Here is a 121,896-nt window from a genome sequence, read left to right on the forward strand (position 1 = left end):
GGGCTTCCTCCTTCCATCTTTGTCCTTATCAGGGCTGGTTAGCGGAACCTCCTGGCAACTTTTTTCCTGTTCTCATTCTCTGATCCCCGACGCCCTTCTCTTTCTCTCCCCCATCCACTCTCTCTTAAAAAAAAAAAAATTTCTATAAAGGAAAATTTCAAAATGTACAAAAGTATATGCGAACCCCCCGGGTGCTGTGAGCCAACTTCAACAATTATTGCCTCAGACCAATCTTGATTCACCTACATCCCACCTGGGGAACTCTCTAAGTATGTAGATACGCAGGTCCCACCCAAGATGGGGGAGTCAGAGCCGTCGGGGTGAGGAAGCTCCCAGGCCGCCCTTTGGGAGCACTTTTACGAACTTGGCCCCGCCTCCGGGATGCCCGCTCCGCGCCCCCGCCCCCGCCCCCACCCGGCGCTGTTCCCACCGCTCGGCCTCCGGCCGCTGCCCCACAGCCCCGGCCCCGAGCCTGCCGGCCTTCTCCCGTCTCTGACCCAAGTCCTGTGGCTCCCATCACCCCTCTCCCGCTCGGGCCCCACAGGACTCCGGACAGCTGGTCCCTGTCCTCTGAATGGTCACTCTTCCGCATCTATCTGAGCGCCAGTAAGTGACCACGCCTCATGCCCTTGAGCAATCTCCGGCGGCTACGTCCTGTTGGCTCCTGGGTCTTTCGCTGCCTCTTCCTATGGACAGAGAACAGGCCCCAGAGTCCATCATTTCTAGACTGGACAGATACTGCTAAACTGTTAAAACTTGAAGTGTTCAGAAAAATCTGTGATGAGCTGAACTGTGTCACCACCACCCCGCCCCCACTCTGCAAACCCATAGTTGAAGTCCTGACCCTCCGGATTTCAGAATGTGACTGAGTTTGGAGACTGGGTCCCCCCACCCAGTATTTATTTATCTGTGACTGCACTGGATCTTCGTTGTGGCACCAGCATCTCCAATCTTAGTTGTGACATGTGGGATCTAGTTTCCTGACCAGGGGCTGAACTTGGGACCCCACTGGACCACCGGTAAGTCCCTGGATAGGTTCTTTAATGAGGTAATCAGGTTAGAGGTCATTAGGGGGGGTTCCAATCCAATATGACGGCATCCTGATAAAAAGGGGAGGTGCGATCACAGGCACAGATCATGTGAGGACACAGGGAGAGGAGGGCCGTCCGTGAGCCCAAGGAGACAGGCCTCAGATGGGACCAGCCCTGCCGGCACCTTGATCTTGGACTTCCAGCCTCTGCAACTGTGAGAAGACAGATTTTCTGCAGTTGTTAGTGCAGCCCTAGCAGAATAACACAATCCCCGAGCAGAAACAAGTCACAAAACAAGAAACATTCCTGACTTTTGTTGAACCAGTTTCTGATGACTGTCAGAGGCAGCCCCAAGCACCAGACCCAGGTTCTGTATTTGTGTGTGTCCCCTGAGAGACCCTGGGTTCAGCTGGAAGGAGAATTCTGGTCCCACCCAGCCTCCTTTGCCCCGACTCTCTGGGTGTCAGTCACCATCTTTTGCTGCAGCACCTGCTCTGTGCCAGGCTGTCTCAGGAAGTGGTCACCAAGTCCTGATCCCAAACTGGGTCATGAGTTTGACGTGGGACAACAGAGGCCTCGTGACCTCCAGCCTGAAGGTTTGTGGCAGCTGTTAGACAAAAGTGGCTACACAATTCATGGGCCAGGTGCACAATGAAATTGCAGCTCCTTGTTCCAAAGTCATTACCAAGTTCCACCGGTGACAGCCCAGATGCAGGCCCTACTAAGCACAGGGTCCTGTGTGACTATACAGACTGCATCCCCTGAAGCTGCCTTGGCTCTTAGGGAACAGCAAAGGGAGGAGCGAGGCCAGTGTCCAGGGCACAGCAACCTCACCAGGAGCCACTGACTTGTCACCAGCACCGACAGTCAGCCACCTGCCCCTTCAGATCTGAGCCTCGTGGAAGCTTCCAGACCATGACCCAGGGGAGATGGCTTCTATATTAAAAGTTAATAGTTTAATCTCTTCTCTCCTATCTGGATTCCATGTTTTAGCAGTGACTTCAAATAGAAAAAGACAATCCTTAAGTTTTGTCATTTAGAGACAGGATAATCTGTGATTTCTGTGCATTATGGAAATTAGACTAAGGCCTGATGCTCGGTTCTGGAATGATGCCTTAGGATCCTGGGGATGCAGTGAGGAGGTACCAGTCTGAACAATTACTACAGAAACACCAAAGGGTCACAGGACACCTCTTAGTTTAAGAGTCCAAGGGCCTATGTATTTGGCTGTTTACTTTGGCAATTCCAGTTCCAGCAAAGGATGGATTTGTCCAAAGTGGCTCCAGGTAATGTCCAGAGAGAGATACAGGGGATGAAGAGCGAGGGAACCCCTCCTTCCTCTGTGTAGGCATATCATTTACTTTGTGAGTTTCAAACAATAAATGGGACTCTGGTGAACTCATGTCTAATGAAAACAAGGCCTCTCCTAGGATGGCAGGAATACTTAGGCAGGATGGGACCAGGGAGTTTGTAGAATCCAGAGGGCCAGAGTGACAGGATCCCCCTTTGAATGTGTGCACTGGAACCAACAAACTGCAAGTACATCTGCACCCTGAGCTCACGACTCACACTGACCAGGGGAGCCCCTGACTGCATCTAGTTGGGTGAGTGGTTTTCCCAAGGAACTAGCAGCTGCTGCTAGAAGAGGCTGCTGGGGAGCAAAACTCCCCCAGTGCCCCCTAGTCCTTGGGCATTCCCTATTAGCACCCTGTCTGGTGTAGGGCATGGACTAGGTGCTGAATTAAACCTTTCATTTTGACCAGATTCCTCACCACACCCACCAATTTTAACCACTGATCCTGGGGAGAGAGAGCCCTAGAAAAGAGTAGCAAAGATTATTTCCTTCCCACCTGCCCCCTCTCCCCCCGCCTTAAATGTATAAAGGCTACAGTTTATAGGTTATTTTGTACGTGTCCAAGTGCAGGATGGTCAAACAGAAAAAGTAAGAAATTCGGTTTTAAATATTCCAGGAAATCTCAATTTAAATTACATCAGTTCTTATCTGGGCCTCAGTTTCTGATCTGGAAAATGAGGTTGTACTACAATGAACTTTCCCTAACGTGTGATTCAGAGAGGGGAGAATTCAGGTTCCTATTGGGTTTTAAGAGCTATGTAGGGTCCCTGTGGTCATACAGACAAATTAGGGAACAAAATGACCTTGCAGTTCATTTGTTGAAAGGGCCCTTAAGTATTGCCTCACCTCAGAGGCACCATCTGATGCTTCACCTAAAGAAAGTGTATTTTTAAGGGCACTGGTTTTGTGGATGTGTTTAAATATAAATGTAATACATATGTGTGCATGCATACACATATATACACGTTTTTGTTTAATAAACTTTAAATTTTGGAATTTTAGATTTACAGAAAAGTTGCAAAGAGAATTCCCTCATATCCTTCACTCAGTTTCCTCTAAATGTTAACATTTTACACAACCATTATCAAAACTTAGAAATTAACATTGGCAAATGTTAAAAAGATCTTTCGTGGGTTTCACCAGTTTCTGTACTCATGTCTTTCTTCTGTTCCAGGACCCAATAAAGGACACTACACAGCATTTAGTCAAATATATGTTGTAACTTTTTATTTTGAAATAACCATAGATTTATAGAAAATTGCAAAAAAAAAAAATCCACAGAGATCCTATGTACCTTTGAGTCTGTTTCTCTCAGTAACTGTAGGACAATACTGAAACTAGGAAATGGATATTACTGATCCACAGAGCTTATTAAATATATAGGCTGACATATATATTTTTTTAAAGTGATTTTTTTGGTTTTTTGGCTTTGCCTCATGTCACGTAGGATCCCAGTTCCCCAACCATGATCAAACCTGCACCTCCAGCCTTAGAAGCACAGAGTCTTAGCCACTGGACCACCAGAGAAATACCTGCATATACATTTTAACCAAATATATGTTTTAACCTCCACTTTGCCTCAGTCACGAAGAACAGATACTTTCCCAAAAAAACATAAAACTTGCACTTAACTCTACCTGCCTCCAAACTTAGGTCCAGTCATGAAGTTCTCGGTCCCTCCCTCCAACCCACCAGCTACAAACTAGGATTTGCCCATTCGTTCCCAAAGAAGAAGTGCACTCTGCCCCAGGGCCGGACATCCTCAATGTAAGAACCCCAAACTCCCCAAATTCAAGGCCAGTGTGCATGTGTGCATGTGTGTGTGCGCACACGCATGTGTGTTTGTATGGGTGAGAGAGACAGACAGGTAAGTAGCCCTCTTTCCCAGTCTATTCTAAACTCACTCCCGTGGAGCCAACACCACCCTCTCACGTCTCCACAGGAGAGGAGATAAAGAGCTAGACGAATATCCAACTACATGTCTTCTGTTACCATCAGATATAAAGATGACAGAAATATTCTATCCATCTGCTCTAAAGATTGCAGGAGTAAATTCAACTGCCATGAAGACATCAGTTTTATCCAAGACCCAAACGGAAGTAGAGACTACCTGACGTTTGTATCTTGAATAATCATTGGGGATGTCTACAGGTGACCTCTATCTGAGACAGGTCACAGATATGACCTCTATGTGAGAAACAGATCATGTTTCTGTGCTGACATAACTGTGCATGTGTTAGTCGCTAAGTCATGTCCGACTCTTTGTGACTCCATGGACTGTAGGCCGCCAGGCTCCCCTGTCCATGGAATTCTTCAGGCAAGAATACTGAAGTAGGTTGCCTGGTCCCTTTCTCCAAGGTATCTTCCCGACCCAGGGATCAAACCCAGGTCTCCTATATTGCAGGCGGATTCTTTACCACTGGGCCACCAAGGATGCCCCTTGCTGGCATAACTAAAAGCAAAGCTAGACAGGAAAAGGTTACTTTGCAAATGATTTTACCTGAACTCAAATTTACAGTCTAGTTAAATCAGAATCCAAGCCTGTGGTACCTTTGGGCTTCCTTGGTGGCTCAGATGGTAAAGAATCCATCTGCAATGCAGGAGACCTTGGTTTGATCCTTAGGTCAGGAAGATTCCCCTGGAGAAGAGAATGCAACCCACTCCAGTACTCTTGCCTGGAGAATTCCATGGACAGAGGAGTCTGGTCCCTTTATTTGAGAAGTTCAATCCCCCAAATCAGGCATTCTTTACTTCAGCCTAAAACTGGGGGAAAAAATGTAAAGACTTTGGCTTATAATCGATCCCAAATGCTGTCTTGGTCAGAACTCCCATGAGGGCTCTGGGCCGGCTCTGTCACTGCAGACGGCATCCCAGGCATGCAATGGCCCTGCTACAGCCCACACAGGCTCTGGAGAGCAGAGAGGAACTGTGGCCAGGCAGCCACAGGCGTGGCCAGTGCAGTGTGCATGACAAAGGGATCCTCTCTGAAGCCAGCCCGCTGAGCAGAGGAGGACCGGACCATTCCCACGGGAACCGATCTGGCTGCCTGCTTTGCTCTCCAGCAATAAGAAAAAGAGGACTGGCTTAGCCTGGAGGAGGGGCTATCAGGCAGTGTGTCAAGGCCAAGGTTCAATTTCAAATCCCAGAAAACCATTCTAAGGCCCTTCTGACTCTTACAAAGTGGTCAGAATGGAAATAGTCTCCTCTCCCTTACAGCGTTTAGAAGCACAAAGAATAGACAAGACAGAGCTAAGAGATGGGGTCCAGTTGGGTGGGCACGAGCAGGGGAGGTGCCCTGGGCAGTGGCTGGAAGGGGAGCAGCAGACGACACGCAGAGGCTGAGGTAGCTGCTGTCCTCAGACTGTATCAACAGTACCTATCACTTCATAGACCCTGGAGGCTTGTCTTACTTTAGTCAGTGGGGTCAGAGGAGCCAGTCACTGGCACGTGGCTTTGCTTCTGGGATTCGGGTGAATTCCTATAAGCACTAGATTGGAGAACAATAAGGAAAATCAGTGGGACAGTGAATTGGGGAACTCACTACTTGGTGTCAGCAAGTAGATACCAACAGCAGGAAGGCAAGGACCCCAAGCCGGTTTGGCAGGCTCTGGGGACACACAGGGCCTGTACTGCTGTTGGGTTATCCCAGGCTCACTGGAGGCCATGGGGTGTGCCTGGTGATCCAAGGCTTGGAGAGGCCACTGCTGTCTTGGCTCTCCATCCTTTGGTGGCTTGGATCCAGTTCCTGTTGCCATGGTAATCTGGCAGGCCTCACAGCTCGCTGGACCCAAAGCTGGCATCGGTAGGTAGAACTGGTGGGACCCGGAGAACCAAACTCTCATCTCAGCTGAGCTCCCTTGGAGCAACCCTTCTTATCAGCCACCAGCGCAGAAAACACCACCAGCTTCTCCTCCCCATCAACTTCCTGGGTCTGGCTTCAGATGAAAAACTCTCCCCAAGGCAGACACATCTCCTAATGCCCACACAGGTACCTTCTCCGAAGCATATGACTGCATTTGAAATTTGCTTCATGCAGGGAGAGAGAGAGAGTAGAGGGTGTTCACATTCAAATCACTTGGCAAAGGGGGTCCCCACAGGTCAGTGACACCACCCCAGGCCCATCTCTAAGGACACGAGCCTGCAGTTAGGAGTACAGAGTTCAGAGCCAGATTGCTTGGCTCCCTCTTTCTATCAACTGCATCCTTTGTTACTTTTAAAATTTATTATCATTATTGTTGTTTCTGGCTACCTTATGTGGCTTGTGGGATCTTAGTTGCCCAGCCAGGGATTAAACCTGTGCCCCCTGCGGTGGAATCACAGAGCCCTAACCAATATACCACCAGGGAAGTCCCATCCTGTGTTACTTTTGCTCTTGGTACTTCCGTTTCTTCTTTGAAAGGCAGGGTAACAACAGATTCTTGCTCCTGAGATAATACATAAGCCCTGGGATGCAGGGCTTCATACACAGTAAGTGCTCCACAACACTGCCAATTGTCATTCCTACGTGCAAACTTCTCCCAGCCAGAAACCATCCATGGCCCAGACTGTGCACCTTTTTCCTCCAACCGTGATAAGCAGGCAGCTCCAGGGGCCCAAGAGCTTGCTTCCCCAGCAGCCCTTACCTGCTGTCACGGCAGGGCAAAGCCTCCGACGTCCTGTCCCAGCATCCCACGGTGGTTCGAGCGTCTTGCCCCTTTCTTCCCTCCTGGGCCCACAACGTGCAGCACTTCTAGGGCAGTATACTTGCTGATTGCTTCCTGCATTATTACTCACAACAACCAGCTAAGACACTGCCAAAGAAACACTCACAGTTGGCCCCGCCAATGACAGCGGGCAGGCCTGTCCTGCCTCTGCTTGAAACCTGCAGAGAAAGAAACGGGGAGGGGAGGAAAGAGGACGGAGGAGAAAGCTGAGATCGCAAAGATCGCAGGAGGGCTGACCCACGACCTGCACTGATCAGGAGGAAAAACAAGGCCAGCGCTTCCCTGGATGAGAAGTTAGAAAATGACAATAGTTTAAAATTCATGGGGACTTCCGTGGTGCCCCAGTGGTTGAGAATCCACCTTGCAACGCAGGGGATGTGGGTTTGATCCACAGGGGCAGGGAACTAAGATCCCACATGACTTGGGGGGCAGATAAGCCCAAACGCTGCAACGAGAGAAGCCCTTGCCCTGCAACAAAGACCCAGTGCAGCCAAAAAAAAAAAAAAGCAAGCAACAAAATAAAGCAGCAGTGACTGCTCCCAGATCCCAGGCACGGTGTAGAGTGGATCCATCAGAGTTCTGCCAAAGCAGATATGGATGAAGATTTATGTCAAGGAGTGGGCTCATGTGATCACAGGGGCTGTCAGGCCAGGCTGAAGTCTGCAGGGCAGACTAACAAGCTGGAGACTCCTCGGCCAGAGCAAGTACTGCCATCTAACCACACAATTTCTTCCTCTTGGGTCCCAGCTGGGCTCTTAAGGCCTCCACCTGACTAGATGAGGCCCACCAACTCTCCTGGATGATCTTCACTTAGTCAATTGATGGTGGATGACGACCCACCTGCAAAACGTCACAGCAGTACCTAGACTAGTGTCTGGCTGGGTTCCTGGGTCCCACAGCCTGCTCATGAAGACGCCTCAAACCGACCATCATGGAGAGGCGGCCTGAAGATCGCGTGACTCACGGCTTTGGATGCAGACCACCCAAGGTGTGGGAGGGGGGACCTGCAGCGTCTGTTCTCTACCACCCCAGCAAGGGAAGTCCCAGAAACCTGTGTTCCAGGCAAGGGGGTACAGAGGAAGGCAGCTCCCCAGCCAGAGGAATCTCTCTGCCGGAGAGGAGAAAGCCCCTGGGAGGGTGTCCTACACATGCTGCAGACAGGCTCATCCTTTCTTGGCTACAAAATGTCCAGTGGGGCTGACAGAATGACTGCTTACCTCAGTCTTCTGCCCCCAAACAGGTGAACATGTCTGTATTCTAACAAAGCAAGGCAGGGGACTTCCCTGGTGGTCCACTGGCTAAGACTCTTCACTCCCAATGCAGGGGGCCCAGGTTTGATCCCTGGTCAGGGAATGAAACCCCACATGCCACAACCAAAGATGCCATGTGCTACACTGAAGATCAGAGATCCCGCGTGCCACAACTAAGAGCCAGTGGAGCCAAAGAAACAGAAGTTAAAAAAATAAAAAGCAAGCCAGGCGTTATCTTTTAGTGTGGGAAAAATGCCCCAAGTATGTCCAATTTTACCCCAAAGTTAAGTCCTGGCAGAACACATTTTTGAGCACCAGTTTTCCTGTGTGTAAGAGTTGCCTGGGAGCTTAGAAAGGGGCAGATTCCCAGCCCCACAGTGGAGCTTCTGATCCAGCAGGTCTGGGAAGGGGCCAAAGGCACTTCCTGCAGTGACCATGCCCCAACGTGAGCACCGGGACAAGAGCGGTCTGAGTCTCCCCCTCCCTTGACTCCCAGCCTAGGCCGGCCCAGGCAGAGGACCCTGGAAACTGGAAGCAGAGGCAGGCTTCCCACTGTGAAGATGACTACGTGCAGACCAAGGGGCAGTGCCACACCTGGCTGGTGTGGGTGCTCTCCAGCTACAGTCCCAAGTGTGGCTCTGCCGCTACCAAGGGTGGGAGGGCTGTGCATTTCACGGGGACAGGGCATGTCTTCATCCCTGGCAGAGGTTTAGAGCAGGTGTCACAGAGTCTGGGAAGGATGGAGACGAGGGGCCTGTCAGATCCGGGTCCAGCCCACCCTCAGGCTCAGAAACAGTCTGGAAAGAAAAGATGCCTCAGTGACTTCCGTGGTGGTCCTGCAGTTGGGACTCAGCTTTCAATGTCCAGGCCTGGGTTTGATTCCTGGTGGGGGGGAACTAAGACCCTACAAGTTGCTCAGAGCAGCACCCCCCCAAAAAAAAGATGGCTCCCAAAAGCAAGATGGGAAGCTGGGGTATCCAAGCCAAACTAGATGCACCAGCCACTGCTAAGCAGCCCCCGTCCCTTGATTTCCATGCAGAACCCCATTTTCTGAATCTAGGCAGCAACCTTGATGAAGAGGTCTACCTAGGGAGGCTGCCTCACTCCCCTCCCCGCCATCCCCACCCCAGGCACCACAGCTGATCAGTCAGGGCTTTCAGATGGAGAGGACAATCTTCCAGAGAGAGGAGGCCGGGACCTGAGAACAATCTTTTCCATCAGAGAGAGGAGGCTGGGGTGAATAATCAGTCAATGCCTCAAATCTGACTGTATTCCATGAAATTGACAAAACACACCAAGTTAGTAGTCTTTTCACGGAATCAGACTTTACTGGAAAGTCACGACCCAAGTGAACATACTTTTTCAATGTACTTTCCTTTCTACTGAAACACCTTTGGTCCACTTGCCAGGCGCGCTTCTGCTGCGTTAACACAAGATGTTTAAAAGGCCCGGAGTTCCGTTCAGAGCTGTGATGATGCTTCACTTCTCTTCTTGCGTGTGTGCTAAGTCGGTTCAGTCATATCCTGCTCTTTGTGACCCGATGGACTGTAGCCCACCAGGCTCCTCTGTCCATGGGATCCTCCAGGCAAGAATACTGGCATGGGTTGCCATGCCCTCCTCCAGGGGATCTTCCCAATCCAAGGATCAAATCCACATCTCCTGCACTGGCAGGCGGGTTCTTCACCACTGGTGTCACCTGGGAAGTCTCTCTTCTTACAGGGGCCCTTTTGATCCCCAAGCCCAATATATCTTGCTATAGAGCTAGAGCAGCCCGCTCAGGGAACCAGGAGGAATACAAGAAAGTCATCTTCACCTGGGGCGTTTTAAGTTCCTAGCACTTAAATTTTAAGCACTAAAGAAAAAGTGGATTCTGAGAACAAGGCTCTTGAATGTTACCATTCCTGGGAAAGAAGGACCTGTTCTCCATCCACGGAGATGTGGAAATTCACTCAGGAAACCTTCCTAATGGCCTGGTGGCACAAGCAAGGTATGCAAAGAATCATAGCTTTGCATCACGCGCTCCTCTGAAAAGCTTTGCAAGGAATCCAAGACATTTCATACCAGCCCTAGGTGTCCAAAGTGGGAAGGATTTCCCTGGTGGTCCAGTGGTTTAGAATCTCCCTGGCAATGCAGGAGACACAGGTTTGATCCCTGGTCAGGGAAGATCCCACATGCCTTGGAGCAACTAAGCCTGTACACCACAACTGCTGAGCCTGTGCCCCAGAGCCTGTGCTCCGCAAGAGAAGCCACCGCAACGAGAAGTCCGCACACTGCAGCTAGAGAAGAGCCCCTGCTCACAGCTAGAGAAGAGCCCAAGCAGCCATGGATGCCTAGCACAGTTATAAATAAATAAATAAAGTGCAAACTCTTAAAAACCACTGGCCCAGATGTTTAAGGAAGAAGGTCTCCTAGGAGGTGAAAGGCTAAGCATGGATACCATGATTACCTAAAACTTCTCTTGCATTAAGAACTGCCAACTGAAAAAAAATATACACGTGTTTTAGGAGCAAGAATTATTGCCCCCAAATCAGTTAGAAATCTGAATAAATGTAAATTTTTGATGTGGCATTACTGCTCCAAATTCACACCCTCCCTCCACCTGCTCACAGACCCTGATTTGATGTAGGTTATCTACCCTCCGCTCCTGGTCACATGGAACTCAAGAATTCCATCATAATAATTCCCTCCCCCTTGCCACTGATTGGCTGGGGCTGGACTTGGGAAAAGTTCCCTCACTTACAATAAGAGACCCCAGGAAGAGCTAGGCAGGAGGTGAGCTGGTGGGAGACAAGTCAGTATGCGGAGGGTGGCAGAGCAGAAATAGGGACAGTCTTAACTCCTTGGCCTTGCTAAGTCCTGGATACATAACCCATCACAAAGCTCCTCTATCTCTGCACTGATGTTTTATAAAAATTTTAATGTTCTGATCATTTGTCATTTTGAGTAGTGTTTTCTCCTACTTACAGAAGGAATCCTAACTGATATATCCCATAATCTAAGCAATTTGAACACCACAAATTACCTTGGAATTAAAAATGAAAAAAAAAAAAAAAAGGGCAAACCACTTAACAAAAAATGTGTATGTTACAAAAAGGTTCAACAGCAGAAAGTTTCTGTGTCCTCTCCCTGCAAAGTGCAAGGGCAGTTTGAGACAAACATGGCATCTGCTCTGAGCACCTAGGTGATGTTCCTGGATATTGGCAAATAGGGGAGGGCACGGACCGCAGAGAGGAAGCAATGCGTAAGTTCAATGATGTCGAACAGGACAAAACCAGTCCCCATTTCCGGCTGAGAGTCCTGGCTTTGTTCTTCAGATCTGTGCTCTTCCCTGCCTGCCCTCAAGCCACAACCACTCCCACACACAGCCCCCCCACACACAGCCCCCCACCCCAAAGACTCAGGGAACAACTTCCGGGCTAAATAAAATGTGGGTGAAAACCCTGGACACTGGCTCACACAAGTCTAGTCCATCTTAGCAGGAGAGGTGACGTGAAACTTCAAACAATTTCAAAGTAAAACTCTGCCCAAGGGCTGTAATATAAGTCTGAGTTTTGGAAGGAGCCCTGCTCTCTTCATGCTTCTGAGTCAAGACTCGGTGTGAGGCAGCTCCCAGCCCAAATCCTCCTTGCTGTTGTTTAGTCAGTAACTGGTCCAGCTCTTTGTGACCCCACGAACTACAGCCCACCAGGCTCCTTTGTCCATGGGATTTCCCAGGCAAGAATATTGCAGTGGGTTGCCATTTCCTTCTCCAGGGGATCTTCCCAACCCAAGCACTGAACCCACGTATCCTGCATTGGCAGGCGGATTCTTTACCTGTGAGCCACCTGGGAAGCCCAAGGAGCCTGGATGCTGAATGGCAAATCAGAAAAGCAAGGTCCAGAAACGAGATTTTTTTTTGTAACTGTGAATGAGGAGCCTGTGGAAGGCTTTGTTGTGGTTAGGTGGGCTGTTTTCCTTTTCCATAAGGAGGGTTTAAGGGTTCCTGTGGTGGCTCAGTGGTAAAGAATTCACCACGGATTCTGTCCCTGGGTCGGGAAATCTCATGGACAGAGGAGCCTGGCGGGCTATAGTCCATGGGGTTGCAAAGAGTCAGACATGACTGAGCAACTGAACAACGGCAACAACAACCATCTAGGCTCCGTAAGAAACCTGCTTTTCAGAACCAAGGGCCAGACAATTAGATGTGTTTTTCTGAGGCCAAGGCCAAGCTTCCCACATACAAACACAGCAAGTACTCTCCAAACAAACTCATGATTTCCCTCGAAAATCTCAAAGGCCTTCTTTTCCCCCAAGTTATAAGTGTTGCCTAAAGTTGACAGTGAACTAAACCAGCAGAAAAGATAAAAAAGATGGATTACCTGGTTTGTGGGCTGAGGGAAGACCGGGGATGGGACCCTCAACTGTGGCCCCGAAGCCACTGGACTCGCTCTACCTGTCCAACCTGCCGGGCTTGCCTCCACCTCTGGGCCTGGGCTCGCTGCCAGTGCCCAGGCCCTACCATAGGTGTGCATTCACCTGCGGAGAGGTGCTGGCACCCGGGGTCCCCTCCCCTCTCCGCCCCCACAATGTGACCTACCCTCTCCACCCGCCCAGCCTATCAAGCACTGGAACATCCCTCCTGAGTCACCTGGATTCTAAACCTACAGCTGGTGGAGAAAAGAACAAAAGGGAAGAGGAAGAAGGGAGGAAGAGACAGGAAAAAAACAGCCCCCATGCCCCACAACAGTGCCCCGGTGACGGAGAGAGGTGGAGCCAGGTGGGACCAGGAGCTTGGGCAAGACCTTCGCGGGGATCGTCAGGGTCAGATTCCAGGGCTGCCCTTTCCCACTGGGTGGCTATTCTGGGAAAGTAGCTTTCAGCCAGCCGCTGACAGACTGGCTACTGCAGAGGCTGGAATCCGGAAAACTCAGAGGTGAAGGCAGGGAGAACAGCCCCAGGGAATAAAGGGTGCCCCTGAAACTCTGCTCTGAGTGCACACAGACCCACTCAGCCCTCTTGGCCCCAGCCCTTCAGGAAGGATCCCTGGGCACCTGGAGCACTGACTGGTTTGAGAGAGGAGGTCCTGGCTTCATGTGCTAACCAGGGGTGGATGGGCACAGTTGGCGGGGCTGGTGGCATCTGGTGCAGCCGGCTAGCGTCCTGTCATCCAGGATGAAGAGTCCTTGGCAGCCAGATCTAGCTTCTGGTCCCTTCTGTTCTCTGGCCAGTCCAGCGCAAGTCAATAGCAAGCATGGAGCTCTCCACACAGGCAGAATGTGAGGCCACAGGTGGCGCCAGGGGGGTGGGCCTGGGGATCCCAACTGCTGTTCAAGTTCAGTCGTGTGCTTCGGAGGCAGCCAATCGAGCCGAGCCTCGGGGAGCCACAGCAGAACAGAAGCACCGACGCCCGAGAGGAGAGCTGTGGGTACACGAGATCTTCCGATAACTAGAGTTTTCAAGTGCAAGGCAGGTGTTAAGGCCTAAAGCCCCCACTTGGAAACCAGAACCCATTTTCCTAAGGAGTCAGTGAGGCAGGAAAAGCAGCCCAAGAGAGGACCAGTCAGAACCCAGCTTCTTCCTCAGGGTTACAGCCTCATTCACCAAGTTGGCAGAAGGCGTGGTCTCTGACCTCAGGATTGCATCAGTCTTCAGGGCTACACTGAGCTTTGTGCAGCCCCACCTCAAAGGCAGTAGCTTTCTCAGGGCCTCAAGAGGAGCCCCCAACAGGCCAGGCCTTGCCCAGGGGTCCTGATGCACAGCAGTGGGCTGTGACTCTGGGTGGGTGGGTCCACCTGGAACCTGTCTCTCCTTCCTCCTTCTTCCTCCTCGTCCTCCCCCTCCCCCTCCTGGCTCCTCCTCTGCCTTCCTCCCCAGCCAGTCCTAGGTCAAAGGCCTTAAGAAAATCCCCCAAGCACTGGCCAACTCCAAACCGCTCTGGCCCTTAGATCATCTGCTAGTCACTGGGCTAAGACCCAAATGAATGGGAGACAAATACTTGGCGATTTCAGAAAACTGAACTGCAAGGGTGCTCACAGTAAAATCTTCAGCAGGAGCCCCACATGTCCTTGAATGTTTCAGGCAAGGACTTCCGAAGCAGAGCTAAAACAGAAGTGTCTGCCTCCAATTTAGCAGACGAGAATCTTTTAGATTTACGTACAGAGTCCCATGATAAGTCATTTGGGATCCCCCAAAGTAGGAAGGCTCTTGTGGTTAGAGCTGGGTGAGTCAACGAAACAAACAAATGAGCTCGATGAGGTCAGCCTTTTGGAAAAGGAACAAAGCAAACTGCACCCGAGTGAGAAGCAGATCATGATGCCAAGGCAGTGATCACTGGAAGCCCAATCTGAGTCCTCGGGTCCAGGGACTCTCAGTAGGGGCGAGTCTGTCCCCCGGGGGACATCTGGCAACGTCTGGAGACCTTTTTGGTGGTCACAAGCAGAGATGGAGATGCTACTGGTAACGAGTGGGTATGGGCCAAACTGATGACATCTCACTGCACAGGACAGACCCACAACAGAGAATGAACTGACCCAAATATCAACAATGGTGGGACTGGGAAACAGTTCTAATACCACAAAAAAGACTTTCCTCTCTTCTTTAAAAGTCCTGGACAGATGGTCACCTTTAATCACAGGACATGTCCTCAGCCCAGAGGGCCACCTGCTACCTGCCAGGCTAGGTGATCACAGGTCAGTATCTTTGCAGGCAACTCTAGGTACAGACCCCAGCTTGGGTGAGCTGCCTGGCTGCCCCAGCCCAAGGGTCCCCATCCTCAGAACTGACTCCTACTGTGCAGCTGCAGAGACCTCCCAGTGAAGCCATGGAGAGGGAGTGGTGACAGTCCTCATGGTCACGGCACACAACTTCACTGGTGACAGGGGCTTCCTGGGCACCAACGACCTTTCAAATACTTTGTCGCACCCAAATAAATAAGAGCCCTGCCCATTAAAGCAGTCTTTCTGCGTTCCTGACCTGCCAGGCCAGTGGGACACCCAGGAGCCACACGTCCAAGGGTGCAGAGGGATGGGGATCTCACAGGAAGGCAGGGGACCAAGGAAGCTGGGAGCTGAGAAGCTCGAGCCCCCCACCCCGAGCTGAGTCCAGCCAGACTCCATCCCCTGCCTCTGCAGACAGGCTGAGGGTTGGGGGTACCTGAGTTAGCAGGATTCAGAGAGTCACTCCTACATGGTGAGCCCCCAGAGACTGGAGCTGGGCTGATTGCCCAGCATCTGGGGGTAACCCTAGCTCTGAGATGCAGACCCTGCAATTGAGGGTCTGGATATGAGTCCAGCAGAGACAGAGGCTCATTACACTCCTGGAGGTTTTTCTACCACGAGGCTCAGCTGATAGTCAATGGAAACCACCCTGAGGGCTGGGCGGACCCGGAGGACCAAGCCCAGGCTAACAGTGGTCGCCTTCAGGGAGCAGGAGGCGGGGGTGGAGGGTGGTAAGGAGAGAGGGAGACTAGAACAGGCCCAACCCACTAACTTCATCTACCTCAGAACTGCTTGACTTTTTCTTTTTTTTAAAACAGTTTTTAAAAAAATTATTTTGAGGTGGACCATTTTTAAACTCTTTATTGAATCTGTTACAATTATCACTTCTGTTTTATGTTTCAGTTTTTTGGCCAGGAGGCACATGGGATCTTAGTTCCCAGACCAGGGATCGAACCTGCGTCCCCTGTGTTGGCAGGCGAAGTCGTAACCACTGAACCCCGCCAGGGAAGTTCCTGAACTGTTTGACATTTTATGAGCATTACTATTAACTCTATAATTTTAAAAGAACATGAAAAATGATGACTGAGAGCTGAATATCTGGCGTCCAGGCCCTCTTTCGTGGGAACACACTTTGCCTGTTCAGGGCTCTCTGCACAGCCGTCTTGCAGGGACTCCAGATCCCGGGCGCCAGACCCCAGAGAGCTGCCCTGGCGAGACTCTGCGAAGACCACAGAGAAAGGGCAGAGGCAGTGAGCGAGGGCAGCTCTCTTCTGATAACCGCAGGGAACAAAGACGGCCCAGCCAGGCCAGCAGCCAGACACCCCGTCTCCTGCCGACACTCCCTGAGCAGTTGACTGTCACCATGATGGTCTTTCAGACCAAGACAAGGTTCCGGATCCATTGCTCACCCCGAGGTCCACAATGTGGAGGAAAGTTGTGCTCGGTCAAAACGTGTCTCCCACACCCCATTCCACCCCTGCCCCCCTCACACCTCTAGGCTCAGTGTCTCTCCCCACCCAGTCTGCTGGAACAAGGCCCAGCCTCCCTGAACTGCCATTTTGACCTTCATGCACCCCACTTCAGACCCACGGAACCCGAGATCTGGTTTTTCCATGTCGAATCAGTTTCTAGTCTGGAGCCAGGACTGTCACCTCCGCTCAACCTCTCACTGCTCTCCAACCCCCAGTTCTGGGGGTGAAAGCTTCTGCACAGCAAACCACTGACAAAATGAAAAGACAACCTATTGAATGGGAGAAAATGTTTGCAATTGATATAACCAATAAGGAGTTAATGTCCAAACTATACAAATAGCTCCTTTAGCTTAGAAAAAAAACAATTAAAAATGGGCAGAAGACACGAATAGATACTTTTCTGAAGACACACAGATGGTCACCAGGCACATGAAAAGACGCCCTACACCACTATCATCAGAGAAATACAAATCAAAACCACAGGTGAGAGAATACTGCCTCATACCTGTCAGAATGGCTGTCAAGAAGGTCACAACAAATACTGGCAAGGATGTGGAGAAAAAGGAACTCTTGCACACTGTTGGTGAGAATGCAAACTGGTGCAGCTATTATGGAAAACAGTATGAAGGTTCCTCAAAAGAGACAAAAACAGAACTATCATCAGTTCAGTTCAGTTCAGTCGCTCAGTCATGTCCGACTCTCCGCGACCCCATGAATCACAGCACGCCAGGCCTCCCTGTCTATCACCAACTCCCGGAGTTCACTCAAACTCATGTCCATCAAGTCGGTGATGCCATCCAGCCAGCTCATTCTCTGTTGTCCCCTTCTCCTCCCGCCCCCAATCCTTCCCAGAATCAGAGTCTTTTCCAGTGAGTCAACTCGTCGCATGAGGTGGCCAAAGTATTGGAATTTCAGCTTTAGCATCAGTCCTTCCAATGAACATCCAGGACTGATCTCCTTTAGAATGGACTGGTTGGATCTCCTTGCAGTCCAAGGGACTCTCAAGAGTCTTCTCCAGCACCACAGTTCAAAAGCATCAATTCTTTGGTGATCAGTTTTCTTCACAGTCCAACTCTTACATCCATACATGACCACGGGAAAAACCATAGCCTTGACTAGACGGACCTTGGTTGGCAAAGTAACGTCTCTGCTTTTTAATATACTATCTAGGTTGGTCAGATCAAGCAATTCCACTCCTGGGTATATATACCCCTAAACCGAAAAACACTAATTCAAAAAATTACATGCACCCCAATGTTCCTAGCAGCATTATTTGCAATAGCCAGGATACAGAAGTGACCCAAAAGTCCATCAACAGATGAACAGATAAAGAAGATGTGGTGTATAAACATATAATGGAATGCCACTCAGCCATCAGGAAGAATGCAATTTTTCCCATTTTGCAACAACACAAATGGACCTAGAGGGTATTATGCTTGAAGGAAGTCAGACTGAGAAAGACAAATATTGATGCCATCATTCATATGTGGAATCTAAAAAATAAGCAAATGAATATAACAAAAAAGAAGCAGACTCAGATATAAACTAGTGGTTAACACTGGGGAGAAAGAAGCAGGAGGAGGCAAGAGGGGGGAGGGGACTAAGAGTTACAAATTACTATGTAAAAAATATAAGTTACAGAGATACATTGTACAGCATGGAATATAGTCAGTATTTTACAATAACTTTAAGTGGAGTATAATCTATAAGAATTCTGAATCACTGTATTGTATATCAGAAACTAACATAATATTGTACACCAACTATATAATAAATTTATTTATTAAATAATAAATTTATTTAATAATAATTTATTAAATAATAAAATTATTTTAAAAACTAAAAAAAAAAAAAAAAAAGAATATACAGGTGCGAAGGCAAACAACACCAGTATTCCCAGTGGGTTAAAAGGAAAAGTCACTGGGATGCTATAGAAATGCCACCCTACTGGTTCCCATAAGAAGGGAGCAGCAGCTCCCTGAAGACCCAGTCTGGGATCTGGACTCTGGAAGTTAACTGGGGGTCTGGGTTGCAGAGGGGAGAGTGGAAGAGATACAGAAGCCAAGCAGACATTAATTTACTTCCCAGACTCTGGGAAGTAAATTAATGGAGGAAGCTACTCCTTGCCACCCGCCCCCCTAAAGGGAAGGCTCCAGCATCTAGGTTGTTTATGAGGCCGGGCAGGAGAACTCAATGAACCAACATGGTCAGACAGCTCACCCACCATACCACCTGTGTTTGCTCAGTGTGTCTGACTTTTTGCAACCCCATGGACATGCTCCTCTGTCCATGGGATGTCCCAGACAGGAATACTGGAGTGGGTTGCCATTTCTTACTCCAGGGGATCTTTCCAACCCAGGGTTAGCTCTGTGCTGTGCTGTACTTAGCCACTCAGTTGTGTCTGACTCTTTGTGACCCCATGGATTGTAGCCTGCCAGGCTCCTCTGTCCATGGAGATTCTCCAGGCAAGAATACTGGAGTGGGTTGCCATGTCCTCCTCCAGGGGATCTTCCCAACCCAGGGATCAAATCCAGGTCTCCCACATTGCAGGCAGATTCTTTACTCTCTGAGCCACTAGGGAAGCCAAGGATTAGCTCAAGGCTGGCCAAATACGAATTATAAAGGAGGGATGTTTGTGGACCCCAGTCCATCCACTCTGCTCCTGTCCCCACATATTGATGGCTCACTTTTCACCTACACCCCCAAACCATGCCTGATCCCTGACCCACTGAGCTAATAACCCTGTCGTTAGAAGAATCAGACACGCAGACAGGCAAATTGGCTGGCTGGGCAGGAAACTCAGCCCATTCAGGGGATTTTGCATCTGAGTATAGAGTAAATTTGCTGTTTGGCTTAAGCCAAAAGAATGAAGCTCTAATTCGTAAATTTCAGCCACAAACCAGCTCTCTCAAGGAGTCTTGGTGGCAGGGAAGGGGGAGAGTTCCCTGAGATCACACACCAGACCCTTCTGCTCACCCTTCTGCAGGCTCTCCTGCCTCCGTGCCTTGCTGGCCAGCCTGTCTGTCTTGGGCACCCTCTTTCCAGCTTCAGCAAACGACTTTTCATGTCCTTCAAGTCTCAGGCAGCCCTCCTCTCCCGGGGGAGGCATGGTTCCTGCCCTGGCTGTAGGCTCCCGCGCCCACCCCAAGCATCATCCATCAGCACCCCCAGCTTGCTCTCAGAGTCAGGAGGCCCTGTTTGCATGCTCCACTTGTTAACGACCAGGCTGGGCTGCAGGTGCATTGTCTGTACACGAGCAGGGACGACACAGTTGAGGCAGGAGATGGGAAAGTGTTTCAAGAACTGTAAGTGTAAGTGTAAGGAACTGTTTACACGTTAGATCCTCTGAGCGCACCTAATCGACAAGTTAACGGTGATTTGGACTCTTCAGAAGTTTGTTAGTTTGGTGCCTGAAACCAGGAATGCTGCAACCCAAAGGGACCATTCAGTCAGCCCGGGCAGATACACTGACCCAGACGGGTCAGAGGTAGCGGGTGGGGGTCTGGGGGTGGTCCACTTAGTTGAGTGCCTGTGCTCAGAGCAGACCTCAGACATCGGAAACGCCCCCGGGACTGTGAGAGAATACATTGCTGTTGTTTTAAGCCATCCAGTTTGTGGTCATTTGTTACAGCAGCCACAGGACACGCATATATCCCTGGGGTCATCAGTGAACTCACTGCAACAGGAAGAGGGAGGGGGCCAAGGCTTGTGGGTGAGAAGAGGCACCCGAGCAGCCTGAACTCCTGCCCTTCCTCAGGATGTACTGTCACCCCCAATACTGAGCATTTTCTGTTAACCAATACTTTCCTTGGATAAACCGAGTTACCCCAACTTTACAGCCAGCTGAAATTTAAATTCAAGTAAATGATATGACTAATATTAAATGAAAGCAGTGAATCAAAGTTTTGTTTTCAAATGACACCCACGCCCTTATTCTGATTTGGGGGTAGGGGCAGGATTGTCCTTGAGATCCGCTTATTAGCTCATTCTTCAATCTGCCTGCAATGCGGGAGACCCAGGTTTGATCCCTGGGTTGGGAAGATCCCCCGGAGAAGGGAATGGCAACCCACTCTAGTATTCTTGCTGGGGGAATTCCATGGACAGAGAGGCCTGGCAGGCTACAGTCCATGGGGTCGCAAAGAGTCGGATACCTGAGTGACTAACACTTTGCACACAGTGCTAATCAGATACAGGGGCTTTCATGCGCCACAGTAATTTAGAAGCAGTCATTCAGACAGCAGGGAAAAGTTTGTTGAAATTGGATTCACTGGCGAAACCAAGCAGAGACAAGTGAGGGAAGCAGAGCAGGAGAAGAAGTGGAGATGTTCTAAGACACACTTGCCAACACTTAAAAAGAGCACAGGGAGCACAGCTCTGGGCTTGGTGAAGACCTAGAGGGGTGGGATGGGGTGGGGGTCAAAGAGATGTTCAAGAGGGAGGGGATGTGTATACACATATAGCTGATTCACTTTGCTCTACAGCAGAAACGAATGCAACATTGTAAAGCAATTATATTCCAATTTAAAGAGTAAATAAAAAATAAAAGAGCCCGGGGCCCTGAGGCTGGGGCCTTCAGGCCATGATTCCACACTACACTGCACAGCCTTGCATCTTCAGAGTGATAATCTGGCTAACAGAAGGTAAAATGGTTATTTATTCTGCTTTAAGAGACATACTGTTCCCTTTGTCTGCCTGTCCCCACAGTGAACTCCAGGCTGGTCCCCCCGCCCACGTTCCCAGGCAGAGGGCATCCCACCCTCTCCTCTTGTTAACTCTGCCCTGGATGCAGTGAGGGGACTGGTGAAGAGCTGAGCACATGACCCAGAACGGGCTCACCAAGCGAGCCAGGCTCAGGGACACATAAATGGATGGATAAAAGAACAAGAAGAGATGGGTGAACTTCAGATTTTGATTAAATGTCTGAATTCCTCCCTGGGCTTGTCACCTCTCTCTGCAGACTCTGCCTCAAACTCCTGTGGCTCCATTTCTCTTTCAGAAAATTCCTGGGACCATTTAACCATGGAAACAGCCATGACGATATGAATGGCCCAGAGGGCAGGTCCTCAAAATCCAGGGGGATCAGGAAAAAATGTCAGAAATGCTGCTAGTGTTCTAACTTAAAAAAAAAAAAAAGTAAATAGCTGGCATGACAAGAAACTATGAAGACAAAAGACCCACAAATAGAATTAGAAATGGTTGTGGGGGACTTCCCTGGTGGTCCAGTGGCTAAGACTCCAAGTTCCCAATGCAGGGGGCTTCGGTTCAATCCCTGGTTGGGAAACCAGATTCCACATCCTGCAGCTAAAGATCCCACATGCCCCAATGAAGACCTGGGGCAGCCAAATAAATAAAATAAGTACTTTTTAAAAAAGAAAGAAATGGTGATGGACAGATCCCTCAGGGCCCATGAGGGTGGCTTCCCGGTGCTCAGGCCCTAATGCCATCTTCTTCCCTTGGGTGTGGACGGGACCTGGGACTCACTTCTGATTGTGAGAAGAGGGTTAAGGTGGTGGATCATGGATCTTAAAGTGCCTTCACACCATCTGGGTTCTGGGATGCCCTGCAGTCTTTTCCACATCGTGGGGGTGGGGGAAGCAGCACAGTGATCACAGCTGCAGACTTTGAGTCAAGCCACCTGCATTCAAGCCATAAGCACACTGTGCTAGGGAGGTAAACAATGCTTAGCCTCAGTTTCCCCATATGTAAAATGGGTACAATAGTAGCTTCCTCACAGCCTTTCTATAAGGATTAAATAATGTAATATTTGAAAAGTGCTTAGCACAGCACCTGGCATGCAGTAAGCACTCAGCAAATGTTTGCTATTTGTGCATTACATATTCACCTTCTGCTGTCCTGGCTGGACCGTAAAGTCCACATAGGCAGCAATGGTCTGTCTTGCCCGCTGTGGCACATAGCCTTGAATATGGGTTGGATCACGGAGTACGTGTGAACCATGCCATCCTCTGTGAGGCAGGCAGGACGGGAATTTTTTATTCCAAGAAAGTGAGTTGAGAGATGTTCAATTCTTGCCCAAAAGCACTGAGGAAATGGAGGGTAAAACAAGAACTGTCTCGATCCCAAACAATGTTCTTTCTATTTCTCCACCGCCTTCAGCACGCCTTCTAACAAAGTTAATTTGACACATATTTAAGGATAAGTGCTAGCCTCTAGTACAGTAATTAGGCTTAAATGGAAACAACTCACATAAATGAACATAATTAGCACTGTGTGTACACACTCGAGCTTACATTTCTGGAACTGTTTGGGAGAAGGTGTGATTCTCTGGTAAAGAGGAGAGAGTGAGAGGCAGGGAAGGGTTTGCTGTCCTTTTTTTTTAATTTGGTGTAGGAGGATGTGGCTGAGGAGTGGCTTGAAGGGAAGTTTCTGAAGTATTCTGGGGTTAAATGGCTTTTGAGGGGATGGGACAGTCCTCAGTGTGGGGGCCAAGGTGGTGGTGGGGTTTCTGGAGACTTAATCAGGCCCCAAGATGCAGGCTCGGTCTGAAATATTACTCTGGGCTCGTCCTCCCTTCTCCCCTGCTAAAAGGCTACCACAGCTGCCCGCTTACCCTCGCAGGGTCTTTCTACATCCCAGCCCACATCCCTCCACTGGCTCGGCCCCTGATCAGGGAGGTGGGCATTAGTGGCAAGAAGACAGCCAGGTGGTACCCAGGGGAAAGAAATTCAACACAGGCCCCCAACCAGCTGTTACTCTGCACATTATAAGGAAGTGTTTCTCTGCATCTCCAGGTTGGAGGCAAGGGCTTTGAATTTGCTTTGGGGTTTGGGCAGGTAATTCTGGGAACAACCACTTGCCTTGCGGTGATCCTGGGGGAGGAACTGCTCCATGGCTGATGTCATGGGCCAGGATTTTAAATCTGCTTCACCCCATCACGGGTGGTGGGTTTCATAATCAAAGGGGGTTACAATGGCAGTAGTCACCCACTTTCAAGTCTAGTTTAAATAATTTTGTTGTGAGATGATGTGACAACCTCAGAAAATGTTTTAAGGTCAGGTTTAGGAATCAATTTGGCTCAAGTCAACTAACACCCCTCCTCCAGTATGGATGTCCCTCCCCCACTACAGTCAGGCCAGTTCTTTCGCCTCTGGATGGAACCTCCCTTTCCTCCGCCCACTTTCCCATCTACTGAGTGTCGAAACTCCACTTTCCTCATAGGAAGCTGCGATCAGCCTGGGGCTGATCTGCCAAGTGGAGGATGGGCCAGTCCAGAGAAGGTGATGGCAATTGGGCAGGAGCTGCCCAGACTGGTACTAAGCGAGGCAGGGAGGCCGGCAGCAGTGACTCAGCACCACTGGCAGGAAGGGACAAGACGAGCATCAAATGACAGGGCAGTAGAGGTCAGGACTAGACTGGTTGACCATGGGCGCCATTTATGGGAGCTGCTGGAGGTCGGTTACCGCTCCCGGTGCGTGTGCTAAGTCACTTCAGTCATGTCCAACTCTGTGACACTATGGACTGTAGCCCCCCCAGGCTCCTCTGTCCATGGGATTTCCCAGGCAAGAATACTGGAGTGGGTTGCCACGCCCTTCTCCAGGGGATTTTCCCCACCCAGGGATGGAACCCACATCTCTTAATGTCTACTGCATTGGCAGGCGGGTGCTTTACCACTAGCGCCACCTGGGAAGCCCATTACCACCTGCCCACAGCCAAGGATATAAAGGCTATGGGAGCAGAGTATTCTCTCTGCATCCACCCAAGGCATTCTGCTCCACTTAAATATCTGCAACACTAGTTAACAACAACAAAAAGGAAAGCAGCGAGTTTAGGGAAGGGGAAGAGAGGGATATCTGCAATGCAAAAATCTAACAAACAAAAAACTTCAAAAACCTCACTACATTCTATCAGGGTAGAAGTTTCTTCTGATTTAGTCAAAGTATTAAACATGCTTGATACCTAACAGCCACCACAGTGCCCTGCTGCAGGGTTGATGGACATTATCTAATTGATTTTACACTGTGAAGTAGGTCCTAACACAAGCCCAGCTTTACAGATGAGGAACCAAAACCCAGGCAGGTTAAGCTGTATTTGCAGATTCACGCAGCCAATGCCAGAGATGGGCCTGGCAGGCAAGTCCTTGACTAAAAGGCCATGAGCTTCATGGACTTTGGGGTCCCAGGGGGAACTGAGGTGCCTTTGAAAGGAGAGAAAAGATCCATACCTGCTAATGGACTGCAGCATTTGGCAGCATTTGCATGGCATCTACAGCCAGACCCTGAATGGGAGTGGACACCCAAGGTCAGCCACCCAAAGCTTTCACTTCTCAGGACTCTGGTCATTGAAACTGGGATTTAAAGTAGTTCTTGCCAGTCCTCCTGACTAACACACACATCAGCCCTGGTTGTCAGACAGCCTAAAACAAAATGATGCCGATTCTATGGGTGCTGGAGCCAGGACTCTCTTCCTCAGGGTGTCTCTGTCTTTTTCCTGCGAGACACAGGCAACCCCGACAGCAAAGGCCACCAGTGCAAACTCGGCAGAAAATGCTAGAGAGCTCTGGGGGAGCCTAGACCCACACCACTCCCCAGGGACTTAAATTCCGAGGTCCTTGTCACTTTTCAGCGATTAAAAACGATGATCAGGGATTCCCTGGTGGCTCAGTGGTAAAGAATCCCCGTGCCAGTGCAGGGGACACAGGTTCAATTCCTGGTCCAGGACGATTCCACATGCTTCGGAGCAACTAAGCCTGTGTACCACAACTATTGAGTCCACACCCTAGAGCCCAGGAGCTGCAACTACTGAAGCCCAAAAATCCTAAAGCCTGTGTTTCACCACTGCAGTGAGAAGCCAGAGCACAGCAGCTAGAAAGCAGTTCCCACTCTGCGACGAGAGAAAGCACTCACGTAAAAAGAAAGACCCAGGACAGCCAAAAAAAAAAAAACTGACAATCATAATAGATAACCAACAAGGACCTACCGCATAGCACAGGGAACTGTACTTAATGTTTTGTAATAACCTATAAGGGAAAAGAATCTGAAAATACATATATATATATATATATATATGTACAACTGAATCACTTTGCTGTACACTTGTGCTGTACACCACAACACTGTAAATCAACTACACTTCAATCAAAACAAAACCAAAAAATATGTTGCCAAGATTGATACCAAAACAACAAAAACGAAGATCCTGATCTCCTCGACTTATCTACCTCACAGAGACCAGACAATGTACTGTCAGGCGCTCTACTGTGGCTGGGTGGCCAGAGTGGGCCTGGTTACCCAAGATCTGACCAGGTGGAGGCCTGGGGGCAAAGACAGGGCATGGGGACAGGCTCTCTGTCCTCCAGCCACCCCTGGGGGGCAAAGGGCTTCAGCCAATTCCACCCCACCCACTCCCTTTCATAAGAACTCTCCACCCAGTCTAACTATGCCATAAATGTATCAGACTTCTAAATATGCCTCATGCATTCCTAATTTTGCTAATGCTATTCCCTTCAATTTACTTTTCCCTCTCTGCAGAATCCTGACTGCTCTCCCAGACTCAGATCACATCCCTTCCACTTCTACAGACTGCCTTGGTGTCTCCCCAGCCCTGTGAGTCCCAGAAATCCCAGTGCATTTAAAATCCTATTACATCCCCCACTGGGCCTTTAGGTACTCAGCACTGCACAGCAGTCCTACATTTCATGTGTCCATCCACCCAACAAATATTTATCAAGCATGTGCCATATTGTTCTGTCACTTCCCTTGTCCATTCTCTCTCCATCTCCCAAGGTGACTCCTTTCCACCTTCTCAAGCTCTCCCCCAAGCCTCCCTAAAACCCCCTCTCAGCAACCTCACTCAGTCTCAAGGTATTAGGTAGTCACTAAGATTCCCCTGCCCTAAACTCTCTCCTCGGAGAAGGCAATGGCACCCCACTCCAGTACTCTTGCCTGGAAAATCCCATGGACGGAGGGGCCTGGTAGACTGCAGTCCATGGGGTCGCAAAGAGTCAGACACAACTGAGCGCCTTCACTTTCACTTTTCACTTTCATGTACTGGGGAAGGAAATGGCAACCCACTCCAGTGTTCTTGCCTGGAGAATCCCAGGGACGGGGGAGCCTGGTGGGCTTCTGTCTATGGGGTCACACAGAGTCGGACACGACTGAAGCGACTTAGCAGCAGCAGCAAACTCTCTCCTATGCTCCAGTTGCCAGAATCCAATACCATCTCCACTTGGGCGTCTAACAGACAACCTACCGTAGCCAGATCAGAACCTTGTAGCCTGTGCCTCCCAGTTTTCCCCGGCTCCATAAATGATTCACCCATCTGTGCAAGCCACAAACTTCAGAGTCATTTTTGTCTTTTTTTCCCTGCCCACCCTCCCTTGTGCATCCAGCTACAGACTCAGTTGGCTCTACCTTCAACAACTGTGGCCTCTATCCCCTCTGGGCTACAGGCCTCCTGCAGCTACTGTGGTCTCTAGTAGGACCAAGGAATCGCCTCCAGTAGGTACTCCCAAGCTGCCACTCCTGTGTATGCCTGAGCCATTGTTTTAAAACATAAGATTATGACGTTTGTAGCTCAAAACCCTCCAAAGGCTGGGGAACATCACCCTTTGGATTTCATTCTAAATTCTCAGCCCTGCCCAACTTAAACAGTTACCACTCACCTCCAGCCTCTCTGGCTTCCTTGTAAATTTTTCAAATGCACTTTTGCACTTGCTGACCCTCCCACCTAAAAAACCCTCCCCTCACTTCACTGACTTAGCTTCACCCTCCCAGCAAACAACACCCCTCCCCAGCACTTCATCCTCCAACTTCTTCACAGCATTTATCATTACCTAACATTATTTGAAATATTTATTTTGTTCATTTATTGCCTCTTTCCTCCATCAGAAGATCAGCTGCGCCACCAAAGCAAGGGTCTGCCTGTCTGGCTCACGGGGGTATTCTCAGTGTTATATGATGCAGGCACACAGCAAGGATTCAATAAATATTTGCTGAATGAGTGAATGCATGGGTGCTGACAAGTCATTTTCTCGGTGCTTACATCTGACCTCCTCTAACCTGAGGCTGAGCAGCCTCTAACCAGGGGCAGCATTTTGTGCGCGCTTTCATTTTCCTGTACCTGCTAGCCCAGGGCCCAGTTACAAGGGCAGGTTTAGGGCTGGGGAAGATCTGCTTGTGCCATCAATGGGAAGTGCTGCCTGGTTTGCGGTAAAGAGATGGACCCGAAGCCAGTCTAGCTTTAGCATCACTGATTTGTGATGGGTGCCAAGGGGTGGGGCATAAAAGTGTAGTTCCTGGGGACACCCGGCCTGGTAACAAAGGGATTCTCGAGGCCAGAGAGAAAGATGGATTGGCAGGTGGAGCAGGACTGTCTTAGACAGTCCTCAAACTTGGGAAGCTCAGGAAACAAGCCACTAACCCACAGGGCAGGTGATGCCAGTGGCCTCAGGGCAGCAGCCAATGTCCCTATCAGCTCTCTTGCTCTTGGATAGATCTTCAAGAGGAATAACAGGCCGAACAGGAGAACCCCCTCCTGCCTAGGCCCCCCATCTCAGCCACTGCCATACAGAGGCTCAGGGGAGTGGCCATTGTCGTGGAGGTCTCTCAGACCTGGGGGCAGAGGCAGAACTGGCCCCACATACCTCACAGGGAGCCATTTTGCCTTCCTGACATGATTTCTGGCTAGAAGAGCTCCACAGGCACTTATCCAGGAGGCCCAGCCACTTCTTGCTGCAGGAGACCAGAGAGGGTGTATGGGGGGCTGGGGGCGCTAGCGCCCTGGGTCTGATAGCCCAGCATGCTGTCCCTTTGCTCCGTGTACCCCAGCAGCACAGAAACCGTGAAGGCACTGGCATAGGTCCCCTATGAGGTGCCAGCCTCATCCACCTAAACTAAGGAGGGGGCATCCACGCACGGCTCCTGTGCCTACCAGGAAGGCGAACTACCGGAAGTGCCACCCTGACCCGGAAGCGCCATCCTGACCTGTGGCCCCAAGCCGGGACAGCGTTCCCATCAGCTGGGGGGCGGGAGCAAGGAGAGGCTGGGATGGGGAGGAGAAGGAAGGCAGCCCTCCGGACTGGAAGTTTGAAACCCCTTCTCCTGTCCCTCTCTTTAAAACACGAACTGGTGGGCTGGACTTCTTATATAACACTCCTTTAGTGACCGAAGCACTTGTCACAACCACCTTGGGGACCTAGCTTCAATGCCCCCACTTTCAGGATGTCAAGGTATTTGCTCAGATAGCACGTGGCTGAGCAGCGGCAGTAAAACCAGAGTCCCCATTTCCACTCTTAGACCAGTGAGCCCTCCTGCACCCACGACGGAGACCGAGGAGGGGAAAAATAACCAGCCATGCAAAATCAAAAAAAAAAAAGAAATCCTTTCTTTTCAAGATTATGAAATCAAAGAGCATTTTGTTGTTTCTTGGACGTTCTTCTTACTACCCTGAGGCCGCACAATTCAACAGGCTTTTCTTTATTGTTGTTAAAGTACTTGTTCTATCTCCCGCCTCTTTTGCCAACTTTCACACCGACAGAGAAGGCAAGCGTTTACCTGGGCTCCATCCTTGGACGGCGAGCGGGTCGCCTCCTCCCTGGGGTTTGGCTCCAAGGCTCCCGCAAAATCTCGAAATCACCCGGGATCGGCGCGGCCACTGAGGGAAGCAGCCCGGCTCTGAACAAGCCCAGGCAAGCCCAGGCAGAGCCCGCTTCGCGGTTCTTCCTCCTGCGTGAACCACCCGGCCCCTGGGCGAGAGACGCGTCTCTCTGGCCCCAGATCCGTGGAGTCGTCTCTCTCCAGATGGACCGGGCGCCGGCCCTCTCCTCCACCTGAGAAGGAAAAGGGTGCAGGTAGGGCGCAGAGGGGCGGGTGGGGGCGGCGCCAGCCCTCAGGGAACGGGGCTGGAGCGCGGCAACCACCCGGGTCACGTCGGGGTCGGGTGTGCGCTAGGACAGAAGACCCGGGTGCCGCGGCGGGGCGCGCTGCCGGGGCACCGAGCGCGCTCCGCCGTGCAGCCGGTCCCCCATAGGCTCCGGGTCCCGGCCCCTCCACCGCTGCCGCCCGCGGAGCCTGTTGCGTCCTCTGCGACAGCGCGGACAGCGCGGCGCCCCTAGTCTCCTCCCGGAGCGCGCTCCCGGAGCCGACGACCGGACTCCACGGCCATCGCGACTCTTCCGGGAGCTTCTCGCCGCTCTGCGGCGGGACCGGAGCCCAGGCGGGCCGACGGGGGCCTGTAAGAAAGCAAAAGAAACCATGGGGCCCGCTCGCCGCAATGCCCAACCGGCGGGCCTCAACCCCAGGAAGAGTGAAGGAGAAACCGCGTCTGGAGCGCGGATGAGGGAGGTGTCCCAGGTCTGGACCTGTCGAGTCCGGGACATAGCCAGCCCGGAGAGCAGGGAAGGACCTAACAGCCCCGATTTGAGGAGACGGGGAAGGACTTCTAGCGCCAGAATCAGACACCCGGCTGCGGCCACCGCCCGCCGGCGCCCCGCCCCCACTCACCGCGCCCCCAAGTTCCGGCGCTGCTTGCTGCCGAGGTGGCTCGGCTCGCGCGTCCAGGGGCGCAGAGGCGGCTGGCGGTCATCGCCGAGGGGAGGCGCTGGAGAGTTGGGCGCGCCGGGCGGGGACCGCACCGGGCAGGGCTCGGCTGAGCTGAGGGGTCAGGCGCACCCCCCAGCATCAGCCTTACAGGTCCTCGGAGGCACAGATGCGGACGCGGCGAGGCGCCGGGCAGCCGGTGAGGTGAGCGCCTCCCTTTCCTCGCGGTTTCTACACTGCCCTGCGCGTGTCGCGGGACGCACCCCTGGGTTGATGGGGACACACGTGCAGCGGTGGCCCTGAAGACGCCCTTCTCTGTTGTAGGGAGGGGACTCCCCAGCCATCACCCCGCCCCCAGCCACCATAGATCCTACCCCATCCGACCTGGTTTGGACCTGGGACCCTTGGGAGACAAACTGCCCTGTGGCCCGCACGGCCTGGTATGAAGGAAAGAGGAGTTCCCCAGGCCTCCCCCTGCAAGAGTTCTGCGCTCAGGGCTGTTGCTTCCTCCGAGGCAAACCCTCTTAGCAAACTCACACTTGCGGTACTCTGCACGTGATGCACCTAGACCCTGCAGGCACAACTGAAGAACTAGGGTCTTCTTGGCCCCGTGAGACTCCTGCATCTTGCACTGGAAGAAGATGGTCCTTGGTGGGAAGTGGCTGCTGCCCCAAGCATGTCATCACATGCACACTGTGGGGAGCAAGTGAGGCCAGCTGTGAGCTGACCCCATTTGACAGATGACAGTCCCTGGCTCACGCGGATGAGTCTGCATGGAGCCCATGTTCCCAGCCTTTTCCAGGTTTTCTAGAATAGTCCTAGAGAAGGAAAGAGCTGGTCAGAATGCCCAGATGCACTGGATAGTTACCTTTCCCCACAGGGGCAGTGGGGGAGAGGACCATTTCCCACCCACCCTCCCCCCAACGGTGGCCATCACTGTAGGGTAGCTTGAGTGGGGAAGGCCTTTGCAGATCCTCAAAGATTCAGGAGGATTTAATGAGGCCAAGGCTTCCCTGGTGGCTCAAACAGTAAAAAGTCTGCCTGCCATGCAGCAGACCTGAGTTTGATCCCTGGGTTGGGAAGATCCTCTGGAGAAGGGAATGGCAGCCCACTCCAGTATCCTTGCCTGGAGAATCCCATGGACAGAGGAGCCTGGTGGGCTGTATAGTCCATGGGGTCACAAAGACTGAGAAAGTAACACTTTCTTTTCAATGAGGTCAGTGCCTCTGGAGGTGGCACAGGTGACAGAAGGGAAAAGCTGGTTCTAATTCTGATTCTGTGTGTGACCTTGGGGAATAATAATAATAAAGCTAACTCACATTGAGCGCTCAGTGTGCCAGAAAGAAAGTAAGTGAAGTCGCTTAGTCTTGTCCGACTCTTTGTGACCCCATGGACTATAGCCTTCCAGGCTTCTCCATCTATGGGATTTTCCAGGCAAGAATACTGGAGTGGGTTGTCATTTCCTTCTCCAGGGGATGGCTTCCCTGGTGGCTCAGACGGTAGTCTGCCTGCAGTGCGGGAGACACAGTGTGCCAGGCATCAACCTAAATCCACCCTAGATAATAATCTCTTTCAATTCTCAACACAGTCCTGTGAAATCCATACTAGTACTACCCCATTTCCAGGTGAGAAAGCTGAGGACCAGAAAGGTAAAACTTGGCCACCATCACGAGGTGGGGAGTGAAGTGGAACCAGGACCCATATTCATTCCTTTCTGACCCCCAAGTCTCACTCCTTAAGCAACTGCATCTGGCCTCAATTTGGCAAATTGCTTAGCCTCTCCACACCTTGGTGTTCTGTGTACAGACAGCATCAGGCTCACGGTATGGACTCAATATATGTTGGTGGAATGAATGAACGACCCCCACACCCCTCAAGGTGGTTGTAAAGACTGCAGTAAATGGAGTTGCTGCACACAGCAGGCACTTCTGTGCCTTCATCAGCTTACCTAAGGAACCTCTGTGGAGCCCTGGGCCAAAGGAAGCTATAGTTCCCTGCTCCACACCTGTGAATATTTGGGAGCATTTCCAGTGAGACCTCCACCCTCACTGGTCCTTTCTTCTCCCTTTCCTTTCAGAGCCACCAAAATACCTTGACCTTGGCGGCTGACAGATGAAGGAGTACATTTGGGAGACTCCAGACTCCGGTAACTAGAGGACTTGAAATAAGATTTATATCCACTTTTCCATTCAGAGAGGCCAAACCACATTCAGGCCTCTTTTTTTTTTTTTCCTTAATCATGTTTGTGTAAGTGAGGACTGGTTTATAAAGGCATCTCCATATGTCAGTCTGTCTCAACAAGGGTGTTCAGCCCATCTGTATTTCCCCTAGAATTCATCCCACACCCAGATGCAGAGGTACACACACCCCTGACTAGCAAGCAAGGGCACTGTAGAGAAAGGGGGTTACAGAAGTAGCATGCACAAGCTTCAATTTATGGCCTCCACCTAGACACATCTTCAAAACAGTGCACTCGGGAGGTGTTCATGTCTTAAATTTAACCACAGAAGCCCAAGGAGTCCTACTTCCGAATCAGCCTATGAGATTGATCTTGTCCAGAAATGTGAATTAAAAAAAAAAAAGGCTATGGACTTCCCTGGTGGTCCAGTGGCTAAGACTCCGTGCTGCCAGTGCAGGGGACCTGAGTTTAATCACTGGTCAGGGAACTAGATCCCACATGCTGAAACCAAAGATCCTGCATGCTGCAACTAAGAACCAACAAAGCCAAATAAATAAATATTTTAAAAAACTAAATTTAAAAAAGGATAGTGATATCCTAGGATTACATCATACTGATGGTTGTACAATTCTGTGAATCTAGTCTCCCTCCCTCCAATCTAAGTGGGGGTCAGTTCCAGGGCCCTCTTAAAATCCTCAAATTTGAAGATGCTCATGGTAAAGAACGCACCTACCAATGCAGGAGACCTAAGAAGTGCAGGTTCGATCCCTGGGTTGGGAAGATTTCCTGGAGAAGGAAATGGCAACCCACTCCAGTATTCTTGCTTAGACAATCCCATGGACAGAGGAGCCTGGCAGGCTACAGTCCATAGGGCCACAAAGAGTCAGACATGACTGAAGTGACTTAGCACACACGCAAGTTCCTTACATAAAATAAGGTAATATTATATTTTAATATAACCTATGCACAGTCTCCTGTATACTTTAAATCATCTCTGCTGCTGCTGCTGCTGCTAAGTCGCTTCAGTCGTGTCCGACTCTGTGCGACCCCATGGACGGCAGCCGACCAGGCTCCGCTGTCCCTGGGATTCTCCAGGCAAGAACACTGGAGTGGGTTGCCATTTCACTCATAACACCTCATGCAATATAAATACAATGTAAATAAGTGTAGCGATGTGTTAGTCACTCAGTTGTGTCTGACTCTGGGCGACCCCACGGACTGTAGCCTGCTAGGTTCCTCTGTTCATGGAATTCTCCAGGCAAGAATACTGGATTGGGTAGCCATTTAAGTTTAACGTAAATGATATGTAAATAGTTGCTGGCCATTGGCAAATTCAAGTTTTGCTTTTTGGAACTTTCTGGAAGTAGTTTCTTTTAATTTTTTTCAGTCAACTGTCAGTTGAATTCATACAACTGATATGGATACAGAACCCATGGATACAGAGGGGTGACTGTATACTGGAGCCCACCAAACTGTACTTTTAAGTGGTGAAATTTATGGTATATAAGTTATATCTCAGTAGAGGGAAAAAAGGGGGGCACCATTCTTCTTAGTGGCCCAAAATAAATGGCATGAATCCAGCAGGTTTCTGAAAGCCCCAGAACTCTTTCATTTTTTTTTGCCCCAGCACTCTTGATAAATGCTAACTCCCCTCACTCAGAAGATTCCTTGGTGGTCCAGTGGTTAAGACTTTGTGTTCCACTGCAGGGGTTGTGGGTTCGATACCTGGTTGGGGAACTGTGATCCTATATGCCACAGGAAACAATAAAAAGAAATAAATTGGGCCAAGATACAAAAAAAAAAAAACTAATCCTGGTGTAGGTAACACAAGGGAGTCAGGCATCCTATGGCTGTTCTGCCTGGACCCTGGTAGGTACTGACAAGTCCAAAGCAGCCTGTCTTTTATGCCCTCGAAGACAGGACTGTGGTGACAAGGGGGTCTGAGACTGGACCCTGCAGAAGAAAGGGGGCTTGGTGGTGGGAGGACTTGCCTATTGCAACCCTGCATCTGTGAATGACAGATATTGCTGCCATATCAGTAAACAAGGATGCTGCAATCATCAAGCACCACATTACAGCCACCTGGACCATAAGCCCTGAGGGAACTCAGGATGGAGGCAGAAAGCACCTCCTCCCCATCTAGAAGTCAGCCGCCGCAGCCACCGCCAGGGGGCACCCTGAGGAGACTCAGGATGAGAAAACACGGTATTCTGGCCCCAGAGAGCTGAGGGCATACCAAGGAATGACATCAGCAAGCCCAGACTTTTGCACCTTTCCATGCATAGACAAGCGCTAAATTCCTTAACTTGAGATGTCTGGTGTTCTTTAACAGTAAGGTGGCTCAGTGGTAAAGAACCCGACTGCCAGTGCATGAGACGAGGGTTCGATCCCTGGGTTGGGAAGATCCATGGAGGAAAGCATGGCAACCCACTCCAGTATTCTTGCCTGGGGAATTCCATGGACAGAGGAGCCTGGTGGGCTACAGTCCATGGGGTCGCAAAAGAGTTGGACACAACTGAACAACTCAACAACAATAGCAACAATATTTTGATGTTCTGACTACTTGTCTTTGTTGCAGAAACTCCTATGTATCCTGCCTCCTCGCTTGCCTCTTTGGAGCAGTCCCGCAGGGCTATCTGATAGGTTATGTCCTGGGCTTAAGTTCTCAGGGTGTCCACCAAATAAAACATAACTCTCAGCTCTGAGGTTGTGCATTTTTTTTTCAGGTGATATATCAGAAAGTCATTTGGTGGGCCCATGGTAGATGGGCCAGTGTGGGGACCTATGTGTAGTCTGTGGGGATGCTCCAGGGAGCCTGCCTAACCCTTGCAAAGCCCTTGCGTCAGCAAGCACACGATTCAAAACCCCACTTCTGAATAAGGAAGCGCAACTTGACTTGTTGGGTTGGTGAAGAAATCACTGAATTAAAAATAGCAAATAAATGTAAGAAGTCAAAATGCTGTACAAAGGGGAGAATTACTTTTAAGTGTTTACTCATGGCTATGCTGACTGGGCATTTTAACTAAACACAGCTTTACGTTTCTCCAGCTCCTAAAGTTGCCCCGTGGCTTGTGCATCAAATTCACCTTTTTTTCTAATTGAGAACAGAGAGAGGTCTAATTATTCTTAGGAGATAGCCCTATGGAGCAGTTGATTGATAGATCAAGCACTTTGTTTCTTCTTTACTTTTTTTTTTTTTGGCTGTGCTGCATGGCTTCAGGATCTTAGTTCCCCCAACCAGGGATCGAACCTGGGTCTCCTGCAGTGGAAGCACAGTCCTAACCACTGAAAAGTAAAAGTGAAAGTCACTCAGTTGTGTCCAAACTTTGCAACCCCATGGACATCTCCATGGAATTCTCCAGGCCAGAATACTGGAATGGGTAGCCTTTCCCTTCTCCAGGGGATCTTCCCAACCCAGGGATCAAACCCAGGTCTCCTGCATTGAGGGTGGATTCTTTACCAGCTGAGCCACAAGGGAAGCCCAAGAATACTGGAGTGGGTAGCCTTTCCCTTCTCCAGGGGATCTTCCCAACCCAGGAATCGAACCGAGGTCTCCTGCATTGAGGGTGGATTCTTTACCAACTAAGCTATCAGGGAAGCCCCAACCTAACCACTGAACCACCATGGAATTCCCATAAGCAGTTTACTTCTGATGTAGATAACTGCCTTATTCTATTGATTAGAAAGGAAAACAAAAAGCAATAAAAGTCAATCCACGCCAGAAGGAAAAGTGGCTTGTCCTATAGGAGAGAGGGTCATCCTTGGAGGGTTGGTTGAACACAGTTCCACGCCTGGGCTTTGAGGTTGTTGAGTGGGGAATATTATAGAAATGCCAAGGACATGGGGCTTCCCTGGATGTCCAGGGGTTAAGATTCTGTGCTTCCAATTTAAAGGGCGTGGGTTTGATCCCTGATTGGGGAACTAAGATCCCACATGCTGCGAAGCATGGCCAGAAAAAAAGAAAAAAATGCCAAGGACAGGTTAGGGCCTCCACGAAATGGGACAGATGTTAAAGAGATACAGTAATCGGTGGAATGGGCCACCCACCTAAAGTAAGTCTACCCCCAAAGGAATGCTGAGGTCAACGAGAAAGCCAGAAAGCCTCCCAGATCCTAGAATATATAGACATCCCAACATAGGACCATAGGGATGACGCTTATGAATGATGCCTCAGGCCCCTGTACTTACTGGAACCCCTTCTCTGGCCGGCCACACCAACACCCATCCTCAATCCTTTGGGCGGATGCTGCCAAGTTCTGTATTTGCAGCCGTCGCCCCTTTCCCCTTAGTTTGCCAGGTTAGCATCACCTCTATCTTTCTATAAATAGAATGCTTAGCACAGCCTTCAGAAAACCATGTGTAGCAAGCATCTGGAAGAGATAAAGGGCACTCACAGGACATCTTTGCTGGAGCTGGGTCTCCTTCCCTGGTAGGAACGCCTTGGGAGAGCAGCTGCTTTGGGCCTCCAGGGAGCTGGAGAAGCCAAGAAGCAAAGCAGTTGTGAAACCAATGCAATTCCAGCACCAGGTGTGCAGGGAGGTGGCCTGCAGGTGCCTGGCAGGTCTGCTCCAGTCTCCCTCACCAGCCTTCTCTCCAAGGAGGAATTTTGCTGGGAGGGACTTCTCCTTTGAGTTAAGGCATTGCAGTCCCCAGGAGATGCCTGAGAGGGCATGTACCTTCCAGAGACCCGTGGGCACTGGTGTCCCCAGTAGAATCTATTTGTTCAGACATCCAGGGTGGAAGATAGAGATGGGCAGATGCAACCGAATGTGGTGCTCAGGCAGCCAGGCTGAGCACAGGCGCTAAGTGGAGGCTCCTTAGTGACCTGGAGTTCCTTAGAGCTTCCAAGTTAGCCTGGGAGACCCTGGGATGAAGGCCAGAGGGGAGGGAGCATCAGAGACAATCTGGATCCATTTTCACATTTTTATCAGCCCTATCTTACTCCTCCTGTTTTGAAGAAAAACCTAATTTGTACTTTTCTTTAAAAACCACTTATGTCTGGTCCACTCCCTGTTGTCAAATAAGCACATTTATCACACAGACGGAAGCCTGGTGTCTCTGAGAACTTGAATGGACTGTTTACAACACTGGGGCTGCAGGACAAGGTGACCTTCAGATCACAAAGGGGCAGTGCTTTGCGTGCGGCGGGGCCGGCCAGAGGACAGGAGGCATCCAGGCCAATGCCACCTCTAAGGCGACCTGGGAGTTTACAGGATGGAGAGATGTCAAGACAAGATTAGAAAAATGCATTTTAAACATTTAAAATTTAATGCTCTTAGAAGTAAGTCATACAGAGAAAGACAAATGTCCTATGATATCACTCATGAAGAATCTGATAAAAAATGATATGAATGGACTTAGAAAGCAGACTCACAGATTTCAAAAACAGTCTTGGCACTAAAGGGGAAAGGTAGGGGAGGATAAATTGGGAGCTTGGGATTGACACACACACACTACTATATACAAAATAGATAATGATATTCTGTAATAATGTATATGTGAAAAGAATGAATATATGTATATGTGTGCATGTGTGCCAAGTCTCTTGAGTCACGTCTAACTCTTTATGACCCTGTGGACTGTAGCCCACCTGGCTCCTCTGTCCATGGAATTTTCCAGGCAAGAGTACTGGAGTGGGTTGCCATGCCTTTCCTCCAGGGGATCTTCCACACCCAGGGATTGAACACACATCTCTACATCTCCTGCATTGGCAGGTGGGTTTTTACCACTAGTGTCACCTGAGAAGCCCTGAATATATATATATGACAGTGAAAGAGAAAGTGTTAGTCTCTCAATCATGTCCGACTCTTTGCAACCCCATGGATTGTAGCCCGTCAGGTTCCTCTGTCCCTGGGATTCTCCAGGCAAGAGTACTGGAGTGGTAGTCATTCCCTTCTCCAGGGGATCTTTTCAACTCAGGGATTGAACCTGGGTCTCCTTCATTGTAGGCGGATTCTTCACCGTCTAAGCCACCAGGGAAGCCTGAATATGTATTTCAAATCATTATGCTGCTGCTGCTGCTAAGTCACTTCAGTCGTGTCCGACTCTGTGTGACCCCATAAATGGCAGCCTACCAGGCTCCCCCGTCCCTGGGATTCTCCAGGCAAGAACACTGGAGTGGGTTGCCATTTCCTTCTCCAGTGTGTGAAAGTGAAAAGTGAAAGTGAAGTCGCTCAGTCGTGTCCGACCCTTAGCGACCCCGTGGACTGCAGCCAACCAGGCTCCTCCATCCATGGGATTTTCTGGGCAAGAGTACCGGAGTGGCTTGCCATTGCCTTCTCCGAATCATTATGCTATACACCTAAAATTAATACAACACTATAAATCAATTATGTGAAAGTGCAAGTTGCTCAGTCGTGTCTGACTCATTGCGACCCCATGGAATATACAGTCCATGGAATTCTCCAGGCCAAAATACTGGAGTGGGTGGCCTTTCCCTTCTCCAGGGGATCTTTCCAATCCAGGGATTGAACCCAGGTCTCCCACATTGCAGGCAGATTCTTTACCAGCTGAGCCACAAGGGAAGCCCAAGAAAACTGGAGTGGGTAGCCTATCCCTTCTCCAGTGGATCTTCCTGACCCAGGAATTGAACTGGGGTCTCCTGCATTGCAGGTGGATTTTTTACCAACTGAGCTATTAGGGAAACCCTGTAAATGAATTATATTCCAATAAAATTTAAAAAATAATACAATAAAGTCAAATGCTTTTAACACACACACAACTCAAATATAAGAGAATTGCACTGTATACTAGAAATGATTTTTAAAAATCTAAGCATCTTATTTGAACATGGAGCCCAGGCCAGATGTCTCAGCCCCAGCAGACAGACCCTGGAGCAAGTTGCCCCAAGAAAACAAGTGACAGGTATTGACGGGGCACTGCAGCAGGCATCTGAGCCCCAGGACAGGACAGATCAACTTCTAGGCGCACTTATAAATTCAAGTGACCTGGCACATTGGCAAGATGTCTGAGTGCCCACTCTTGATCAGGCTTGACTCAAGGAAGAAGGAGCAAAGGGTAGACCTGGAACCATTAAGTGTCACTGAGAAGTGACCCTGTCCCTCAGTGCCCTGCCACCCTACTGTCATACACTGAAATGCTATTGATTTTTTTAACTGAAGTATTCTTAATTTTCAGTGTTTCAGCATTGGATTTCCACATTTCAGCCAAGTGATTCAGTTATACACATATATATTCTTTCTCAGATTCTTTTCCATTATAGGGCTTTCCTGGTGGCTCAGCTGGTAAAGAATCCACCTGCAATGTGGGAGACCTGGGTTCTGTCCCTGGGTTGGGAAGATCCCTTGGAGAAGGAAAAGGCTACCCACTCCAATATTCTGGCCTGGAGAATTCTGGACCGTGCAGTTCACAGGATCGCAAAGAGTCGGACATGACTTTCACTTTCACTTTTCATTATAAGTTATTACAAGATATTGAATATAGTTCCCTGTGCTATACAGTAGGCCCTTGTGTTTTATCTGTTTTATATATAGGAGTGTGCATCTGTTTATCCCAAATTCCTAATTTATCCCTCCCCCCGAAATTCTATTGACTTTTTAAAAAATATTTCCCAAAGAGCCTCAGAACCAGCATTTCATTTATTTATTTATATATTTATTGGCTGAGCGGCATGTGGATCTTAGTTCCCCAACCAGGGATCGATCTTTCTCCCTGCATTGGAAGTGTGGAGTCTTAACCACTGGACCACCAGGGAAGTCCCTCTATTGATTTTTTAATGGCAAGTATCAGGGCACTTGCCTGGTGGTCCAGGGGTTAAGAATTTGCCTTGCAATTCAAGGGGTGCAGGTTTGATCCCTGGTCGAGGAACTAAGATCCCACAAGCCTCAGAGCAACTAAGCCTTCCTATGTTAACCACTCAAGGCCTCGCGCCCTGGATCCCGCACAACACAACTAGTCCGAGCACCCCAACAAAGGATTCTGCATGAGGCCAACAGAGATCCTGTGTGCCACAGCTAAGACGCAATGCTACCAAATAAGTAAATATTTAAAAATAAATAAGCAAAGGCAAGGATCATACCCTCTACTGTGTGTACCTACTCACAGCTCCAATTTTCATGTCAGCGGATGCTTGCTGGGTTGAACCAAATTATCAAAGAATTCTTTGGGAGAAATAATTTTATACCACTAGAGTCAAAAAGTTATGTGTTGTCTACTGGGCCTATTTGAGATGCCCCCAGTCACATTTCTTGGTTAAATTTCTTCACTTCTGTCAAGTGAACCTGCACCTCACAAGGGGTCTGGCAGCTCCCTTGCTCTGAGGCAGTTACATTGACAGGCCCATGCAGTGTGCTGACGACACAGTCTTACAGCCACCCCAAACTGGAGAACTAAGAACTCCAGAACCCCTGGGCAGGATAGCATGCCATCTAAAAAGCATATTTTACCATAGAGAGCAAAGGCCATCTCATGACACAAGAGAATGAGCTGTCTTTTAGATAATTGCAGTCATTTACCTCTGAGTAGCTGAAGGTCGTTAGCCAGAAACATTTTAGTCTCAAGGGTATTCAGGTTGGTCTTCCTCACAACTGCAAATCAGCATTAAACAAGTGGGACCTCTGGGGAAAACAGGGAACTCACTGGGCGTGAGACGATGAGCTGAGATGCCGAATAGAAATCCCCAAACAAGGACAGAAAGACAGACCATCGGGAGAGAACAGTGGGGAAAAAATGAGGCCAAACCCAGTGGTTGATTCACGTGGACTCCTGTCTGGGTTTGCTACTGTCCTTCTGTAACATTCCCCAAACAGGAGGTGGGCATAAGGACCCACCTGAAATCCCAGGGTGGGCTGAAGCTCCTGCCAATGAACCAGCATGCCCAGTGCAGAGTTGCTGGTGGTCCGGCCATCTGTCCTTTGCCACCCTGTTCAAGGATGGCCAGCTCTCCCTGCGAATTTTGTGAGATTTCCTCAGATAAGAGGCACAAATGACTCATTAAGCCTACTCTAAGAACTGTGAACAAAGAAAACCACAGCATACCCCTCTGTATTGAATTCCCCAAGACCTTTCTAAGAAGCCAAAATGAAATGTGGGAGGACCCAGGAGATGACACACATCCTGAGTGGCAGGGAAATTTCTAGGTAAACTTTCTGTTTTATTGGTCAAAACATAATCCTGAAAAACTTCTGCCTGCTGCTGCTGCTAAGTAGCTTCAGTCGTGTTCGACTCTGTGCGACCCCACAGACGGCAGCCCACCAGGCTTTTCTGTCCCTGGGATTCTCCAGGCAGGAATACTGGAGTGGGTTGCCATTGCCTTCTCCGGCGTCAATGCATGGGACCAAATAAAAACTCATATCCTTGTTTCCCCAAACCGCCAGGACTGCAGTGAGAGGCTGGGTTTTCTTCCTGAGTCCTGGGCTGCCCTCTGCTGGAGGAAGTCTGAGCTACAGAATTAATAACTGATCTGGTAGTCACCAGGCTTCAGTGGCCCCAAATTCCCAGAACTCCAAAGAAAAACAACTAGAAAAGAAGTCCTACGTTTTCTCCCCTGGACACTTTGCCCAGTGAGAGCCGTAAACCAGAGGTGCTGCAAACCTGCTCAAAGGCAACGTTCATTTCCCAGAACATCACTGCCTGATGTCCAGTAAGTTTTGCCCATGGTCTTTAGAACCTCAGATCAGTGTCACCTCCAGGTCCCCAAATTTCTTACCTTGTCCTGTTTCACTGGAGTCAGGGTGCTTGATGGGTCCAGCGCTGATGACTTTGTCCTTGTCCGATGTGCTGGTTGAAACACATCCCAGGGACTCACAGACCTGCCCTTGTGCTCCTGTCTCCTTTGGGCAAGTCAGTTAACCTCTCAATCTCACAGTCCTCGTCTCTGAGCTCGGGCTGCCATCAAATGATTTCAAAGTATCTTTCATGTGTGGGGCTAGAGTTTGCATGCATCAGAGGAAAGGCAGCTTCTGATCCTTAACCAGATCTGCTGAGAATGGGCACAGCAGAGAAACCGCTGACTCGCATTGGGGCAAAAGCAAAAGTGGTCAGTGGAGAAGGCGCTGTGAGCCAACATCTGGCCTTGGGACCCCAGGATCCCAGCAACACCTTGGAGCCTCTTCCTGTCCTCTCCACCATCCCCAACCCCCCACTGCCACCGCCTGCCTCTTCGTCCTCCCTGTCTTCGGAACCAGGTGGGCACCACCAGTGTCCCATTTCTGGCTGAAATCCAGGCCCACCACTGGCTCTCACAGCCCTCACCTTTGCCTTACACCTCAGTTCCTGGAGGAGGCCCAGGGACTCGGCTGGCTGGTTGGCTCTGCCTGGAGGGTACAGGCAGTCCCTCGGAGAGCTACCTGCCCCTGCGTCCTTGGCAGAAATACTGGCAGCCGCAGCACTGCGCCTGTCCCAGACTGAGCAGGAAGGCTCCTGGTGTCAGTTCTGGGGCAGCCTCCGGCTGGTGCAGGCCCTCAGACTGATGACATCAGCAGGGAGCAGGGTCTGCAGGCCCCTCGACCCCTGCCATCTCACCCTCCTCTTCTTCCTCTGCCATCTCCTCCTCCTCCCAGCGCAATGCAGGCTTCAAGGGCAGTCTCCAAGGTGGAGACGCTCAAGCGAGCCATGGGAGGGAGCGGCCCCCAGCACCCAGGCTCTCCCCACAGAGGTCCAGGGCTCAGGACAGTGAGAGGCATCAGTCTCTGAACTGTCTCAGCCCCAGAAGAGCAGGCAGCCTGACATCACTTCCCATCTTGCCAGGAGACAGGTCCCAGGGGATGAGTCGGGCAGCATTTTCATGCCCCTGGTATAAATGAAGACCTGCACTGGAGGCTTCTATTCTGAGCAGAAAGTGCTGCCCAGACCCCCTGGGGAACTTCTCTGTCCCCGGGTCCCTGACTCCTGCGCCCTCAACCCTCACCTCACTCAGGAGGGTCCAGAGCAACCAGACACCACCCATACCTGCTGGCTCGGCTTCCCTCTGCAGGGGAGCTGGACTCCCTCCTCATCCAACTTTAACCTTCTTCAACTAACTCCATGACACTGGGAATAAAAAACCTTTCTCCCATCACCTTTGTGCCTCAATACGTCTCCATGGGCTTTCCCAGACATCCTGAGTGGAGCATTCAAGGATATGGTCCGAGAAGGTTCCTCTGCCATCACCCAAGAGGATGCCGGAGTTGAGAATCCCTTCTTACCCCCGAGCTGGAAAGGCAGCCTCACTTTCCAGACCGGTGTCCACGATTCAGAGCAGGAGGTCCAAAGCCAGGGCCCAAACACAGCATCCCTGGGCTCGTCTGAAAGCCTTCACCCTCCTAGCCCTATCGAGGTGCCACACAGTCCTGTTCTTCTATGGAGGTTTCCGCAAATCGCGCCCCACACTTGGTGGCTGCTCCCTACAGAAGCAGGTGAAAATGATCCATACAAAGATGCACGAAGACAGTCGCTGGTACCAGAGCCCGGCTTGTCATCCTTCCCAGCCGGGAAGGAAGGCTGCCTCCGGCTCCAGCCCTCAACTCCGAGGAAGTCGAGTCGTGCAGAAAAGGTTGTATAAATAAAGCCCGAGACTCACTCACTGCACCAATCAGAGGCCGGGTGCTGTCTCGGCGCTGGCTGCGCGCAGCCGCCGGGAGGTGGCCGTCGGGACGAGAGCGCGGCAGAGGCGCGCCGCCCGCCAGCCCGGAGCAGTGGTGCAGGGCCTCTGCGCCGCCGGCTGCTGCAGCCCCGGCGGCGGCCAGCACTGCTGACTTGGCCCCGGACGGCGGGGAGGGCGGGGGAGGGCCTGCAGCGGCTTGGGTCCCCACCGCCCCTGCGCAAGCAGACCCGGAGAACCAGCAACGCGGGCTCCGCGGGCCAAGGCCGGGGCAGGTGATGGCGCGGGGGAGAGAAGAGGGCGAGGGAAGCCCTGAGTCAGCACTGGTGCTTCGCGAGCCGCCGGGGAGCCTGGGACCGAGACGCACACCACCCTCCCGGCCCCTCCAGGCACCCTTCCCCCCACACCCCCAACTTTGGGACCAGCTCTAGCCTTACTGTTTCCCCGCAACAATTTCAGGGCCGGGATGCGCCTGTTGTAAAGTGCTCTGGGAGGTGGAAAGAGAGAATTCTTTTTAAAGATCAGCCCAGTCCCATGTCACCTCCTGGAACTTGTCCACCGGCAGGGAGGGGGAGGGTTGCTTCCTGCTCCCCTACTCCTGCAGCCCCTGGGCTAGTGGGTCTGACAGTGGGGGAGATGGAGGCAAGGTGGTGGGCCTCATCAGGCACTGATTTTCTCCCCGCAGAAACTGGCCCCTGGCTGACTAGCGAGTGAGGCCAGCTTTTGCCATACCAGCTCCTCAGCAGCTGGCTTCCCCATCCTGCTTCCTGAGAGATGAGGGCCTCCAGGGGCCTGCCAGGGCTAAGACCCTCCACACCTGTCCATCCCGGAGGCTCTCTGTCACGTTGCCTACTTCTTCCCCAACTGCCTTGGTTCAGTCGTTTCGGCCCTGACTGCACCCACGTGAGGGAAGGAGAGCTCTCACCATGAGAAGCTTGTGGAAACCCCTCATTTCATCTTATATTGGCAGCACATGTCATTTGTTTCACAAGACCCAGTTATGTGTGTGGCTCTGGGGTCACCTGCTCCCCTCGGGGCACATTTGTGAAGTTCCTGTCTCACCTGACCTCCCCTTTGGGAACCAAAGACCAGTGGACATGGGTGGGATGCTCAGATCAACAGTGGCATTTTCTCTGTAGTCATGGAGGGGTGGCCTTCTTCTTGGCTAATTCCAGATACAAAGGAATTATTTCCAGATGTAAAGGATGCTTGTTTTTTAATCCAGGCAGGGGAGGGAGGCGCTGAGTTGAAGAGGAGTTTGCCTGGGGCATGCCAACTCTAGTCTCTTGCTTCGCAGGGTGGGAAGGCCACTGACATCTCTATGATACTGATGAGGGAAAAATTCATCAAGGTTTGTTCAAACAGCACATCCTAGCAGCTTTCTGGGCTGGGGAGGGGGGTGGTGGGAGTGCAAGTTCTGCCTGATGCACCAGTGAGGCTCCAGGGTCAGCCCCACGTGATGCTGATCATCAAAGACCCTAGTGTGTGGGACCACTGTGGCTCATCTGGGTGCCCCCAGGTTCGAAGTCTTTCACATCCAAGGACGTTAGTCTGGAAAAATTAAGTAGCTGTATATCTCAGAGGGTTCTGCAAGCCCACACAACAGATTTATGAGCAGAGGTCAAAGATGGTGTTAAATATACAGGAAATATATAAAAATGGGTGGAGCAAGACAGAGGGACGGGGGTATTGAAAGTGAAAAAGTATCAAGGTGCCCCTAATTTGGGAGGGGGAGCTGTTTCCACCCACAGAGGGCTTTTCCAGTCTAGGCAATTATATAGTCTAAGACCCTACAAAATGTTTGTCTGTGAGCCCAAATTTTCCCAAAGGGCTGTGGAGGGTTTGATGGGACCACCTCTCACATCTTGAGGAGCTATGGCTGCCACAGTGCAGGCAGGGTTTTCTAAAGATGAGCCCCCAAGTCTGACACCCAGCAACCCAAGGAGGTCATGGCACATGGCCAGCCTTAGTCTATTGCTGCTTCAGGGACTTGCCTGGATACTTTTTATCTGAGAGGTTTCCTGCACCATGTTAGAGCAGATTTATTGCTAGACCTAAACTTATTTTTGTTTTGTTTGTTTGTAAAAAGATACCTTTTTGCTTTGGGAAGAACCACATAGGAGCTCAGCCTATCTAGTACCCAGGACCACCTGGGCACATGTCACCGTTGTCCCTGCGTGACATCACCCCCAGTGCAGACCTGGATCCAGGCACTGCATGTCCCGGAATGCCATGCCAGCAGTGCCAGTCTTGGCACCCCTCCAACCGGCACCTACCGAGGCAGCAACTGCCTTTGGGGTGGCCCTTCAGCCAGACAGGGAGGAGTCTGGTCCCGGAGACAGGGCTCAGACGCCTTGGGCTCCTTGTGTATCTCCCCAGAAAGAGCTACTGCCCCAAGAGTGCTTTCAGCAGCTCCTATGCAGTCCCCTTCCTCATCTAGATGAGGTTTCTAGGACCCCCCACAACTACCTGGCACCCTGTGCATCAATCACCATTCAACACCTACTAGTAACACATCCTTTCTTAAACGCTGCAACCTCGGCCCTGCGGTCGCAAATCATCGTTTGAGTTTCCCACCAAAGCTCATTTCAACAAAACCCACAAGAAGAAAACCTCCACCCCCAACAAACAAGGCAGCAAAAGCTGTCTCTGTGTTCCCAGGGTTCAAGCCAGGCTGCAAAGATCACAATAGAGATCAGACCAGAATTCTCCACACTGTTTAAAGAGCCAGTTAACCCGACACAAACGCACACACGCACGCAGGCACGCACGGAGGCAAGGACTAAGCTGAAACTCATGAGTGAGTCTGTGGGGTCGCCCCGTGTGCCCAAGCGTGTGGACCAACCCAGAGTCAGATCCTGAACACACTTTGGATTTTGCCCAGGGCTGAACGCTCCCCAGGCTGAGTTACCCAACGGGCTGACCCGAGAATGGGAGTCCCTCTCTTTCCTCTTCCTTCTGCTGCCTCCTCCCGCCGCTGAGGTTCTGCAGTCACTTGAAGGAGAAAGATTTCGCAGTACGGCATTCTTAAAGCTGCAGTGTCCAAATTCTCCTTCAAACCCCATGTGTCACGGACATCCACTCACTTACCGGGGTCCTTTGCGGAGGGTGGGTGGGCCAGGAGACGAGGGATGGGAGGCTTGGAGAAGCCAGGCGGGTAGGAATCAGAGACTCAGGCTCTAGCAAGGGTAAAGAGGAGAGGCAGACTGCACAGTGAGAGCCTCTGCAGTTAAACCAGGTTGCTGGGACTGCAGCAGACTGCAATGGAGTAATTTTTTTAATCACCAAACCCCCACCAAAATATTCCCCACAAACTTATATTTATTGTAGCTGAATTAAAATGCAAGGTGCAAACATGAAACCAACATAAGAAAGAAATCCGATATTTTTAAAAACAAGAATTCGAACCTCATTTAACAATTATTTTGGAAAAATCTACTCCCGTGAGCAACTGACTCAGCTTTCCTTACACAGAAAAGTCATGCGGCGAAAGACCTGGATGAACTTCATGGGGCCAGAGTTTCCTCAAAGTGCAGGGAGAAGGTTTCAGCTTTTTAGAAAAGAAAGTTTTGTGTTTTTTTTTTTAAACCCCAAGAAAAGGGGATTGTTCTGCCTGGTGATCTAGGGCGCGGGTTGAAATGAGCTGATCTAGCATCCAGAAACCCACACACCCCTCCCAGAAAGTTACCTCTCTCTCCTCAGCTCAGCGGCTGCCGGCTGCTGTCCGGCCAGGATGCTGGCAAGTTGCAGACTGCTGCTGGGGAGGCAGGACCCAAAATAAGAAGTGTCAGCTGGGTCCCTGCACCGAAATGATGCCAGGAGTCAACGCTGCAGGCGCGGGGATGGTCTCTCCCCTTTTCCCTCCCCCAACCCGGCTTTAATTTAAACCCCTGACACTGCAAGATGCCTGCTTCTACAGAGTCACATCTCCAAAAAGCCTCCTCATCGCAAGGTCCAAGGCTTTTGCTCCACCTTCTGCGTTTGTTCACCTGAAGATGCTTTTCTGGCAAAACAAAAAAAAGACAGGGACTGCGGAATCCTTAATTCTTTCCTTCTTGGGACTACATTTTGGAGAAGGTGTGACTTGTTTAGAAGTTTGAGAATTGCAGCCTGATGCCCAGGAAGGAGCAGAGGCAGTAAGTGACAAGTCCCCTTTGCCTCAGGCAAAAGTCTACACCGTCACTTTATCCAAAAAAAGGACAGAGGTAGACCTAGGGTAAAAAATATAGGAAAATTCCTCTCTGTCTGTTGGCAAATTTTCAACAGTTTGGGAAACCTCTATTTTTGCTTTCCTTCAAGAAAATCCCATTTTAAAAATTAGCAGGCACTAGATGCTAAATTACCATTAGATGCTAATTTAAAAATATAAAAGATGTAAAAATGTAAAAGATGACCACAAAAGTGTAAATTTTGTCCTGCCACGTCTGGGATTCTTGAAGTTTTTGCTCCTACCTCCATGCAAGTTAATATCATTTAAAATGGAGATGGGGATTTAATTGGGAAAATTCCAGGAGCGAGAAGCCCTTTAAATGCAGATATGATTAAAACAGCACTTCCTAACATAATCCACAAGAGATAAAGCAGAAGATTGAACTGAGAAGGAGAGCAGAGTGAGGGGTGAAAAAGGGATTCCCACATTTCGCATTTAATGCAAATTCAGAGTCTGAGAAAGGTCAATTAAGGAGAAAGGGAGGGGGAAAGGGGAACAGAGATTCCTAAATAAATTGGTCAGAAGGACCGACTGCATCAATTTCACGTACACTTCATTACCAAAGTAAAGCCTGGTGTGTGACCGGTTTCTAAAGAGACCCCGAGGGAAGGCTCTGCAGCCGGCATTCTGCCCGGGGACACACAGGGCCACGCTGCTGCAGTGCACCAGCAAGAACGTGGGCACCGCATCCGCCAGCCGCCCTCACCCACCTTCCTGGCTCTCAGGTTTTGGCAGAGACACTTAGGGCTGTGCTGGCAGATAAAGCCAAAGACCTGCCGTCAGGCTAGGGGCCCCCTCCACGGTGCACCCCTGGTTGTGGCAGGGGGTGGCCACAGACTCATGGAGGGTCCCAGTGGAAGGGACCCCAGAGAGCAGGCAGCCCCATGCCCCCATTTCACAGATGGGTAATCCTGAGACCCAGGAAATGGTAGGACCTCTCCCAAGGTTACCTGGCCAATGAAAGGCAGAGCCAGGGTTAGAATTGGGGTCCTCAGATCCTTTGTCCTGTGAGTTTCTCACCCTATTTGCCGTTTCCCCTGCCCTGTAGGGGAGCCATGTTCCTCTGCCCCTTCCTCATGTGACCTTGAGGATCACCTCTCTGTTCTGTGGTCAGTCTCCCCTCCCTAGATGGTATGCAGACTTAGGCCAAGGAGTTTCAACTCTTTGGAAGTGGGAAAATTACCAAGTCATTTTCTCGCTTTCAGAGGCAAGACCATACTTAAGGCCTAGGAACCAAAGCAAGGATTTTTTCAGTCTTCTCCAATTTTGAGACCTGCAAGGCCATCTGTGTTGTTCTAGGGCTACTGAAACCAAGTGCCACACATTTGGTGGCTTAAAACAGCAGACACTGATCGTGTCACCATTCTGGAGGCCAGAAATCTGAAATCAAGATGTCAGCAGGGCAGTTCCCTCTGGAGAATTCATTCCATGCATCTCTCCCGGCTTCTGCTGGTTACTGGTGATGCTGGCCCTTCCTTGTAGATCAGTTCCGTTCAGTTCAGTCGCTCAGCTGTGTCCGGCTCTTTGCAACCCTATGGACTGCAGCATGCCGGGCTTCCCTGTCCATCACCAACTCTCAGAGCTTCCTCAAACTAACATCCATCCAGTTGGTGATGCCATCCAACCATCTCATCCTCTGTCATCCCTTTCTCCTGCCTTCAATCTTCCCCAGCATCAGGGTCTTTTCCTTGTAGATGCATCACTCCAACCCCTGCCTCTGTCTTTGAGTGGAATCTCCTCCATGTATCTTCTTGTTTGTCTCTTCTCTTATAGGGACAGTTGTTATTGGAATTAGGTCCCATTCTAATCCAGCATCATTTTGTCTTGAGATCCTTAATTACATCTTCAAAGACACTTTTCCCCTGTAAGGTCAATTTCAGAGGTTCTACATCTTTCAAGGGGGAAGGGCCATGCTCCACCACTCTGCACTGTCCGCTGAAAGTTTTCATGTGAGACCCAACAGCAATGGAATATCAATCGCTGGAGGTGCCGTAACACAGAGCCTTTTGGTTATAAGGCATCAATAAGAAGTTATGAGAAGTTAATCATGCCATTTGCAGCAACATGGATGGACCTAGAGATTATTCTACTAAGTCAAATAAGTTAGAGAAAGACAAATATCATTTGCCATCTCTTGTGTGTGAAATCTGAAAAATAGGATACAAATGAACTTATTTACAAAACAGACTTTGAAAACAAACTTATGGTTACCAAAGAGGAAGGGAGGGATGGATAAATTAGGAATCTGAGGTTAACATATGCACACTCTTATTTATAAAATAGATAACTAACCAAGGACCTATTGCATAGCACAGGGAACTAAATTCAGTATGCCATTATAACCTATATGTTAAAAGAATATGAAAAAGACTATATAGATGTATGTGTATAACTGAATCACTATGCTATGTACTTGAAACTGATCACAATATTTTAAATCAAGTATGCTGCAATATAAATAAAAGTTAAATTAAGGGACTTCCCTGACAATCCAGTGGTTAAGAATCGCCTTCGGATGCAAGAGGTGTGGGTTCAATCCCTGGTGAGGGAGCTAAGATCCCACACGACTTAAGGCAAAAAAAAAACAAAACATAAAACAGAAATAATATTGTAACAAGTTCAATAAAGACTTTAAAAATGGCCCAGATCAAAAAAATTTTTCATTAAATTTTTGAAAAAAGAAGCTAAAAGCTATGTGTACAGAATGTTTGGCGTCTAAGTGTCAGTTTGGTTAATTCTTTCAACAGCCCTCTGCAGCAGGCACTGTCGTTATCACCCCATTTTTTGTGCTGTGCTAAGTCGCTTAGTTATGTCTGACTCTTTGTGACCCTATGGACCATAGTCCACCAGGCTCCTCTGTGCATGGGATTCTCCAGGCAAGAATACTGGAGTGGGTTGCCGTTCCCTTCTCCAGGGCATCTTCCCAACCCAGGGATCGATCACCCCATTTCACTGTGAGGCAAACTGAGACACAAAGAGGTTCAGGTCACACAAGCTACTGAGCAGCAGGATGGAGACCATCTGGCTCAGAACCCTTGCTCTTAACCATACTTCTGCTCCCTTGTGCTGGGGTTGCACATACTCTTCTTTCACTCGGCTTGACATCATTGATTTTCTGTCTAGTCCACATCTCCAATTGGTTCCTTTTACAGATATTTTCTGAGCATGTTTGGATGTGTGCTCTGTGCCGGTCCATCTTCTGGTCAATGTCTTTTGTCATCCCTACATCCCTACAGTCAAAGCTGTGTTTTTTCCAAAAGTCATGTATGGATGTGAGAGTTGGACTGTGAAGAAGGCTGAGCAGCACCAAAGAAATAACGCTTTCAAACTGTGGTTGTTGGAGAAGACTCTTGAGAATCCCTTGTACAACAAGGAGAACAAACCAGTCAATCCTAAAGGAAATCAACTCTGAATATTCATTGGAAAGACTGACGCTGAAGCTGCAGCTCTAATACTTTGGCCACCTGATGTGGAGAGCTGACTCATTGGGAAAGACCTTAATGCTGGGAAAGATTGAGGGCAGGAGAAGGGGGTGACAGAGGATGAGACCAGTGGGATGGCATCACTGGTTGGATGGCTCAATGAACATGAGTTTGAGCAAACTCCAGGAGATGGTGAAGGACAGAGAAACCTGGTGTGCTGCCGTCCATGAGGTGGCAAAGAGGCAGACACAACTGAGCAATACAACCAGGAACACCTCTGCAGCCTTTAGACACACCGGAGGGACTCAGGAACATTAACTGTGTGCATAAGCCCAAGGGGTCATCCTAAGAATGGAATTCACATCTGAAATTGTCACTCCTGATTAACAAAACAGCCTTCAGGTCAGTAATTAACACGAAACAAGCATCCACTTTCACATCAACAAGAAAGAAGAAACTTGGTAAGAACAGTGGCCTTTGGGAGCTGCCAGCACTGTGGGTCCTTGTGCTGGGCCTTCTTTCTGAGGCTGTTTTAGTGAATTTGGTGAGCCTTTCCCTTTCTTCTAGAGTGCTAACCCCCGTTAGATTTCTTCTCATGCCTTAAGTCCTCATAGCTTTGGCTGTGACCTAGACCTTGAGAAATAACTGGGGCTGTCTAGTTCCTCTTTGAGTTTCCTACACTGGCTTGGAGCGGTTTGCATGCACAGGGGTAGAAAGCAGATACGGTTCCCATTTTTTTCACTGGCTGCCTTACGTGGGGTTAATATGCAACAGTCCCACTGTCTCTTATATGTTTAGTAGCAGTAACAGAAGCTTAGGTTCCAAATACTACTAAATACATTAGGTTCTAAAATATTACTCTAGATTATATCTTTCCCTTCTTTTTTTATAAATATAATTTCATTTGTATTTAATTTATTTATTTTGTCTGCACTAAGACAGTTCCCCAACTAGGGATCAAACCCATGCCCGCTGCAATGGAAGCAGAGTCTTAACCACTGGACTGCCAGGGAGGTCCCAGATGTTTCCCTTTTAAGGAGAAGGCAGAACCCTTGAAGGCCCAGAGCTGCCTGGAGATAAACTCTAGATGGCCATCTGACTCAGGAGATTCTCTGCCTCTTACATCATAAAAAGTCCCTTGACCTTTACATAGCAGAGCATCTGGGTTGGAACTAGAGAATGTTGTAGAGTGCATCACAGTGGCTTTTCTTTCCGGATGAGTAAAGCTTTCTGTGATGACTTCCATGTGCTTGGCCTTTTCTCTATCAGCACAAAACCACCATCACCAGGGAGGGGTCCAAGAGGGTGGCTTTCGTCTTCAGCAGAAGACAGAGTCTTTGCCTGCCTTGAATTTCCTACAGGTTTGGTAGCTGCGCTGAGCACAGCTTGTTTTGCTCTGAGCAATGCCACGTGAGGGCACAGGGATGGCAGAGTCAAGTGCATTTTACGATTAGGAAGAACACCTCCACCCTACACGGTCACACTGTTCCTTCCTCCTGCTTCTTCACGGTCATTTGGGGAACAGCAGTCTCCTGCCCTCTTGATCTGCCTCTGAGTCTATTTAAACAAAACCATAAATGCTCAAATAACAGATCTGTCAGGTTACGTACGCATTTTGTGAGTTTTCTAAGTTGTTCCTTTAAAAACTCTTGGTTGAGGGACTTCCTTGATGGTCCAGGGGTTAAGACTCTGTGCTTCCACTGCAGGGAGTGAGAGTTCCATTCCTGGTTGGGGAACTAAGATCCCACATGGCCGGGGGAAAAAAAAAAAAGTGTTGATTGAGCACCTACTATGTGCAGAGTGGTGGAGAGACTCACATTTTGTCAACACTGTGCTGAAGGCGAGCTTTCGCTCCATAGATTGTTAATGTATCTTTGCTGAGACATCAGAGGTTCACAGCTTGAGCTGAGAATCTTCCCCAAGATGTCTGTGTGAACTGCCAAGTGATGATGGGGGCATCTTCAGGCCCCGGCTGCCCGATGACACATATTTCCAGTGCAAGGAAGCCTACCTGGGACCCTTGAAATGGCCACCTCAGCCATGAACATCTTTCACTGTGTCCATGGGATCTGCCTCTTTTGGCCTATGCCCGAATGTCCCCTTATCAGTCTCTCTCTTCTTCAAAACAGCACAACAGACCCACCTCCTCACTCTTATTCCCTGCCTTCTGAGCAGGTATATCAGCACTTGACATTGTCCACTTGTTTGTTAGTATCTGTCTCCCCACGCTGGGAGGCCACCCCTCCCAAAGCAGAGGGGTAGGCTCTTTGGCTCACGGCTGTGTCCCCAGCACTAGGACAGAGCCTGGCAGGCAGGAGAGGCTCCCTGTATTTTTGTAAATGAATGAATGGACAAGCAAACATACCCCCTTTCTTTTCTATTTGCACCCAGTGGAATTCTTCAATTTCGGGCAAACCTATAATCACCACCACACTGTTGTTGTTCAGTTGCTAAGTTGACTCTTTGCAACCCAATTATCTGCAGCATGCCAGGCTTCCCTGTCCTTCATTATCTCCCGGTGCTTGCTCAAACTCATGTTCATTGAGTTGGTGATACCATACAACCATCTCATCCTCTGCTGCTCCCTTCTCCTTTTTTTAGTTTTTCCCAGCATCAGGGTCTTTTCCAATGAGTCGGCTCTTTGCATCAAGTGGCCAAAGTATCGGAGCTTCAGCTTCTGCATCAGTCCTTCTAATGAATATTCAGGATTGATTTCCTTTAAGATTGACTGGTTTGATCTCCTTGCTGTCCAAGGGACTCTCAAGAGTCTTCTCCAGCATCACAGTTTGAAAGCATCGATTCTTCGGCACTCAGCCTTCTTTATGGTCAAACACTCAACATCCGTACACAACCACTGGAAAAACTATAACTTTGACTATATGGACCCTTGTCAGCACCTGGGGACTTCTAATTTTCCCCCTTCAGTGAAACCTGGTTTCCCCAAGCCCATAGGATGGCTCTGCACATCATGGCTGACAGAAGTTATGGCTGTCCTTCCTGGAGACACAGGCCAAGAGGAAGGGCTGGCAGAGCTGGCCATCGCTCTGTGATCGTACACCTCCTTGGATCTGCCTTCTCATGTTAGAATAAATTGCAAACACCCTACTAAGGCCCAAGAGGTTGTGAAGTTCAGCCTTGACCCTTGCCTCCAGCCTCCTACCTCCTCTTGGCCTACCTCTCTCTCCTGCTCAACCCCAGCAGCCCCCAGCCTCCACAGGGTCTTTCTGGAAATCCCCCTGATGGCTCTTTCTTCTTCAAGTGTCAGCCCAGCTCCCTTCTTTGAATAGCCTCTTCTGATGGGCTCCCTAGAGCAGCTCTCAGCTCCATGCTTCCTCCCAGTCAGGAGCCTCAGCCTGGTGTCTGTCACCATCTGTGATTCTCTGGTTCATCTGTTCTCTAAGGAGAACAACAGCGTTCATCCCTGATTCTCTGTGCAGGAAAAATTCCTGGGTCAATACCACCACCGACGTCAACATCAACAAGAACACCATTGAATCAAGGGCTGCATGACTGCTCCTGGAGCTTTCTGCTGTGTTCCGACAGACTTCTGTTTCCACACCTATCTGAATCTGCCAAGGCCACCTTAACAGAATACCACAGACTGAGTCGCTTGCACAACAGCAGTGTATCCCCTCAGTTCTGGAGGCTGGAAGTCCAGGATCCAGGTGTAGGCAGGGTTGATTTCTCCTGTTTGCTGGGTCCTCATTTGGTCTTCCCTCTGTGTGTGTCTGTGGGTTTTTTTTTTTTTTTCTTTCTTGATTAGGACAACTTTTAAAGTCTTTATTGAATTTGTTACAATACTGCTTCTGCTGTTTATTTCTGTTATTTTTGGCTGAGAAGCACATGGGATGTTACCTCCCCATCCAGGGATCAAACCCATACCCCCTGCCCTGGAAGGTGAAGTTTTAACCACGGGACCACCAGGGAAGTCCCCTGTGCCTGTGTTCTAATCTTTTAAGGACACCAGTCAGATCGGGTCAGGGACCCCTAAAGATTTCACGTTAATGTAGTTGCCTCTTTAAAGACCCCGTCTCTAAGTACAGTCACACTCTGAGGTTGGGAAGGTTGGGATTTGAGCACACAAATCTGGGGTGGGGGGACCCCTAACAGCACACAGGCTGTGCGCTCGCACCACCCCCTGCCCTGGTCCTCATCATAGGCTGCCCTGTGCGAGCTGGCCCACTCTCTTCTGACTTTGACCTTTGGCCCCCAGTCTCCCTCCCACCCCTCCTCTAGGTGACCTTAGCAACCCTGTTGCTCATGTTTTACTCATAGAAGGTTTCTCCTCAGATCCTATTTCTCAGGCTTGGTTATCCGGTTGCTCAGCCCACCACACAGCAATTACTCCATTTGCTGAGTGCTTACTCAGGGCTGGTGCTGCCCCAGCACTGCCCACGTTTAAGCCTCACAAACGCAGGAGGCGGCTCAGGCTACCCCCCATATTACAGGCAGGAACCAAGCTCACACAGGTCAAATGAGCTGCCCCAGGTCATAGAATTGAAAGTGGGGGGACCTGGAGTGTGACCCAGACTTCCGGCTCCATGTTCCAAATGCCGTATTTGCCCACAGATTTCCAGAGCACGTCATCCATGGGGTGAGGGGCTGAGACAGGCAGACTCACTTAGAGAGCAAAAGACAGGGCAACCGATAAGAAATGGGAACATTAGAAAGAGCAGAATGAGAATAAAAAGCATGGGACTTCCATGGTGGTTCAGTTGTTAAGACTCTGCTCCCAAAGCAGGGGACCCGGGGTTCAATCCCTGGTCAGGGAACTAGCTGTCACACACCTCAACTAAGAGTTCAAATGCCACAGCTAAAAAAGAAACCAACAAAACAAAAAAACAAACAAAAAAAGAGATTCTTCATGCCACAATGAAGACCTGGTGCAGCCAAATAACTAAATAAAAATATTTTAAAAAGGAATAAAAAGTGTGGCAATCTGGGTCTATTTCCACAATGCCTAAGAGCCCTCCACACCTCAGTAGGTCCCCAATGCATCACCATACACCTCATCACAGGTTAGGTAACAGCAAGAAAAGAGCCTGTTCAGTTAGGACTGGAAGAGTCAGCAAACAAAAATACAGAACTCTCAATTAAATTTGAATTTCAGATGAACAGCTAATTATTTTTTAGTGTAAGTATGTCCCATGTAATATTGGGGGCATGCTTTTACTCAAAATTTATTTCTTGCTTATCTGAAATTCAAGTTGATTGGGTGTTCTGTATTTTTCGCCTAACTTTGGTCACTACATACACTACACGCTTGATTTTAAAAAGGAAGAGGGTATACAATGTATCCTAGAGGAATTTCCTTCCAAAATGGGTAAAATAAAATGATGGAGAACTATAAAGGTGGCATAGAAATACAAGAAACTGTTCTTAAGTAATCTTTTAAAACTTTGAACAGAATTACAGATTTTACGATTTGTTATAAACTGGTATACATAATTTAACCAGAACCATAAGAAAATTAGTATTGTGTGAATTCTGAAGTACTTTCAACATGTTGTAGGAATAATGTGGACTTTCTTGAGTTTTACACATTCATAAGTGAATGGTCTGTATCTCGTGCCTTTGTTGGTTTTCTGTGAGCTGTAGTTTCTGGGAAGTGAGCAGCTCTCATTCCTGTAACTCTTGTAATCCAGTCATTTGTGTGCCCCCTTCATGTGGATTCAGTACGGCTATGGTGCTGTTTATCCCTCTGATAGGAACTCTAACTCGGTGTAAAGTCCCAAAGTTCTGTTACTTATTTTTATTTTATATTGTACTATATTTTATTTACAATGTTGTGTTTGTTTCAGGTGTATAGCAAAGTGATACAGTCATATATATATATATGAATTAACAAAAGCAGTTCCCGTCTTTTGATGGGGTGCTCATGGTTTATAACATAAATGGCATTATTTTGAGAGAGGGATAACTTAGGTATGGCATTGGGTTTTTTTCTTTTTGCAGCTTGAGGCAGTTGTAAAATAACTTAATGTAGCTTTTTACAACTGTGCATTCTACAGTATTTTTTTCATTTGGTGAAATTTTAACTGTTAATATTTTTGGCATTGTGATTTGTACCATTTATTAAATAAAAATTTAAAAAAATAAAATGATGGGTACTGAAGTGATTCTTTATAACAGACGTCACAGATAAGAACTGTGTAAATGATGGAAGCCATAAATAAAGACTTAAAATAGAGCTTTATTTCTCTTTCATATAAGAAATTCCAGGCATCAAAGATCTAGAGTGTCAGCTAGAATTTGGATTTTTCCTACCTTTCGCTTTTGCCATTCTTAGCATGTGACTTTCAGTCTTACTGTCACCTCATGAGCCAATAGAGTTGCTGGAGCCCTAGCTATTATATCAGCATTCCAGGCAAGAAGCAAGGAGCAGGGGGAGGAAGAATATGAAAAAACCATATGCCAACTGTCTATCCCCCTTTTCATAAATTCTACTTGGCAACTTCTACTTATATCTCGTTGGCCAGAACTTAATCACATGAACATATTTAGCAGCAAGAGAAGCTTGTAAATGTGTTAACAATTACATACATTGCCACTTGGTAAAAAATTAAGGATTTGTTAGTAGAAGAAGGAGAGAATGGATATTAGGTAGGCAGGTAGACCATAACACACATGTCCTCTTTCCTTACATATTAGGGCACTTGGCCTTTCTGTAGGAGGACTTTAAGGGCCTACTTTTGAAAAATATAGGCAATTTTAACATGCCTGATATCTTGCTTTATAGACTTCATTCGTTATAATTCTAAGCCACCAAGGGTTACAATTTAATATAATAGAAGAGTAATAAAATAAAGCAGCAGATTGATCTTTTTATATCTCAGATCTAATTAAAAAGAATTTTTAAAGGAGAAGAGTAAATTCCTTGAAGAATAAATTCCAGGTCTCTCTGGATCTCTCCACTTTATCCTTAGATTATGATTCAATTCGGGCTTTGCTTAGATAGATCCTACTGTGCCTGGCATGGTGTAGGCCCAAGGTATAAAAGGAGAGGGGAATGCTGCCCATCAGTGGGTTACTTGCTCATGGAGGTTATATATGTGAATGAAATGGTCTGAGACGGTGCCTGGGTTCCTTCCTGGTTGGATTATATGGGGAAATCGCTCACATTTCTGACAAAACTCATCCAGTGGGGCAGAATTCTGGTCTACTGATGCTCCAGGTAGGCTGTAAAGACCTTCATTATCTACTGGAGTTCTTCCTAGTGACTTATGTTTGGGGGCAATTTTCTTTTCCTTTTTTTAAATAATAATTTTATTTACTTTTTTGGCTGTGTTGAGTCTTTGTTGCTGCTGAAGCTTTTCTCCAGTTGCAGAGAGCAGGGGCTGCTCCTCATCCCTGTGCTGCCTTCTCATGGCGGTAGCTCTCTGGTTGCAGAGCGTAGGCTCTAGCTAGGGCATTTGGGCTTCAGCAGTTGTGGTTCCCGGGCTCTAGAGCACCGGTTCAGTGGTTGTGGCGCACAGGTTTTGTTGCTCTTTGGCCTGTCGAATCCTCCCTACTCAGGGGTCAAATCTGCATCTCCTGCATTGGCAGGTGGATTCTTCACCAGCGGGCCACCCGAGAAGTCCCTGGGCAATTTTCTGTCTCCTGAAATCACTCTGATTTGCATGAGTCTCTTGAATTCTGCTGAGAATATTTCCCCTTTTAGATTTAGTAGGAAGCAAAGCTCTTAAAAGATGGGTGAGGGGTGGGGGAAGAAACCTCTGCTTTGCCCTCAATCATTAAAAGAGTGTGTGTTGAGATGTTCAAAAGGGACTCATGGGCTTGATTTCAGCCACGGGTCCAGCCCTGGGAGGCCAGAATTCCCAACTCTATGGGGGACAAATATACAAAGGAGAGGTCAAGAGGCTACTTTCATCCATCAGCTCAACAACCACTTGGAGGAGAAAAAAAGATTGCAGCACCTTTGAGATCAGAGAAGAAAGCTTTTCAGGTGTCGGTGTCCTGCGAGTATCGCCCCCACGTGGAGGATCGGGGAATTGCTTCCTCTTGTCTCCAGCTGACTGAAGGAATCTTTATGGAGAACTCACTTTCACACATTGGAGAAGGAAATGGCAACCCACTTCAGTGTTCTTGCCTGGAGAATCCCAGGGATGGGGGAGCCTGGTGGGCTTCCGTCTATGGGGTCACACAGAGTCGGACACGACTGAAGTGACTTAGCAGCAGCAGCAGCAGAGGACAACACAAGTACCCTAGTTGTTGTTTGTTTTCAGTTGCTCATTCGTGTCCAACTCTTTGCGACCCCATGGGCTGCAGCACAGCAGGCTTCCCTGTCCTTCACTATCTCCTGGTGCTTGCTCAAACTCATGTCTATCAAGTCGGTAATGCCATCCAATCATCTCCTCTGTCGTCCCCTTCTCCTCTTGCCTTCAATCTTACCCAGCATCAGGGTGATTTCCAATGAGTCAGCTCTTTGAATCAGGTGACCAAAGTATTGGAGCTTCAGCCTCAGCATCCAATGAATATTCAGGGTTGATTTCCTTTAGGATTGATTGATTTGGTCTCCTAGATGTCCCAGGGACTCGCAAGAGTCTTTTCCAGCACCACAGTTCAAAACTATCAATTCTTCAGCATCAGTCTTCTTTACGGTCCAACTCTCACATCCGTACATGACTACTGGAAAAACCATAGCTTTGACTAGACGGACCTCCCAAGGCCAGGTGCAACTCCCATCTGAGAAACCTAAAGGTGGGGAGGGGGCACCTGACTAAAGCACTCACTGGTGGTGACATTCTTTCCCTGAGAGCTAGTGCAAGATGGGAGCTTCCCGGGACCACTGTGCATTTGGGAGAGTCTTAGATCCTCCCAAGGGATCAACCGGAGGGGAAAAGTGACCTCAGAGGGAGAGGTCTGATCTCCAGGGACTGAGGATGGAATTACAAATAACAAAACACCAGCCAGGGAAGGTGTTGTCACAGTAGTCAGAGAGAACAGCAGGTGTCACCTCTTCCCTGTTGAAATCTCCAAAGACTCTCCGAAGTGCCTGGTCTGAGAAGTTTTTAATATTCGCTGAGCCCAGCAAACAGTGATGCCAGCGCTGCCAGACCTCCCAGTCCAGGTAAACCTTGTCTGTCACCTTCTCAGGTCTTCTTCCTGCAGTTTTGGAGCAAGCAAAGATCCCAGCTAGCAATTGCAGGGCTGCCCAAGTGGGAAAACAGGAGCTGGGGGTGGAGAGATGCTGTACCTTGGAAGGACTGATGTTGAAGCTGAAGCTCCAATAATTTGGACACCTGGTGCAAAGTGGTGACTCATTGGAAAAGACCCTGATGCTGAGAAAGAGTGAAGGCAGGAGGAGAAGGGGATGACAGAGGATGAGATGGTTGGATGGCATCACCAAATCGATGGACATAAATTTGAGCAAGCTCCAGGAGATAGTGAAGGACAGGGAAGCCTGGCATACTGCAGTCCATGGGGTCGAAAGACTCAGACATGACTTAGCAACTGAACAAAAGGACATTTAAAATCCTGGCTGGAGAGAGAGGCTGGGCAAGTCAGATTTCCATTTCAGATTTCATCCAAAGGTGGAGGAAACATTCCAGCAGATTTGAATCGACAGAAGGGCAAGATGAAGTTTTGTCTTTTACATTCAATGAGCCCCACTTGTTCAATGTAACTTTTGCTACAGGCAAAAGCTTTAAAAATATCCCAGGGTTAATCTCCTAGTTGCCAGAAAGCACAGTAAGCTGTGCGTTAATTAGGGCTCCATTTAACACTTCCTGTCTCACCTCTAAACGCTTGTTTATGTGGCACTGGTTCTTCTAACAGCTGCCTCATTCGTGCTGTATTTGTAATTCGGATTTTCTTTAAGTACCTGGGAGCCATTCTCTAACATTACCCAACTTTCTGGAACTTAATACAGATAAACTCATTTGGGGTCTCATCCACCTGGCACTTAATTCTAGAGGAATTAGGAGAATAGATGGAAAAACAGTGGAAACAGTGTCAGACTTTGTTTTTTTGGGCTCCAAAATCACTGCAGATGCTGATTGCAGCCATGAAATTAAAAGACGCTTGCTCCTTGGAAGGAAAGTTATGACCAACCTTGATAGTATATTAAAAAGCAGAGACATTACTTTGCCAACCAAGGTCCGTCTAGTCAAGGCAATGGTTTTTCCCGTGGTCATGTATGGATGTGAGAGTTGGACTGTGAAGAAAGCTGATCGCCGAAGAATCGATGCTTTTGAACTGTGGTGTTGGAGAAGACTCTTGAGAGTCCCTTATACTGCAAGGAGATCCAACCAGTCCATTCTAAAGGAGATCAATCCTGGGTGTTCATTGGAGGGACTGATGCTGAGGCTGAAGCTGCAATACTTTGGCCACCTCATGCAACGAGTTGACTCACTGGAAAAGACTCTGATGCTGGGAAAGGTTGGGGGCGGGAGGAGAAGGGGACGATGGAGAATGAGATGGCTGAATGGCATCACCGACTCTGTGGACATGAGTTTGAGTGAACTCCGGGAGTTGGTGATGGACAGGGAGGCCTGGCGTGCTGTGGTTCATGGGGTCGCGGAGAGTCGGACACGATTGAGCGACTGAACTGAACTGAACTGAGGAGAATGTTATTAGCCTGTTACCCAATTGTATGGGGGCTTCCCACCTGGCTCAGTGGTAAAGAATTCTCCTGTCAACGCAGGAGAGGCAGGTTCAATGGATCTCTGGGTTAGGAAGATCCCCTGGAGGAGGAAATGGCAACCTATTCCACTACTCTTGCCTGAAAAATTCCAAGGACCGAGGAGCCTGACTGGCTACAGTTCATGGGGTCGCAAAGAGTCAGACTGGACTGAGGGACTGAGCACACACACACCCCATTGCACGGGCTCTGAGAACAAAGTATTTCAGATAACTTGGCATATGTTTGAGTTTCATTTGCCTTTTATTTGGTAAAAGGGACTCAACATACTCAACATTCTCCCAAATTGGACTAGCGATCAAAATGAAGTGTCTGCTTTTAGCTAACACATAATTAACCTCTACAATAAGATTGCAGCTGGATAGTTGAGGAGGTGTTGAAAGGGATACAGAACTAAGAGAGAAGATCTGGGCCCTTGGAGAGGTTTTTGTTGTGTGAACATCGGCTACGGTCCCAGCTTGGACAAGTGTCAGCCTTGGGGATAAACTTCTGTGTGTCTAGCACTCCCCATACAGAGATCACAAAGGATGACCGGGACTTCTCTGGTGGTTCAGTGAAGACTCCACCTGCCAATGCTGGGGACACAGGTTCCATCCTTGGTCCAGAAGGATTCCACGTGCCTCAGAGTAGCTGAGCCTGAATGCCAAAACCCCTGAAGCTTGCAAAAAGAGGCCACCGCAATGAGAAGCCCAGGCACTGCAACGAGTAGCCCCCACTCGCAACTCAGAAAAGCCCGTGCACAGCAACAGAGACCCAATGCCACCAAAAATAAATTTTAAAAAAGGATGACCAGCTTGTCCTAATCCTAGGACACAAGGGGATCCAGGCAGGCAGGGTATCACGGCCTAACCAATACCACACAAGTTAGACACTTCTCAGATCTTCATCCACAGGAGGCTGCCCCAAAGTAATCTTTTTTTTTTTTTTTTTCTTTTTGTGATTTTTAAAATTGTGAAAAGTATACACAACATAGGACTTTCCAGGTGGCATTAGTGGTAAAGAACCAGCCTGCCAATGCAGGAGACATAAGAGATGCAGGAGGTTCGGTCCTTGGGTGGAGAAGATCCCCTGGAGGAGGGCATGGCAACCCACTCCAGTATACTGGCTTAGAGAATCCCATAGACAGAGGAGCCTGGTGGGTCCCTCGGGTCCCACAAGAGTCAGACAGGACTGAGCGACTTTCACTTTCACTTAGTGGGTGTGAAGTGGTGTCTCATTGTGGTTTGACTTGAATTTCTCTAGTGACTAATGATGTTGAGCATCTTTTTATGTGCTCTTTGGTCATTTGTATATCTCCTTTAGAAAAATGTCTATTTAAATCCTTTGCCCATTTTTCAACCGGGTTGTTTGGTTTTATTATTGTTGAGTTGTGAGAGTTCTTTATATATTCTAAATATTATAAATATTTCTCCTATTGTGCGGATTGTCTTTTCACTCACTAGTGTCTTTTGATGCACAATCAGGTGGGACTTTTTACATACATTAAAAAAAAAGAAGTTTGATCAGACAAAGATCTGCAAGCTGGCAGCTATGTTGCTGTGGTTGTTTAGTCACTAAGTCGTGTCTGACTCTGTGTGACCCCATGGACTATAGCCCACCAGGCAGCTATGCAATGTTAATTAATTCATTTATTTAACTGACAAGTATGTATTAAGAAGGACTTCCCCAGTGGCTCAGCAGTAATGAATCCGCCTGCAGTGCAGGAGCTGAAGGAGATTCGCATTCGATCCCTGGGTCCAGAAGATCCCCTGGAGGAGGGCATAACAACCCATGCCAGTATTCTTGCCTGGAGAAACCCATGGACAGAGGAGCCTGGTGGGCTACCGTCCATAAGGTTGCAAAGAGTCAGACATGACTGAAGTGACTTCACACGTATGCCTGTAATAAAGAGAGCCTTGTTCTGGGGTTTATATTTACAAGATATAGTAGCCACTGGGCAGCTCCTCATCAAAGTATTTATAGCCTAGTTCACAAGACACTTCCCAGAGGCTGGAAAACAACAATGGATGTTTGCAGGTGACACATGATCATTTCAAACGTGTGAATTCCACTTGGATGTGATGGCAGTGCTCCTGCAGCAAGGGAGGGTGGTCAGGGAAAGCCACATGACTTTGCATCACCTGCCTGGAAGCACACAGTCACATTTATCACCAGCAATCAATATTTCCATGCTCACAGTGGGTGATGGGTGACATCTAAACTAGCAAGAACTTGGGAACATTAACCTTAGGTGTTACAACATCCCCAGCTTAGTCCCTAACCATGTCAAGATGATTATATTCTGGGGAGAGAGCTTCTTTGTAGCTTTGCAATAGATATAAATACACCACCAGTCCCTCCTTTCATGGAAGCTACACCATCAAAATTGCACAAACATTTTTTATTGAGTGCCTATTTTATGTCATTTTGTTGTTTAGTCGCTAAGTTGTGTCCAGTTCTTTGCCACCCCATAGACTGTAGCCCTCCAGGCTCCTCTAACCATGGGATTCCCTAGGCAAGAATACTGGAGTGGGTTATTTCCTTCTCGAGGGGATCTTCCCAACCCAGGGACTGAACCCGAGTCTTCTGCATTGGCAGGCGGATTCTTTACCACTGAGTCATCAAGGAAGTCTGTTTTTATGTCATGAGTGCTCTCTTTTCTTTTTTTGGTTAGATCATTTTAAAAAAATTACTTTTAATTGAAGGATGATTACAATATTGTGCCGATTTCTGCCGTAGAACAGCATGAATCAGTCATAGGGATACACATGTCTCCTCCGTCTCGAACCTCCTTCCCCCTCCCACCCCATCCTACCCCTCTAGGTTGTCACAGAGCCCCGGTTTAGTTCTTGAGTCATACAGTAAATTCCCACTGGTTATCTATTTTACATTTGTTAGTGTATATGTTTCCATGCATGCTCTCTTTTCTTAGTCTTAATTTTAAACTAATAATAAAAGTTATTTACGGTTATATACCACTGAATTTAACAGAAGTAGATCTTATAAAACAAAAACGTTAAAAGGCCATTATTTATACAATAAAAAAGTGTATATTTTTAAAAGCCTTCATCTTAAATTTTTATGAAGAGATTTTCTAAGGCAGATAAGTATACCTTGCCTTAAGTGACAAAAATGATGCTGAAAAACAACATATAATTCAGATACAGTATTCCCCTCATGCACTATATCTGAGTCATATGTTGTTTTTCAGGAACATTTGTTACTTAAGGCAAGGCATGTTCTTACTTCAGGGAGCCTAATGCCACTGACTTGAAACTATCCCTACGTGTAGCCTGGCTCCCCTATGAGAGTTTAAGCTCCTTGAAGGTAGCCGTGTCTCCTGAGCCTTCAGAGACTTGCTTGAAAGTGAGGGGACCCAGTTGCTTAAGCCAAGGGGTCCCTAACTCCCAGGCCATGAACTGGTACCTCCTCCTGCACAGCAGCAGGGGGTGAGACGGCCAAGCTTCGTCTGTCTTTACAGCCACTCCCCATTGCTTATGTTGCCGCCTGAGCTCCGCCTCCTGTCAGATCAGTGGCGGCATTAGAGTCTCATAGGAGCTTGAACCCTGCTGCGCGTGAATCATCCTGAAACCATCCCCTCTCCCAGCTCCCAGTCCGTGGGAAAACTGTCTTCCATGAGACCAGTCTCTGGTTCTAAAAAGGTTGGGGACCAGTGGCTTTAATCCAAACAGCCAGACAGCATCCTTGATTCTTCCTCCTTCATCACTTACATCTAAAAACATCAGCAAATCCCAGCAATTTCCTCTCCTCTCCAGAGCCTTTCTCCACAGAGTACAGGTGTCCCTTGTGTGTCAACCATGTGTTTCTGATCCCCTGATGTCTGGGGCCTTGCTGACTGCGGAGGGACTGCCCCTCCCAAGGCTGGCCAGTTCCTAGATATAGTGATTCACTCTGGAGTGTGCCTTTCAATCCAATCCCTAAGCCCCAAGCTCCTTCTCTATCAGGCTGTCACAGCCTGGGCCACTATCTACCTGCCCCCATTACCCTGGACCAAAGACAGACAAGTAGGGGGCAGCCCCTACACCCCAGAGCCTGCTGATACTCTTCAAACTGGCCAATCCTAAGCCTGCTGACCCTGTCTCACCCATGCCTTCCCATGGAAATCACTATTGAGGTTCTTGTACACATTTTCCCTCACTCCCTCTGTCCCCTGGCTGACCCTGCTGCATCCTCATGACCCTGCATGGGTGGCAGGGCATGCCCACTCTTCTTGGGTACTGCAACCGACTACCTTCTCAGCAGAGTCCTCTTTTGATCTGTTTGCCTTGCCGTATCTGAAAAGTAATTGCATCTACATTTTAATCCATCCTGGAGTTGTGGCCCTAGGCTATCTGGACCCTACAGTAACCCCCACCCACTCAATATGCTTCTCCTCGAGGCCCGCAGCCGGTGAACCCGGGGACTTTTCAAAATGAAAACTGATTTTGTCAGTTCTCTTATTTAAAATTCCCCAGGGGCCTCCACTGCAAATTAGAGTAAAATCCACGTTCCTTCCCATGGCCTAGAAGGCCTTACGTGTCCCAGCTTCTACAACCTGTTCTCAGGCCTCCCCCTGCTTGGTGCTCTAGCCACACTGGCCTCCTTTCAGAGACGCCAAGCTATTTCCTGCCCCGGGGCCTTTGTACATGCTGTTCTCTCTGCCTGGAACACTCTTCTCCTCAGTTTTGTGCAACTGGCCCTTTTCCCTCTAGTCTCAGTCCAATGTCACCCCTGGAGAGGCCTTCCTTAACCATACAGTCAGACATCCTATTCCATTAGTCTATTTTATTTTCTTCATCACAATTGTGACTCTGTAATTATTCTTTTGGGCTTCCCAGGTGGAGCTAGTGGTGAAGAGCCTGTCTACTGATGCAGGAGATGTAAGAGATGCAGGTTCAATCCCTGGGTCAGGAAGATCCCCTGGAGAAGGGTATGGTAATTCACTCCAGTATTCTTGCCTGGAGAATCCCATGGACAGAGGAGCCTGGCGGGCTACAGTCCATGGAGTCACACAGAGTCGGACACGACTGAGAGACTAAGCTCAACACAGCACAATTATTCTTTTGGGCTTCCTAGGCAGCGCTAGTGGTAGAGAGCCTGCCTGCCAATGCAGGAGACACAAGAGACACAGGTTCGATCCCAGGGTTGGGAAGATCCTTTGGAGGAGGGCATAGCAACCCACCCCAGTATTTTTGCCTGGAGAATCCCATGGACAGAGGAGCCTGGCAGGCTACAGTCCCAGGGGTCACACAGAGTCAGACATGACTGAAGTGACTGAGAATGCACATAATTATTCTTTTACTGGTTGATCTTCTGTCTCCCCACCACACACCCCGACTTAGAGTAGAATATAAGCTCCTTGAGAACAGGAGCCTTGTTCATGGCTGTGTTCCCCGAGCCTAGACATCCTGGCATGTTGTACTGGATGCATGAATGAACAAGGGGTACCTTACCTGTGTGTCCAGGACTGGAGAGGGGAGTGGAAGGGGCTGAGGAGTGAGCGATTGTCCCCTGATGTGACCCTGCAGCCACTTGGGAGCTGCTGGTTCATCAGAGGCTCCCAGCTCCTGGCTCCAGACCAGGCCACTGCAGAGTCAGGGCTGGGAAAGGCAGACAGCATCTGCTTCCTGGAGAAGCCAACCGGAAGCTGGCCTCTGTCTCGTGAGGTTCTGCTGACCATCACATTTCCCCGGCAAGGGTGCCTTGTCCTTCCGCAGACCCCAGGTTCATGTCGCCCGCTCCAGAGGCTTGGCTGTCCCCAGGCTGCAGCTCCACTTGGCCCGAAGGATCTCATGCGGCTTTTGCTGCTGCAGAGATGTCTGGGGTGGTTGCCAACACTTTTATCTTTTCATTTCATCTGCCAGCCAAGAGCTTTTTCCTGCTTTTGCCTCTTGAAGCTTAAGGCAAGGAATGTTGACCTTGAGTACAGGTGCTTCTCAATTCGTTACTCAAGGTTCCCTGCCCTGGTTCACATTCAAGCCAGCTGCTTCCCAATCTTCTCTCTTCTTTTCCCTTGGCCTCCCTGTTCCTTGGCAGCCTTGAAACAAACTTTGGGATTTTTTCCCCCTGAGATCTGGGTTTAGGCAGTAGGAGCCCTGCTAGTATGCCCCCTTGAGTTCCCTGGTGGCCTAATGGTTAGGATTTGGTGCTGTTACTGCCGTGGCCTGGTTGGGTAACTGGGATCCTGCAAACTGTGACACATGGCATGACTAAAGTTAACAAAACAAAAAGACCCAGCTTAGTTTGCCCCCTTCACTCAAGGGTACCAAGGCACCTCTTTAGACTCTGGCCACGTGGCCGCTGGGAGAAAATATTGCCAGAGTCACAGCCAAGTGCAGAGTGAAGGGGACTCCAACCCCTGAACATGGGGCTCTGCTTCCCCACCTTCACCACATTCATCTGGCAAGGATCTGCTGCTTGCCAGGCATTGAACCGCTGTGATCTCGCTTACTGGACTGGGGAGGGACTTGGATCATGTCCATATTGTACAGCGATCCAAAAAGATGTGTTTGGAACCCATCATGTGACAGTTCAGCAAAGCATTCTGGGACAGCTGGATAGCCACATGCCAAGGGATAAAGTTGGACCTCCTTCCTCTCACATCATCTACAAAAATTGACCAAAAATGAATCAAAAGCCTAAACGTACAAGCTAAAACAAGCTTTTAGAAGAACATGCAAGCATACATTTTCATGGTATTGGACTAGGCAAAGCCTTCTTAGATATGATTCTAGAAGCACAAGCAACAAACCAAAAAAAACAGATAAGCTGGACATCAGAATAAAAAAAAAATTCGTATACTACAAAAGACATCATCAGGAAAGTGAAAACTCACTTGAAAATGGGTGAAGAATATGACTAGATAGTTCTCTAATAAGAAGTGGCCAATAAGCACACGAAAAGATGCTCAATGTCATGTGAAAGTGAAAGTCGCTCAGTTGTGTCCGACTCTTGGTGGACCTCATGGACTATACAGTCCATGGAATTCTCCGGGCCAGAATACTGGAGTCTGTTCCCTTCTCCAGGGGATCTTCCCAACCCAGGGATTGAACCCAGGTTTTCCGCATTGCAGGCAGATTCTTTACTAGCTGAGCCAGCAGGGAAGCCCAAAAGACCACATATTATATGATTCCATTTATATGAAATATAAAGTGTAGGAGAATCCACAGGTACAAAAAAGTAGATTTGTGGTTCCCTAGGGCTGAAAGTTATGACCAACCTTGATAGTATATTAAAAAGCAGAGACATTACTTTGCCAACCAAGGTCCGTCTAGTCAAGGCTATGGTTTTTCCCGTGGTCATGTATGGATGTGAGAGTTGGACTGTGAAGAAAGCTGATCGCCGAAGAATCGATGCTTTTGAACTGTGGTGCTGGAGAAGACTCTTGAGAGTCCCTTATACTGCAAGGAGATCCAACCAGTCCATTCTAAAGGAGATCAATCCTGGATGTTCATTGGAGGGACTGATGCTAAAGCTGAAACTCCAATACTTTGGCCACCTCATGCGACGAGTTGACTCACTGGAAAAGACTCTGATGCTGGGAAAGGTTGGGGGCGGGAGGAGAAGGAGACGACGGAGAATGAGATGGCTGGATGGCATCACCGACTCTGTGGACATGAGTTTGAGTGAACTCCGGGAGTTGGTGATGGACAGGGAGGCCTGGCGTGCTGTGATTCATGGGGTCGTGGAGAGTCGGACACGACTGAGTGACTGAACTGAACTGAACTGAGGGCTGAAAGAATTGAGGGGAGAATCCCAGGGACGGGGGAGCCTGGTGGGCTTCCGTCTATGGGGTCACACAGAGTTGGACACGACTGAAGTGACTTAGCAGCAGCAGCAGCAGGGAGTCAGTGCCAACAGTTACACTGTTTCTTGTTGGGGCGATTAAAATGTTCTTAATTGATGTGGTGATGGGGGCACAACTCTGTGACTATATTAGAAAACAAACAATGAATTGTACACTTTAAATGAATGAATTGTGTAGCATGAGAATTATATCACAGTAAAACTGTTACCAAAAAAATCATGTGATGAAAACCCTGGAAAATCAAGAGGGTTTGAGAATCTGTGAATTCATAATTTGTGGTAGGCAGAATTATGACTCTCTAAAGCTGTCCAGGCCCCAGTGTATGGAGTCTGTGAGTATGTCACCTTATATGGTGAAAAAGATTTTGCAGGTATGATTAAAGGTATGGACTCTGAGTTGAGGGAGATGATCCTGGTTTACACAAATGGGCCATCTAATCATATGAATCCTTAAAAGCAGAAGTCAGATCCCAGATCCATCAGAAAAATGAACCTGACAGTAAGGATGAGAGATGCTAAGCACTTGACCTGGCATTGCTGGCTTTGAAGACTAAAGAAAGGGGTCACAAGCTAGGGAATGTGCTAGGCTTTAGAACCTAGGAATGGTCCTTAGCTGACAGTCACCAAGGCAATAGGAATCTCAGTCCTAAAATCACAAGGATCTGATTTCTACACCCAAATGAACAAGGAAAGGGCTCCTCATAAAAGGAGCACAGCACTGCAACTCTGGTTTTAGCCCAGTGAGAGCCACATCAGACTTCTGGCCTACAGGACTGTAAGATAATATATTTGTTTTGTTTAAGCCACTAAATGGTAGTCAATTGTTATGGCCGCAATAGAAAACTAACATGTAGCTGTTACTTTATGTAGACTTTAATAAGCCAATATTTAAAACAAGAAAAGAGTGCCAGTCTTTCTCATGGCTGGGAGGAAAAGGTATACTTGTGGCTGAAAATCCACAACATCTGTTCTTTCCTCCCTACCCCGTGCAAAGACTGAAGGAGTAGAGCCCACTTAGTGACTGCTGCCCCAAAATAGCTTGCATGGAAAATCCCATGGATGGAGGAGTCTGGTTGGTTGCAGTCCATGGGGTCACAAAGAGTTGGATACGACTGAGCGACTTCACTTTCACTTTTCACTTTCATGCATTGGAGAAGGAAATGGCAACCTACTCCAGTGTTCTTGCCTGGAGAATCCCAGGGACGGCGGAGCCTGGTGGGCTGCCATCTATGGGGTCGCACAGAGTCGGACACGACTGAAGCGACTTAGCAGCAGCAGCCCCAAAATAGAAACTGTGACATGATTTTATTTCTAACTCCTCTGCCCTCTCTGGTGAGTCATTCATCTCTCCAGGTCTCACTTTCCACATCTGGGAAGCAGGGTGAATTAACCCAGACTTCTGCCTACCCCACAGTTTACAAAGGAAAAATAAAACAAAAACTCAGCTTCAAACAGAGCTCCAGGGCACTCCTTGGCAGACACAGTTTGGGTCACAGGACACCCTCCCCTCCATGGGGCATCATTCCTTTATTCTGGCTTCCTTCAGAGAGTTTTGGGCACACCTGGTCACTCAGGATGTGGAGTACCTTGTCATGTGGCCTTGCAGCTGCTGTTAGCACAGAAGTGAGAAAAGCTTCAGGTATCCAAAGGTGCTGAAGCTCATTACAAAGTCCCTTGGACAAAGTTTGAGATTTTGGGTTTGGGGGAGCAAGTGCTAACACCTTGTTGTTGCTCAGTCGCTAAGTCATGTCTGATTCTTTGTGACTCCATGGACTGCACCATGGCAGGCTTCCCTGTCCTTCACTACCTCCTGGAGTTTGCTGAAACTTATGTCCACTGAGTTGGTGATCCCATCCAAACATCTCATCCTCTGTCACCCCCTTCTCCTCCTGCCCTCAGTCTTTCCCAGCATCAGGGTCTTTTCCCATGAGTTGGCTTTTCGCATCAGGTGGCCAAAGTATTCAACATCAGATTCAGAATCAGTCCTTCCAATGAATATGCAGGGTTGATTTCCTTTAGGATTGTCTGGTTTGATCTCCTTGCCGTCCAAGAGATTCTCAAGAGTCTTCTCCAGCACTACAGTTTGAAAGCATCATGGGACCAAATTGTTTTCATGATGGAAAGAAAGCAAAGTAATGGTTCAGATCAGACTAGGAGGGACAGAGTCAGGAAGAGACTGAGATAGGACTCCAAGACAGGGAGGAGGGCAGAGAAATGAAAACATCTCAACTATGTGTGGGTGTGGAAGTACTTCTCTCATTAGGGAGAAGTGCTGTGATGCTCTAGACTCACTTCATGTTACTCCCCTGATCCACCCCACTGACATCTATGTGGACACAAACATTTTCTTAATAAGCTGCTTATAGGTGACTTGGCTTTGGAATGTTTTCTTTTACTTAAAAATTTTAAATTTTATTTAATGAATTTATTTATTATTGGCTGTGCTGGGTCTTCGCTGCTGCATGCAGGCTTTCTCTAGTTGCAGTGAGCATGGCCTACTCCCTAGTTGCACTGCTCAGGCTTTCCAGTGCGGTGCCTTCTCTTGTTGCAGAGATCGGGTTCTAGGTCGCATGGGCTCAGTTGCCCCGTCGCATGGGGGACCTTAGTTTCCCGATCAGGGTTCAAACCCACGTCCCCTGCATTGACAGGTGGATTCTCAACCACTGGACCACCAGGGAAGCCCATGGAGTATTTTTAAAGATATTCTAGAGGTAACTGAAGATCACTTTTGTGATGTCTGTACAGGGATCTGGGAGACGTCCCCTCCTTTCATCTCTGTTCCTGGGCACCTGCCTTCTTCCATCTGTATCTCCTGTGGCTTGGGTTTATATGGTATGTGAGTGCACAGTGTGCCCAGGGCCATGAACGTGGGATGAGCTCTTGACTGAGTCCTGGCATTGTCCAGTATGGTTTGGCTGGCCCCTGCCCTAGACCCTCCTACCCACTTCCAGCTGTGGAGTCAGTCTGGCAGGGACCTGGCTCCTTAACTCTCCCCACAGTTCCCAACCAGCATGGCCAAGTCTTTGCTGACATCCAGCAGCTCCCTGCGGTCCCCCAGATGGCCCCTGGCCCTGGTGACAGTGGAGCCCAGCCCCCTTGGCTCCCCAGCCTTCCTGGAACCCTCTTGCCTAATATCCTGTGTGGTAATCATGCCTGTTGGCCCTCCTTAGTCCTGCTGGCCACTGCCAAGTTCCTTCTGCTAGTTCCTGACATTCCTACCTCTGGTGGAACCTTCATGAAATAAAAAGCAACGAAGTTTTTTCTTTCTGGTCAGAATGCTCCCTCTTGGGTGGTCTCACACTCCTCAGCATAAGTGACCAAGTATTCTCCTGTGTCTGGGATGGGAGAAAGGTGGGTCTGAAGAAGGGAAAGAGCTAAGATGTTCAGGAATGGGCATGGGATGGGGCAGCTATGTCTGGGAGGTGGTCCTGGGTGGTCGTGCATTAACTCAAGGTCACCCAGGGTCAGCTGAGAAGTAGGAAGAAGCAGCTGCTTTTCTGATGGCCATGGCCCCGCCGGGGGCACTGGCAGCAGTGTAGAGCTGGGAGAAAAGTGATCACCAAGGTGAGGGTGCGGGTAGGCACCGCGCGATCATGGCGAAGAATGGGGCAAAGGACTGGCATACCATCCACTAAGTGCTGAGGGGCAGCTCACCGGTAATATCCTTTATCATCACCCCATCATCCTACAGATAAGGTCTTCTTTCCATCCACTGTCTTGCTAATAAAGCCCCAGTGGTGCAAGCTGCCACTTGCTGAGCACTTATCACAGGTGGATGGCTCAGCGATAAAGAATCCGCCTGAAATGCAGAAGCCGCAGAAGACACGGGTTCGATTCCTGGGTCGAGAAGATCCCCTGGAGGAGGGCATGGCAACCCAGTCCAGGGTTGCCAGTCCATTCTTGCCTGGAGAATCCCATGGACAGAGGAGCCTAGTGGGCTACAGTCCATAGGGTCGCAAAGAGCTGGACACGACTGAAGTGACTTAGCACGCAGCACGCAGGGTCTTCCAGGTCACACAAGCGTAGACAGACATTTGAAGCTGTCTGGTAGAAACACGGCCATAGTCTGTTCTCCCACCCCTAAATCACTTCTTCTGGAGATTAAAAATGGGGGGCACCACGCCGCTCCTTCTACAGATGCAGAAATACGAAGCCTAAGGAGGTCAAGCGATCAGTTCCAGGTCCCACGGCTTGTGCCAGAATCTGACGAGAAGCCAGCAACTCGGCTCCACGACACAACGACTTCCCTCGGCCCTCCCGTGTACAAGAAGGTGGTCCGGCCCCTACGTCGCACAAGAGATTCCAGAGACGCAGAAAAAGGCCCGCTCACTTCGCTCTTAAGACCAGCCCATCCACGCGAACCAGGGAAACGTTTGAGAGGGGCCCGCCCGCCAACCCCTAGCGACCCGAGCTAGGGGGCGTGGTCTCGCCTGCGCCTCCGCCTCCGCCGCTAGCCCCGGCTCAGCCCCACTGCGCGCGCCCCTCGCCCGGTTCTGCTGCGCGCGCGCGCGTCCTAGGCCCGGGGGCCCCACTGCGCGCGCCCCTGGCCCGGCCCTACTGCGCGCGCGCGTCCCAGGGCCGGTGCCCCACTGCGCGCGCGCCGAGGCCGCAGGGGTTTGACGCCCAGGCCCAGAGGGCTAGCCGCGCTCTCCCGACACTGACGCGTCTCGGGTTGGGCAGGGACCGGGCGGTCGGGCCGGACTCGGCCTCGCCCCCCCTCCCCCGCTCGCCGCCCCGGGAGTCGCTGGCGAAACCCGAGCGCGCCTTAGGCGCGGGGCCGCGTGACGCGCACCTGTCGGGGCTGGCCTGGCGGGCCGAAGAGTATGCGCCGGGCCCCGACCTGGACTGAGCCCGGCCAGCAGCACCGCGCGGCCCGCGCCGCCCCCGACGTTTCCCGGAGAAGCGGCTGGCTCTGACGGGCGTGATGAAGTAAGCTGCCTCCCCCGCTTTCTCTCCGGCTTCTTGGGCCGCAGGAGGAGTCTTTTACAGCCGGATGGCGGCTGCGCGCTCGCGCCCCTGCGAACCCGCAGGCCCCGGAGGCCAGCCCCGCGTCGCTGTAGAATCATCGGGCGTTTGATTGGGAATAGTCACCCCAGCCACCACCCACCCGCCCCAATTTCCTTCCCCGCGTTCCTTCCGCAAAATAAATTATTCACTTCCTGCTCCGCAGATGCCTTGGCGCGGCCCTGCTGCGTGGTGGCGGGTTGGGTTGAGGCAGCCAGGCCCCGTCTAGGCTGGTCCGGAGGGGCCAGCGGAGTCTCCTTTACCTGGCCTTTCTGGAATGAAGTTCAGTGAAAGGATGAATTGGAGGCTTCCCCCGACCCCCATTCCCACCTCCCTTGGGGATCTGCTTAATCTTTGGCACTAGCTCTCAGGTTTCCATCAGCGTTTCAAATACATACATCCAATGAATGGTTTTCCAGAAGCAAACCTGTCTGGGTCTCTGAAAATCAGCTCACTCAAACTTGAGTCTTTAAACGGAAGTGAGAACTTCTGGAGAAGTCATAAGCTGAAATTCCTTGCCCAGCCACTCCCAGTCCCCCAGGCAGGCCTGTGGCTCCTGAAAGGTAGTCAAAGACGGAAGCCTTCAAAGACTGGATGTCTTTTAAACTATGTTGTACACTAACTGGGGCTTCCCGGGTGGCTCAGTGGGGAAGAATCCGCCTGCTAATGCAGGAGACACAGGTTTGATCCCTGGGTGGGGAAGATCCCCTGAAGGTGGAAATGGCCACCCACTCCAGTATTCTTGCCTAGGAAATCCCATGGACAGAGGAACCTGGCGGGCTACTGTCCATGGGTCACAAAAAAGTCAGACACATTAGTTAGTACATACTCTATAGTGATGGATAGAGTGTTTGAGCTTAGGAGGCTAATCTTTTGGCAAGTTTTAGGAGCACTTAAGAGGAAAATGCTCAGTGTTTGGCATGGACAGAGCTCACTTTTAGGCAATGTTTTTTTATGTAACACTTTCTTTGAGGTACATAGCTGCTCAGCAGATAAACACTCCAGGCAGGCATTCAAGTTATTTTATTCGAAGACTAATAAAATTTACTATTGTGGGATGGTTTTAGGCCCTTTAAAGGGGAAACCGTCAAATCTGTGGGCAAAGGGAAACCAAGAGGCACCTTTGGTCATCTGTGGCCAATCTACTCATTTTCTTAAAAAAATATTTACTTGACTGCATCAGGTCTTAGTTGAAGCATGCTAGATCTTTTGTCATGGCATGTGGGATCTAGTTCCTTGACCAGAGATGGAACTGTGGCCTTCTGCATTGGGAGTGTGGAGTCTAAGCCACAGGGCCACCAGGGAAGTCCCTACCCACTTCTCATTTTATTGATGGAATTTGAACAAGGCAAAATGTCATTGCTTGTTGCCAGATTTCACCGTGGATTCTGCCAGTCCCTAACCCACAGGCAGAGCAGGAATTGTCGTTTTGCTTCCTGTTGGTCTGAACTGGGAGCTGGGTGGCTCTTTGTCTAGGAGACTTCTTACCACCTTTACCTCCCAAAGTATTTTCACAGCCATGATCTGGGTTTGTTTGTTTTTTTCTTTTGGCCAGACATTAAAACGAGGTGAATGCTCCCCATCTTACAGCTGGAGAAAAGGCCCTGAGTAATTAAGTGAAAGTCCCAGGGCTGCAGAGTTAGAGGTTTACTCTACTGCTGTATTCTTTGGCCTGGATTGTAAACCCCTTACGCGCTGGGCTGGAGACTTTTTTCACCATCTCAGGTTTATATTGCTGTTGCTGTTTAGTTGCTAAGTCATGTCCAACTTGTGACCCCGTGGACTGTAGTCCACCAAGCTCCTCTGTCCATGGGATTTCCTAGGCAAGAATACTGGAGTGGGTTGCCATTTCCTTCTCTAGGGGATCATCCTGACCCAGGGATTGAACCTGTGTCTCCTGCATTGGTAGGCAGATTCTTTACTGCTGAGCCACCTGGGAAGCCCTCTCAGCTTTATAGCCCTTTGATTTTTCATCAGTATGACTGGAAGGTCATGAAGTTGTCAGTGAGCTGTTCCTTGGCATTTTTTCCTGCTGTGCGAAGTCGGTTGGTTTCCCAGCAGTTACAAGAGACAAGCAAGGAATGCCACTTTATTCATGATGCTCTTGGTTTAATAATGACAATGGCTAACAGTTTTTGGACGCTTACTATATGCCAAGCATTGTGCCAGGTGCTTTGTATGGATTGTCTCCTTTCGTGTTTCTCATCGACTTGTTTTCCCACTCTGTGGTTGAGGTTGGTTAGTTAGTTGTGTCCGACTCTGCAACCCCATGGGCTGCAGCATGCCAGGCTTCTTTGTCCATCACCAACTCCTGGAGCATGCTCAAACTCATGTCCATCAAGTTGGTGATACCATCCAGCTGTCTCATCTTCTGTCGTCCCCTTCTCCTCCTGCCTTCAATCTTTCCCAGCATCAGGGCCTTTTCCAGTGAGTCAGTTCTTCACATCAGGTGGCCAGAGTATTGGAGCTTCAGCATCAGTCCTTCCAATGAATATTCAGGACTGATTTCCTTTAGGATTGACTGGTTTGATCTCCTTGCAGTCCAAGGGACTCTGAATAGTCTTCTGCAACACCACAGTTCGAAACATCAATTCTTTGGTGCTCAACTTTTTTTATGGTCCAACTCTCACATCCATACATGACTACTGGAAAAACCATAGCTTTGAATAGATGGACCTTTGTTGGCAGAGTAATGTCTCTGCTTTTAAATAAGATGTCTAGGTTGGTCATAGCTTTTCTTCCAAGGAACAAGCATGTTTTAATTTCATGGCTGCAGTGTTTTTGGAGCCCAAGAAAATAGAGTCTGTCACTGTTTCCACTGTTTCCTCATCTATTTGCAATCAAGTGATGGGACCGGATGCCATGATCTTAGTTTTTTGAATGTTCAGTTTTAAGCAGCTTCTTCACTCTCCTCTTTCATTTTCATTAAGAGCCTCTTCAGTTCCTCTTCACTTCTTGCCATAAGTGTGGTGTCATCTGCATATCTGAGGTTACTGATACTTCGCTTGGCAGTCTTGATTCCAGCTTGTGCTTCATCCAGCCTGGCATTTCACATGATGTACTCTGCATATAAGTTAAATAAGCATAGTGACAATATACAGCCTTGATGTACCCCTTTCCCAATTTGGAACCAGTCCGTTGTTCCATGTCCAGTTCTAACTGTTGCTTCTTGACCTGTATACAGATTTCTCAGGAGGCAGGTAAGGTGGTCTAGTATTCCCATCTCTTAAAGAATTTTCCACTGTTGTGATCCACACAGTTAACGGCTTTGGTGTAGTCATTAAAGCAGAAGTAGATGTTTTTCTGGAACTCTCTTTTTTGATGAACCAGCTGATGTTGGCAATTTGATCTCTGGTTCCTCTGCCTTTTCTAAATCCAGTTTGAACATCTGGAAGTTCTCGGTTCATATACTGTTGAAACCTAGCTTGGAGAATTTTGAGCATTACTTTGCCAGCAAGTGAGGTGAGTGCAATTGTGCGGTAGCTTGAATGTTCTTTGGCATTGCCTTTCTTTGGGATTGAAATGAAAACTGACCTTTTCCAGTCCTGTGGCCACTGCTGAGTTTTCCAAATTTGCAAGCATATTGAGTGCAGCACTTTCACAGCATCATCTTTTAGGATTTGAAATAGCTCAGCTGGAATTCCATCACCTCCACTAGCTTTGTTTATAGTGATGCTTCCAAAGGCCCACTTGACCTCACATTCCAGGATGTCTGGCTCTGGGTGAGTGATCACACCATCATGATTATCTTGGTCGTGAAGATCTTTTTTGTATAGTTCTGTGTATTCTTGCCACCTCTTCTTAATATCTTCTGCTTCTGTTAGGTCCATACTGTTTCTGTCCTTTATCGTGCCCATCTTTGCATGAAATGTTTCCTTGGTATCTAATTTTCTTGAAGAGATCTCTAGTCTTTCCCATTCTGTTGTTTTCCTCTATTTTTTTGCATTGATCACTGAGGATAGCTTTCTTATTTCTCCTTGCTATTCTTTGGAACTCTGCATTCAGATAGCTATATCTTTCCTTTTCTACTTTGCCTTTAGCGTCTCTTCTCCCATGCCTCTCACGCGACTTGGGGAAGGGAGCCATGGCGCCAGGACACCTCTGCAGAAGTCTCCCATGACACAGACACAGCCACAATCTGAAATGAGACAGATACCTAGCAGCACAAATGTTCCCCCTGTGGATGGCATCAGGTTTTGCCATGCTTTAGTTCCTTTGGCTTAAGTATAATCTGTGGTTGAGGTTGGAAGAGGTTAAATAACTTATATAAGGTCACACAGCTACTAAGTAGCTAAGATCCCAGAAACTAGCGTCTCCCCGCTCCCCCAATAAGGGCCTTTCAAGTTTTAACAAAGCAACTCAGCTTTAAATACAGTATCCTCATGATGTCAGAAGTAAACTGAGTGAATCACTGTTAGAGTGGACGTCGGAGGCCAAGGCCATTCACAGCAGTTCATTGTCAGGGCAACCTGACCTCAGGAAGCAGAGCTGCTGACCAGCTTGGGTCGCTTATGGGAACGTTTGCTGCTGCTGCTGCTGCTGTTAAGTCACTTCGGTCATGTCTGACTCTGTGCGACCCCATAGACGGCAGCCTACCAGGCTCCCCCATCCCTGGGATTCTCCAGGCAAGAACACTGGAGTGGGCTGCCATTTCCTTCTCCAATGTGTGAAAGTGAAAAGTGAAAGTGAAGTCGCTCAGTTGTATCCGACTGAGTGACCCCATGGTCTGCAGCCTACCAGGCTCCTCCATCCATGGGATTTTCTAGGCAAGAGTACTGGAGTGGCTTGCCATTGCCTTCTCCGATGGGAGCGTTTAGACCACTGTAATTCCGATCTTGGAAGGGAGCAGAATCTGTGTCCACTAAAACAGTGTTGTCATTGTTTTGTTTTTTAGTCTTTTTGAAAAATGTGTATTTATATATTTATTTGACTGCACTGGGTCTTACTTGTGGCTCTCAGGATCTTCAGTCTTCATCGCAGCCTCCGAACTCTTAGTTGCAGCATGTGGGATCTAGTTTTCCTTCCAGGGGTGGAACCTGGGCTGCCTGCATTGATACTGTGGAGTCTTAGCCACTCCACCATGGAAGTTCCTCTAAAACAGTGTTTTAAATTTGTCATTTGGGGCTGTAGTCACACATTTTTTTTTTCCTTACCACATTGCAGCAGGTTTAATAGTGGCCCCCAAAGGTGTGCCCAAGTTATAACCCCAGGACCTGCAAAGGTGACTTTATTTGGAAAAATGATCTTTGCACATGTAATTGTGGATGTTCAGATGAGATCACCCTGGATTTAGGGTGGGCCCTTTGTGTTCAGTCCTGTCTGACTCTTTGTGACTCCATGGACTGTAGCCTGCCAGGCTCCTCTGTCCATAGAATTTTCCAGGCAAGACAACTGGAGTGGGTTGCTGTTTCCTACTCCATGTCACACATTTTAGAGGTAGGTGGGAAGAAGGTGCTAGAACCAGACTGCCTGTATTCAAGTCCTGTCACCTCTAAGCTGCCTGGCCTTCAGTAAGTTATTTTATCTCTCTGCACCTCAGTTTCCTCTCTTCTTGTTCTAAAAACTGGTATAGTAATAGTACCCACCTTATGCTGTGCTGTGCTCAGTCATGTCCAATTCTGGGCGACCTCATTCGTGGACTGTGGTCCATCAGGCTTCTCTGTCTGTGGAATTTTCCAGGCAAGAATACTGGAGTGGGTTGCTATTTCCTTCTCCAGGGAATCTTCCCAACCCAGGGATCAAACCCGCATCTCCCGTGTCTCCTACATTGGGAGGTGAATTCTTTACCACTGCGCCACCTGGGAAGCCACCTACCTCATAAGCTATGGCAAGAATTAAATGCCCAGTATTTTGCATTTAGTTAAATGCTCTATGAATATCTCTTTTATTATTCATAGTATCATTTCGGATAGTGAGTCGCTGCTAATGTGTGCTGTGTCACCGTGCTTGAAGTCACCATTAGAGATTCATCATTCACACAGGGCCGCCCATACAGAGTCGACAGTGGTCTTGGGTGAATGGGGTTTGTTTGTTCATTCAGCAAATGTTTATTGCGTACCTTCTGTGGGCCAGGGCCCGCTTTTTTAAAGAATTAACTAACTGATTGATTTTGGCTGTGCTCTATCTTCATTGCTGGGCGAGGGCCTTCCCTTGCTGCCAAGCACGAGCTCAAGAGAGAACTTGGGAAGCCCCAGGCCTTGTGTAGGATACTGGAGATAGGCAGTGAACAAAACAGAAAAACCTGTGTCCTCATAGGCACTTGTTATAGGTTCTTGAGGGGAGGGGTGATAGACGATAAACAAAATAAATCAGCTTATCACATGTAGATATGTACTGTGGGGAGACATGAAGCAGGGGATGAGATGAGGGTTGGAGGTTTACAGTTTTACACAGAGTCAGCTGAGAAAGCCTCACTGAGGTGACATTTCAGCAAAGAATTGAAATTAGTGAGGGAGTGAGCCACGTGGACATCTGCGGGGAAAAGTAGGTCAGGCAGCGAGAACAGCAAGTACAAGGGCCCTGGGGCAGGAGGATGGGTGACTGGAGCCCAGAGAGGGACAGAATGTAGGAGAAAAGATCAAAGAGGTAAGAGATGGAAGGCCAGTGTGTGTAGACCCTGCCGGCCACCGAACAGAAGGACAGGATCTGACTGATGCTGTAAGCAGAGCACTCCGACTCCTGGGTTCAGGCAAAGATAGAAATGAGAGGCCAGGGAGGTGGTTTCACACAAAGGTGATGGTGGCTAGGACCAGAGTGGAGAGATGGAAGGTGGTGAGAATGGTGAGTAGTTGTATTCTAGGTAAATGATGGTGATAGAAACCGTAGGACTTGCTGTCAGATCGAATGCCCTAAGATCTCTGGCCTGAGCCCCTGGAAGGGGGGAGTTGCCATTTACTGAGGATGGGCGACCTGCGTTTGGAGCATTTGGGAGATAAGTCAGTTTGTTTTGAACGTGGTACATCTTGTAGACATCCAGCTGCTGGTGTCACAGTCACAGTTGACTGTGTGAGACGGGAGTTCAGGGGGAGAAAGTCCAGACTAGAAATAGCAGCTTGGTGTACAGGCAGTTGTATGTTGGTAAATGTTTAACAACCTCAGGAAGGGATGGCAGTTGGTGGCCGGGAGCCAGCTTGATAGCATTTGCCAACACCTGCCGCATAAATAAACGTTCCCACACCGGCCAGTTTCAAGCACACCGTTACAGAATATCTTCACCTTATAGATACCAGTCAATCCTAAAGGAAACCGACCCTGAATATTCATTGGAAGGACTGATGCTGAAGCTCCCATACTTTGGCTACCTGATGCAAAGTGCTGACTCTTTGGAAAAGACCCTGATGCTGGGAAAGACTGAAAGCAAAGGGAGAAGGGGGCAGCAGAGGATGAGATGGTTACATAGTGTCACTGACTCAATGGACATGAATTTGAGCAAACTAAGAGAAAGAGTGGAGGACAGATGACCCTGGTGTGCTGCAGTCCATGGGGTCGCAAAGAGTTGGACACGACTTTGTGACTGAACAACAACAGATGCAGTAGGTTAAATAATGTCAAGAGGATAGATAATAGTTTAGTCGCTCAGTCGTGTCCGACTCTTTGCGACCCCATGAATCACAGCACGCCAGGCCTCCCTGTCCATCACCAACTCCCGGAGTTCACTCAAACTCATGTCCATCGAGTCGGTGCTGCCACCCAGCCATCTCATTCTCGGTCGTCCCCTTCTCCTCTTGCCCCCAATCCCTCCCAGCATCAGAGTCTTTTCCAATGAGTCAACTCTTCGCATGAGGTGGCCAGAATATTGCAGTTTCAGCTTTAGCATCAGGCCTTCCAATGAACACCTGGGACTGATCTCCTTTAGAATGGGCTGGCTGGATCTCCTTGCAGTCCAAGGGATTCTCAAGAGTCTTCTCCAACACCACAGTTCAAAAGCATCAATTCTTTGGCGCTCAGCTTTCTTCACAGTCCAACTCTCACATCCATACATGACCACTAGAAAAACCATAGCCTTGACTAGATGGACCTTTGTTGGCAAAGTAATGTCTCTGCTTTTTAATATGCTATCTAGGTTGGTCATAACTTTCCTCCCAAGGAGTAAGCATCTTTTAATTTCCTGGCTGCAATCACCATCTGCAGTGATTTTGGAGCCCCCCAAAATAAAGTCTGACACTGTTTCCACTGTTTCCCCATCTATTTCCCATGAAGTGATGGGACCAGATGCCAGGATCTTTGTTTTCTGAATGTTGAGCTTCAAGCCAGCTTTTTCACTCTCCTCTTTCACTTTCATCAAGAGGCTTTTTAGTTCCTCTTCACTTTCTGCCATAAGGGTGGTGCCATCTGCATATCTGTGGTTATTGATATTTCTCCCGGCAATCTTGATTCCAGCCTGTGCTTCTTCCAGCCCAGCGTTTCTCATGATGTACTCTGCATGTAAGTTAAATAAGCAGGGTGACAATATACACCCTTGATGTACTCCTTTTCCTATTTGGAATCAGTCTGGTGTTCCATGTCCAGTTCTAACTGTTGCTTCCTGACCTGCATATAGGTTTCTCAAGAGGCAGATCAGGTGATCTGGTATTCCCATCTCTTTCAGAATTTTCCACAGTTTATTGTGATCTACACAGTCAAAGGCTTTGGCATAGTCAGGAAAGCAGAAATAGATGTTCTTCTGGAACTCTTTTGGTTTTTCAATGATCTAGATGATGTTGGCAATTTGATCTCTGGTTCCTCTGCCTTTTCTAAAACCAGCTTGAACATCTGGAAGTTCATGGTTCACGTATTGCTGATGCCTGGCTTGGAGAATTTTGAGCATTACTTTACTAGCGTGTAAGATGAGTGCAGTTGTGCGGTAGTTTGAGCATTCTTTGGCATTGGAATGAAAACTGACCTTTTCCAGTCCTGTGGCCACTGCTGAGTTTTCCAAATTTGCTGGCATATTGAGTGCAGCACTTTCACAGCATCATCTTTCAGGATTTGAAATAGTTCCACTAGAATTCCATCACCTCCACTAGCTTTGTTTGTAGTGATGCTTTCTAAGGCCCACTTGACTTCACGTTCCAGGATGTCTGGCTCTAGGTGAGTGATCACACCATCCTGATTATCTTGGTCGTGAAGATTTTTTTTGTACAGTTCTGTGTATTCTTGCCACCTTTTCTTAATATCTTCTGCTTCTGTTAGGTCCATACCATTTCTGTCCTTTATCGAGCCCATCTTTGCATGAAATATTCCCTTGGTATCTCTAATTTTCTTGAAGAGATCTCTTGTCTTTCCTATTCTGTTGTTTTCCTCTATTTCTTTGCATTGATCGCTGAGGAAGGCTTTCTTATCTCTCCTTGCTATTCTTTGGAACTCTGCATTCAGATGGTTGTATCTTTCCTTTTTCCCTTTGCTTTTCGCTTCTCCTTTTCACAGCTATTTGTAAGGCCTCCCCAGACAGCCATTTTGCCTTTTTGCATTTCTTTTCCATGGGGATGGTCTTGATCCCTGTCTCCTGTACAATGTCATGAACCTCCGTCCATAGTTCATCAGGCACTCTATCAGATCTAGTCCCTTAAATCTATTTCTCACTTCCACTGTATAATCATAAGGGATTTGATTTAGGTCATATCTGAATGGTCTAGTGGTTTACCCTACTTTCTTCAGTTTAAGTCTGAATTTGGCAATAAGGAACTCATGATCTGAGCCACAGTCAGCTCCTGGTCTTGTTTTTGCTAACTGTATAGAACTTCTCCAGGGAGTATTGAGTGTTTAATATCTTTGTTTTTTAATATAGCTTATTTGATTCTAAATTCGTGTAATTCAGTTTTAGTAGGTGCCCTGTTTAACAACTGATTTGACAAATTCCTGAAAATTTAGGAATTGAATCTCTCATGCAGATATGTGATGGCTCTCACACACCATTTGAATTATAGGGACCAAATATTGACCTCACGAGGTGATGGTAATAAGGATTCTATGAGTTTAGGCGGGGAAGTTGTCTCAGAGCTGATCTTGGGGTTCTGTCCCCTGTCTAGCCCCAAGGGGTTGAATGCAGGTCACAGTTGACGATGACGGGTTTGACTTGCCTCCACATGGTGGTGTCTGTACAGAAGGCCCAGAGCACAGAGGAGAGAGTGTGGGAAACATACTGGAGCTGGCGAGTGTAGAAGGGACCAGCACATCCCTTTGTACTTCAGCAAAAACTCCTCTTCACTTTGAACTTTTGTTTCACTCCCACACGCTCTTGTAAAAAATACCAAGCTCATGAGCTGTGATTTGAAGAAAATTCCTCTTCCCCCTGCCTGGCAAATAGAAGGCAGAGGTCAAAGGTGTGGATGTGGCACCAGGGAAGGGACAGAGTGCCAGCAGCTGCTGGCATCCACCTCCGGCTCCTTTCTCCCGCCCCTTGCCTGCTGGGGCCAGAGGGTCAGAGCTGCTTCCTCCCGTGGTTTCCCAGAACCGGCTCTGCCACCCGAGTGCCCGCCCAGGCTGGGGCTGTGCTGAGACTGGTCCTGGTGCGCCCCACATCTACCTCTCTCGCTTGGGAACCCCGCTTCTGGTCCATACCCTCTGGCTGGCCACGTCCATGCTCGCAGCTTTGGGGATGTTAGCAGAGCCACACTTTAAAAGGTGAGTCTCCCAGGAGGCCCGGTAGGAACCCCTCACTCTGGAGCTGGGGGCAGCGGGAGGTGCCCTGGACTTTGGACATGGGCCAGCCAGTCCTGACTCTTGGATGAGCCTGTGACACCCTGGAAGAAGCCTTTGCCACACCTCACTTTGTAGCAAGGTGGGAGCTAGTGGTAAAGAACTCGCCTGCTTAAAGCAGGAGACCTAAGAGATGTGGGTTCGATCCCTGGGTTGGGAAGATCCCCTGGAGGAGGGCATGACAACCCACTCCAGTATTCTTGCCTGGAGAATTCCATGGGCAGCGGAGCCTGGCAGGGTCTGGTCCATAGGGTCAAAAAGAGTTGGGCACAACTGAAGTGACTTAGCATGTACAAACATGCATGCTGCTGGCAAGTATTTGGAATAATAATTGTAAATGAGATTGCATCCGCCACACACTGAAGTTAGAACTTCAGGGAGCTTGTTCTTTTAACTTCTGAGTGACTCTCAGTCATCAGTTCCGTGCTTCCTACTTCAGTCCTGCATTTCCCGACCTAAACTGTCTTCAGAAAGATGATGGCCATCTCCCATGTAATAGAGAGGTTATCTCCTTTTCTTGGAAAACAGAGTTTACTGGGAGGAAAGTGCCGTCGAGCTCCTCTGGCTGCCTCTCTTCACAGGTGGGGAAATTGCAGTTCCCAACAAGGAACATGCAAGTTCAAGGTTACAAGCTGTTTAGATTCTTCTGTGTACTACTAATCACCACGTGTTCCGGTCCACAGTTGAATACACTGTCCTCCTGTCCCGGAGTGGCTCATACATTGCACTCATGGTTTCCTTATTTATTAAACATAGATGCAGTTCATAGCAGGATTGGCGGTTGGAATGCCACTTCCATGTTTTTTTGGCCAAGTTCAAGTATGTAATCTTAGGAGCTGTATTTCATAGCCCATTGCTCTCAGAGGAGGCAAGGAAGCAGGAGAAAGTTTTTCAGAAAATCCTTCAGAAGGAGAGGCTTACAACCCGGTGGCCGTGGAGCCTCGATCCCTGTTACCTCTTCTCCAGGGACTGGGAGCCTGGTCTTGACTTTGGTGTAGTTGGACTTCTTGGATCCTGTTTATTCCTCTGTCGGGGCAACAGAGAGGACATCTGTTTACCTATATACCCTTCTTCTCAGGGTGTAAGGGCAAGCAGGGAGGTGTTACATAGACGTCTGGGTGTGTCCTGTGCTGTCTGCAGGGCTGGGCTCTGCAGCTCCCGAGAGAAGGGAGCAGCACTGGTTTTTCTGGCAGCTGCAGCAGCCTGATGCCATGCTGGGCACTGTACATTAGTTAACTTAGCATTTGCTTTTTGTTGTTGTTGGGTTTTTGTGTGTGTATGTGTATGCATGCAATGTGTATGTGCTCAGTCATGTCTGACTCTTTGCAACGCCATGGACTGTAGCCCACCAGGTTCCTCTGTCCGTGGAATTCTCCAGGCAAGAATACTGGAGTGGGTTGCCATTTCCTCCTCCAGGAGATGTTCCCTACCCAGGGATCAAACTTGCATCTCTTGCATTGGCAGTTGGATTCTTTACCACTGCGCCACCTGGGAGACCAATATATATATATACATTTGGCTGTACTGGGTCTTCTGGAGAAGGGTATGGCAACCCACTCCAGTATGCTTGCCTGGAGAATTCCACGGACAGAGGGCCGCACAGAGCCGGACAAGGCTGAAGTGACTGAGCACGCACACACTGGGTCTTAGTTGTGACATGTGGGATCTAGTTCCCTGACCAGGGATGGAGCCCAGGCGCCCTGCTTTGAGTGCGGGGAGGCTTAGCCGCTGGACCACCAGGGAAGTCCCTGACTTCGCATCTGTGTAGGGTTTTTGTCACTGGCATCATTTCAGCTAGTCTTCGCAAACCTCCGTTTAGTTTGGGGGGTGTTAGCCCGTTTGGTAGGTGAGGACTGATGAGGTGATTTGATTGGATCACACAGAGCTCAGACATGGCCTTAAGCCCAGGTCCTCTGACCCAAAGGCCACCTTCCTCCACTCAATTCGGGGAGCCATTTCACGCAGCGCCTGGGGCCTCGGGCTCTGGAACTGGACAGTGGACTTGGCCTGCTGTCTGCTCATCTGTGAAATGGGATCCTTGCAGGACTCCTTCCTAGCGCTGTGTGGAGGGAAGGTTGAGAACGTGCGTTTACATCATCTGGCACACGCTGACTGCTTGGTAGACGTCAGGTATTATTAGTCTCGAGGTCATTAGTAACCAGGTTTTGCAGGGGGATGGGTCCATCGCCAGCATTCAAGGTGGATTTGAAATGCCTATGTGTGCACCTGCCCTGGGCCCACTGGGGCCAGAGGCTCACTCCCCTGGTGAAGGCAGTAGGAGGCAGAAATGTGCATTTTGAGGGGACTTTCCTGGAGACCCAGGTTTGATTCCTGGGTCAGGGAAGATCCCCTGGAGGAGGGCATGGCAACCCACTCCAGTATTCTTGCCTGGAGAATCCGATGGACAGTGGAGCTTGGCAGGCTACAGTCCATGGAGTTGCAAAGAGTCAGACATGATGGAAGTGACTTAACACACATACGCACACATGCATGTTGAACAACCCTACAGCCGAGTCACACCTGATGCTCCCCTCTGACACTGGCCCTGACTCAGTTCACCACTCAGCATTCCAGACCCTGCTTCTCATGGTGGGCTCTTGGCACTTAGGCCCCATCCCCAGACCCTCTGCCCCAGAATCTGCATTTTTGAAAGAGTTCTCCAAGAGATTCATAAGCATACTGAAGTTTGAGAAGCACTGTTAAGGTTAAAAGACATGGTGATAAGAAAACCAAACATTCAGGACTGCTTCCCTCCTGACTCGTTTAGGAAAGGGTTGTTCCCTGGTTGTTTAGCAACCACAGAGTAAGCGGCTGTGTTGCAAGAACTGATATTTCTGATATGTATTTGTTTAAAGGAGGCTGGGTACGTAAGCAAGAGATTAAGGGCATCTAACCTGAGCTCTGGGAGCCCGGAGAGGGCTGGGCAGAGAAGACAGCAGCAGACTTCAGAGTCAGAACAGGGTTAAATGGAGGCCCGGGGGTCGACTCAGGTTTTCTGGCGTCTCCTGGGGTGGGGGTAGCAGTGCTGGCCCTCGGAGCTCCCTCACCTGCCACAACAGGCCCGTCCAGACCTCTGGCTGCCAGTGTCCGATCAGGAGCTCTGAGATGCGGCTGCCAGCTGGCTGCTCCTCCTTCTCCAGGCTGTTCCCTGGGCTTCAGATTTCTCCTGCCTCTTTCCCGCACTGACCTTGCAGCTTTTCCTTCCCTCCAGACAGGGGCGGTTTGCCAGTTAAGAAGGAAGTGCTTGACAGGCCAAGGATAGGGATCGGAAAGCAGGCAAGGAAAGCTGAATAGCCATGTGGTCCGAATTTGGGCACGAGTGCCAATAATGGACAGAGGAAGAGGAGGCTGGGGGTGCCGCGCGTGTGGTTCCTTGGTCCTTCATAGACCTCCCATGACAGGAAGTTCTGGTGTCCTGTAGATTCTGGTGCAGATGTTGTTGCTGGGTCCTCGTCTTGGTTTGGCCACTAACCGAGGCCAAGTTGGAGATGAATCTCAAGAGAGGTGGGGAAAGAAGGAAAGGGCAGAGTGAGGGGACGAGTCTGATATCAGAGTGGGGGCAGATCTGGTCCCTCAATACAGCAGATGGTGTTGGGGTGAGGAGAGGTCTGCAGGGCCTTTTCAGAATTCCTTCTGTCTCTTTAAACCTCATTTTCCCCATCTGTATAACTGGACCAGCGCCTCATTGTTGAAGCCCGTGTTAACCCTTTATTAGGAGAGCACCTGCCATATAATCAGTGCCAAGCCAGTCATGCTCGTTCCTTCTTCAGTCCTCCCACACCCCAGGCTGGGCCCCAGGCCCGTGACCTGGGTCTGAGAGCCATGTCACGTTCCTCCCCATTCCTTCTCTGTCTTTCCTTCAAAGCACTGGCCTTGGCAGGGACTTGGAGAATGGGAGAGCCAGGGAGTAAGAATTGAACATACCTCTGGCCAAAAAAAAAAAAAAAATGTTAGTGGTCATTTTGTGCTTGGAGCCCAATAGATACGGGAAGAGCAGACAGAGAAGTGAGGGGGTGATGATGTCCCCCCAGCTCCAGGTCATCATCTAAGACCGTGGCCTGCTTCTCTGTGCTCGTGGACAAGACTGGTGTTGGTCGTAGACTGGACGGCTCCAAGTGCATGACCATGCTGGGGCCTCCCTGGGGGCTGCTGTTCCTGCACAGAACGGCCCCCCTCCAGCGAGTGGTGTTATCTCTGCTTACAGGGCCGGCTCCTGGCCCACTGGCTGCTTGGCACAAAAGCCAGGCTGTGAGGAGGGAGAGGGAAGCTGTGCAACTGAAACATTTTCCTGCGAAACAGGTGGCTGTTCCTTGCCAGGCAGGAAATGTTTGATAACCTAGGAATGTGTTCCCCCACACCATCCCAGCCACCGAGCCATGTCTGATCCTTCCTTGTTGATGCTCTGTCTTTCCTAGGCGCCCAGGCGTCTGGAAGATGCTCGTGGCGGCCATGTGCATGGCCCTGCTCAGCGGCTTGCAGGCCCAGGATCTTCCCGGACAGGTCTCCATTGTCCTGCTGGGAGCCACTGGGGACCTGGCCAGAAAGTACCTGTGGCAGGGCCTGTTCCATCTGTACCTGGAGGAGGTGGGGAAGGGCCACCATTTTCGCTTCCACGGGACTGCTCTTACGAGCACTGAGCAGGGCCAAGAGGTCATCGCCAAGATCCTGGAGTCCCTGTCCTGCCCCGGGGACATGGCTCCGGGTCACTGTGCTGAACTAAAGGCTCAGTTCCAGCAGCTGAGTGAGTACCGCCAGCTGAAGACGCCCGAGGACTACCTGGCCCTGAGCAAGGACATCGAGGCCCAGGTCAAGCACGAAGGCCTCCAGGAGACCGGCCGAATTTTCTACCTCTCAGTGCCGCCCTTTGCCTACGTGGACATCGCCCGCAATATCAACAGCAGCTGCCGGCCAGGCCCCAGCGCCTGGCTGCGCGTCGTGCTCGAGAAACCCTTTGGCCATGACCTCCACTCCGCCCAGCAGCTGGCCACAGAACTGGGGAGATTTTTCCGGGAAGAGGAGATGTACCGGGTGGACCATTACCTGGGCAAGCAGGTGAGCCACAGCCCGGAGCCTGCAGGGTGGAGGGAGCTGGGGTAGGTAAGACCCCGTCTCAGGGCGGCACCACTGACTGTGGAATTGGCCCCGAAGGCATTGTGAGATCTGGGCTCCCATGGTCATCTTGACTCTGGGCAGGAGGTGAGTGGCAGTGGCAGGACTGCTTGGCCCTTGTCCATGTGTCCTGTTCTTTTGTGTATCCTGGCTTCTATTTCCCAGCCTGGGTCTGGGCTCTGATTCCTCAGCATGGCCGAGGAGGGCCCTGAGACTCTGGGGTCTGGGCCCGGCTTCTGAGTGGGCATGCTGTGAGAATTAGAATTAACCACGTTACTCTGCACCCATCTGCCTTTTCTCAACACCTTTTCCTTTCCGGGTTCTGTTTTGAGCCAGAAGCCTGGTAACGAGATCTTAAAATAGGATAGGGACTCTTTGAGTCCTTGCTTCTTATCCAGGCCCTGTGGTGAAGCAAGGGGCTGGCCTCCTGGGTGAGGCTGGTCAGCTGGCCAGTTCAATCTGAGCAGACCCTCAGGGCCCCTTAGGACACCTCTTCCTGGAAACCAGAGCAGAAAACACAAGAGCACGTGTGTTCTCTGGCCCTGACCAGGCCATGGGCCCAGGGCCACATGGGGGTCATTACAGAGTCATCTGGGGTAGAGGCATTGCCTTGTGTCCAGCTCTTTATGGAGCTACAGTGTTCCAAAGATAAGCCCTTAGACCAGTGCCTGTCCTGGTAGGTTTTCACTTGTTTAGGGGAAAATTAGAAAAAAAAATACTGGATAGTATTCAATTTGAAACTTTCCTTGCTCCATTTTTAGTGTTAAAACATCTTTCTTTTATTAAAAATGGATGGTAATAGAAGATCAGTTCAGTTCAGTTGCTCAGTCATGTCTGACTCTTTGCGACCCCATGGACTGCAGCATGCCAGGCTTCCCTGTCCATCACCAACTCCCGGAGCTTGCTCAAACTCATGTCCATCAAGTTGGTGATGCCGTCCAATCATCTCATCCTCTGTCGTCCCTTTCTCCTCCTGCCTTCAATCTTTCTCAGCATCAGGGTCTTTTCCAGTGAGTCAGTTCTTCCCATCAGGTGGCCAAAGTATTGGAGCTTCAGCATGAGTCCTTCCAATGAATATTCAGGACTGATTTCCTTTAAGATTGACTAATTGGATCTTCTTGCAGTCCACGGGACTCTCAAGAGCCTTCTCCGACACCACAGTTCAGAAGCATCAATAGAAGGTAGAGAATCTTAAATGTTTTCTTTCTTGGCAAAGAAAAAAAAAGGCTGCTAACCCTGTGGAGGTCACTGAGAGGTTCTTAAGTCCTTACTGGGCTGTGAAGGCCTGGCATCTGGGGACTGTTGCTCTCGAGAGTGTCTCCTCTGAGCGGGATAGAGAGGTTGCGGGCCCTTCCGTGGGGTCAGGATTCCCTCTTGGTCCCAGGAGAAACCCACAGCTCCGCAGTCTTCCTCCCTGGCAGGTAGTGGCCCAGATCCTGCCTTTCCGAGACCAGAACCGTGCGGCCCTGGACGGCCTCTGGAACCGGCACCACGTGGAGCGGGTGGAGATCATCATGAAGGAGACACTGGACGCAGAAGGTGCGTGAGCGGTCCCTGCTCTGCATCAGTGGTTTGGCATCTGCCCGTAGCGCTGGAGGGTCTGCCTCGCCCCCGTGCCAGGGCCAGTGCTGTGTGCGTGCGTGCTTAGTCACTAAGTCATGTCCAACTCTTTTGAGACCCCATGGACTGTAGCCCGCCAGGCTCCTCTGTCCATCAGATTTTCCAGGCAAGAATACTGGAGTGGGTTGCCATTTTCTCCTCCAGTGCTTGCTTAGAGAGGAGATTTTACTGGTGTGCGGTCTCCTTTCAGAGCCTGTGTGTGCCCAGTTCTGGGCCATGCTTTACCCCAGGGTGCCCGCAGGCAAGCCCTGGATGGTGACAGCTGGGTTATGTAGACTTGGCCCAGGCACTGAAAACACTGGCTGGCAGTAAATCCTGGGAGGTAAGCTGGCTTCCTTGTTGAGTGTGTTGGAGACCAGCGCGCAGGGCTCCCAGGCTTCTGCTTACAGCAGCGGGCCCCTCTGCTTTCATCTTCTCTCTTCTCTTTATCTCCTGTCCTTCCGGTTCATTTGTTCTCAGCTCAGTGGTTGCAGTGTCAGGGAGGCCCTGCGGACTGTTCTGACAAGGTTCACTCCTGCTGCACACTCCAAGCGACACTCCTCCCTTCCCTGTCCCTCCATGGCCTCATCTCATCCGCCCTTCTGTCTGTCTGTCCCACTGGACTGGAGGCTTCAGGCCACCTCCTCGCTGGCACCTGGCACACACCTGAGAAGTGCTGACCAAACACTGCAGGAATCAGCAATATTGACCTGGGAGTCGGGACACCTGCATGTCAGGCCTGTCTCTTGCCCCGAATGACCAATTCTCTTCCCCCGAGTGACCTCACTGTGTCCTGTCCCTCATCTGTGTGGCCAGCGGCTTGTGTCAACCGCAGCAGCTGAGGCCCCTTGAGCCCTGGCTTTCTGTGACTCCCATCATGTCTTGTGAGCATTGGCTGTATGTGTTCAGAGCTTCGGTTCTTTTACCCCAATGATAAAAGCTAATTCTTACCGTGTCCTCAGGCCCCAGTAGCCAAATGGGAAGGGTACTATTATTAGCCTCCACCTACGGATGAGGTTTGGTGATGAGCCCAAGGTCACGGCTGGATATGGTGTAGCCAGATCCCAGTCCAGGCAGACTGGCTCCAGCCCTACGCTCTGCACCATTGCAGCCAGCTCATCCCCCAACTGCATCTGCAGCCCTAGACCGCCATCCCACCCGCCAGTGTGGGCCTGGGCAGCAAGGTGGGCCCCAGCTCCCTTGGGCCTGGAGGGGGCCCAGGAGGTCTTTGTCCTTTTCCGCTCCGTTCCTCCCCTTAGCTTTCTCCCCTTTCCCCTTTGAAGTGTGTTTAGTGCTAGAAGCTCTGGGTGGGTGTGGGGAGGTTTCAGGGATGGGGACCCAGCTGCCTGCTGTCCCCTGATGCCTCATGGGTTCACCCGGGGATATATATCAGGATAGACTCCAGAATGAATATTGCAGGTGGTGCTGTCAGGGCCAGGTGGGAGGAACAGTGGGCTAGGGTACCAGACAGGAGCCAGCCTCCAAGGGCCCTGCCATCCTAAAGAGGAACTGGGCTTCTCTGTCTGGACCCTGTGTGAGAAAAGGATGCCCTCCCCACTGCAGTGAGCCTTCGTGGCTCTCCTCAAACCTTCTGGATTTCCCCTCTTGTCCTCAGCAGGGGCTCAGGCTGTGGGTTTCCGCCTGGGACCTGTGTGTGCCTCCTGTCCTGGCAGGAGTGAGGGCTGGGCCATGCCCTGGCTTCATCCGCAGAGAGATGACCTACAGATCTGGTGTCACGTACCTGGCTGGGGGCAGGTGGGGGCCAGCCCCTCTCTGCCTGGATGTGACACTGGGTCTCCTCTCCTCCCCCATTTCTGGAAGCTCCTTCCCCAGCCCTACCCTTTGATGTCTGGAGTCAGCAATAGGTGTTGTTGCTGCTTGTTTCTTCCACCCTGCCACATCATTATTCTTGGTTATTGTTGCTCAGTCACTAAGTCCTGACCGACTCTTTTTGACCCCATGGACTGTAGCACACCAGGCTTCCCTGTCCTTCACTATCTGCCTGAGTTAGTTCAAACTCATGTCCGTTGAGTTGGTGATGCCATCCAACCATCTCATCCTCTGTCATCCCCTTCTCCTCCTGCCTTCAATCTTTCCCAGCATCAGGGTCTTTTCCTATGAGTCATCTCTTTGCATCAGGTTGCCAAAGTGTTGGAACCATCCTTCTTGATATTTGATGTCGTTTGTAGAATCGATATGAAGCCAGGAGCTGGGCAAAGGCCCTTCCTTGCAAAGGTACCTTTGAATGTTGGAGAAAGGAAAGAAGAAAGGAAGACAGAAAAGCAGGCCAAGGCCTGAGCAGATCTATTAGCTGTGGCAAGCCCATGGCAGGGAGAATCTTGGGTTTGACTGCTAGTACAACAGCTGAGGTTTAGAGCGGAGGGCGGCCCGTGGCTCTGCCTTCAGGGCTGCTGTGTGGTACCAAAGCACCGGCCCGATTGCCTTTGGGGTGTGGGTTCTAAGCTGCTTCACTGGTCCCAGAGCAGGGCAGGCCTCTGGGACCCACCAGATGTGCGGGGCTCACAGCCAGGGCGGGGCTGGTTCAGACTGCTCTCCTTGTCAGAGGTGGCCAGTGGCACAGCAGCTGTCCCGGGCGCCGCATCTCCCTGGCCAGGTGTGTACACAGGCCTGACAGTGTAGGGTGGGATGACTTCCTGCCTCTGTGCTCATCCCTTCAGCCAGGGGCTGTGGACCTGGGTCCTCAGGAACAGCCAGAACTGGGGGTTCTCTTCCCTTTGCCTCTGTTTCTCCTTCTCCCTCGCTCTCCTTCTGACTTGTCTCTCTCCCCTGGGCCTGGGGGACCCAGAAGGACAAGTGCTCTCTGCATCCCAAGGGAGGGGCCTTGTGCATCCCTGGCACTGATTCTCTTTCCCCTCCCGATCTGCTTCAGGGCCCTGCTGGACTCAAGTTCAGGCTGGAGAGAGAGGACAGGAGCTGGGGACCCTGCAGTCACCCCACCATGGCCTGTAACCCTGTGCCTAGCAGACCAGGGTGGTGGCTGTGCCTCCCCTTGGGGTTGGGGGTGGGAAGCTGCAGGAGGAAAGACTGCCTGCCCTGCCGGAGGTCACAACGTCTTGCTGTCCTGTGAGCTCAGCTGGCAAGGTGCTGCAGTGAGGCCGAGTGCAGCCAGCAAGCATCCAGGCAGGAGTCCCAGCCCTGTGGTCTGACCGTTAAGCAGAAGGACAGAGTGTGGGGGCCTTCTCCCCTCCCCCGCCCCCCTCACTCACTCCTGTGCCAGGAGGCCCTGGAGGGACCGTGCTCCTAGACTGTGGCCTAAGTGCTGGAAGGGAGGGGGCTACAGGCCAGGCCTGGTCTCAGACAGACCCTGAGTGGGGGCTTCTGAGCAGCACGGGGGTTTGGATGTCTCCTCCACCCCCCAACCCCCCCCAACCCGTCCCCTGGCTCCCTCGCTCCATGCCTCCCTCCCTGCTGTGGGAGGTTTTTTCTCCTCTCCTGCCGCAGCCTCTGGCCCAGAGGAGTTCGCTGCAGTCGAGGCTGCTGCAGAGGCAGGAGCGGGGAATAAAGGGGGGCGGAGGGGAGCGGTCCTCCTGCAGCCCCAGCTCCCTCTCATCCTTCTCTGGGCCACCCCTCTTGGAAGTCCCATCCTGAGAGTCACAGAAGCCCTGGCCAACCACTCCCTCGGGGGGTCTCCCAAGGCAGCCCTCTGGGCCATCCAGGGAGTGACCTTGTCTGGGCCACTAGCCTGTGTGTGGAGGTGACCCCCGCCCGCCCTCATCATGGCCATGGCGATGGGCTCTGCTGAAAGACGGACTGTCCTCATGGACTGAGGTTCAGCTGTCAGGCCGGGCTGCCGTCCCCCCACCTAGAAGTGCAGGGAGGTGGTCCCAGGTCTGTGGCACCCCAGAACCCAGGCTCCTAACCACTGTGCCCACAGCTTCAGTCTGTCCAAGCCCTCAGCAGTTGGCCTTCCTGCCAGGAGGTGCTCCAGGCGTCTCTCTGCCACCCTCGTTCCCCTCTGGCTGGAGGGCTATCCTTTTTTTTGGCAAGAGGAAGGAGGGAGCTTTCCTAAGGACCATGTGGCTGTCCCTGCTTTGGGGGGCTCCCTGTTCTGACATTGGTCACCCTGAGGGTTAGAGAGACTGTTCCGTACCCCTCTCTGAGGTAACCAGCATCTCCAGGTACACAGCAGCTGTCCTGTCTCCTGGCCTGGTGTCTGGGGGGACGGTGTAGGTGGGTGCTGGCAGCTTGCTCAGCAGGGCCAGCTCTCCTCCGGTGTCTGCAAGGTGAGTCCAGAGCCGCTGCTCGGCCTTAAGCCCTTGGGCCTACTCTGTCCTCAGCCCTCTCCCATTTTTATTCTTAGCAGTCCCAGAACCTATTGGTAGAGATCGCAGCCAGCTTTTCATTTTGTTTTTGCTTTGCTGGGAAAGTCCAAATCTCCCACCAAGGGGAGGCAACTGGGAGGGGTTTCTGGTCTAAGATCTGAAGGCTGCATCTTTGGCAGCCTCTGCATAGTGATGGCCACCCCTGTTACCTCTCCCTTGGGATTGTTTGAAGGATTAAGTCAGATAATGCGCATGGAAATGCTCTACGAATGGAGACTGCTGTTCTCCTTCCAAGTGGGCTGGGAGGGGAAGCAGCAGCGTCTCCGTCTCTCTGGGCACCAGGTGACTTGTAGGTGACTTCAGTGTTGGGTTATATAAAGACAGTACTTGATCTCCAATTCTCTCACGTCCATTCTTTACCTAATATTTTCTCTCTCACATAGTTATATATGTACTTAAATTTCCATGTATCGACAGCCTGTATAATGTATCCCTTTCAGTCTCTCTGTATTTCTGTTCAGTCCTGTTTATATCACAGAATATGAATCGTTCTATTATTAGGCATCTCAGTTGTTTCCACTCTTTGCTATTTTAAATAGTACTTTGCGAACTTTTAAAAAATTAAGATATTCACATACCGTAAAATTTACCCTTTTTTAAAGTGTGCTATTCAGTGGTTTTTAATATATTCACACAGTCATGCAACCATTATCTAATTATAGAACACTTATGAGCGTTCTAAAAAGTATTTTTTCTTTAAGTGTACTTCTGAAGTGGAATGACTAGACCAGATGGGTCAACACGACCTTATGAATGTTTTTACATATTATTGGACTGTTTATCAGAAAACTCGCAACAGCTGCATCCGTCACTGGTGACATTCCTACAGCTCTGTCCACATCAGGCCCCTGTCTTCCCTGTTCCTGCTATTTTGAGGGGTTTGCAGCTGCTCTTTTCAGGGTACCTTGCATGGGGTGCTGCCCGGGATTTTGTGAAGGGGAACATGGCCAAGGAGTAGAGTGATGGGTCTCCCATACCTGCAGTCTTGTGACTCGGATGAGTTCTGTGTTTGAACAATTTAGGAGCCAAGTTGGTCTTTTCTCCCAGTTGTCCAGTCTGGTTGTGCTTTGTTCCAGGGGTCCCCAGCCTGGGATCTAATGCCTGATGATCTGAGGTGGAGCTAATGTAATAATAATAGAAATAAAATGCACAATAAATGTAATGTGCTTTTAATCATTCCGAAACCGTCTTCCCCTACCCCAGGTCCATGGAAAAATTGTCTTCCATGAAACTGGTTGGTGGCGCTAGTGGTAAAGGACTTGCCTGCCAATGCAGGAGATTTAAGGGATGGGGGTTTGATCCCTGGGTTGGGAAGAGCCCTTGGAGGAGGGCATGGCAACCCACTCCAGTATTCTTGCCTGGAAAATCCCAAGGACAGAGGAGCCTGGTGGGGCTGTAGTCCATAGGGTCACAGAGAGCCATATCGGGGACCTGCCTCGATATGGCCCAGGGTATCCTCGGGATGAACAGCGTCAGTGTCAGCAAGAGAGAGAGACAGGGGCTGATGATTCCTTGGTTTATGCAGGAAACCAATAAAACCCCAGCACGGGGTTTGCTCTGTTTACGTAGGCCGCAGGCACCCTCTCGCATCACTGGAGGCACCCCACCAGGGCACCCCCTCGAGTGGATCTTAGAAGCCCAGGCAAATAAGTAAACGCAGAGGGCCCAGCGCTCCAAGGATCTCAACCAGAAAAAGGAGAATAGAGAAAAGGACGGAAAAAGAGAAAGAACGACACGGGGAGACCAAGCTTCAGTGAGCAAGGCCCAAAACTTTATTTTCCAGCGCTGCATTTATACCCTAAGTGTGCACATAAAAAATAGAGAAAGGGAGGTATAGAGTCACGCCAAAATCACGCAGGGTCAGCAGTCTTGACCCTTACCAGGATCAGGGCTTATTTTTGTATGTCTCGTGATATACAAAAGTTTTAGGTGGTTTACATCATCTTCTGGCCAGGAGGCCTGCTAACAGTTTATGGCCCTCTCTCCTAACAAAGGTTAGTTAGCTAGAAAAAAACTTATATTCTTTCAAGGTGATTTTCCTAAAGTCAGGCGCTATTCTCCAAAGACAAATGATAAAATTACATTCAAGAAAGGAATTTATTAACTTAAGATCTGATGTGGTTAAATCAAAGGCTACTACTTATTTTCTCTATATGTGATTCATATATTTCCAAGGATACAATAGATAGAGGAAACTTTGCAGCAAGCATTGATTCAACAATGAAATCTTTTTTAGTACTATTCTAATGATTTTACCTTCTTCAACAAATTCCTGTATTTTAGAATATTAGGCTTTCTGTCCTTGCATGGCTGGGAGGCTGTAAACAGTCACATTCGTAGTTGTAAGAGCCCGGACAAACTTGTCAGGCAAGTTAGAAAGCTATCAGAGGGGCTTGGATTGGAACACTCCTATTAAGCCGAGGAGAACTTTTTAGCTACAGCTCTGAAATAATGTTTTCAGAGAAAGGTGGTTGGGGGGAAGCCCCCGTAAGTATTAGAGGACTTGGTAAGAGACGTAAGATAGTAAGGCAGTCAGACTCCGGTTTTCTTTGGGGTAGATGCCCGGGTAAGTCCAGGGGGTTCCTCGAGTCCTGATTAGCCTTTGCCCGTCAGGCCTCTTCCCCAATTGACCTTTGCCACGGGTAGGATTTCCCTCGCTGGCTCCCGGCAGAGTCAGACATGACTGAAGCGACTTGGCACGCACATGCATGCTTCATGCTGTCCTTGCTGACGTATTTTTAAACATCAGTTACTTTTGGCTGCGGTGGGCCTTTCTTGCTGCGCTCAGGCTTGCTGGGTGGCGAGCAGGCGCTGCTCTGGGCTGCGCTGCGTGGACCGCTTGCTGCGGTGGCCTCTCTTGTTGCGGAGCACAGGCTCTGGGGCACGGAAGCTCAGTAGTGGTGGCTCTTGGGCTTAGTGGGATCTTAGTTCCCCGACCAGGAGTGAACCCGTGTCCCCTTCATTGGCAGGTGGATCCCTCCCCACTGTACCACCAGGGAAGTCCCCCTTGTTCACATACCGATGGGATTTTACCCCTCAATTTTCAAGCTAGGAAAGTGCCTAGGAGTCATATGTGTCACTTTCAGGAAAAGTCAGTCCACAATAACTGGTGGTAACCAGAAAAAAATCCCCTTGTTGGGTGCTGTCAGGAGGACCAGCCCCCACCTGGGCTTTACCATCCTGCCTTTCCCCGGTGAGGTGCCAGCCATCAGCCTGATCACTCCACTTTAACTGGAAAGACAGCTCCGCAGGAAAGGATCCAAGTCCACAAATACATGGGCTTTGATGAACACAGGCTCACTTCCCCTCCCACCCCCAAGCTTGAAATTAAGGGATGAAGGAAGCTCTCTTTTACACTGCGGGTAGTAAACCTATGAATGCCTCCTCTCCAGGAGTGAGAGCGGATAAAAATAGGAAAAGGGCCACTTAGGGATTTGCTGAGCTAATGACTAGTAAGCAGATAACAGGACTCTTAAAGACTCTGCTGTGTTCTCTCCATCAAAAATTCATCTGCTCTCAAGGCTTTAACTGTCCTCTTTACGCTCTTAAATCTACTGCAATTCATTGATTCCAAGATACACATTTTTACATATTCGAGCCTCTCTGAAGTTGGGTCTACCATGGATGGGGTGGTAGAATTGAATTGGCAGCCTGTTTCCATCTTGTTTCAGTCGCTTAGTTGTGTCTGACTCTCTGTGACCCCGTGGATTGTAACCTGCCAGGTTCCTCTCTGTCCATGGGATTTCCCAGGCAAGAATACTGGAGTGGGTCGCCATTTCCTTCTCCAGGAGATCACTTGACTCAGGGATAGAACCCTTGTTTCCTGCATTGGCAGGCAGATTCTTTACCACTGAGCGTCCTGGGAAGCTAAAATGTGAACTCCTTCAAGCCAGGTCTTAGTTTCTGTCTCATTTTTGATTTGATGGAATTTAGTCTATCTCCGGCATTCATTGCCTTTCCAAGCCCTGGTCTTATATATATATAACCTCCAGCTACCTCTGAGATACTAATATTTTTACTGGATGTATATCACCATGTCAGACCCAGCAGATTTAGAACTTAAACCATCACTGCATTGTTCTCATGAAATACTGTCTGCCTTTTCTATTTTTTTTTGGCTTTGGTGGGTCTTCGCTGCTGTGGGAGGGCTTCCACTAGTTGCAGCAAGCAGGGCCTTTTCTTCATTGCAGTGTGTAGGCTTCTCACTGCAGTGGCTTCTCTTTTTGCAGAGCTCAAGCTCTGAGAGTGAGCCGGCTTCGGTAGTTGCCAGGTGTGGGCTCTGTAGTTGTGTCTCTGCTGCAGAGAGCAGGCTCAGTAGTTGTGGCCCACAGACTTAGCTGCTCCGCGGCATGTGGGATCTTCCTGGACCAGGGATCAAACCTGTGTCCCCTGCGTTGCAAGGTGAATTCCTAACCACTGGGCCACCGGGAAAGCCCTCTAACTTCATTTTCAAATAGTGGCTGTTCTCTGAGTTGTCAGTTGTCTCTGACAGATGCTCTCTTGCAGCCCCTGTGATAATAAAAATGCTAGCCAGTGTGTATCAGTGCTTCCTGCATGCCAGGTGTTGCTCCACGCCCCATGCACATGTTAGCTCATTGATGTTCACAGCAGCCCCGCCGAGCAGGCACTGCGTCAAGTCCTCTTTTATATGTGACGTAGAATCACTTGCCCGAGGTCACAGGGCTAAAAGAAGGCCCAGCGGGTCCTTGAACCCCTGCGGCCTGGTTGCAGAGGCTGCAGACCACAATCCTGCATGGCCTTTCATGGCTCCAGCCAGTCACCGTGCAGTTTTCCCTCCTCTGCTCAGTGTCTTTAGGCTTCACTGTTTGCTCCGGCCCTTGTTACTTCCTTCAGTTGCAGCCAAAGCTGTTTACTGATTCCATTCCCACCTGTCCCCTCTCTGTTCATTTTGCAAATCGTGGATGGCTTAATCTTCCCACAGCGCCTCTCTCAGGGTTCCACCTCCCTACCCTAATAAAAAAAGAGTTTTATTGAGAGATAATTCACATATCATTTGCTGTTGTCTAGCCTCTGAGCTGTGTCTGACTCCTTGTGACTCCATGGACGGTAGTCTACCAGGCTCCTCTGTCCATGGGATTCTCCAGGCAAGAATACTGGAGCAGGTAGCCGTTCCCATCTCCAGGGGATCTTACCAACTCAGGGATCGAACCCAGGTCTCTTGCACTGGCAGGTGGATTCTCTACTGCTTATAATTTACTTACTTAAGTATAGAGTTCAGTGGGCTTTGGTATATTCACGGAGCTGTGCATCCATCGCTACAATCGGTTGTAGAACATTTTCGTCAAAAGAAGCTCTGTATTCACCACCCCCCTCCCGATTAGCTGCCACCCTCTGATTATGCCCCTCATCCTTGCAGCCCTGGCAACCGTAAACTTACTCCCCATCTCTGTGGATTTGCCTATTCCAGACATTTCATGTAAATCGGATGTACAGCATGCGACTTTCTGGGTCTGGCTTCTCTCACTGAGCGTAATGTTCTCAAGGTTCATCCATAGCGTAAGCCTGTGTCAGTGCTTCATTTTATTTTTTAATTGTTTTTAATGGGAGGATAATTGCTTTACAATATTGTGTTCATTTCTGCAACAGATCAGCATGAATCAGTCACAAGTATGCATGTGTCCCCTCCCTCTCCCACCCCTTGCCTCCCCTCTAGGTCATCACAGAGCACCAGGCTGAACTCCCTCTGTTACACAGCAAATTCCCACTGGCCGTCTTTTTCACACAGGGTGATGTGTATGTTTCAGTGCTCTCTGCTTCGTTTCTTTTTATTGCCAGATAACATTCTGCTGTGTGGATGGATTCACCGCATTTTATTTATCCACTTATCAGTTGGTGGACATTTGAGTTCTTTCTGCTTTTTGGCTGTCATGAATAAGGCCTCTGTGAACATTTGTGTACAAGTTTTTGTGTGGACATATGTTTTCTTTTCTCTCGGGTGTCCACCTTGGATTGGAGCTGCTGGATCATGCAGTAACTCTGCTTAACTGATGAGGTTGAGGACTTTTAATAGCTCCTCAAGCCCCTCAGTCTCTTTTCCAAAGCCCTTCGCATCTGTTCTCTATCTCTGCTCTTCCGAATCCCAGACTGGCCGCTTCTGCCAGACTAGCCAGGCTCACCCCCATCCATCATCTGACCTGTGTGTCAGGGCCTTCGCCCTCTGGCTCACAGTTCTCACCCCAACCAGGACGTGGCCCAGGAGCAGAGTCGGACCCCCACATACAGTTCTTTGAGACACACAGCAATTAAAAAAATCTGAATTATTTGTACACGTGGGATTGTACTTAATAACCCAGTTTTTCACGTCCTCTGTATAAATGATAAGATTCAGTCACTGTGGGCCCACATACCTGTGAGGCACTCCCGCCTGACTGCAGCCGAGGGACACGGCCCTGACTTGTCCTCCTCACACCTTTCCTGGCCCATGAGGTGCTGAGCCCCTGACCCCTTTCGTCGACCGCCCCCCCCCAAAAAAAGCCCAGCTTGGTTTCCTGCTTCGACCACCAGTCTCCACTTCTGAAAGCCACCAGAGCCCGTGCTGCTCAGCCCCCGTTGCCAGCCCCATGCCAGGCACCCTGTTTCGCCATGCGGCTCTTTGGGTGGGAAGTTACAGTGGAGCCAGGGAGGTGGTGAGAATGGCAGGCTCCGGGACCTGCTTTGTTGTTGTTTGGTCGCCAAGTTGTTTCCAACTCTTTGCAACTCCATGGATGTAGCCCACCGAGCACCTATGTCCATGGGATTTCCCAGGCAAGAATATTGAAGTGGGTTGCCATTTCCCTCTCCAGGGGATCTTCTGATCCAGGGATCGAACCTGTGTCTCCTGCATCTCCTGCATTGCAGGTGGGTTCTTTATCACTGAGCCACCAGGGAAGCCCCTGGGGCCAGCTGCCCAGGTTCCAGTTTCATTTTTACTTCTTTACCAGCTGTGCGACCTTGGGCAAGTTGCTTGACTTCTCTGAGCCTCAATTTCCTTACATTTTATTTATTTTCAATATATTGAAATATATATTTTATTTATTTGGCTATACCAGGTCTTTGTTGTGGCAGGATCTTTAGTTGTGGCATATGAACTCTTAGTTGTGGCATTCAGGATCTAGTTCCCCAACCAGGGATCAAACCTGGGCGCCATGCTTTGGAGTGTAGAGTCTTAGCCACTGGACCACCAGGGAAGTTCCTCTTTACATTTTAAAATGAGGGTAATAGCAGGACCTCTGTACATGTTGTTACTGTGAGGGGTTAATGGACTGATATACATCTGCCGTTATTGCTATTATATATTATCTTTTTCTTGAGGTCTTCTCAGTGATATGGTGAGTACTTTGGAGACCAAACCCCCGTGGACTGGGAGCTGAGCCTTGGTTTCCAAGCCAGGGGCATTTAGGGTAGTTTGGCTACAACAGCCGGGCTGGTTGTCCACTGTGTCCCAGGTTCTGCTTCCTTGACCAGAGTCGCAAATTCATGCTCCACTCCCGAGGACCAGACACCTTCCCAGGAGCCGACTGTGGGTCTCACTTCCTGCCCCATGACACTGGTGCCACTGCCATGCCTGGCCTGTAGCGCTGAACTCAGGCCAGGTGGTCCCTGCTCACCGTCCAGCTGGCCTGAGCCTGGCCAGGGCAGGTAGGCCAGGCAGGCCATTTCTTTCTGTTGGTTTGAATTAAGTATTGATAAGATAAAAAAAAGAATGATTACACAATTCCAGGTGGCGCTAGTGGTGAAGAATTCACCTGCCAACACAGGAGATGCAAGAGACCCGGGTTCGATCCCTGGATCAGGAAGATCCCCTGGAGGAGGGCATGGCAACCCACTCCAGTATTCTTGCCTTGAGAATCCCTTGGACAGAGGAGCCTGGCGGGCTACAGTCCATGGAATCATGAAGAGTCAGACATGACTGAGCAGGCACACACACACACACACACACAATCTAGGTAACATATGCAGAACTGTGATATAACAGACACCAGTGAACTTGCCAACCTTGGGTCCCTCCCCTAGTCCTATCCCAGTTCCTCTTGTCTACATTCCAGGTTTCAGGTGGACTTTTCCCTTGCTTCTTTATTGTTTCTCTGTGGATCCAGTTGCCTGAAAACATGCTGTTTAATTTTGAAGAGTCATCACGCTATGTGTGTGTGAGTGTTGAGTCTTTCTGTCTCTTTAACCTGCATTCAGGATAATCTGCACAGATGTGTCTTCTAATAACTGACTTTTTTTTTTCCCTGACCTTTCGTAATCCATTAAACCTGTCTATGGAATTTCTTACTTCCCCTTGTATTTTTCATTGATTTGAAATTCTGTTTATCCTGGTCATATTATATTTTCAAAGCAGTTTATATATTTATATGACATCGTCAGCTTTATTTCTCTGAACATGGAACCTCCAAGGTGGATCCCTGGTGGTGTGTGTGTTCAGCTTCCTGGCCACACAGTGTTCTGTGGAGTGACTGCAGTGCTGTATCTGGTGCTCGAGATGCTGCAGGGAGCAAGCAGATGCAGTCCTAACCCGATGGAGCATTAGGGTGGCAGGAAGAGCGAATAACAGGCAGTACCAAGTTAGTCAGGGGAAGCAGCCAAAGACAGGGCCCTCCAGGAGGGTAGGCTGAGAGTTTGGTAGAATCTCCTGGAAGCCAAGACCTGAAAGATGAGCAGGAGCTGCTGGGTGACGGAGCTGATCCCCTGTTACAGGTGACGCATGCAAACCTTAGATAAACAGCTGCTCTTCTAGTGGAGATGTCACCTTTCTCTGTATGTAAGACTGTGAATTGGCCCGAGTCTTGGCAGGTCAGCAGAATGTGAGCCGTGCCATGTGAGGTGTTGTGTTTGAACCCTAAGCCTAAAGACCACTGGCTTGTATGTATTTGAGTCACTGGTAGTCAGAATTCGTTCTGAGCCCTGGAGGAGGAACTGTGACGTGTGTGGTTAACCAGGTCCTGACTGCTCATCCCAGCCCTGGGCCTCTGGCTTCTTCCTCTCGTGTAGACAGGGATGGTCGTGGACCCGCCGGAGGGTGCCTGGCGTCCCCACGCTGTGCCAGGCACAGTGAGCATTGTCGCTGACAAGCTCTGTGGCGGCGTTCTTTCTGTATGTCACCTTTGACCTTCTCGGTAACCCCGTCCACTGGCCACCTGCCATTTCCAGCTGTGTGTTTTAAGCTTAAATGCATCTGGTTTCCCCTCCATCAACCCCTTCCTCTGCCCGGTCCCCTCATCTCAGGAAATGTCACCATGCCCAACTTCTGCCCAGGCCTGAGCAGACACCTCCCCGGGAGCCAGCTCCCCCCACCACCACCCTGAGTCCGTGAAGCTGGCTTTGACTCCTTTTCACTGGTGCTTGCCCACGTGGGTCAGCTTGCATGCTGAGTTGCTTCAGTCGTGTCCAGCTCTTTGTGACCCCACGGGTCATAGCCCACCAGGCTCCTGTGTCCATGGGATTCTCCAGGCAAGAATACTGGAGTGGGTAGCCATTTCCTTCTCCAGGGGATCTTCCCAACCCAGGGATGGAACCCCCATCTCTTTCGTCTCCTGCATTGGCAGGCAGGTTCTTTACCTCCAGTGCCACATGGGTCAGCAGGCCCAGTCAGTTCTGACTCCAAAAGCACCATCCACCCTCTCCAGCTGCTTTACTCCGTCACTTTAGTCCAGGTCCCAGTATCACCCCCCACCCCCACCTCTGGGCCACCGGGCGGTCTCCTCCAGTCGCCCTACCCGCAGCAGGCCGGGGGCATGAATGTGCAGAAGGTCTTGCTATCTCCTACTTCAGCTCCTGCACTGCTTCCCCTGAGCCTGGAAACAAGTCAGCCTCCGCCCCTCATCCTGCAAGCCCCACCCTCCCAGCCTCGCCCTCCGGCTCCCCTTCTTCTGGCGCCTGGCAGCCAAGCTCGTCCAGCCTCAGGCTTTTCCTCTCTTAGCTCCCTTCGTCTCTGCCCCGCTTCTTGCAGGACTGCTCCTGCACGTCTCAGAGCAGACTCTCTATTACCCTCTGCCGTGAACTCTGTCTATAATGTTTTTATTGGCTTTTCCTCCCTCCCATCTTCCCTCCCTCCCCCCGACTATAAGCCGAGGGCAAGGACCCGGCACCTGTGTGGGCTTGGTAGTAGGTGACAGTGAGCCCCCTTTGATGGCAGGATGCGGAGCAGAGACTTGGAAGTCAGGTGACTGACCCAGGGTCACGCACCAGCAGGCTGCCCAGGCCCTCACCACGAGGCCTAGCTTCCCGGGACCAGAACCTTCCCTAGGCAGAGGCCTGGGGAGGCCCACAGGGTCTGACGCCTCCTGGTGGGGTGGGTCTTATTGTCTCAGGGCCGCCCACCCGCTTCCTGCCCTGTTCTGCTCTGGCACTCCAGACTGGGGAGTGTGGCCATGAGCCCAGGCAGCACAGGCAGAGGCCAGTCGCGTGCCCGGTCCTTATAACTCCTCCCCACCCCCCTGCCAGGCCGCACCAGCTTCTACGAGGAGTATGGCGTCATCCGCGATGTCCTGCAGAACCACCTGACGGAGGTCCTCACGCTGGTGGCCATGGAGCTTCCTGTCAACATCAGCAGCCCAGAGGCCGTGCTGCAGCACAAGCTCCAGGCCTTCCAGGTGCTGCGGGGCCTGCAGAGGCACAGCGCCGTGCTGGGCCAGTATCAGGCCTACAGCGGGCAGGTGCGCAGGGAGCTGCAGAAGCCAGACAGCTTCCACAGCCTGACGCCGACCTTCGCAGGTGGGCCCCCAGGGCCGGGCACGGGCTGCTGGGCCGCCCCCACCCCCACCCCCAGGTAGAAGCAGTCCTCCCAACACAGACCCCTTCAGGGTGGGTCGTGGGGGCTGGAAGTGGGATTTTCCCAAGGTGCTTAGAGGCAAGTGAGAGCCCCTGCCTCCCTGGCCTTCTGCCAGCCTAAAGCAGTGGTTCACCTGCTGGCTTCCTCTGGACAGAGGGACAGACAGCTCAGTGGTGGTCTCTTTTCAGTCCATGGATGTTTCCAGGGCTCGCCCAGCTGGGCTCAGACATGGCTTTGCCCTTTATCCAGCCCCCAGAGAGGCTGCAGGCCGGGGGCACGCCTGGCTGGCACACAGATGCCAGGCAGGCAGGTGCCCGCTGGGGCACTTGCACAGGCTCAGAGCTTTCTGGGGGTGGCCGACTCCCTAACACTGACATCACAACCCCCAGCACCAGCGCAGCAGCTGCTGGTCAGGCGCCGACCGCGGGCCCAGCACTGTATGCACACCATCGCATTTAATCCTCCCGTGCAAACACATCAGGCAGCTATCGTTGTCATCCTCACTTAAAGGTGAGGGGCTGTGAGGCTCGACAAAGTTGCTAGAAACTTGCCCAAGGTCATGCAGAGGTAGGCCGTGGGAAAACCAGGTTTGCAGCTCAGTCTGGAGGGCACTCTGCATCTGACTCTCGCCGCCATGGCTCCCTGAAGTCCTGTGGCTGAGACCCCTGGGTCCCCCTCTCCTTTCCCCGCGGGCCCTCCCCCGTATCTGACGGCCTCAGTGCACCCTCGGCGCTCTACAGACAGGAAGGAAGCACCTTTCCTGAGGAACACCGCCCCCCACCCCGGCCCCGTGAGACTTCTCGCAGAATCTCCCAGTTGGAGCCCCTCAGCCCAGCTCCCCTTTGGGGACAATGGCGCTGAGAGGCCCCTCAAGGGCGTGGGTATCCGAGGTGGCCCATGAGGCTGCTTTTTGAGCACTGACTGGGAAGAGAAGATAATGGAAGTGGTGAGAGGTGGGGGTGAGGCTCGCAAGGCCAGAGGTCCCCAGAGGAGGAATCAGAAAAGGAGGCTGGCCAGCAGGGAGGAAAGAGGGGAAGGTGAGCAGGCCGGGAGGTCCCGGGTCCTATGCTGGAGCGGCACCTCCGCTGTCCCCCTGTCCCCCACCCCAGGCATCCTCGTTCACATAGACAACCTCCGCTGGGAGGGCGTCCCTTTCATCCTCATGTCGGGCAAAGCCTTGGACGAGAGAGTCAGCTACGTGCGGATCTTGTTCAAGAACCAGGCGTTCTGCGTCCAGAGCGAGAAGCATTGGGTCGCTGCCCAGAGCCGCTGCCTGCCCCGGCAGATCATCTTCTATATAGGCCACGGCAAGCTGGGCAGCCCTGCCGTGCTGGTCAGCAGGAACCTCTTCCGGCCGGCCCTGCCCTCCGCCAGCTGGAAGGAAGTGGAGGGCCGGCCCGGGCTGCACCTCTTTGGTCTCCCGCTCTCCGACTACTATGCCTACAGCCCTGTGCGGGAGCAGGATGCCTACTCCTTGCTCATCTCTCACATCTTCCACTGCCGGAAAGACTCCTTCGTCACCACAGAGAACCTGCTGGCCTCTTGGGTCTTCTGGACGCCCTTGCTGGACAGCCTGGCCCATGAGGTCCCGCGCTTCTACCCGGGAGGAGCAGAGAACGGACAGCTGTTGGACTTTGAGTTCAGCGGTGGCCACCTGTCCTTCTCTCAGCCGCTGCCGGAGCAGCTGGTGCCGGGGCCAGACTCCGCTCCGCTGCCCAGCGACTTCCAGGTCCTCAGGGCCAAGTACCGAGAGAGCCCACTGATCTCGGCCTGGCCCGAGGAGCTGATCGCCAGGCTGGCGGGTGACATCGAGGCTGCTGCTGTGCGGGCCGTGCAGCGCTTTGGCGAGTTCCACCTGGCTCTCTCGGGCGGCTCGAGCCCGGTGGCCCTGTTCCAGCAGCTGGCCACAGGGCACTACAGCTTCCCCTGGGCCCGCACACACCTGTGGCTGGTGGACGAGCGCTGCGTGCCACTCTGGGACCCCGAGTCCAACTTCCAGGGCCTGCAGACGCACCTGCTGCAGCACGTGCGGGTCCCCCACTACAACGTCCACCCCATGCCCGTGCACCAGCGCCAGCGGCTCTGCGCCGAGGAGGACCAGGGCGCCCAGGCCTACGCCGAGGAGATCTCCGCCCTCGTGACCAACGGCAGCTTCGACCTGGTGCTGCTGGGCATGGGCACCGACGGGCACACGGCCTCCCTCTTCCCACAGTCACCTGCCGGCCTGGACGGCGAGCAGCTGGTGGTGCTGACCACGAGCCCCTCCAGCCCGCACCGGCGCATGAGCCTCAGCCTGCCCCTCATCAACCGCGCCCAGAAGGTGGCTGTGCTGGTCATGGGCAGGATGAAGCGTGAGATCGCCATGCTGGTCAGCCGCGTGGGCCACGAGCCCAGGAAATGGCCCATCTCGGGCGTCCTGCCGGACTCTGGCCAGCTGGTGTGGTATATGGACTACGACGCATTTCTGGGGTGATGGAGCCTTGGCCCTTTGCTCACCGCCGTGCTTCCCTTCATTCACCCTCCCTCTACCCTCTCAGCCCTGCCCCCTGCCCACACGTGCCCTCCTCTCTGGAATCTGACACCCCAGGGTCAGGCCCCCAGTGGGGAAGGACAAGACCCCATCCCAACCCTGCGACAGTCCCCATCTAGTGGTGGCGGGTCCTCATTGGAACAAAGTAGAGATGGCAGCTCTGCTTTCGAAAATCTACAGATCCAAGTCAGGGGAGAAACGTCCACTTTAAGAAAAGGCCTGCAGCAGTTACATGTGGGCATCCACCAGCGCAAACAGGACCATCTGAAAGCTCCCCGCCAGAGCAGGAGTGCAGTTGGGTGTTGGTTAACCAGGAGGTACCTGTGGGCCAGGAGCCTTGGACCACCTGCAACAGAAAAGCAGAGTGTGGATGGTGGAGCCCAGGTGCCCACCTGGAGCCACGAGCGCCTGCTAGGACCTGCCGCCTCCTCCTCCGTCCTTTTTATCTCCTGCCTCCAGCTCAGCCTGCTGTCCTGTCCCCTCCAGGGCCACGTCCACCTGCTCTGCGTCTCAGGACCCGTCTTCCTAGACCTCCACCAGGGAGGTCTTCCTACCCGGTCTGCTTTTCTGCTGTCCCTCAGACACCCTAGCAACAAATGCTAGGATGTGGAAATGGATCCAGGAATCTTGGGACTGTGCTGTGGAGCTCCTTTTCTCAGTAGGTGGACTTTACCAATGGCAGGAGGCACCGGTTCCCCAGCTCTGTCAGGGAGGACCCCTGCCCCAGGCACATGCCGCTGTCTCCAGCCTCGGCCCCGCTGGAGCCTGTCTTTTGTGGGGCGGGCGGGCGCCAATAGCGTGGACCTGCCACCACAGCCAGACAGCTCTGCCTGAAACACTGAAACACACTGGACAGAGTTGGTCAGGCCATTCCTGGGATCCGCATTGAAGAGGATCCTTTGTGTCTCGGGGACTTCCCCAGTGAGTGTTTCCGCTCTCAGCGGCCCCTCTTGTTTTACCTGAAAAGATCCAGTTAAATCTTTCTCTTATGGTAACATCTGGGGGAAGTGAGATGTGATATCAGGAAACCCAGACCATCCAGGCGCTCCGACCCTCACCCACCTGGAGCCAGGCCTCCCTGGCAGGGCAGCTGCAGCCCCCTCAGCAGTGGCCGTCCACCGCCGTCCCAGGGCCTTCGCTGGTTGTTGGTGCCGAGAAAGGGCAACTGCTGCCCACCCTCTCACACTACCTCGAAGAGGCAATAGTCTCTTGTGTGCCAGCCCTTCCTGCCACTGCTCACCTCACCACTAACACGACGCTGAAGACGGGGGCGCAGTCCCGGTCGAGTTTCTCATTTAGAGTAAACGGGTGCTCCTGAGAAGCCCTGGGCCAATAACACCTGTTTCTCTGAAACCCCCAAGTGGTGGGGGGCATCTACAAAATTCTTTTATAAAAAAGTGAAAATTCTCAAAATGCTTAATTTCAGCTTTCCACACAGCCCAAGTTACATCTGTGAAGGATAAAGCAGGGTTTTCCATGGAACAGCTTCCCCATCTTACAGGCACAGTTTGTATCAGACCAGGCAGATACAAAGTGTCAAGGTCGCACCAAGGGCTTTCCTGGGCAAGAAGGAGCATCATGAAATGTGTCTATCAACTTTTGATTGTTTGCACTTTCTTCAAGGGTGTGTACACTTCTCCAAGAATTTATAAGAATTGTTGCTTTGGAGATGTGTGCCCATGAGGTGGGCCCTGGCTGGGGGCTCTGCACATAAAGGTACCCATTAACATTTGGCTTCCCCCAGCCTCCAAAGTAGAAATCCCATGGACGGAGGAGCCTGGTAGGCTGCACTCCATGGGGTCGCTACGAGTCAAACATGACTGAGCAACTTCACTTTCCCTTTTCACTTTCACACATTGGAGAAGGAAATGGCAACCCACTCCAGTGTTCTTGCCTGGAGAATCCCAGGGACGGGGGAGCCTGGTGGGCTTCCGTCTATGGGGTCACACAGAGTTGGACACGACTGAAGTGACTTAGCAGCAGCAGCAGCCTCCAAAGACCCCATCCAGACAGGAAATCAATATTTATGCCCAGAAGACTCACCTTGGCCAATCAGAGCACAGTGCCCAGGTGGGAAAGTTTCCTCCCTTTCTGAAAATCAGCGTTTTTAGCTTTGAGGCTTCTGATGGGAGTGGACTGCAGGAGTGGACACGTGGCTGCAGGTGTCACGTCTGGCCACATGGGGGCGCCCTCAGTCCATCCCTGCTGTCTGGACCACAGCGATGCTCATCTCTCCACCCCACCCCCGCCCCGCAACCAGGTTCCTGAGCCTTGAACCCTAGCACTGAGGACCACCCCTCTCCCTCCTCCCCCTCCCCAGTCTGTTCCTTAGGAACTTCTTCTTTGAGAAAGAAAGGGACCTGCACGTGCACAAGTGTTACTGCAGGATAAGGGGGCCAGCAAACTTTAGATGTCACCATTTCTGAGTAACAGCGAGTTACCATGAGCCGGGCATGTCCTGTACTGAGAGGAGCACCTTGCCTCAAAATGCATCTTCATCTTTGGAGAGGAGAGCGTGTGTAGGGGCCAGGCAGGGGCAGGAAGTGCCAGGGTTTCCTTCCCAGAATCAAGTGCTCTGGGTTTTTTTGTTGTTGTTGCTGTTTTTTAATTAGGGTACATTGCTTTATAATGTTAGTTTCTGCCATACAACAAAATGAATCAGCTCTTTGTACACACATATCCCCTCCCTCTGTGCTGCTTCCCTGGTGGCTCGGTGGTGAAGAACCCACCTGCCAATATGGGAGATGTGGGTTCGATCCCTGGGTTGGGAAGATCTTCTGGAGAAGGAAATGGCAAGCCACTCCAGTATTCTTGCCTGGAGAATTCCATGGACAGGAAGCCTGGCAGGCGTCCGTCCATGGGGTTGCAAAGAGCATGCACACATGCGCCTCCCTCGCAGCTCCCCCTCCCCCCCCCACCCCCCGTACCCCCCCACCCTGCCCAACCCACTCATCTAGGAAGCGCTGTCTTAAAGTCACACCAGCATAGTCCACTGGGAGCCCTGGTCATATTCCCGCTTCCTCCCGCTCCCCTTCCCCTTTACTCTCTCCTATCCTGTGCTGGTGGTTTTCAGGCTTTCTGGGTCATGATCCACAGCAAGAAACGCTTTACATCATGAGTCAGCACTCGCACTCATGCATGCATCTGCATCTCGAGCAGAAGTTCCGTAAATGAATTCTTATCCTGAGAATTCTGGATACCTTCTTTTTAAAAAAAATGCTGCTTATAATTCGCATCAAGCTGATCCATAGTTTGAAATGTGCTGCTCTAATCTGACTTTACCCTGTTGTGTAAGCCAAGGTCCCAAGGGTTGGAAGGGAGCACGGGCACCCAGCTCACACAGGGATGCTCATGAGCACTCTGGAACTGGTACCCAGGCTTCCTGTTCCTACAGCTTCATGCGTCAGGCTAGTCTCAGCTGATGCTGCTACGGCCTCTGTGGTGGGATGCTGACTGCTCCCATCACGAGGGAGGGGAGGAGTGGGTGATGGAAGACATATCAATCGGAGCCCAGGGCTTCTGGAAGCGGTGATGATGTGTCCTATACAGAGGGTGGCAGGCTCAGTACTAAACTTTTCTGCTGTATGGTCTTGTTTAATCTTTACAACAACCCCGTGAGGAGGTGGAGGGATCGTGATAGACTGATGATTTTGAAGTTGAAACTGGAGTTGTCTAATGACAACAGGCCAGTTCTAAACCGGACATGGACCGCAGTGTTCTAGACATGTGCTCCCAGCCATCCTGTGGTACTACCTCCTTCCCAGGGAGCCCAGCGCAGCTCCCAGAGTTTCCCAGACAGAGCCCAGGCAGCTGGAGCAGCCCTGCAGGCCTGTGAGAGGAGGCTGGCCCCTACTCTTGGAGGCCGGCTCCCATCCTCCTCTCTGAAGCAGGTTTATTACCAGTTGCTGCAGGGAGAGATTTGGGGACTTTCCCAGCTGCTATAGATTCTGATGTTGCTCCGGGAGCAAAGTTTCCTGCCAGCCGCGAGTTAGGACAGTCCTGTCCTCCTGCCCCACTTCTTGTTCTTCTGCCGACAGTGCTTTCTTCCCAGTCCTGGGCCTCCCGGGGACGCGCAACCCAGGCTCTGCCAGCGGGTGGCATTTCCGAACACTCCCGTGGGGGCTCTTGTTCCAGAGCTCATGGGTCCAGCCTCCCCGGTCTGGGACCTTCCTCCTCCCCACACCAGACAGTGTGGCTGAGAAAGGGAGGGAGACGCTTCCGCAGAAACTTAAGGGGCGGTTTCCTACGAGTCAGTTTTCAGAAACAGATTTTTTTTTTCTCGACAAAAATACACACAGCCTTACAGAAGCGCCTCTGCATCAGCTTTACCAACTCTATTTTTATCTTAAGCAGACGGGGACCCACGGACCTCAGTCCACGCCGGGCAGTGTGTCTGTGTCCGAGAATGAACAAGTCACAGGGAAGGCCAGTGGTGACAGAAGGGTGAGGGGGGCATGGTGGCAGGTCCCCGAGATTGGTGCCTGCTGGCCCCACAAAAGATAAACTCCAGCGGGGCCGAGGCCTTGAGAGGCGGCTGTGTCCCATGGTGGCCGCCTGCATGGCCCGGTAGGGGCCATCCGCTCCCGCCTCATCGATTCACTGAACTGAAGAGCATCCCTCTCCCAGCCCTCCCAGCTCCCCTCTGGGAACCTGCCACTTCCCCTCGAGGCTGTAGCTGTGCACGTGGCAGTCTAGATTCCCACGAGCAAGAGGGTGGGTCCTTCAACCTCATCCCTGTTTGGCAGCTGGTCTGGGATAGCAGCGGGAGGGATCTGCAGTGAGGTCAGCTCTCGAGGAGGCCCCAAGTGTTTTGACTGAGGTCGTGGATTCATTCCTCCAGGAACCCCGCCTGCCCCCCCACTGATGGGCCAGCGTCGGCCCAGGCATCAGCCTGCCAGCCCAGGCTCCGTCTTCCATTGCTCACGTGGAGGCTGGAGCTGGGCGCCAGCGTGTCCTCTGTGGCCTTTTGCTGTACACTGTCGCCTCCCCGTGAGAGGAAAGTCCCGCTTCGCGCTCTTCCTGCTCTGGAGGCCTCCCCAGCACCAGGCATCTTCACCAGAGGAAGCCAGTGGGGACCCACACCAGCCTGTGTTCTTGGAAGATGTGCATCTCCCAGGGCATCCCGGGACCCCTCTCCAGAGGTGCAGGCTTCTGGCCTCTGGCTATCAGCAGTCTGGGTGGGGCCGGAGTGAGGAACTCTAAGAATTTCTCAGCTCATTGCAAAGCAAGGTGCATACTCACAAACACTGTCGTGAGACAGGAAGAAAGTAGCCTGAGATTAGAGGACGCACTTCCGACCTCACAGCAAGCCGGAGGAGTTGGGGGGAATGATCCCTCTGATGAGCTGTCCTCTCCAGCCAACTCTCAGGAGCCGTCTCTTGTAAAGCAGACGCCAGTGTGTATCTGCATGGGATCCACAGGTTGGGGCGGGGGTGGAGATCTCGAGTATGCTGCTTTTATTCCTGGTGGTTCTTTATTCTTGATGGTCTTTCCCTTGCTCTCCGGTGTTCTAAAGGAAACCTCTGCATCTTTTCTGTCCCTCTGGCAGGGGAAGGGATAAATACATTTCCATTCACTGAAAGTCGCATGGAATATGGTTGAGTGACTGGTAGCTTTAGAAACAAGTGTAAACAGAACTACATACATTCATCAGTTTGGGTCCTTAGCTGTACCCCACAGACGTCTAGAAAGGTCGGTTATAAATGGTATGAGGTACTCGAGTATAAGAGGAAAGGACCCTGGAGAAGCTGGTAATCAAGGCTGAATGCGCATCTCCGAGACATGACCTGTACAGTCACCCCTCCTTGGTTTGGGGTGAGAGCAGACATCAAGGGGCCTCTGCTGGCTCCGAGAGCCACTGCTTCCCAAGCCTGAGTGAAGGTTTCCAGCCTCCTTGGTGCTGTGTATAGCAGCTGTTGCCAGAAAGAGCCTTGGATGCGGGGTGTGGGCTCTGAAATCATGGTGTGTTGCAATCTGGGTTGTGTTCATGCGTTCTCTCCCGTGCGGGGAAACAGAAATCTAAACAAGATTTCTGTCGGGAGGGAAGAGAGACAGGCAAGCTGTTACCTCGGAGGGACTGTCTGTTCCCCCGGGGGGTGGAAGACCATGACCCTCCCTCCACCCTCTACCCCAGCCGATGGCGTGAACTTGTCACACCTGTCTACAGAAAGAGCAGCTGCACATGGCTTTTCCGGAAACACTGGACACTTTTAATGATGCCTCTGACAGTGAGACATGTTCAGATCAGAGTTTTTAAAATGCCTTTTTTGTATGTCAAATTTACCATCTATTTTTTAAACAATAAAACTGTTTCCCCAAAATCCCTGCTCTTTATTTTTTCTGGAAGACGGAATGTGGTGGGCTGTGTGTGTGCTCGGAGCGGGTATGGCGAAGCAGATCCAGTTACCCCACACCTATCACAGGTGGATCTGAGCAACCAGCCGGTCCCCACTTGCTTGAGGGTCCCTTGGGCTCCTGGGAGAGACAGTGGGGGACAAGACGACTGGGTTTCATAAGTGCACAAGCAGCCTGAGGGATGTCGTCTCCCCATCAGCCTACCTGGCAGATCACTCATGCAGCAGGCATCGGCTGGAGGGCATTCACTGTGATGTCTGAGGTGGGTGTAGGTCGGGGCACCTTTGGAAGCATCAGTATTTTGGTAAAATAATGCATACTCATTATGAGTGAATTCATACATTGCCAAAAAGCACACAAATGAATGTTAAATCACTGCAGTCCAGCCCCCTCCACTGCAGAAATGTTAGCGGAGCAATGTTAGCAGAGGTGACCCAAAACTCATGTCCTCACTGAGTCTCTGCTCCTCATGTTCTTGCCCATTCCATCTGCCCTTTATTTGGGAGGTCCACCATCTACTCCTCTTCAAGTTCCTCTCTCCTCCGCGTCCTCTTCACTAGCAGATTTCTCAGTGGCCTTCCAGTCACTTCTAGCCCCACATTCTGTTAGAAGTGGTCTCCGAGGTCACCTCTGATCCACTGGACACAGCCACATTTCAAGGTGGCCACCATGCACCACTAGGAGTCCACCACTTCACAGCAGTGGCCAGCAGAGCCCGGGCAGGGGACCTCATTTCACTCACAGTCAAGAGGTAACTGTCGTCAAGACCTGTCAGCTACCACCAAGTCTGGGGGCCAGGACAGAGTCTGCCGACCCTGAGAGCAAAGCTCTGGCCGGGGTCAGGGGACCTGGCTTTCACTGCTGTCTCCTTGTCTTCCGTGATTCTCTTTGTGGTCGTCATTACCAGGGGGCCCCCAAAGCTGAGGTCTGTCCCCATTCTCAATTCCAATCAAGAGGGGAGGCAGTTTGGAAAAACTGAATTTTCTCATTTCAATTTTCATTTATGTATAAAAAAGACACCATTAAGGGACTTCCCTGTTGGTCAGGAGTTAAGACTCCTTGCTTCCCACTGCAAGGCACACAAGTTCCATCCCTGGTCAGAGAACTAAGATCCTGCTTGTTGCACAGCATGGCCAAAAAAGTTAAAAAAATTAAAAACAGAAAGTTGTCTGCAGTGCCTGCCACCCCACCTAGTAGTTTTTTCATGTTCAGCAACCTCCCTCCCTCAGGAGATGCTCTATCTCTGTGTCACATGGTTTTGTAGCCTTTATTTTTTATGTTTACTTCATTGTGAGCCTTCTCCACGCATCCCCGGGGTCTTCATACTTGGTTTCCACACAAGTGTGAGATCCACTGATGGGAAGCATCCTGGAAGCCTGTCCCCTCCTCTGCTGTTGAACATTTAAGTTATTTCTAGCATTTATCAGATGGCGCTAGTGGTAAAAAACCCATCTGCCAACGCAGGAAACGTAAGAGACGTGGGTTTTATCCTTGGGTCAGGAAGATTCCCCTAGAGAAGGAAGTAGCAACCCACTCCAGTATTCTTGCCTGGAGAATTCCATGGACTGAGGAGCCTGGTGGGCTACAGTGAGGTTTAAAGTGACCCAGTGCTTGTGAACCCCTTTGTAATCAAGAAACAAACCCTGATATGACAATAATTATAATAACAATAATCAGCAATGGCCTAGGAGGGAAAGGAGGTGCAAAAGGAAGCTGGAAACCTCTAGGGCAGAAGAGAGAGAAGGGAACCACGGGGTCAGTATGATCATAGGCTGTGTCCCGAGCACAACCCTGAAAGAGAAGTGAGAAGAGGCTGCAGGCCAGGGTGACGGGCCCAGAAATCCGCTGGAGGTCCAGTGGCTAAGACTCCAAGCTCCCAATGCAGGAGGCTTGGGTTTGATCCATGGTCAGGGAACTAGATTCCACGTGTCTCAACTAAGACCTCAACTAAAAGATCCTGCCTACTGCAACTAAGGCCTGGCATAGACCAATAAATAAATATTAAAAAAAAAGAGTTCTTGAGCCCAGGTTCCACACTTTGGGTTTCTAAGCCCCCTGATTCCCAGGCTGTAGGCTATTCTTTTCCTGAATGGTGGCCATCACTTGCTATTTTAACCCAGACTCCTTCGATTGCAAGTGACAGAAACCCAACTGAAACTAGATGTGAAAGAAGGACATCCTGGCTCCGCTTTTTGGAAGGGCCAGGGTGGGGCAGATTCAGTGGGACCGAAGTCAGGGAAGTCAGCCAAAGTCACCAGTAAACTGTTAGGCTCCTCTTTCATTGGGGGCTGCCAGATTTAGCAAATAGATCCACAGGATACCCAGTGAAGTTTGTGTTTCAGGTAAAGAACAAATAACCATGTTATTTTTAAAAATGCTTTTAATTGCTAGTTGACTGTTAAAGATTTTTTTTTTTTTTAATATTTATTTGGCTGCATTGAGTCTTAGCTGTGACATGCAGAATCTAGTTCCTTGACCAGGAGTCAAACCCAGGCCGCTTGCACTGGAGCACAAAGTTGGGCCACTGAACCACCAGGGAGGTCCCCAAGTGTCATTTTAGTGGCAGTATGTCCCAGGAAGCATTTGGGATGGACTTAGACTAAGACATTATTTGTTGTTCACTTGAAATGCAGGTGGCTCAGTGGTAAAGAATCCACTTGCCAATGCAGGAGATGTGGGTTTGACCCTTGGGTCAGGAAGATTCCCTGGAGAAGGAAATGGGAATCTGTTCCTGTATTCTTGTGGGAAATCCCATGGACAGAGGAGCCTGGCAGGCCACAGTCCATGGGGTCGCAAAGAGTGACTTAGTGACTAAACACACATGCACACAGGAAAGGCAAACTTCCCAGGGTGTTGTATGTTTCATCTGGCAACTCTACTGTGCATGGTGGCCTCATTCCTGCCTCGATACATGACCTTTCCTGTGAGGGATCGTGGCTGCCAACAGCTCACAGCGTCTCACCTGGGATGCCCAGGGGAGAGAGAACCTAGGGCTCATTGCTTGGCCTGGGACACCCTAGGGAGGACTTTATTGGGTCCAGCAAGGGTCACTATGGTGTCAGCACCAGGAAGTGCCTGGAGGGCCCACTCCCATCCCTCCCCCTCATCAGAGCACCCGGTAGATTCTTGGATGTGAACAGTTGAGGTTTTCTCGATGTTTGTCAAGTGCTGCGCAATCAATGCAGCCTCAAGGCAAGGACTACACGCCCCTTTTTGGTAATTGTGTCTGTGTGTGTACGTGGCTGCACTGGTCTTGGTGGCTGCGCAAGGGCTGTTCTTTAGTTGCAGCAAGTGAGGGCTACTCTCTAGTGGTGCACTGGCTTCTCATTCCAGTGGCTTCTTTTGTTACAGAGCACAGGCCGTAGAGCACGCGGGGTCAGTAGTTACTGCTCACGGACTTAGTTGCTTAGCGGCACGTGGGGTATTCCTGGACCAGGGATCGAACCTATGTCCCCTGCTTGGGCAGGCAGATTCTTGACCCTGGTTGTGGTGGTGGTGGTTGTTTAGTCGCTAAGTCGTGTTCAACTCTTTTGCGACCCCGTGGACTTTAGCCTGTGGGATTTCCCAGGCCAGAATACTGGAGTGGGCTGCCATTTCCTTCTCCAGGGTATCTTCCCGACCCCGGGATCAAACCTGTGTCTCTTGCATTTGTAGGCAGATTCTTGACTGCTGAGCCACTGAGGAAGCCCCCTTAACCACTGACCATCGAATCCTATGCTTTCCTGTCTAATCAGATCCCTGCCCCAAAGCCCCTCCTCATGGGAATTCAGGTAGCACCCAGCTCTGGACTGATCCCTGGAAGAGGTTGTGGAGGGGCGCAGATGTCCATCCCTGTGGTGTTGTGATCAGCACGAGGATCTTTCCCAAAAGGAGAAGCAGCTGCACCCAGACCCACGTGGACCTACCACTCGAGCACATTAGAGACCTTCAAGCTTTTCACCTGGTGCTTCCCAGGCCTTAGAAATCAGGGCCGTCTAGTGAGCAGAAATAACCACTTTAGCAGTTGTTATTCTGTGTTCTGGAGAGGGAACATCCACCCAAAAGTTTTTCTAATCATCAAGCTATTTCAGAAGCAAGTCATCCCCCAAGTAACCCAAGCCGAGGGTTGTGTTTATAACCAATTTTTCAGGCCATCCGCTCCGCCGCCCACCTGTGTTTGGGAGCAAAGTTAGAAGGTGAGGCGGGAGGGCATGTCCACGGGTGTCCCCTCGCTCCTGAAAATAAACCTGACCAGAGTGCTCTACTTGCCCCCCTCCACAGCAAACGCTAAAATTACTCCTAGTGCCTCAAAAATTCCAGGGCCACCACAGCCTCCCCAGTCTTAGCCGTGGTTTGATTCCTTGCAAATATTATGACTTCATGGGCTGCCATGGAAGGTTTTCACAGAATCCTAAAAGGCGGGGTAGACACCAGAGACAGCAGAAGTGCAGTTGCCCAGCTCTTGAATTTTATTTTTTATTATTAAGAGACACATTTATTGTTTTAAATTGAAGACAGTCTCTGATATGTGTGAGTTGTAACCACTCTTAGGTAAGTGCTACAGAAAATATCCTGCATTAGAGCAGAGCTTATGGTCTCTCTTTAACTTTCTTTACTATTTCTAAGCAGTTTTCATTGTCCAAAGAGAACATTCATGAGTTCTTAATCAGTGCATTTGCTGCACACCTACTATGTGCAGCATTGTGCTACGTGAAGTAGACAAAAGGAAGACCTGATCCTGGTTCCTATATGTGACAGTCAGGTTAGGGAGAGGAGACACATACAATCAGCTTATAGATTCAGGCCAGTTCTTGAATCTGAGCTGCCGTCCAAGCTGGTCGATCTGAAGAGATGAGCTATGAGTGGCTGCGGGTGTCATACGCTAGTCACCTTCGGCGGGACGGTCCCTGGGCTGGACCTCAGGCAACCTGGAGGCCATTTGGGGCCCAGGGCCCACTGCAGCCTCCCCTCTGAGGGTCATGTCTGCATGGTCTGTCTGTGTCACAGCCTCTGCCCTGGGATGGCCACCCTGGTGACTCACAAATAGGCTCCATTTTTCCTGAAAAGGGGCTCTTGCAGCTTGTCTCTTCTCTCCTCCACAGTCTCTAGTCCTCCTTGCCCCTTCCCCCTCCAGCCCCCCGGAATCCACCCAGCAGCTCCCCATAGGGATGCCCCTCTGCCTGCTTCACCTGCACTGCAGGCTGGGACCTGGGGCCTCGTTCACTGCCCAGGAGGCGGCTGAACATAGCCCAGCAGCCGTGGGCACCAGGCTGTGCAACATCCTCTTTCATCTGTCTCAACATTTAGTTTTCAGTGTTGAGCCCTGGAGAGAGGAGGCCCATGGCAGGCCCTGGCCTGGGGCCCGGGGTGCTGAGCGGGCTTAACACTGTGGGGTTCACCCTCCCTCTCCCTTTCTTCCCTCCTTCAACCCCCACCATGAGGAGGCCAGGTCTCCTCCCCACCCCGGAGAGGTCCAGGGAGAGGAGGTGATACACGAAGGGTCTTCTGTTTGCCTACCTCTGCATCCTGCCCCACCCCCACCCTGGTCTGGGCCCCAGGAGGTTGCATGGACTGCATCTTATGCTCCCTAGGCCCCCCGGCTCCAGCTGGATCCATCAGTGGAACAAGAGCAACAGAGTAATTTATTACCCCAGCTGTGAAGGGTCCCCTGGGCTGGCGTGTCCTTAAAGGAAGGTCACAGTGCTTGTGCAGCCAGACTCCCCGCGTATCTCTCCCCCTTGAGGTTCTAGCG

General features: G+C 50.4%; 2 protein-coding genes and 1 long non-coding RNA gene across 5 annotated transcripts; 2 read left to right on the plus strand and 1 right to left on the minus strand.

Moving 5' to 3' along the window:
- Positions 1 to 27,270: 27,270 nt before the first annotated feature.
- On the minus strand, positions 27,271 to 67,813 carry LOC129551499 (uncharacterized). The gene is made up of 3 exons (XM_055419502.2): positions 67,423 to 67,813; positions 29,963 to 30,816; positions 27,271 to 29,691 (listed from the first exon to the last, which is right to left on the minus strand). Exons 2-3 carry the CDS (start codon positions 30,138 to 30,140, stop codon positions 29,093 to 29,095), a joined length of 777 nt encoding a protein of 258 aa, XP_055275477.1. The 5' UTR covers positions 30,141 to 30,816; positions 67,423 to 67,813; the 3' UTR covers positions 27,271 to 29,092.
- LOC129551500 (uncharacterized) lies at positions 29,189 to 34,877 on the plus strand. 2 transcript variants are annotated; one of them, XR_016039622.1, is made up of 5 exons: positions 29,267 to 29,310; positions 30,138 to 30,202; positions 30,323 to 30,438; positions 32,076 to 32,144; positions 34,756 to 34,877. It is a non-coding gene; the product is annotated as an uncharacterized LOC129551500 (long non-coding RNA). The 2 variants fall into 2 exon arrangements; XR_008685091.2 differs by lacking the exons at positions 30,138 to 30,202; positions 30,323 to 30,438 and having other exon boundaries at positions 29,189 to 29,310.
- A 6,417-nt stretch (positions 67,814 to 74,230) lies between the features above and the next one.
- On the plus strand, positions 74,231 to 116,131 carry H6PD (hexose-6-phosphate dehydrogenase/glucose 1-dehydrogenase). 2 transcript variants are annotated; one of them, XM_055419506.2, is made up of 5 exons: positions 74,231 to 74,704; positions 89,872 to 90,508; positions 91,987 to 92,104; positions 106,954 to 107,223; positions 108,391 to 116,131. In XM_055419506.2, the coding sequence occupies exons 1-5, from the start codon at positions 74,700 to 74,702 to the stop codon at positions 109,752 to 109,754; spliced, it is 2,394 nt and encodes a 797-aa protein (XP_055275481.2). In that variant the 5' UTR covers positions 74,231 to 74,699; the 3' UTR covers positions 109,755 to 116,131. The 2 variants fall into 2 exon arrangements, with proteins under 2 accessions (XP_055275481.2, XP_055275480.2); XM_055419505.2 differs by lacking the exon at positions 74,231 to 74,704 and adding an exon at positions 84,104 to 85,381.
- Positions 116,132 to 121,896: the final 5,765 nt, after the last annotated feature.

The sequence above is a fragment of the Moschus berezovskii genome, chromosome 17, assembly GCF_049115385.1.
Source record: "Moschus berezovskii isolate FMDL1 chromosome 17, NW_MosBer_1.0, whole genome shotgun sequence".
NCBI classification, from domain to species: Eukaryota; Metazoa; Chordata; class Mammalia; order Artiodactyla; family Moschidae; genus Moschus; species Moschus berezovskii.

Bases quoted from the DNA above. Each gene is read 5' to 3' on its own strand.
- LOC129551499 (XM_055419502.2), bottom strand. From the start codon at position 30,140: ATGCTGGGGGGTGCGCCTGACCCCTCAGCTCAGCCGAGCCCTGCCCGG. The intron at 29,692-29,962 runs GTGAGTGGGGGC...GCTTTCTTACAG, and splicing joins CGCCGGAACTTGGGGGCGCG to GCCCCCGTCGGCCCGCCTGG.
- H6PD (XM_055419505.2), top strand. From the start codon at position 85,338: ATGCTCGCAGCTTTGGGGATGTTAGCAGAGCCACACTTTAAAAG. The intron at 90,509-91,986 runs GTGAGCCACAGC...CCTCCCTGGCAG, and splicing joins ACCATTACCTGGGCAAGCAG to GTAGTGGCCCAGATCCTGCC. The intron at 92,105-106,953 runs GTGCGTGAGCGG...CCCCCCTGCCAG, and splicing joins GGAGACACTGGACGCAGAAG to GCCGCACCAGCTTCTACGAG.